The sequence below is a fragment of the Pocillopora damicornis genome, chromosome 2 (assembly GCF_964200805.1).
Source record: "Pocillopora damicornis chromosome 2, jaPocDami1.2, whole genome shotgun sequence".
NCBI classification, from domain to species: domain Eukaryota; kingdom Metazoa; phylum Cnidaria; class Anthozoa; order Scleractinia; family Pocilloporidae; genus Pocillopora; species Pocillopora damicornis.
Window position 1 is genome coordinate 27,489,512 of NC_142671.1, and position 135,445 is coordinate 27,624,956.

Consider the following 135,445-nt stretch of genomic DNA (forward strand, 5'->3'; position numbering starts at 1 on the left):
GCTATCTTTGGATTATTATCATCTTTTTCTTATCATAAAGGTTTAATTACGACTTCCCATTAAAAATCGTCCATTCATTCCTCAATAAATTCCTAAGGATGTTGACGCTTTAATAACGTCTGGTTGGATGCACATTAAATTTGCATTCTTCTAGAGAATAAGCAGACAAATTAAACTCCTGTAAAGTCTTCCTTGGCACGTTCCAAGTCCAGTTACTTCTCATTAATCAGGAAATAATTGACTAATATTTGCCCTGTGTCCGTTAGACAGTCAGCTCAGGGGCGTGAATTTCTCCGCCCCACCCCTCACCCCCTCGAAGTAAGATTCCTCGGTTAAGCGCTTGCATAATCAATTTCATCTCCATTCCATCACCGAGAGCGACAGTTTTGCTATCTAAATTTCTATTTCTCTTGAGCATTCCGTCATGATGCTCGACTAATGGCGTTCACGAAGTCATATTGTTTCCATCAGTGACGCCGCCCTTTCCTCAAATTTTAGTGCCTGGTATAAGTTCATTCGACATGATCAAGTTAAATTAAGGTAAAAAAGATGTCTGAAAAAACAATTTTGCTAAAGGTAACAATAGAATAAAGAGTATGATACCAACTGAGCTGACGTGAACTTTCAAGATCTAAACGAAATACTCTAAGCTGCTGTTACTTTAAATCAAAAGACCCTGTATCATGACAGACGGATCGAAATCAACCAAAAAAGACTCACGAAATGTTATAAATCTGGAAATCAAAGGATAGACTTCACGGAGCTGACCAATTATAAATAAAGGGCCGAACTTTATTCATTCAAATAACACGCGACTATGTACTTGATTCCGTTTGATGACTTACGCCAACGTTATTTCGTTCGAAACTTCCATTTACCTGGACGATCAGGACGATGATATCCTTCCCTTTACCGTATACACGATTAAAGAGACGATAGTCTTTTTTTCATGATAGAGAGAGGTGATGGATTCTAATTTTGCAGACTTCTATCTGCGTCGCTTGATGGTTTTCATCACATATGTCCGGCTACTTTGTTGTCATTCTTAAGCAACACCTCGTGGGTTGGGGAGGAGTCAGCTCAGCATCTGTGCACCCTTTCTCCCTCTTTCATATCGACACTTACCTGGGTAAGTTATAGACCCTGATCTACTTCTGGTCCATTTAAGCAAATATAAAAACAAAGTTCAACAGTCTTACTTACAGGTTCAGAGAATAATAAGAGGTAAGGTAAATTCCGCTTAAAGCTCCTGACGATAGATTTTTTAATTGGTTGTTGGACAAGTCCCTACAATCAACAATAACAACAACAAAGTGTAAGCTATTATAGATAGGATAATTTTCTGCATAATGAATAAAAATGTTTGACCACATCTTGATGTGATCTAAACGTTAGGGCTATTTTTATATCATGGAATATATCTTCATTGACTCTCAAAATTTATCTTGGCTTTAACCGCACTGAAGCTGTTTACTAATGTAAACTTATCCTGGGGCTGGATAATATTGTTTACTTGGTATTTTCTGAAGGATGTAACATCTGCTCATCTTACTAAAAGTGACAATTTCGAAATCATGACACGAACGATTTTCATTCAATCGGATGAGCTGAAAAGAAATCTTGAATTTAGGGAAGTATTGAAACGAATATAAAGAATATTAAATTAGCTGTGCATGCTCTCCTGTAACTTCCAAATGGTCCTTCATTTAAAAATTTTAAGCTGCACAAAGTAGAGTACAAATAAAACGCGAATAGAGCCCAGGTGAACTACAAATATCCTGCGATATTGTACAGTTGGTTATTTTGTACGGTAAAAAAACCTGTATGTTTAACCGGTCGGCGGCACGCGCTACGCTTCTCTTTCCGCTTTGCTTTTCCCGCCATATAAAAAATGAGCAGAGACACAGTAAAATGAAGCAATTGGATGATAAACAACTTATTAGACATTTTGGTGTGTGGTATTGCTTACTGGTCGTTTGTTTTGAAATTTAAGGCTGTACAACAATATAGCTCAATTGAAGATATAGCTTAATTCATACCTGTCACCTAAGTAATATTGGTTAACGGTAACGTAGTAAATGATTATGTAGTTTGACTTTTCTCTCATAGAAGATGTTTCAGCTTTTTTTTAACTGGTCTTGAGACAAATTCATATCGTGCAATAAGTCTGTGTAGACAGTCTTAAGAGTCCCTCGCTATCTAATTATCTGGTAAAAATGATATAATTTTTGTTTGCTGAGCTTCATTTCAAAACCTAGATGAAACTCGGTGTTTTGTCGACTGAAACATTTCACATGACTTTCAGTCTGAAAGCTTCTATACAATACCCTTCTGCCTCCCTTTTTTTCAGTTTAAGTTGCCATGGTTTTACTCAAAAGATTTCACTGGCTCCCTATGGATCAAGGCCTCGCGCATGTTTTATTCATTTTTAATAATGTGCTTGATACTGGTGCTGCATGAATAGATTTATGCATCTCCCATCTATTACCGAATGGGCAAATTAAACTCAATAGACAGTAAGGTAAAAGTTTAACCTTCTACCTCATTTATTTGACACTATATAACAATAGTTTTGAGAAGACAGTAAAAACACACATGATCGGTCCAAAAGTCAATCACAATGTCGCAACGCAATTATAACTATAGCCACAATTGTTAATTAAACGGGCATTTCTATCATACGGTTTTATTGTAGTGCGAATTCTTCTTTTAGTCGCAATGTAGTCTTTGTAGTAACTTTTTATTTATGTTCCCTTCTTTAGTTGCTTGTACTACTTTAACTCTTAAATTTGAAGATGTTACATAATTTGCGCATCACTCTAGAAGTAGGCAGAAACACTCGACTACGTCTCTTGTTTCCCCCCACACTTCTTTCGTGCTCTAGCCACTTCCTGCGTTCTTTAATTTACAATAGAACAGAGCACATTCATGACTTCTTTCTTTGTTTAATCTTTCTGGTCACACATCTCAACAGTTACTGTTATGAACTCTTAGATAAATGCGCATAATAATGTGGATTTCTTCTGATTTTGAAAAAAAAGATAATATGTACAATGCGATGGAAAACAATTTCGTTACCGTTATCCCTAACATAACTTTTGTGAAACAAGAAAAGTAATGGGATCTTAGAGGCAGTAAGGGTCACGTGTACAGAGATGACTCTTAGTGGATATTGGTTCCGGCTCGCATAACTTCTGTTGTGTTTATTGGTTTTTCATTTTTCCTTTTGATTTTAAGTAGTTTGATTTACAGAAGAGGACTCTTACAGCGTTATATATACATCGTCAGAAGCGTTAATGCCAGCAAATACTCTTGGTGGAAGATCCTGTAACTTGTTGTTGGACAGGTCCCTACAATCAAAAAGTCAACACAACAATTCGTATTCTTAGAGATGTAGTGGAAATTGGTTCTTTTTTAGATACACATAATGTTTCTATATCTTGAAAGTGCCTATTACCTTCTTAAATTCAAATCAGTGATTGCGTAATTACATAGCTGAGTTTACTTTGTATTTAATCAATAAGCAAACACTGAGAAGTTCTACAAAATTTTTGATCGATAGACTTTTACAACGACAGTGGATGGGCGACACTCACTCAAATCCTGAGACATGCTCAGAACTTTGAATCTTGATGATCACGTTCATGAACGTTTTAGGAGCTGACTCTTCACTTGAACTTTGTTTGTTTGTAAAGCGTCTTTTTGTAGTTCCACTTTATATGATCATATGACTCCTCGCATAACTTCTGTTATATTTATTGGTTTTTCATTTTTCCTTTTGATTTTAAGTAGTTTGATTTACAGAAGAAGACTGTTACTCACAGCGTTATTTTTGCATCATCAGAAGCGTGAATGCCAGCAAATATTTCTGGTGGAAGATCCTGTATCTTGTTGTTGGACAGGTCCCTATAATCAACATGTCAATACAACAAATCGTATTCTTAGAGATGTAGTGAAATTTGTGCTTTTAAGATACAAATAATGTTTCTATATCTTGAAAGTGCCTATTACCTTCTTAAATTCAAATCAGTGAATGCGTATAATTACATTGTTGAGTTTACTTTGCATTAAATTAATGAGCAAACACTGTGAAGTTTTGCTAAGTTTTGGACCGATAAACTTTTACAACGATAGTGGATGGGCGACACCCACTCATCCTGAGACACATGCTCAGAACATTGAATCTTGATGATCACGTTGATGAATGTTTTAGGAGCTGACTCCTCACTTGGACTCTGTTTGTTTGTAAAGCGTCTTTTTTGTAGTTATTATTATACAAGAAAAAACGGTTAAGAAAAAATAAAGCCTTCGACTTGGTTTATTTAACAAAACGTAGCAATAGTTTGAGAAGACAATAAAAACATGCGTGATCGGTTTAAAGGTCAATCACAATGTCGTAACGCAACAGTGTGCGGAAGTGTCACGCGAGAGTGTCATAAATCAGCTCTAAGCAAAACAACATCTTTGCTGATAGCAGCTGGTTTTTAGCAGATTTGCAACCATTGGCAAAAGGCCTCTCATTCTTCGGCTGTCTTCTCTGCATGCTTCACAAGTGGACGCGTGATTCTAAATACTCCTGCCGTAGAGCGAAAATAAAGATATTCGCGCCCCCCGTTCAAACACCCATAGCCTGATTCTCACTGGGTGCGAAGTTGTTTGCCCCGCTCTCTTCTCTCCCCGTCAACAGTACCCCGCACGAAATCGTGTTCAGGGCTCTTCTACTATATGTGATTGGATGACTCAATTGTGCGAAAATGTATTTATTACAACAACGTAAATTTTCGTTCATGCTCATTGCTTTTCCTTGGTTTTTTTTTTAATGAGAAGTTATTTGAAAACGCCACAATAGGACTATCGGATGTCTACCGCTGAATGGTAAGGCGGAATTTTCAAGCCACCCACTAATTCTCACCGTTCCTTGATCATCGATCGATCATTGATCCTTGATCATCGAATCCAACCTTATTACTTTTGATTTTAGTATTCCAATAATTCCTTACGGCTTAGACTTAATTCATGACTGTTGTCTGTTGTTACTCTTTTAAGATAAGCTTTTCAGCTTCTCGTAGTTCTGCTATTGAGGTGGTAACTATTTTCAACTTGTTCTTCATGAACGTTCCTTAAATATAAGTTATCGATCTGATTGCCTATCCCCAGTTGGGGAACCTTAACACACCGTCGATCGAGCTAAACCTCTTCTTGACTGTGGTCGTGCGCACGATAACCTTAATTTGAGGTTCTCATATCTGTTTATCGAAAATGTCTCCTCCTTAAAAATATAATTTTTTCCCTTGTGCGAATGCAGGCCTTCCGAGACAATTAGATTTGATTAGTTCCTCGTCATTTCCTCGGCATCTCCCTGAGGTATGATCGGCTGGATAATTCTTGATTCTTGTATAGAGAATGTGAAAGTTATTTCTAAAACTTTTGAGTTTGACTGAAGAGCGGTGTGAGGCTGGAAAGGAAAATGCCCGCCGAAGCACAGATTAAGACTCCAAAATCAATTTTTTTTTACTTTGGAGAAAGCTGTTCCAGAGGGTCGAGAGAAGGCTCGTAATCCCGGTGACAAAGAAGCATGTGTGAACTCTCACCGAAGACTGCAAAATCAATTTCTTTTTACTTTGGAGAAAGCTGTTTCAGAGGGTCGAGAAAAGGCTAGTAATCCCGGTGAGAAAGAAGCATGTGTGAACGTTCACCGAAGACTGCGAAATCAATTTTTTTTCTTTTTTTAATATATAACTTTGAAGACGGCTGCACCAGAGTATCGAGAAAAGGCTACTCATCACAGTCGCAAAGGAGCATGTGTGTATGCAACATATAGAGACAGATCAATTTGCGCAGTCGCGTGTTATAGTCGTTGTATCACCGGCTCAAGCTGCCTCCGTTTTCTGTTCGCACAGCGCTGTTCTTTAAATCACTTCCTTTTTTTATCCGAACGATTCCGCTTCCTGTATATGTCGTGTTCTAAACATTGATGAAGGCACGGAGATCTCGGATAGAGTAGATATGCATCATGCAAGCTATCAGTCAGCGTTTAGCTCGATCCACCATCTTGAAATTTCATCTTCCACAAGAAGGCATAGTGACTTTACTCGTTGGAGATCTCACACACCATACTTCACTTTAACCTCCTCGCCTTCGCTCGGCAAGTAGTGGCGACACTAGTTGCTGGTCCACTTGTCACGACTTTAACAACAAATAGTTGTACTTTGAAACATAGACGACGGAATCAACACAACCATTCCAATTTTGCGCCGATAAAGTGTGTATCCGATCTCTATCAGACAACAACGGCTATACTCATCGGACTGTGAGTGCGTTGAATGCTCGCTCTACTGCAAACAAATCGGCATTATTTGCTGATTACGTCTATCAATGTAATGCTGACTTATTTGTAAAAACTGAAACCTTGTTATCGGATAACGACCCTTTAATTTGCAATGCGATAGCTTCTCCTGGCCTCAAGCTATTTAGTCGTCCAAAGAGTGCTCGTGAAAGTGGGGGTACGCTTCTTCTGTTTATTTTTGTAACAGTTTTATTGGGTATGACTCATATAATACTAGTACAACAATACAATATACCATAAAAATCGAAAATACAAGATACAGCAAAAAAATTCATTGAGAGAAAAAAGCAGACCAAAAAAAGTCAGGGACACAATAGGACTGGTGCGAACGGGACACAAAGACCTGTGCGAGGCACCGCCCGTGAGATGAAAAAGGAAACAAAATCATGAACATTGAGATCGGTAACACCACTCAGACATTTGAACTAGAAGACGAGATCATTTGACATTAAAAAAGAAAACGAGATTTAAAATTATTAGGCTGCTTTTTTCGCAAACTCTAATTCGTTCAAGAACGTCTTTTGAATGTTCCGACTCTCTCGTCTCCAACAAATCTTCGAAATTCGCGCCTCAGATTTTTCATAATATATCGAGGACCGTACTCAAAGAACCAATCCTCTGATTATTGTCAGTTTTATTGAGGAGTTTTCAGACTTCTTGGAACCTATTATTTTTTCTCACGATCCTCTTTTCTTAACTGATGATTTCGATACCCGCGTTGATGATCACAATGACACAGCAGCCTGTCATTTTTTTGATTTATTGGAGTCGATATTAATAACGTGACGTGTGTCGGAATCAACACACGAACTGGGCAATGTACTGGATCTGATAATTACGCGGAACTTAGAAAACTTTATCAGCGGTTAACGTATGCCTGACATCCTGTTTTCGGTTAATCTGACACTGCTATTCAAGCTGAAAACAACTCGACCACCCTTAAAGTTGACCGTGTTTCATTAAACACGTTTAGAAAGCTGCGATCATTTGATATGAACGCATTTCTTACGATAAAAAGTATCACAAGTAACACTGCGTAAGGGACATCCATTCATGGGTTTTGGACGATTATCCTAAACTGAACAACAACAAGACCGAATACCTCATTATTAGGACACTGCAAAAGGGGAAAATTGGATACCTGCCAGTGCTCGTGTTGTTGACTCGAACATCAAACCTGTGCCCATCGCTAGCAGTAAAATCTCTGCGTCTGATGTGATTCCAGGCTGTCTATGCCAACACACGTCACAAATATATCTAGCTTTTCATTTCTCACAACAATCAACAGTCAACAGAGGTCCTCATTGGTGCGTTCATTACAACCCGAATGAGCTATTGCAACAGCTTTCAAGATATTATGTATCAGCATTTTTTTATACCTAAACTGCAGCGCATAAAGAACGGCTTGGGATAGACTGTTCTTTAGAGAACAAAAATGTGGTCATATAACGTCGCTTGGTTTTTAACTACATTGGCTACCGATAAGAAACAGAATGGGGTTTAAAATACTTCTAATTACTAATTTATGATTCATTAAATTAGAAATTTTTAGCTCCTTGTTACCAAATTATAATCTCAGAATTTTCAAGGACAGACCCGTTCTTAGTCATAGCTGTTTTCAGTCTGAAGCTAGCCTAAGTGAACCTGTTTTGATAAAATTCTTGAATGCAGTTCCTCTGAATTAAGGGAGTGCATATACAATCGAAATCGCATTTTTTATGGACATTTTTAATCAGGGCGTTTTATTGTAGTTTATTTCTCTTAATTATGATGTAGTCTTTGTGGTGACCTTTCATTCATATTCCATTCTCTTCATAGCTTTAGTTGATTGTAATATTTTAACTCTTAAACTGAGATGCGCATTTGAAAATTTGGGAACTGGGGAAATATTCAAACATGCTGATGAACGAACTAGAGTTGAGCTGTCGATGTAACAGTGGCTAACACTGTAAAAAGATGGTTTCGCGCTTCGTTTTAAAATTAATATATCACAACAGCTGATTCGGACAGTTTTTCGATTTTAAAATTGCGATAAAAAGTTCCACTAAGGACATGTTCTGTCGATTGGAAACGTTAGTACGCGGCATTTTGCAAAAAACTTTCTATTAATTTGAAAGAAACCTTGATACAACGTGCTGATTGATTCACGTATTTTGCAAAAAAAGCAAGTGTTCGAAGCGTCCGAAAATAAGTCACGATGGCTCTTCCTCAAAAGCAACTTCGTGTTAAAGAATAATGTTGAGTCAGTCCGTAGTAATGTATATGAATTATAATCCAGATTGAAAGGAATATCTGCATAGCGTATGACAAAGTATGTAATTAAAAAAACTCTGTGTACCATTTAAATAATGTGCAACTATTTTTAACGTTATCGGATATATCTCGCTAAAAAAATTAACCTGGACTTACTAAAATTCCATTCTTCGAGTAGCATTGTTTATTGAGCATTTTCTGAGGTTGATACTATCTGCACATCCAAGTAGAGGTAATGATTTCAAAACCATGAGACACATAATATTTAAATTACTTGGCTGGAATGAAAAACTAATCCAAAATTTGAAGACGTAATGAACAGATTGTTAAAATAAACTTTATGTGCCATCCTCTGACCCCTGTATGGTCCAACATTCAAACATCTGAAGCTGTTTACGGATGCTGATGAACGAACTAGAGTTGAGCTGTCGATGTAACAGTGGCTAACACTGTAAAAATATGGTTTCGCGCTTCGTTTTAAAATTAATATATCACAACAGCTGATTCGGACAGTTTTTCGATTTTAAAATTTCGATGAAAAGTTCCAGTAAGGACTCATAAGGATTAACGTCGCTCGTGATCATGATCGATTCATTGTTTATTCAGCTTCATTTATTAAATTGAATTGAACTCGCTTATTGATAAACTTAACGAAATATTTTAAATCATCTTAAAAGATGAATCCTTTCAACCCCTCTAGACACACATTATTTCAACAGTTACTTTAAGGAACCCTTGGGCTAAATTTTTTCTACTGAGTGAAGAATAACGATACGGCGGAAAAACTATTTCGTTACCGTTAGCTGTTATACAAACTTTGTGAAACATGAGGCTTTATGTGATCTTATTAAGTAGTTATAGACGGTTAGAAAACTGTGGCTCGTGCTATTGGGTGTTTGGCTCCATAGTTAACCAAATTCTTTCAGAACTATTAACTTCAGAAATATTAACTGAATTTTCATTTGAGTCACGAGCACTAATTTTCTATTGAGTGACATCCATTCAAGAATAACGGTTGTACTGAGCGTTTTCAGCGCTGGTTGTCTGTATGTGGTCCTCAGTAGTGTTGTAGAGACTAAATGACTGTAAGTATATGAAATTCACATATGTGCACAGCGGATAAAGAAATGAATATGGAAGCGATCCTCGTAGTAATGTACACTATTTAAGCAGTAGTTGAAAACAAGGCCCGAAAAAATTCAGCAGTAGTAAAAATAAGGTTCAAATCCCGTACAGGCCTGAATTTTATTCAGGCCCTATTGTCACCTCTGCCTAAGTAGCGTTTATTACTGCGAGGATCGCTTCCAAATTCATTTTTTTATCCGCAGTTCGCATATATAATTTTCATATATTTGCTGGCATTTATTTATCACTTCACGGTTTTATTTGGAACCAACATAATAACCAGCTCCAAGTTGACGTGTCAGCTCAGTTGGTAGAGCGCTGCACTGATATCGCAGAGGTCACGGGTTAAAATCCCGTGCAGGCCTGAATTTTTTTTTTCACGCCTTATTTTCACTAAACTGATTAAGAAGTGTTCATTACTTCGAGGATCGCTTCCATATTTATTGTAGAGACTGTTTTCACGGCATTATGAGCGGTTTGTAGCAACTAACGTCGAGCATTGCAGGCCTTCATCACCGCTGTTGAAGCGCTTTCATTAAACCGTTCCTGAGCGGTTTATCAGCTGTTACCTCCTGGTGGTCTCACAGCGAATGCGCTTCTTAACCGCTTTTTGTGGCTACTGCCTCCTACAGGAGGCCTCTCAGTCGCCTCTCCAGGAGACCCTGGAGAGGCGATTGAGCAGAATTGTGTGGTCCACAGTATCAAAAGCCGCGCTGAGGTCGAGAAGCACGAGTATAAAGTGACACGTTATTGAATTGGTTTATAAGTAAGATGTCATTTTTCACTCGTTGCAGAGCAGTTTCTGTACTGTACTGAAGTGATCCTTTGTTTGGGCAAACACAGCTCGCTTGGCAAGTTTTGAAGCAAATGATAGATTGCTTACGGGTCGCCGATTGGAAAACAGTGCTTCGGCGCCAGTCTTCTTTAATCTCGGTTTAACACCAGCAAGCTTCCAGTCATCAGGGAAGGTTCAGCATTGTAGAGAAAGGTTAATCATCCTAGTGATCACTGCTAGGAGGGCGTCAAGACACTCAACCACGTAACCAGCGTTTTTGCAGACCTGAAGAGCTTGCGCGAGTCGTTGCAGTCTGCCTGTATAAATTTGGTGTAGTAGTCAGATCGTGCTCTTTTAATAGCATAGGTAACCAGGTTTTTCTTGGCCTTAAAATCTAACAGATCACTATGTAGCCTTGTTCAGCACCATTTCCTCTCCGCGCGCCTCTTTTCCTTTTTTGCAGACTTTACTCCATCATTGAACCAGGGAACAGTTGGTCTTTTAATTACGGTCTTAGTGATGGCTGGTGTATGGTTGTCAAGCACTGATTTGAGTGTGTTGTTATAGGCATTAACCAGACTATCGAGGTTGTATGAAAGAAGGTTTTTCCAGAGATCGGTATTAGAAATCTCGTCCCGTAGGAGCTTCTTATTGATAGACCTAATTTTCCAGAGAGTTATATGCGATCTTTTAAGGGCAGGTTTGCACACTTGAAACATCAAGCTGGTCAGACAATCTTGTAATAATAAGATCAAGGGTGTGCCCGCTGATGTGAGTGGGAGCGGTAACATGCTGCTTTAGACCTGTACTCTCGAGTAATTCGCGCAGTCTCACCGCGTCAGCGTCAGCTTCCACGTCCATTTGTATGTTAAAGTCCCCAGTAATTAATAGATGGCTTGGGCAAAAAAACTGCAGATTCGAGAAATGCTGAGGACTTTTCGAAGAAGACACTTGTGGTGACGGGATGTGCGTCAGAGTATGGTGTTCTGTAGATGATAGTAAGGTGGATCTGGTCAGTTTCAGACTTAATATCCCAATCAGAGTACTCAAATGATCGCAGTTCAGCGGTAGCTCCTTTTTTCACTGTTAGGTTGTCCCTGAACAGTATTTCAGTCCCTCCCCCTGTTCGACTAGTTCGTGGATAGTCTAGAAGTTTGTAGCCAACAGGCGTTCAGAGTGTTCGCGAGGCTGACTCCATCGGATAAAACCATGTTTCTGTTAGAGCAACCACATCTGGTTTGTACTCACAAACAAGATCGGTAAACTCGCCAGCTTTGTTATTCAAGGATTGTGCATTGAGTAAGCAAAAGTTCAAGTCGATAGAGTGGTGATCTTGAGTCATGTTGCCGTTAGATCGAGTTAGTGGCCTCAGAATGTTGCTATAATGTGCCAGTTCGCATCAAAGGCACACGCAGAGTCGCTGAACTCGCATCCATGAGATTCCTAAGGGAACGGATCAGACTGACACAGAAGGCCAAGGGAGATGCAAAGAAGGATACAGAATCCACAGCACAGAGCATAACATCCGCTCTCTTGACAGACGGCGCCAACAGGCTACTAGAGCAGATTAAGACCAACATCCAACGAGTCTTCAACACCACCAAAGACAGACATAAGCAGAAGTTTGAAAAACTCACTCCAGAAAAACAGGCGATTGTGTCACCGGTTGACACACCGTATGTTGACAAAGCCAACTGGGTGGTTAATTTATCTTCTAGGTCCCTTAGCGATGCCGAGAAAGCCCTACTGAAGAAAGGACTGACTATTCGCTGTAACTCCTGCGAATATTCCTGCCACAGAGGTCATCGCCAAGGTCGAAGCAGCCGTAAAACAACTCGACGCTGAACAAGCAGATACTGTCAGAAGAGTTGTTAACGGTATCCTTCAACAGGCGGAACACCAGAGCCTAACATCACGAAGGAGATGCGAGATTAATTTAAAAGCCTGAAAGAAGACGAGTCCATCATAGTTCTCCCAGTGGACAAAGGGCGCGCTAGCGTAGTCATGGATACCGACACCTACCGAATTAAGATGTCTACGCTTATTGGGAACGGACCGTACCAGCTCCTCAACAAAGATCCGACAGACCGTCTGACCCGCAAGTTGTCCGAAAAGCTGCTTACCTTGAAGCAAAGCTAATATCTACCAGAGGCCGTTTACAACAAGATCAGACCCCGACACAAACAGCTGCCTAGAATCTACGGTTTACCGTCCGGCTGCAGGACGTTTAGTCACTTTAATTAAAGTTAGTTGTTTCTTGCAGCGATTCTTTCGACTGAGAAAAGAGTCGCTCTTTCTTCACGCTTGAAGCGTAATTATCTCGTAAAGAAATCTGTCAAAACCTTGAGACTCATAAAATAATCCAATTCTTTTCGCCGACCGTGGCACTGTTTACAAATGCAAGCAGAAACCGCGTGGACTATCGCAAGCACGATGCTAATCGAACATCGTCCTCTTCTTCCTCTGTACAAAGAAATCGCTCAGAATCTTTTCCTATATCCTGAAAGCAAAATATATATTTGAAATCGGTCGCTGAATTGCAAATTTACCCGAAAAATGGAAAATGAATTAACTTCAGTTTTGTAGTTTATCTCGATAGCCTTCTTGCTAGCACGTGCCACTTCGCAAACAAATGACATTATTTTGCATAAATTAGAGTGGCGTCACGGAACACGATTAGTGTCAGGTTTCCGTAGACGTTCCCTCGCTTCCGTTTCACCTTGGAGAGAGGGTACGGCTACGCGTAGGCTAGGTTGTCAAATGGTTTTTTTAACATAGAGCGAGCGCAATTTTTTCATAATAGATTTCCCATATCAAAGGTGATATGACTTTAAAATAACACTTAACACATTATTTCCAATTCTCCGCGATGTCTCCTTTTCATCTCTTGAATACCCCACGTAGGCATAATGTCGTTCAACATCTTGAACAGCGAAACCTCTGACAGCGGAACGCTTAAATTCTAACCGGAGCTTTCTACGCTATCAAACATTTGTACTCAGTTTTTTTGGACAAATCTTGAACTATTCGGTCAAGAGATATCACAAGGTAACATTACGTCAAAGAAGGTAAACCACAAAAGAAGTTCATTCATCAAGGTTTTAGTCCGATTGAGTTGATACTAAAAAAAAACGCGTGACAAAAAAAAAAAGCATCACACTGGTCACCTACAGAGGTTATAAAAGCTGAGGCTAGCAGCAAAGTCGAACGCATAACAAATTAAAGCTAACTCAGTTATTTTAAGGAAAACAAAGCAATAGAAAGCTGAGACATGTATCCGTTTGAACGTTTCACACAAAGCACTAGATGAAAACGGTGCCTTACGAAAGACTCTCAAGTTCTATTGAACCCTTAAAAAATTACTTTGAACGGTCTAATAATTATGAGTTTAAGTTTTTTTTTAAAATTAGAAAGTTTTCACTGTTACATCGACTATCTTTGGATCATTATTATTATTTTATTTATCATGAAGGCTTAATTACGACCCCCCACTAAATTTGTTCTCCATTCTATCACCGAGAGCGACAATCTTACTACCTAAATGGCTATTTATCTTGAGCATCCAGTCATGGTGTCCAACTAAAGGCGTTCAGGAAGTCGTATTGTTTCCGTCAGTGACGCCGCACTTTCCACAAATTATAGTGCGTGTGTATGTTGTGGCAATCATTGGGGAACAAACGTTGGGGTCACGTGATGAGCCGCATTCTTCATGATCAAGTTATATTAAGATCAAAAAAACATCTGAAAAAATTTTCAATTTTGCCAAAGGTAACAGTAGAATCAAGAGTATGATACCAAGCTGATGTGAACTTTCAAGATCTAAGCGAAGTAGTCTGAGTTGCTCTTTCTATAAATCAAGAGACCCTGAATTATGACATTCAACCAAAAGAGACTGATGAACTGTTATAAATATGGAAATCAAACGATAGATATCCCAGAGCTGACCAATTAATTATAAAGAGCCGAACTTTATTCATTCAAATAACACGCGACTATGTACTTGATTCCGTTTGATGACTTATGCCCACGGTTACAAAACGTTTGTCTCAGAAGATGACATTATTTCTTTCGAAACTTCCTTTTAACCGGACAATCGCGCCCAATGATTGGTAAATGTTCATGAGGTCCTCGCCATAATCGGATACACGATAAAAAAAAACAACAACAACGATAGTTTTTTTTATGATAGAAAGAATTGATGGATTCTAATGTTGCAGACTTATATCTACGTCGCTTGATGGTTTTCATCACATATGTCCGGCTATATTGCTGTCATTCCTGTAAGCAACACCTCATGGGTTGGGGAGGAGTCAGTTCAGCATCCATGCACCCTTTCTTTCTCTTATTTCATCCCGACACTTACCTGGGTAAGGTGTAGACCTTGATCTACTTTTGGTCCCTTAAAACAATTATAAAATCAAAGTTTAACAGTCTTACTTACAGGTCCAGAGAAGCATATCGGGAGACGCTGATGCCATTAAAAACTCCTGAAGATAGATTCTTTAATTGGTTGTTGGACAAGTCCCTATAATCAACAATTACAACAACAAAATGTAAGCTATTACACAGAGGATTATTTCCTGCTTAATGAATAAAAGTGTTTGACTTCATCTTGATGTGATAGGGGCTATTTCATATTTCTTCAGTGACTCTCCAAATTAAATTTAACTTGGCTTTAACCGCACTGAGCTGTTTACTTATGTAAACCTATCCTGTTACTGAGTAATATTATTTACTTAGTATTTTGTGGAGGTGGTAACACCTGCTAATCTTACTAAAAGAAACAATTTCTCAATTATGAGAAAGACGATTTTCGTCTAATTGAGTGGAGTTGAAATGATATTTTAAATTCAGGGAAGTGTTAAAAAGAATATTAAATCAACTACGCGTGCTCTCTTTAACCTCCGAGTTGTCTTTCATTCAAACATTTTAAGCTGTAGAACACAACCGTTTATTTCAAAATTATATTCAACTGCACAAAGTAGAGTACAAATATGGCGCGAATGGAGCACAAGTGAATCACAATTATCCTACGATATTGTACAGGTGGTTATTTTGTACAGTAAAAAAACCTGTTTAACCGGACGGCGGCACGCGCTACGCTTCTCTTTCCGCTTTGCTTTTCCCGTCTTATAAAAAATTAGCAGAGAAACTCGGCAGAAAAAGCAGTTGGATAATGAACAACTTATTAGACATTTTGGTGTGTAGTATTGCTTAATGGTCGTTTCTTTTAAAATCTAGGGCTGTACAACAATATATCTCAATTGAATATAGCTTAGTTCTGGTTCATCGATTTGAAGTGTCTCCTAAGAAATATTGGTTGTATCGGTAACGTAGTAAATGATCATGTAGTTTGACTTTTCTCTCATAGGAGATATCGATGTTCAAGTTTTTTTTACTTGTCTTGAGACAAACTCATATCATACAATCGGTCTGCGTAGATAGTCTTGATAGTCCATCGCGGTCTGACTATGTGGTCAGAAAGATATAGTTTTGTTTGCTGAGCTTCATTTCAAAACCTAGATAAAACTCGGGTAGTTATAGACTAAAAAAAATCTTTGTTGGCTTATCCTTAATGATAGTAAAGTTCAGATGTAACACGCGCTGGTTGAAAGAAGGATGTTACTGAAAGCAGAAATGGAGAATGGGGAATGGGGAATGGAAAAATGAAAAGGGAAATTGAAAATGGGAAATTCATTTTTAATTTTTTTGTTTGTTTGTTTTAGATTTGCTTTTTATAATGAGGAACAGATGGTTTTTCTCGATATCCACGTTTCCTTCCAAAAACGTTCAGTGGCAAAATTCAAGGAACCGAGTTAACTGATGATAAGGAAATAAAAATAAAGTGGTCCATCGCGGCTAGCTCATCATGGCGATCTTCAGTCATCGCATTAAACAGCGGCAAGCCTCTGAAATCCATCGTCTACCTTTCGAGCGAACAACTAAAAGCTTCTCTGAGATCCTTTTCGATGCATCGAGTGAAAGGCTTCGTCAGTTACAGCAGCTGAATTTTAAATCCTTAGTATTAAAGGTTTCCACCGATCAATTTAACAACGATAGAGGATGGGCGACAGTCGATCGACAGACGATCGAGACTTTTCTTGAGAGAATCTTGATGATCACGTTGATCATCCTAGATGCCAAATGCTTTAAGAGCTGACTCCTCACGTGGACTCTGTTTCTTCGTAAAGCGTCTTGATGTAGTTCCATCTCATATGATTTTCAGTCTGAAAGCTTCTGTACGATACCCTTCTGCCTCCCTTTTTTCAGTTTAAGTAGCCATGGTTTTACTCAAAAGATTTCACTGGCTCTCAATGGATTTAGGCCACGCGCATGTTTTATACATTTGCAATCATCGAATCCAACCTTATTGGGAACTTTTACTTTTGATTTTAGTATTCCATTCCTTACGGCTTAGACTTAATTCTTTAATGTTGTCTGTTGTTATTCTTTTAAGGTAAGCTTTTCAGTTTCTCGTAGTTCAGCTACTGTGGTGGTGACTGTTTTTACCTTGTTCTTCATGAAAGTTCCTCTCACATAATTTATCAATCTGACTGCTCTTTCCCAGCCGGGGAACCTTGACACGCCGTTAATGCGGCTAAACTTCTTCTTGACAGAAGTCGTGCGCACAATAGCCTTAACCTGAAGTTCTCATGTCTGATTATCGAAAATGTCTACTCCTAAAACTAGAATTTTCTCCCCTATAGGAAGCAGGCCCTCTGAGACAATTAGATTTGGTTAGTCCCTCGTCATTTCCTCGACATCTCCCTGGGGCGTGATCGGCTGGATTATTCTTGGTCTTAATGTATCGAGAATATGAAAGTTATTTCTAAAACTTTTGAGCTTGACTAAAGAGCAGTGTGAGGCTGGAAAGGAAAATGCTCGCCGAAGCACAGATTAAGACTACGAAATTTAATTGTTTTTTTTTCAATCTGGAGACAGCTGAACCAGAGAATCGAGAAAAGTCTAGTAATCCCAGTGGCAAAGAAGCATGTGTGAACGTTCACCGAAGGCTGCGAAATCAATCTTTTTTTTTTATAACTTTGGAGACGGCTGAACCAGAGAATCGAGAAACGGCTACTAATCACAGTGGCAAAGGAGCATGTGTTTATGCAACATATAGAGACAGATTAGTTTGCGCAGTGGCGTGTAGTCGTGATTGCATCACCGGCTCAATTTGTCTCCGTTTTCTATTTGCTCTGCGCTGTTGTTTAAATCACTCCCTTTTTTATCCGGATGATTTCGTTTCCTGTGTATGTCGTGTCCTAAGCATTGATGAAGGCACGGAGATCTCGGATAGAGTAGATATGCATCATACAAGCTATCAGTCAGCGTTGAGTTCGACCCAACATCTTGAAATTTCATCTTCCATAAGAAGGCATAGGGACTCTACTTGTCGGAGATCTTACACACCATACTCCGCTTTTAACCTCACTCGCCTTCGCTCCGCAGCTAGTGGCGACACTAGTTGCTGGTCCACTTATCATGACTTTAACAACGAATAGTTGTACTTTGAAACTTAGACGACGGAACCATCACAACCATTCCAATCTTGCTCAGATTAATTGTGTATCCGATCTTCATCAGACACAACGGCCGTACTAATCTGACTGTGTGCACGCTGAATGCTCGCTCTATTGCGAACAAATCTGCATTTCGTGGAAAAGGAAAACATCTGTCATCTGTACTGGTTTCTAATGGTTATCCTTTTTTCTTTCTTGCAGAAACTTACCAAGATCGGAAAACCAAACAACGGTGTCGAACCCGCCAACGAATTCAAAGCCACTTCGGTTTTACCTTATGTTAAAGGTCTATCCGAACAGCTTCGCCATTGCCTACAACAACAAGGCGTACGCGCTGTTTTCAAGTCGGAGACTACGCTAAGATCTCAGTAAGTACGACGAAAAGACGCTGTCGACTCGGCTAAACAAGATGGTGTAGTTTACAGGATTCCCTGTGAATGCGGCAAGGTGGTTTTTCGCAAACTCTAATTTCGTTCAAGAACGTCTTTTGAATGTTCCGAATGGTCTCCATCAAAACTTCGAAATTCACGCCTTACACTGGCTATAATATATCGTCGACCGTAATCTTAGAACCAATCTTGTGACTATTATCAGTTTTATTGAGGAATTTTCAGACTTCTTGGAACCCATTATTTTATCTCGTGATCCTCTTTTCTTAACTGGTGATTTCGACATGAGCTTTGATGATCACAATCACACGGCGGCTTGTCATTTCTTTGATTTATTGGAGTTGATATCATTAAATCGACGCGTGTCGGAATCAACACATGAACTTGGCCATGGATGTGATAATTAAGCGGAACTCAGATAACTTTATCAGTGGTCAACGTATGCCAGACATCCTGTTTTCGGATAATCTGACACTGCCATTCAAACTGAAAAAAGCTTGACCACCCGCCGTGAGAGAGAAATGCCATTCAAACTGAAAACAGCGTGACCACCCTTTAAGTTAGTCTTGTTTCATTTAGGAAGTTGCGATCATTTGATATGGACGCATTTCTTGCTATGAAAACTATCAAACACTGCGTAAGGGACACCCGTTCGTGGATGTTGAACGATAATAACGGAACAACATTTGCCATATAACATCGCTTATTTTTTAATTACGTTGGCTACCGATAAGAAACAGAATGGAGTTTGAAATAGTTCCAATTACTTTTATGATTCGTTAAATTAAAAGTTTTGGGCTCCCTCTTACCTAATTATGATATCAGAATTTCTAAAAACAGATTCCTCTTAATTCATACATGTTTTCACTCTGAAGCTAGCCTATAGGTGGACAATTTTTACTGCTCTTTTTAAATTCTTGAATGCACTTCCTCTGAACATAGGGGGTGCAAATACAATCGAAATCGCTCAATGGGCATTTTTAATCAAAGCGATTTACTGTACTTCAAATTTCTTTTTTAATTATAATGTAGTCTTTGTGGTAACCTTTCATTCATATTCCCTTTTCTTCATAACTTTAGTTGATTGTAATATTTTAACTCTTAAACTGTGATGCACATTTGAAAATGTGATGGAATTTGCGCATCTGGATTCATCATCATTATTATTATTGTCATTATCATTATTATTAATCTTAAATGGAGTGGTGAACGGACGTCCCACGGCCCCGCTATTTTTATATACCATTTTATTATTTTTATCTCTTTTAACCGTTTCACCCTCAATACGTATCGATTATAACATCTATTAGACAATTGCAACGCGTCGGTACAAATTTGGTTGGAAAGGTAAAGTGTATATGAAACGAAAATTTTTTACTGTTTTTAGGTACTTAGATTTATAAGATAAACGGTTTGAGAGTTAAAATTTGACAAAAAATGGTTTTAAGCATTTTTTTTTTCTGTTCGAACTTCGCGCGAACGCGGCCTGAAATTTGTCTCCTCGACCGCGCGGCCAAAAAGTTACATGAGCTGAGGCTGTGACGTCAGGTTGTTGTACTCTCACTTAACGACATGGCGGAAAAGAAGAAGCCAGTGAGGGAAGGTGGACGCTACTGTGTCGCCGGAGCGCCTAACAATCAAAGCTGTACGAACACCAACTACACGCCAGGCATCTCGATGCACCAATTTACCGTGGATCGCGCTGTGAGAGAGAAATGGTTGAAATTTGTGCAGCGTCACCGAGTAGATTTTCAAAGAGCCGATTTCAAAGCATGCCTCATTGTGTTCCGTCCATTTCGAGAGAGGTTGTTACGAAAACAGCTTGGCATTTACTCTGGAGGGTATGGCGAACACGAAGCGGAATAAAGTCCTCAACAAGGGCTCTATTCCCACAATACATGCAGTTGTGCCAGAAGTTTCGGAAGAATTAACGGATCGCAAGAAGCGTCAGGTAAGCAGTGATTTCCAGTCATCTTTCGATAAGGTCAAACGTAATCGATCAGAATCTATTATATTTTGGCTATAGTTGAGACGTGATGTATTGACAGAGTACGAGATGGAAGCAAAAAAGAGGAAAGTCGAAGAGGCGAGAGCATCAAGTTCTAACTCGTTAGATTTTCACGACGTTGTTGATGATAGAGTTGAGAAAAATCCGTGCTCCGATTCAAGTGACATTCATGAGAGCTCCATCAATACAATTTCCACTGCATCCAATGTTACAATTGCTGCTCCTCTTCTGGCATGTACCACCCATTTGACTTCACCAGTTGCCTCAACATCCGCAAACATTAGCTGTACAACGCTGATCAGTGAAACACCTCTCTTCGCTGTTACTCCATTCCGAATTTTAACTCCACTGCAAGGCAGCTCTTGTGTGGACTGCATGCACAAATAAAAAGTGAGAACCTTGCAGAAACAAGTTAGGCGCTTGAAGACCGCCGTGAAAGAACAGAAAAAGGAGATAAGGGAGCTAAAAAGTTTGAATACTGAAATAAACCATCCTATTATTTTGTTTATTCTCTTGTACCTTCGCATCATGTAGAAAATCATTGTCCACATTCAACACGCATTAGTACATTATTATGCTGTGAATTACTCAAACATACATGTTTAAGGATTTTTCATTCATGAAGACAACAACTTTTGAATCCCCTTTGATGGTTTGCACTAAACAGAAGGTGACTGAAACAGAAACTGAGGAGGAAAATGTCATAGAGGAGGAACGTGGGCCTTAGGATTTGTTTGTTTGGTCAAGTGCTTGGAGTGATACAGAAACAGAAACAGAAACAAAGGATGGAGACTGAAAGTTGCAGAGGGGCTCCACAGATTCTACTAATTCCACTGGAGAGGATGAGACTGAAGAAGATCCGGCAGATGAAGATTTAGAGAAGGATATCAGGTGGGTACTATTTGTAACAACCTTCTTTGCTTTATTATATTCATAACCTTGTTCTTAAATAATGAAATGCATTCATTTACTTCTAAAATATAGTTTTCTGCTCCATTTTCAAGACTTGTTTTTATGATTCCTCTGGAACATATGGGCATATCCTCTTGCAAGCCAGACTTGAAAAATAGCAGAGAATTGCTCAAATTGCACACAGTCACTTTCACTATCTTCAAAGCAAGTAGGAAATATAGTAGATAGGCATCAAAGTAAATAATAGGGTATCATATGATTTAAATGACCAAGACACACTTTAAATTTTGCAGAGTTGATTCTGACACTCCTGGGTATGATGAACCCAAGTTCATCATGTTCTACAGCGTGCTGTTGCAACTGTTTACAATGTTCTGTTTCAACTGCAAAGGAAATTCTCCAAAAGCTACAATGGGGCAGTGTGGAACCCTGGTCAAAGTGACTCAGACTTGTTCACAATGTCACCAAGAGTACTCTTGGAAATCACAACCAACTGTTCTGGGCAAATTCCCTGCTGGTAATATCCTATTGAGTTTTGGAGTCTTGGTGGCTGGTGCATCTATGAGCAAGGTCGTGCCAGTGTTCCACCATATGGAGCTCTGTGGATATTCTGGCTGCACCTTTTTTTGACATCAAAGATCTTTCCTGTTCCCTGCTATCCTTCTACACTGGGAAAGATATCAGGCTAATCTGATAGAGAGTATAAAGAAGATAAAAAATGTGGCTTGCAGTGGGGATGGCAGGTTTGACTCCTTGGGGCACTCTGCCAAATATGGAGTGTACACAATGTTTTGTACCACAATCTTGAAGGTTCTCCACTTTAAATAAGTTCAGGTAAGTTTTGAATGAATACTGGTTATTATTGTATACCACACAGGTGAATAGTGCTTTTCATGTGTGCTGATTGGCTAGTTGGAAGTGGCTAGCAGATACTATTCACCTCCTCAACTGAAGAGACAAACATGTGTCTCAACAATGTAATTTTTTTAACCTTTTCTTGGTTTATTGACAGAAAGAAATTAATTTCTTTGGTTTCTGGGTTTCTGTGTGGTATATACCTAAATTATTATGATATAAATTATGGGTTCACTGAAATGGAGTGGTCTGATGAATAATAGACAAAATGATAATGATATTAATAATAATAATAGTAATAATAATAAAATTTACAAGAACCCATGCTTTGTACGGTATTTCCTGGTGGTTTGATAACCTTTATTTTCTTGTTTGTCTCAGGCAAATGAAACTGGAGGCAGTCAACAGACTGAACTGGAAAGAGCGAAGAGGTGTTTTTCTTTCTTGCAGCATCTTGGTTTGCCAATTGGTATTTTTGTGTCTGATAGGCACAGAGGCATTGCAAAATGGATTAGGAAGAACTGTGTCAACACCAAGCACTATTTTGATATATGGCATGTGGCAAGATCACTAGGGAAAAAGTTGTTGGCTCTGAGTAGAGAGAAAGGATGTGAAATTATAAAAGAGTGGATGAAGGGAATAAGAAAGCATCTCTACTGGTGTGCAACTTCAACAAAGGCTGAGTTTGAGTCCCACATCCTTGCCACATGGAATTCATTATTGCATCATGTCAGTAACAAGCACAATAACCACCCAGATCCACTTTACAAACAATGCTGTCATGGACAGCTTGAACCCAGGAAGAGGATTAGAGTTGGTATGAACATCAATAATATACTGCATATCTTTTTCAATTTGCCATTGCCAGTTCTGTTTTTGTTTACAATGCACCTTAGGCAAATAACTTAATCCACTGTTGTCAACAAACTAGACCATTGTGTGATTTTTTGCATATTTACCTTTAACAGGAACTGAAGCATTTGACAAACTGAAACTGCTGTTGACCAAGAAAATGTTACTGAATGACATAAAGAAACTTTCACCAGATGCCCAGACAAGTTGCCTGAAAGGCTTCCATGCCACCTTGAACTATTGGCATCCTAAAATGACTTGTTTTTAACTTGGCTGGGGACTCTCAGCAGGTAATTTTTATTGTGTAGTAATACGTTTTCTTATTTCATAGATTTTTATTTTTCTAATTCACCAAGTCAGTGATGTAGATTGGCCACCATAAAGTGTTCTAAGGCTTTCTTAGCTTTAAAACCACTTTACTGTGAACAATCTACAAAATTAACTCAGTTGATAAAACCAAATTATTTTGTTATACTTCTCTACTGATACAGCACCAGTTTCCTTAGAAAATTACCCCATTTATTTCTGAGGGAGTCACTTGTACTAGTTTTATGTTCATGTCTCTTACTTAATCAGAATAGTATATCTATGTTTTAGTGTTTCTTTCCTCTAAATGATTTCCAGTCATTTTTTCATATGAACCTATAAAATGGACATGAATTTGCTCATTCCTGAAAATTTTTTTCTTAAGGCACATACTCGCAAGTTTGCATTTCAATGAGAACTTACAGAGGGAAACACAAAGGGCATTTGATGGAAAAGAGTACGTTCAGGTCACTTACCCAAAATTCAAAATGGGAGAGGAAGTTGTGTGAGAGGTGGCATGCCCACCTACCTATGGTAAGAATAAATATGACTACAGTGGATTAACTCTTATTTATAAGAAAACAACATGAATGATGTTTTAATACTTTGCTTTACTTGTCATATTCTCTGGTAAAACCCCAATACCCTTTAAAAGAGTATTATTTCTTGTTTAGAAATACCCTGAACCTGAACTGTTTACATACCTTTTTGTATATTATAATATAAATATTTTTTTTTGTTGTTGTTTTTTTTAGGTTACGTTGATGGTTTGAAGAAACTACTCTTCAATTTTCCAATAGAAAAGAGGGAGGAAATAATTAAGAAGTATGCATCAAGAACACCTGAGCCCCTCAATCAGCAGTTTTCAAAAAGATTGAGCGAGGAGGAAGCTATAAAGGCATATAACGCAAAAAAGGCAATGAAGAAAACAGCATTATTTCCACTTGGTTAGTTAATAGCTTTATCAATCCATTCATTTCAACTATCCAAATTTAACATGAAATGAATATAATATTACAATGAAGTTTTAGTAAGTGTGAATTATTTCATCTTTGCCACCTGTCTGTGGGGGGCTGCTTATTTATCCACCTGTGGATATGCAACTCTCTACTTGAAGTTGGGAATGCCTTAGATGGGCTTTGTTGTTAAATGTGAATTTTTTATTCCCAACTCAAGACAAGTGAGAATGAAGCACATTTGAATTCAGTCTGGATTAAACACCATTTGTCATTGGGCATACAAAGTAACACACCTACACTGTAACGATGCAGTTACATACTATATCACCATTGTTATCCTATAGAATCAGAACAAACTTCACAACAAGCTGATGGCAACAGTCAACCAAGCAGTAGTCAATCCACTTCTAGACGCACCCGCAAAAGCAAGAGGCCATCTCATTGTCACATGAAGAAAATTGGCAAATAAAGTGACTCACAGTTTTTTATCCATATCTGCTTTCTCATTGTCTTTATTACCGGTACTATTTCTTGAAGTATATACAAAATGACATGGCCCTTGCAAATGAAACTAAAACGGGAGCATTTTTTAATCACAAATTTTTTTTTCATGGACCAATGAGGTACATATAATAAGTTCCTCCATCTTGGCATCTAAGGAGAGGAGCGACTTGCAGAAGAACGGCGCGGCTCGCAAGGGCGTTAAAGTCTTCATGTTTGGTGATGCAATTGATTCGTTCGATCAAACCATCAAACATCAATTTCGCGGATGAATTAGTGACTTCTCTGCAACATCGAAAGTCGAGGGCACCGACTAACATTTCAGTATCACTCTGCTCGCATTCACACCTGAAAGAGGTAAAGGAAAAATTATCGGACAAACTTAGCAACGCAGGAGCGCATATCAGTCCTGCTTATGTTCAAAAGGAATCACGGTAAATCTTTCAACTTACCATGAATCCACACTCACATTTCCTTCAAATCTAGACTCCAAAGTCATTTGCGTTCAGGCTTACTTCTTCGCCACAATCTGCAAGCGGCTCATCTTCACATGGGATGATAACACCATCGATAACTCTGGTTTCGCTATTAGAACTGTCACTCTGCTCCCAATCGAGACTCCTAGAGGAGTCACACGATTCATTACTGACCTCGGAATCGCTGGATGTCGTGGAAACAGACATAGCGGAAAGCGACGGATTTGACAAGTACGCGTGGTTTCGCCGTAAATTACTTCGTTCACTGATTAATCGATCAAACAACGTGACGTCATTACCTTGTTTCTCGTCCCCAGTCTCCTGAGAGTTTTATTTAGAAATTGAGCAAGTTTTGCATGAAGAAAAGCGGTCAGAGAAAAAATTATCATTTTGTAACTGTCTCACAGCTTATCATACATATTGAACTGCCAAAATCCAGGGAAAAAATTTTCGTGTCATATACACTTTAACCTCCGAGTTGTCCTTCATTCAAACATTTTAAGCTGTAGAACACAGCCCTTTATTTCAAAATTATATCAAACTGCACGTAGTAGAGAACAAATATGGCACGAATGGAGCACAAGTGAATCTCAAATATCCTACGATATTGTACAGTTGGTTATTTTGTACAGTAATAAAACCTGTTTAACCGGACGGCGGCACGCGCTACACTTATCTTTCCGCGTTGCTTTTCCCGCCTTATAAAAAATTAGCAGAGACACTCGGCAGAAAAAAAAAGCAGTTGGATAATGAACAACTTATTAGACATTTTGGTGTGTGGTATTGCTTAATGGTCGTTTCTTTTAAAATCTAGGGCTGTACAACAATATAGCTTATAGTTCTGGTTCATCGATTTGAAGTGTCTCCGAAGAAATATTGGTTGTAACGGTAACGTAGTAAATTATTATGTAGTTTTGACTTTTCTCTCATAGGAGATGTTCCATTTTTTTTTGCTTGTCTTGAGACAAACTCATATCATAAAATCGGTCTGCGTAGATAGTCTTGATAGTCCATCGCGGTCTGGCTATCTGGTCAAAAAGATATAATTTTGTTTGCTGAGCTTCATTTCAAAACCTAGATAAAACTCGGGTAGTTATAGACAAAAAATCTTTGTTGGCTTATCCTTTATGATAGTAAAGTTCAGATGTAACACGCGCTGGTTGAAAGAAGGATGTTACTAAAAGCAGGGAAATTGAAGATGGGAAATTCATATTTCATTTTTTGTTTGTTTGTTTTAGATTTGCTGTTTATAATGAGGAACAAACGGTTTTCCTCGATATCCACGCTCTCTTCCAAAAACGTTCAGTAACAAAATTCAAGCAACCGAATTAATTGATGATAAGGAAACAAAATTAAAGTGGTCCATCGCGGCTAGCTCATCATGGCGATCTTCAGTCATCGCATTAAACAGCGGCAAGCCTGAAAAATCCGTCGTCTACCCTTCGAGTGAACAACTAAGAGCTTCTCTGATATCCTTTCCGATGCATCGAGTAAAAGGTTACATCCGTTACAGCAGCCGAGTTTTTAATCCTTAGTATTTAAGGTTTCCACCGATCAATTTAACAACGATAGAGGATGGCGACAGTCGATCGACAGACGATCGAGACTTTTCTTGAGAGAATCTTGATGATCACGTTGATCATCCTAGATGCCAAATGCTTTAAGAGCTGACTCCTCACGTGGACTCTGTTTCTTCGTAAAGCGTTTTAATGTAGTTCCATCTCATATGATTTTCAGTCTGAAGCTTCTGTACGATACCCTTCTGCCTCCCTTTTTTTCATTTTAAGTTGCCATGGTTTTACTCAAAGATTTCACTGGCTCCTGATGGATTTAGGCCACGCGCATGTTTTATACCGGCATTTGTAATAATGTGTTTGATACTGGTGTTGCATGAAAAGATTTATGCGTCTCCCATCTATTGCCGAACGGGCAAATTAAACACAATAAACAGTAAGGTGAAAGTTTAACCTTCTACCTCAAAAGTCAATCACAATGTCGCAACGCAACAGTAACTAGCCGCAGTTGTTAATTAGACGGGCATTTCTATCATACGGTTTTATTGTACAAATTTTTCTTTTGATCGCAATGTAGTCTTTGTAGTAACTTTTTATTTATGTTCCCTTCTCTTCATAGCTTTATTTGCTCGTAATATTTTAACTCTTAAATGATATGCATTTGAAGATGTTAGATAATTTGCGCATCACTCTAGAAGTAGGCAGAAACACTCGACTACGTCCGGCTTGTTTCCCCCCACTCACTCCTTTCGTGCTTCAGCCACTTTCTGCGTGCTTTAATTTACAACAGAACGGAGCAAATCTGTCAAATCGAGAATTTTGGACTTTTTTTTTCCTTTTGATAGAATATTGAAACATTATTTATATTTTTACTTTAATCCTGTCAACAATAAAGAGAAAAATGAAACTGAGCTGCAATGTTGCCTTTCCGACAATGTTGCAGTCTGTGACATGGCTTAGTTTTTCCGTTTTCGGCGAAAGTCTGAAAATTGAAAATTGAAAATTGGAATCAATTTTCAATTTTTTTTTTCGGCCAAAACATTCAAAATCGTTGACAGAACTACCCAAGAGGGAGGGAGAGGGGTCCATTCACACGATAATTTTTTGCTCCTAGCGCCCTCTCCCCAGATCCCCTTCCCTCCATGCGAATTTTTTTTTACCCCTGCCCCCCTCCCTTCCCACCCACGATACACTTCCCTGGAAAGGAGGAAGCGAGAAATTTATATTTACCGCGCAGTCACTTTTCAAACACGAACGACTTCGGAAAAACGCACTCCAAGGTGAGCTTATTGCCAAAAGAAAGATTTCCCGACAAGAGAGGCTTTAGTTCGAGGTCAGTTAGGAGGTTTGTTTTTAAGAATGGGATAAGTTTACACAACCGCCTGTCAAATGATAAGCTTGAGCAGTGCACGTGGGACGTCGTTGCTCGGGTAGGTATAAGTTTATTAGACTTAAGTGCTTGTTGTTCGCTATTTTCTTCTTTTTTTCCATCTTCATTTCCTTGTTTTTATAGCGGTCTATATGAGCACCCTTTAGGGTTCAAAATAATTTTTCAGCTTTTACCGTAAATTTGTAGGCTTTTGTCAAGGCTCATTTTTTTTCCCGGCTAAGCTGGCTGGGAATTAAGATAACTTTGTCAGTGGTCAACGTATGTTTGACATCCTGTTTTCGGATAATCTGACACTGCTATTCAAACTGAAAACAGCTTGACCACCCTAAAAGTTAACCTTGTTTCATTTAGGAAGCTGCGATCATTTGATATGGACGCATTTCTTGCGATGAAAACACTGTATAAGGAACATCCGTTCATGGATGTTGAACGATAATCTTAAACTGAACGACAACAAGACCGAATTCCTTATTATTGGGACCCCACAATAACTACTGGGAAAATTGAATCACTATCAGTGCACGTGTCGTTGACTGGAACATCGAACCAGTGCCCATCACTAGCAGCAAAACATCTGCGTCTGGTTTGATTCCAGGCTGTCTATGCCAACACACGTCACAAATATATGCAGCTTTTCATTTCACGTCTACAATATTTACCACATTAAAAATATCTCTCACAACAGTCAACTGAGGCCCTCATTGGTGCGTTCATTAAAACCCGAATAGATTACTGCATCAGCCTCCTGTATATATCACCAGTTTGTTTTAATACGTAAACTGTAACAGATGAAGAATGATTAGGCTAGACTGATTTTCAGAGAACAAAAATTTTTCCATTTAGCATCGCCTATTTTTTAATTACGTTGGCTACCGATAAGAAACAGAATGGAGTTTGAAATAGTTCCAACTACTTTTATGATTCGTTAAATTTTAAGCTCCCTCTTATCTAATTATGATCTCAGAATTTCCAATGACAGATTATCTTTAAGTCATACCTGTTTTCAGTCTGAAGCTAGCCTATATATAGGTGAACAATTTTTACTGTTCTGTCTGAATATTGGGGTGCAAATACAATCGAAATCACTCTTTTTCAGATGAGCATTTTTAATCAGGGCGTTTTATTGCAGTTCAAATTTCTCTTTTAATCATAATGTAGTCTTTTTGGTAACCATTCACTCGTATTCACTTCTCTTCATAGCTTTAATTGATTGTGATATTTTAACTCTTGTGATGCGCGGCTGAAAATGTTATGGAATTTGCGTATCTAGATTCATCATCATCATTATTATTATTGTTATTATCGTTATCATCGTTAGAAATGCTCCAGTCTTATCATTGTTAAGGTGTAGCTTTGTTAATTAGATCTTCCAGGAGTAAGTGTTGCCTCGCTCATGTATGAATGCTATCCAATAAAGGAGGAGCAATACCTCGAGACACAATCTTCGAATCGAGTAGTGGTACAAGGCAAAGACGATTATTGATTTTTTTCTCGATATGATGTCAAATCCGCTGCATTGAATAAGCTGTGTTGCCCATGTGTAAATTCCACTTGCTACCGAGCGCCCTAGAGTGTCTTTCCAATTCGGGAAGGAACGTCAGTTTTGGGTAAAAAAACTCACATATCATTTAATCCAGTGCGACAGTACCATAGCTCAAATAATCAACGCAACTAAAGAAGATTCTTGTGTTTACAATCAAGCCGTAGTTACGCAGTACAGGAAAGGGGATTAAAGGACTAGAGCAGGTGAAACTTCGACGCCGTAAACAATGCACAAAGAAGAAAACATTTTCGCTCTCTATTTCTGTTAAGACAACCAAGCCAAAAAAGAAAAAGATGGGGAAATACTCAAACATACCCTTTAAATATGCTTATGAACGAACTAGAGTCGAGCTATTGATGAAACAGTGGCTGACACTGTAAAAACATGGTTTCGTACTTCGTTTCCAAATCTATGTATTACAACAGCTGATGATTCGGACAGTTTTTCTTTTCGAAAATTTGGATGAAAAGCTCTACCACAGACATGTTCTGTCGACTGAAATGGTTCGTACGCGGCATTTTGCAAACACTTTCTATCGGTTTGAAAGAAACCTTGATACAATGTGCTGATTGATCCACGTATTTGGCAAAAAAAACTAGTGTTCGAAGCGACCGAAAATAAGTCACGATGGCTCTTTCTCAAAAACAACCTCGTGTTAAAGAAAAATGTTGAGTCAGTTCGTAGAAATTTATATGAGTTATAACCCAGATGAAAAGGAATATCTGCATGGTGCATGACAAAGTATATAATTAAAAAACTCGTGATACGATATAAATAATGTGCAACTATTTTTAACATTATCGAATATATCTTCATTGGCCTCACTGAAATGTAAGCAGTGGCTTAATTAATATTCCATTATCCTAAGGTCGAATAACTTTGTTTATTTAGCATTTTCTGAGATTGATAATATCTGCACACCCAAGTAGAGGTAATGATTTCAAAATCATGAGACAATTTTGCGATTACTTGGCTGAAATCTAAAATTTGAAGAAGTAATAATCAGATTGTTAAAATAAACTTTATGTGCCATCCTTTGACCCCGCATTGTCCATCATTCAAACATCTGAAGCTGTTTACCGATTTGAAATGTATCATAAGGATAATCGTCGCTCGTGATCACAATCGATTCATTGTTTATTCAGCTTCATTTATTGAACTAAATTGATAAACTTAATGGAATATTTAAAATCATCTTAAAAAGATGTATCCTCTAAACCCCTCGGGACACACATTTCAATACTAACTTTGAGGAACCCTTAGGGACAATCATTTTTACTGATTTAACAGTAACAACGCGGCGAAAAAACTATTTCGTTACCGTCAGCTATAATACAAACTTTGTGAAACAAGAGACTTTATGTAATCTTATTAAGCAGTTATAGACGGTCAGAAAGTGATGGCTCGAGCTATTGGATGTTTGGATCCAGAGTTAACCACATTTAATTTCAGTTTATTGATTTCTGATTTTTTGTTTTGCTTTTCATTGACGTTGATTTGTAGTATAGGAGTCTTACTTACAACGTCAACGTCCCCCGGTAGGAAACCCTAATGCCAGCGAACACTCCTGGTGGTAAATCCTGTAACTGGTTGTTGGACAAGTCCCTGGAATAAATAGGTCATTTTAACAAAATGTAAACTCTGCTATATGCGACAAGTGTGTTTTCCTACATCTTGAAAGCTCCCGACACTATTTCAAAATAATAACATTAACGTTTGTATTTACCTCACATTAGTGGATAATTAAATCAAGTTACTTTACCCTTACCCTTAGATCCTAATGCAAAATAACATTGTTCGATTAATCTGCCAACATTTCACACCATCTGGTTTTCTGAGCAGAGGTACAAATTTTAAAGATAGCGAATACGTTGATCAGATTAATTGCTTGTCGATAATTAAAACTCACGAATTGAAAGAAATGGAGGACACATTTTAAATCACCTGTTGTTATATTCCTTTTATCTCGCTGGTGATAAGACCGAATAGTTTATTGAAATGCAAAGTGACCAGAGAGAATCTTTCAGTCAAAACGATGTTGATATTAGCAAATGCCTGTGATGTGAAATTTCTTCGGAAATCTCAACAAAGATTCATTAATTTTCATTTAAGCCACGAGCACTAATTTTTTACTGAGTGCCATCCATACAAGAATAACGGTTGTACTGGGCGTTTTTAGTGCCGATTGTATTTATGTGGTCTTGAGCAGTATTGTAGAGAATAAATGACTGTAAATATATGAAAATCATATATGTGAACTGCGAATAAACAAATGAATATGGAAGCGATCCTCGCATTAATGAACACTACTCAAGCGGTAGTGAAATTAAGGTTCAAATTCCGTACAGACCTGAATTTTTTTCGGGCCCTTTTTATTCAATTACATAGATGAGTTTATTTTGTATTAAATTGATGAGCAAACGCTATGGAGTTCTGCTAAGTTTTCCATCGATAGACTTTTACAACGATAGTGGATGGGCAAAGCTCGGTCAAATACTGAAACACATGCTCAAAACTTTGAATCTTGATGATCACGTTGATCATCCTTGATGCCGATGAATGTTTTAGCAGCTGACTCCTCACTTGGACTCTGTTTATTTGTAAAGCGTCTTAATGTAGTTCCACTTCATATGATCATTATTCTGAACGCGTCTGTACAATATCCCTCTGCCTTCCTTATTTTGAGTTTATGTTGCAATAATTTTACTCTCAAGAAGTGTCACGCGAAAGTGTCGCAAATCAGCTCCGAGCCAGACAACATCTTTCCTGGTCGCAGCTAGTTTACAGCAGGTTTGCAGCCATTGGCAAAGTGCTTAATCTTTCTTCGAATGAAACCCCCTGGCTATATTGTCTGCATGCCTCGTAAGTGGACGCGTGAATTCTAAAAACTGCTGTCCTACAATTAACGCAAATGAAGATATTCGCGCGCCCCGTTCAAACACCTATTGCCTGATTCTCACTGAGTGCGTAGTTGTTCGCCCAGCTCTCTCCTCTCCCCGTCCATACTACCTCGCACGAAATCGTGTTCAGGGCACCACTACCGTATATGATTAGATAAGTCATTTGTGTCAAAACTTACTCATTACAACAACGTAGATTTTCGACACGAGATGAGAGCGAAACTCCTTGGTGCTCATTACTTTTCCTGGGTTTTTTATAAGATGTTAATTGAAAACGCTCCGTTATTAAGACTACCGAATGTCTAACGCTGAATGGTAAGGCGGAATTTTCAAGCTTCCTACCAACTCTCACCGTTCCTTGATAATCGATCGACCATTGATTTGGATCATCGGATCCAACCTAAATAGGGAACTTTTACTTTTGTTTTTCAGCCTTCCATTCCTTTCGGCTTATACTTAATTCTTGAATGTTGTCTGTTGTTATTCTTTATAAAAAGATAAGCTTTTCAGTTTCTCGTATTTCGGCTACTAAAGTGGTGGTGACTATTTTCAACTTGTTCTCAATGAAAGTTCCTGTCATATAATTTATCAGTCTGACTGCCCTTTCCCAGTCGGAGAACCTTGACACGCCGTCGATGTGGCTAAACTTCTTCTTGGCTGTAGTCGTACGCACAATACCCTGACTCAAGGATCTCATATCTGAATATCGAAAGTTTCTCCTCCTAAAAATGAAATACTCTCTCGTAAAAGAGTGTAGGCCATCTGAGACGATTAGATGTGATTAGTTCCTCGTCATTTCCCGGCACCTCCCTGGGGCGTGATCGGCTGGATTATTCTTAGTCTCAATGTATCGAGAATGTGAAAGTTATTTCTAAATATTGTGAGTTTGACTGAAGAGCAGCGAGCAGCTGGAAAGGAAAATAATCACCGAAGTACAGATTAAGACTGCGAATCGAGAAACGGCTGCTTATCACAGTGGCAAATGAGCATGTGTGTATGCAACATATAGAGACAGATCAGTTTGCGCAGTGGTGTAAAGTCGTCATTTGTATGACCGGCTCAAGCAGCCTCCGTTTTCTATTCGCTCGCACTGTTGTTTAAATCACGCATTATTTTATCCGGATAATTTCATTCCTGTGTATGTCGTTCTATAAAAACTTATCAAGGTACAGAGGCCTAGGATGGAGTAAATATGCATCATGTAAGCCATCGGTTAGCGTTGACTTCGACCCACCATCTTGGAATTTTATCCTCTACAAGAAGGCATAGTGACTTTACTCAGTCGTCGAAGATCTTACACACCATGCTCCACTTTCAACTTCACTCGTCTTCGCTCAGCAACCAGTTGCGACATTAGTCCGAGTCCTGGTCCACTTATCGCGAATTTAACAACAAATAGCTGTACTTTTAAATGTAGACGGAACAATTAAAACCATTCCGATCTTGCGCAGATAAAGTGTGTATCCGATCTTCATCAGACAACAACGGCTATACTCATCTGACTGTGTGTACGTTTAATGCTCGCTCTATTGCGAACAAATCTGCATTATTTGCTGATTACGTCTATCAATGTAAAACTGACTTATTTGTAAAATCTGAAACCTTGTTATCGGATAACGACCCAGTAATCTGCAATGCGATAGCTTCACCTGGCTTCGAGCTATTTAGTTGCCCCAAAAGGGCTCGCGAAAGTGAGAGTACGCCTCTTCTGTCCTTTTTTTTACTCAGCTTCATTGGGTATGACTCATACAATACTGATATGGTATAAGATGAAAATTGAGGCGAGGCACCGCCCGTGAGATAGAAAAAAGGAAACAATATCATGAACATTGAGATCGGTAACATCATTTAGACATTTGAACAAGAAAACGAGGAAATTTGACATTTAGAGAAAGAAAACAAGATTTATCTCGTCCGCACCAAATCTTCACGCCTCAGACTTGTCATAACATATAGTCGACCGTACTCTAAGAACCAATCCTGTGACTAGTTGATGATCACAAAGACACGGCGGCTTGCTATTTTCTTGAGGATTTATTGGAGTTGATATTATTAACTCACGTGTGACTGGGCCGTATACAGGATCTGATAAATACGCGGAACTCAGATAACTTTATCAGTCGTCAACGTTGCCTGACATCCTGGTTTAGGATAATCTGACACTGTTATTCAAACTGAAAACATCTCAACTACTCCTAAAGTTAACCATATTCAGTTCCTTTAGGAAGCTACGATCATTTGATATGGACGCATTTGTTGCAATGAAAAGTATCGAACACAGCCTTCTGCATGTATCACCAGTTTGTTTTATACCCTAACTGCAGCGGATAAAGAATACTCGGGCTAGACTGAATTTCAGAGAAAAAAGATTTTGCCACATATAGTCGCTTATTTTTAATTACGTTGGCTACCGATAAGGAATAGAATGAAGTTTAAAATAGTTCCAATCACCTTTACTTTACTTTAGATTCTTTAAATGAAATTTCTTGGCCTCCTTTTACCAAAATACGATCCAAGAATTTCTAGTAATAGACTCTTTCTTAGTAATTTATGTTTTCAGTCTTACGGTAGCCTAGGTCAACAATGTTTACTTTTCTGTCTCAAAATTCTAGAGTGCACTCCCACCAGACATAGGAAGTGCAAATACAATCAAAAGCGCGCCTTTTTAATCAGACGGGCGTTTTTATCATAGTGTTTTATTTTAGTACAAATTTTTGTTTTAATCACAATGTAGTCTTTGTAATAACTTTTAATTTCTGTTCCTGTCTCTCTTATAGCTGTAGTTGCTCGTAATATTTTAACTCTTAAATTGTTATGTTCATTTGAAGATGTTACAGAATTTGCGCATCACTTAATAAGAAGGCAGAAACACTCGACTATGTCTCTTGTTTCCTCCCACACTTCTTTCGCGCTCTAACCACTTCCTGCGTGCTTTAATTTACAACTGAAAACAGAGCACATACACGACTTCTTTCTTTGTTATATCTTTCTGGTCACACCTCTCAGCAATTATTGTTATGAACTCTTAGATAAATGCGCGTGATAATGTGGATTTCTTCTGATTTTGAAAAAAAAGATAATATGTAAAATATGACGAAAAACTATTTTGTCACCGTTATCCCTAACATAACCTTTGTGAAACAAGAAACGTAATGGGATCATATAGGCAGTAAGTGTCACGTATACAGAGATGGCCCCTTGTGGATGTTGGCTCCTCGCATAACTTCTGTTATATATTTTTATTGGTTTTTCATTTTTCTTTCTTTTTTTTTTTTAAGAAGTTTGATTTACAGAAGAAGAATCTTACTCACAGTGTTATTTTTCTAAAGTCAGAAGCGTGAATGCCAGCAAATATTTTTGGTGGAAGATCCTGTAACTTGTTGTTGGACAGGTCCCTATCACAAAAAAGCGTATTCTTAGAGATGTAGTAGAAATTGATGCTTTATTAGGTACACATATGTTTCTATATATCTTGAGAGTGCCAATTACCTTCATTTTTAAATTCAAATCAGTGAATGCCTAATTACATGGCTGAGTTTATTTTGTATTAAATTAATGAGCAAAGACTATGGAAATCTGCTCAATTTTCCACCGATAGACTTTTACAACGATAGACGATGGGCGACGCTTACTCAAATCCTGAGACACATGCTCAAACCTTGAATATTATTGATCACGTTGATCATCCTTGATGTCAAAGAATGTTTTAGGAGCTGACTCCTTACGGGGAATTTTCTGTTCGTAAAGCCTCTTTATGTAGTTCCACTTCATATGATCATTAGTCTGAATGTGTCTGCACAATATCCCTCTGCCTCCCTTTTTTTAAGTTTATGTTGCCATAACATTACTCTCAAGATTTCACCGGATCGCATGCAACGCGCATGTTCTTCTTGTTTATTTTTATAACAATTCTAAGACGTACTTGATGCTCGTGCTGCGTGAAAGGCTTTACACAAAGAAAAATGGTTGAGCAAAAATAACAAACGTAACAGTGGTTTGAGAAGACAGTACAAACATGCATGATCGGTCCAAAGGTCAATCGATGTCGTAACGCAGTAGTGACTAACACGGAATATCACGCGAAAGTGTCACAAATCAGCTCTAACCCACAGAACATATCTGCTGATCGCAGCTAGTTTTTAGCAGATCTGCAGCCATGGGCAAAAGGCTTCTCGTTCTTCGAATGAAACGCCCCGGCTGTATTCTTTGCACGCCTCACAAGTGAACGCGTGATTCTAAATAACGCAAATGAAGATATTCGCGCGCCCCGTTCAGACACCCATAGCCTGATTCTCACTGAGTGAGAAGTTGTCCGCCCAGCTCTCTCCTCTCCCCGTCCAAAGTACTTCGCATCGTACGAAATCATGTTCAGGGCGGTACTAACGGATGTGATTAGATGAGTCAGTTGTGCGGAAATGTATTTATTACAGCAACGTAAATTTTCGAAACGAGATGAGAATGCATCTTGTTCATGCTCATTGCTTTTCCTTGGTTTTTTAGCGAGAAGTTATTTGAAAACGTCACGTTAAGACTATCGGGTGTCTAACGCTGAATGGCAAGGCTTAATTTTCTAGCCTCTCACCAGCTCTCACCGTTTTTTTTATCATCGATCGATCATCAATCCTGGACATTCGGATCCAACCTTGATAGGGAACTATTATTTTTGATTTTAGCGTTCTATTCTTGACGTCTCATACTTAATTCTTGAATGTTGTCTGTTGTTTTTCTTTAAAGATAAGCTTTTCAGTTTCTCGCATTTCGACTACTGTTGTGGTGACTGTTTTGAACCTGTTCTTCATGAAAGTTCCTCTCATATATTTTATCAATCTAACTGCCCTTTCCCAGTCGGAGAACCTTGACAGGCTGTCGATGCGGCTTAACTTCTTCTTGACTGTAGTCGTGCGCATGATAGCCTTAATTTGAGGTTTTCATATCTGACTATCGAAAATTTCTCCTCCTAAAAATAGAAATTTTTCCTTTGTGGGAATGCAGGCCCTCTGAGACAATTAGATTTGATTAGTTCCTCGTCATTTCAAAGAGTGCATGATAAAAGACTCTCGAGTTCTATTTAGCCTTAAAAAATAACTTTGAACGGGCTAATACTTGTGAGTTTAAGTTTCTGTAAGTTAGAATGTTTTTCACTGATACGCTGCCCATCTTTGGTTATCTTTGATTTTTTTTTTCTTCTTATCATGATGGTTAAATTGCGACTTCCCATGGCCACTAAAAATCCCCAAGGATGTTAACACTTTAATGGCGTCTAGTAGGACTGCCATTAGATTTGCATTCTTCCAGGGAATAAGTAGACAAATTAAAGTCCTGTTTAGCCTCTGTTTGCTTTTTCCAAGTCTAGGTGCTACTCGTTATTAGTATCTAGAAATAATTGACTGATATCTGCCCTGTGTCTGTTAATCAGTCAACTCAGAGGTAGTTCTTTCGCCCCGCCTCGCCCCCCCTCCCACCCCCTCGAAGTAGACTCTTCGGTTAAGCGCTTACATGATCAATTTCGTCTCCATTCCATCACCAAGAGCGACAATCTTACTGTCTAAATGGCCGTTTATCTTGAACATCCCGTCATGACTCGACTAAAGGCGTTTACGAAGTCATATTGTTTCCGTCAGCAGTACTTTCGACAAATTATAGAGGATTCTAATTTTGCAGACTTATATCTCCGTCGCTTGATGGTTTTTACCACATATGTCCGGCTACTTAGCTGTCATTCCTGTAAGCAACACCTCATGGATTGGGGAGGAGTCAGTTCAGCATTCATGTACCTTTTCTTTCTCCCATTTCATCCCGACACTTACCTGGATAAGCTATGGACCTTGATCTACTTTTGGTCCTTTTAAACAAATATAAAATCAAAGTTTAACAGTCTCGCTTACAGGTTCAGAGAAGCATATCGGGAGAAGTGAAGGCCGGTAAAAACTTCTGAAGATAGATTCTTTAATTGATTGTTGGACAAGTCCCTATAATCAACAATTACAACAACAAAGTGTAAGCTATTATACATAGGATACTTTTCTGCTTAATTGATAAAACTGTTTAAATAAGTCTTGATATGATTTAAACGTTAGGGCTATTTTTATATCAAGGAATACATCTTGAATGGCTCTCCAAAACTCAACTTGGCTTTAACCTAACTGAGCTGTTTACTTATGTAAACTTATCCTGGGGCTGAATAATATTGTTTACTTGGCGTTTTTTTAAGATGGTAACATCTGCTAATCTTACTAAAAGTAAAAATTTCGAAATCATGAGACCGACGATTTTCATTTTATTGGGTGCAGTTGATATGAAAATTTTAATCTAGGGAAGTATTAAAAAGAATATTAAATTAACTGTGCTTGCTATCCTTTAACCTCCGAGTTGTCCTTCATTCAAACATTTCAAGCTGTGGAACACAGCCCTTTATTTCAAAATTATATCCAAATGCACAAAGTGGAGTACAAATATGGTGCGACAGGAGCGCAAGTGAATCACAAATATCCTACGATATTGTACAGTTGGTTACTTTGTACAGTAAAAAAACCTGTTTAACCGGACGGCTGCACGCGCTACGCTTCTCTTTCCGCTTTGCTTTTCCCGCCTTATAAAAAATTAGCAGAGAAACTCGGCAGAAAAAAAAAGCAGTTGGATAATGAACAACTTATTAGACATTTTGGTGTGTAGTATTGCTTAATGGTCATTTCTTTTAAAATCAAGGGCTGTACAACAATATAGCTCAATTGAATATAGCTTAGTTCTGATTCATCGATTTGAAGTGTCTCCTAAGAAATATTGGTTGTAACGGTAACGTATTAAATGATTAAGTAGTTTGACTTTGCTCTCATAGGAGATGCTCAAGTTTTTTTTACTTGTCTTGAGACAAACTCAAATCATAAAATTGGTCTGCGTAGATAGTCTTGATAGTCCATCACGATCTGACTATCTGATCAAAAAGATATAATTTTGTTTGCTGAGCTTCATTTCAAAACTTGATAAAACTCGGGCAGTTATAGACTAAAAAAAATCTTTGTTGGCTTATCCTTTATGATAGTAAAGTTCAGATGTAACACGCGCTGGTTGAAAGAAGGATGTTACTAAAAGCAGAAATGGAGAATGAGGAATGGGGAATGGACAAATGAAAAGGGAAATTGAAAATGGGAAATTCATTTTTCATTTTTTTTGTTTGTTTGTCTTAGATTTGCTGTTTATAATGAGGAACAGGTGGTTTTCCTCGATATCCACGTTCTCTTCCAGAAACGTTCAGTGGCAAAATTCAAGGAACCTAATTAACTGATGATAAGGAAAAAAAAATAAAGTGGTCCATCGCGGCTAGCTCATCATGGCGATCTTCAGTCATCGCATTAAACAGCGGCAAGCCTCTGAAATCCATCGTCTACCTTTCGAGTGAACAACTAAAAGCTTCTCTGATATCCTTTCTGATGCATCGAGTGAAAGGCTACATCAGTTACAGCAGCTGAATTTTAAATCCTTAGTATTAAAGGTTTCCACCGATCAATTTAACAACGATAGAGAATGGGCGACAGTCGATCGACAGACGATCGAGACTTTTCTTGAGAGAATCTTGATGATCACGTTGATCATCCTAGATGCCAAATCCTTTAAGAGCTGACTCCTCACGTGGACTCTGTTTCTTCGTAAAGCGTCATAATGTAGTATTGAAAACGTCACGTTGAGACTATCGGATGTCTACCGCTGAATGATAAGGCGGAATTTTCAAGCCTCTCACCAACTCTCACCGTTCTTTGATCATCGATCGATCATCGATCCTTGATCATCGAATCCAATCTGATTGCGAACTTTTATTTTTGATTTTAGTATTCCATTCTTTACGGCTTAGACTTAATTCTTTAATGTTGTCTGTTGTTATTCTTTTAAGGTAAGCTTTTCAGTTTCTCGTAGTTCAGCTACTGTGGTGGTGACTATCTTGTTCTTCATGAAAGTTCCTCTCATATAATTTATCGATCTGACTGCTCTTTCCCAGCCGGGGAACCTTGACACGCCGTTAATGCGGCTAAACTTCTTCTTGACAGAAGTCGTGCGCACAATAGCCTTAACTTGAAGTTCTCATGTCTGATTATCGAAAATGTCTACTCCTAAAAATAGAATTTTCTCCCCTATAGGATGCAGGCCCTCTGAGACAATTAGATTTGATTAGTCCCTCGTCATTTCCTCGACATCTCCCTGGGGCGTGATCGGCTGGATTATTCTTGGTCTTAATGTATCGAGAATATGAAAGCTATTTATAAAACTTTTGAGCTTTACTAAAGAGCAGTGTGAGGCTGGAAAGGAAAATGCTCGCCGAAGCACAGATTAAGACTACGAAATTTAATTTTTTTTTTCAATAGTCTAGTAATCCCAGTGGCAAAGAAGCATGTGTGAACGTTCACCGAAGGCTGCGAAATCAATCTTTTTTTTTATAACTTTGGAGACGGCTGAACCAGAGAATCGAGAAACGGCTACTAATCACAGTGGCAAAGGAGCATGTGTGTATGCACATATACAGACAGATTAGCTTGCGCAGTGGCGTGTAGTCGTGATTGTATCACCGGCTCAATTTGTCTCCGTTTTCTATTTGCTCTGCGCTGTTGTTTAAATCACTCCCTTTTTAATCCGCTTTTAACCTCACTCGCCTTCGCTCCGCAGCTAGTGGCGACACTAGTTGCTGGTCCACTTATCACGACTTTAACAACAAATAGTTGTACTTTTATACGTAGATGACGGAACCATCACAACCATTCCAATCTTGCTCAGATTAATTGTGTATCCGATCTTCATCAGACACAACGGCCGTACTAATCTGACTGTGTGCACGCTGAATGCTCGCTCTATTGCGAACAAATCTGCATTTCGTGGAAAAGGAAAACATCTGTCATCTGTACTGGTTTCTAATGGTTATCCTTTTTTCTTTCTTGCAGAAACTTACCAAGATCGGAAAACCAAACAACAGTGTCGAACCCGCCAACGAGTTCAAAGCCACTGCGGTTTTACCTTATGTAAAAGGTCTATCCGAACAGCTTCGCCGCTGCCTACAACAACAAGGCGTACGCGCTGTTTTCAAGTCGGAGACTACGCTAAGATCTCAGTAAGTACGACGAAAAGACGCTGTCGACCCGGCTAAACAAGATGGTGTAGTTTACAGGATTCCCTGTGAATGCGGCAAGGTGGTTTTTCGCAAACTCTAATTTCGTTCAAGAACGTCTTTTGAATGTTCCGAATGGTCTCCATCAAATCTTCGAAATTCACGCCTTACACTGGCTATAATATATCGTCGACCGTAATCTTAGAACCAATCTTGTGACTATTATCAGTTTTATTGAGGAATTTTCAGACTTCTTGGAACCCATTATTTTATCTCGTGATCCTCTTTTCTTAACTGGTGATTTCGACATGAGCTTTGATGATCACAATCACACGGCTTGTCATTTCTTTGATTTATTGGAGTTGATATCATTAAATCGACGCATGACGAGCCAGAGCAAACCGGATGTTCAAAAATTCGTGGGGTTTGGTTGCTATGGTGTGACGTCATGATCCGGCTCAGTAGCTATCATCGCTTTCGATTTGTGGTTTCAACAGGTGAGCGTTCGGTGATTACATTAACACCGTTGTGTGCAACCTCCAATGGCGTCAATCCTGTTTATTTTGAGGGGCTGGATTTTTCTTCTGACATTTTTTGAGGTTGAATTTCAGAGATTACTCACAAGAGCGGGGCAGTGTTCTCGTTTCGATCAGGTGCTGTGCGGCATGGATGCCTTCGATATTCGAAGAGCTGAATTGCTTCACTCCACGAGCGATTCGAGGGACTGGTATCTCCTGAATTCCAAAATATGCGGCATTCCTGTAGGAAAATTCATATCGAGTAGCCCTTTGGTGTCAAGCTTTCCAAAAGAATTTAACACAGTGCAACTCTCGAATCTTAAAAATGGCGGGCACTTGGATCGACGACTAGTTCACAAAGAAGAGGTATTCATAGCCTCTTCTTTCGGCGTTGTTTCCGCGATACTTCGGCAAAAACTAAAAGCGGGCGAAGAAAAAAAGTACAGTTGGTTGGTTGATGGCATCAACAGCCTAAATATTGGCCAAGATAATGAAGATTGCCAAACAGCGACTGACACACGTGACAATAACAAGGACAAAATTCATGACCCTGTACAAACAGTATTTGGAGTCGATTCAAGGTCAGCCATATCCATAGAGGATATCGAGAAGAGTCAAGATGAAAATCTTAAGCTTAAGGCTGAACTTGAAGTTATGCTTTACCAGTTAGAGGCCCTTCGAGATGAGGTGAAAAACGGCGGTCAATCGACGCTGAGCTCAGGCACACAGGACCCGGACAGTACAAGCGATATGTGGACCTTGATCGGCGATGTTTGCGATAAGTTCCAGGTGCCTCTTGCATCTTTATTCGCCGATCAGGTGGACCAGAATGTTGAAGTGGCTGAAGTGATGAGCGATATCGCAGAACAGCTTCTGAGAAGAAAAAAAAAGACCCGAAGCAAACCCTGGAAGCAATACTGGGGGACAGTGCCCCAAAATTCTTTCAATCCCTTCGTGTGCCCGATTGGACGTTGCTTTACTTCAAGCTGCAGTCCCGGATCCCAGACCAAGGATGGCAAACCTTGTTGAACTTTACAAAGTTAGGGCGAACTAAGGTAAATCATTTTGTCTTTTTAAATCATTTTGTATTGCCAGTTAGTGTGTTTGATTAAATTGGTGAGTGGGGAAAGTCTGCCACCCCTGTATTTAAATTCTGGTCAATTTTATCCGTTTCTTTTGGAGGTCAAAATTTATTTTATTATGATATAATAAAACAATATACCGATACAAAGTACAAAGATAAATAAAAAAATAACAAACAGAAATATTGTTTTTCCTCTTTCTTTTTTTATTGCTAAACTTTGTCAAGGGCATGGCTAGAGGGGTTCCTGAGGTGTCCCTGACCCCCCACCCCCCTTTAACCATACCTCATCTTACTAAAATCATTTTCACTGATGAGCAGTGTGACTAAAATAGAGTGGTGTATATTAGAACTCAAACTGTAACTTGATCTCAGTATTTTTATTTCACAAGACATGTCTTTCCTTACCTAAACATTTATTTGTGCTCTTATCATTATTGATGGATTCCACATTATATTATAATCATTCTATTACCATTTTACATTTTAATGGGTTCATTGATCTGTAATGCCAGGGATGGAAACTTAATTTTGACAGCACTGGCCATCGGGCGAGTGCCTTTAATAAATGCAACAAAAAGCCTAGGATTTTTACTTGCCCAAGTAGTTTTGACACTCGCCTGGGCAAGTGGGCAAGTGCTAATTTCCAACCCTGTAATGCTTTCTTTTATTGATTCATTAAGATATTGTTATGTCTGCATTTGTTTATCTAGACGAAATCTGACATTCCACTTCTTCTGAACAAGAATCACATAAAGGCTGTGCGCAAGATGATTTTTCATGTTGTAAAAAAGGCAATGGGCATCTGCCCCTTGCTAGATGGAGCTCCTTGGGGATATCAGGTTAACCTTTCTGCTGCAGTGGCTTGGGCAGCAAGGGAAACAAGACTGCATCAGCCTGACCAGCAAACCCTTGAGCTTAATCTTAAGCTAGATGGGAGACCATTTTTTGGTTAGTTTTTTCTTGTTGCATATCTAAAGGGCAAATTTAGCATTTTACTTTCTATAAGCTGTCTGATATAATTATCAAGATCACCCCAAGCTACCCTACAACATCAAGTTCCCGTTTTGAACCTCTGTTATTGACAAATAAACAATAAAATATCGTTCTCTATTTTATTGCAGGGATGTGCATGTCTGGGGGTTGAACGTGGTGAATCCTGTGCAGAATGCTTTATCAAGAGCAAGGCAAATGTTGGAGGGTCAGTAAGCCCATTTAATTTTTTAATGCAATCATTTTACAAGGGCAGCTGTATGTTATTTATGTGTTTTTGGTTATGTGATTAATTTTTTTGTACACACCTCAGACTTTAGACATGCATCTATGTATTAAATTTTGATTACAAAACTATTTTCAGGAAACAAGTATTTTATTAATCCCTGTTTAGCCTTCTCCATTATACCTTACATTAATTTTCTATGGTTGTAGATATAAGCATTATTGTCCTTAGAGAAACTGCAGACAACTTCCCAGGAATTGGCTTGATTGTAATCGTGCATAATTACAATCTGGCATAATTGTAATTACATTGTATGCTCAGGAGAAACTGATAAATACCTAAGCTTGATAATGTTTAGGTATAAAATAAAAGGTCAACTTTCAGTAATTTTTGATATTACTCCTCCTTTGCTAATATTTTAGATGGAAGGGTGTTAGGGATGACTTGCTGTTTCTCCTTGAAGAAGAGTTGTGTGATGTAAACCTATGCACTCTTCATTGTGAGCTGCGGAATACAGAGCAGTTGCTATGTTCACTGGGAATGTTTGCGTATGAGTGTGGGAGCCTTAAAAATTGCAATGCTGTTTTAGCCGAGTATGGACCAGACAGTATGAAGGGAAGGGACAGAATTGTAGTAAAGACAAAGCCTGGCCAGGAAAGTGGTATTGAGCGGCACAACATTCAAGTGTTGTCATTCTCAGGTATACAGTCATACATCAGATTGATGCAAACAGCTATTGTGACAGTCACTTTTTCTACAAAAGACTCCAACAGAGTAAATAAGCGCACTTCATTGACCATAAAATTTAAGAATGCTTTTTTTCCTCTCCCTCTTTTCCCTTGGCCAAGTGCTAATACCAAGCCAATGTAGCTAAACAAGTCATGCAACATAAATACAACAACCAACACACAACTGGGAAAGTAAATTATGTTGTATTTAATGCCATATCTTTAATACTATAATTAATGTATTGTTTTCTTCAAGCTTTTAGAACAAAAAGACTATGCCTTACTTAGTGTGGTTGTCAAAGCTAATAACAATAACTTTGTCTTCAATTAATAACAATCATACAGAAAAATGAAAAGCTATAGTAACCATAAACTATTGTTAACTGAACAACTTTTAATCCCCACCCCCAGCCTAAGGTGATTTAACAACTTTAGCAGTATTTAATAAAGTGTGATCTTTGAATCGTTTTTAGGTTCAACAGAACGCAGGTTTCTCGAGAACATTGAAGAAATTGTCACCCAGTCACTGCCATTAGAAAACCTGAGAAGGTTTTTTAAAGACAAAGATGTTGCTGAAACATACTTATTAAATCAGATTACATTCTGTGAGGAAATGATCCAGGTAAACTTCCAAGGAGTTAGGAAAAAGAGGAACACTTAGTGTGATAAGGAAAGTAAACAATATTGTTGCACATGAAAAGTAACTAAGGAATTTTACCAAAGAACAATGCATGAGTAAGAAAAGTCTGGTTCACTTTTCATTTTTTCAGCAGATCTACTTGTTCATTATCTAGATTGAAATCATTGCGTTACATAAACTTTTAAGCCTAAGCTTCAGTTACGAGATCTTCCTTTTTCAGCATAAATCTTTGATTTCTTCAGAATACCAGTAGAGACCCTCAAATGTTATATGTCCTCTCTGGTTCACCCAGGTTGAAGTCCTGGCATAGTTGTATGCCTGAGTGCTTCTGGGATATATAACATAATAAGTATTTTGGCTCGCACATGGTAAATCGAAGTTCTAGCAAGTGTTATATATCCTCTTTGGTTCACCCAGGTTGAAGTCCTGGCATAATTGTATGCCTGAGTGCTTCTGGGATATATAACATGAGCAGTACTTTTGGTTCGCACATGGTATCTAAGTTCTAGCAAGTGTTATATATCCTCTCTGGTTCACCCAGGTTGAAGTCCTGGCATAATTGTATGCCTGAGTGCTTCTGGGATATATAACATAATAAGTACTTTGGTTCACACATGGTTTTGAAGTTCTAGCAAGTTTTATATATCCTCTTTGGTTCACCCAAGTTGAAGTCCTGGCATAGTTGTATGCCTGAGTGCTTCTGGGATATATAACATAAAAAGTATTTTGGTTCACACATGGTTTCAAAGTTCTAGCAAGTGTTATATATCCTCTTTGGTTCACCCAGGTTGAAGTCCTGGCATAGTTGTATGCCTGAGTGCTTCTGGGATATATAACGTAATAAGTATTTTGGTTCGCACAAGATATTGAAGATCTAGCAAGTGTTATATATCCTCTTTGGTTCACCCAAGTTGAAGTCCTGGCATAGTTGTATGCTTGAGTGCTTCTGGGATATATAACATAAAAAGTATTTTGGTTCACACATGGTTTCAAAGTTCTAGCAAGTGTTATATATCCTCTTTGGTTCACCCAGGTTGAAGTCCTGGCATAGTTGTATGCCTGAGTGCTTCTGGGATATATAACATAATAAGTATTTTGGTTTGCACAAGATATTGAAGATCTAGCAAGTGTTATATATCCTCTTTGGTTCACCCAGGTTGAAGTCCTGGCATAATTGTATGCCTGAGTGCTTCTGGGATATATAATATAATAAGTATTTTGGTTCACACATGGTATCAAAGATCTAGCAAGTGTTATATATCCTCTCTGGTTCACCCAGGTTGAAGTCCTGGCATAATTGTATGCCTGAGTGCTTCTGGGATATCTAACATCAGCATCATGACATCATGTCAACGTGAATTTTGGTGACATGTATACCGAAAGATTTGGTAAGTGTTTATTATTATTGTATTTGGTTATGCCTACAAGTCCAAGGTGTGCTATGCTTATTATTTATTGTTAGAGTGCCATTTTTTTTTCTCAAGAGTACATATATCTGACTTTCAAAATCCCTCTGGTCTAACAAAACTTTTTATGATTATTTTGATTCTAGTTCTCAAATTTATTTTTAAATTTCATCCTGTCGTATGTGTAGCAACTGAACTAAATGAGAAATTGTTTCTAATCTACAGCAATGAGCAATTAATTTTGTTACTTAAATGTTTGACCACAGTTGCAGTTTTGTCAAACATGACCAAACTGGCTGGCATTTTCCTGATCTTATGTCTTACTTATCATGAGTGAGCTTCAGTTCAAGTTTCCAGACTGCGATGACTTTTCTCTGGATGACTGGCGTAATGTAAAAACATTCAAAAGGTTTGGAATGCCGAGACAACCGACAGATGGCCAACTAATTGGAAGCGGCAGTTGTGGCGTTGGGGTTATTCTAGCGGCCCTTGATTTTATGACCTCTTCACAACCTAAAGTTGTTTCACGGTCGTGGAACTTCAGTGAGATGACAGCACACAGGAAGGACATAATGAAACTGCTTGCTTGCAGGTAGTTTGTTCTCTTCGAAGCCATAAGCCAGCTACAAGTTTGGCCAAAACGTTTGGGACACTGCCGCGAAAAGAGAAATTTTCTTTACGCTCCCTTCTCCAATTCACTAATTATCAGTAATTCTTACCATTAAACTTTTGTATCTTTTAATAAGTTGAAAATGTTCCGCTACTTCCATGTTAAGCAGCAAGACTCTCAGCAAAAACCTTATTCCAAAATTTTCCCTTTCAGTGAATCGCAATGGAACATAGTAGCTTCAAATTTATGACGTCAGGTTTATGACGTAACCTTATAACATACTATTGACACTGGAAAAATCAAATGTACAGCTGTAAAGCTAAAGATGACATGAGAATGTCGTGCAAATTTAAAAATGTTACTTTTTTAACTTTTTGTTACTCTGTTGTTTTACCACTGTTTAATTTTAACGTCAGAGTACTTTTCGATCACCAAATGTTGTCAAGTAAGTTGTATAACTAAGTTTTGATTTGTTTAGCGGCCAGTGGATGGTTTTCTTTACAAAAATTGTCTTCCTTACGATAAAATAAATATTGCAAGATTCGCTGTTACCACGTGGTAGTTCTTATTAAAACAGTTTCTCCACTCGCGTGTGTTGGGTAAGACATGGTTATAGCCAACTTCAATCCTCTGGTTGGCTATCTACCAGCTCATATCCAATGCGTACTCGTGGAATAATTGTTAAGTATTTCTGTTAGATTATGGAATGGGAGAACCTGGAAAATGAAGAATCATTCCCTCACGAAAATGAAATCATTCCCTCACGATGCTACCTTTCATTATTATCAGAATACCCTTTCCATCATAGCGGCTATTCGGCTATTTTTTAACGTAAAAATACCCTCTTTGAATGAACAAACAAATAATTGTTCAATAAGTTCCAAATTTATTCATCGTCCTTTTTTTCTTTTTTTTTTTTTTTTCGGGGGGGGGGGATGATTTCAAATAATATGGAAATGTAATACGGAAACGTGGTGCCGAAAACAAAAAGCAAAAGGGGGCGAGAACCAATGATTAAAAAAAAAAAAACCGTAGCGTACTTATTCAACTTATGTAGTTCGGTCGATTAACACACTCGCAGGCATTCCTACTGATCGATAACGTTACCAAGTGTTTTCACTTCGCGTGTGAAAGCTTGCCTCAGTGGGAACTTTAGCATCATATAGTGGGTGGGGGAGACTACCGCGAGCGGGCTTTGGATGTGTCCTATTTCAGTCGTGTACCGGTTGAAATAAAAAAAAAATGCAGTATGATAGACGGCTGGCTTTTAAAATATAAAGTCGTGCGACTTCAGCCTGGGAAATTGTTGAATACACTGCGATAATTTCGTACCGTGTAAAACGGCCCGAAGTGTATACTGTAAAATTCTGGTTAGATTATCTACCTGCAGACAAAACAATCCGGTTATAGGCCCCCCGATAACCCCCCTTCCCCCCTCTGCTCTGGCATACATTCACTTACACGTTTTGAATTACCAAAATAAAAATTTTAATTATAAACGCACACTCTCGTTTCCGGATTATAACACGCTCGCGCGAAAGTTCGCACTTTCAGCGTAACATAAATGATTAGTAGCAGGGATATTGTTACAATGGAATGTTGCAAGCTGCTGGACGTCAAGCTGAGATCGTGGAGTAAAACTCCTCGATCTCAGCAGGATCCAAAGCTCTTTTTTCGGTTGCTAAGAACGTCTGGCTCGTCATGGTGTCGGACTCAACACATGAACTGGGCCATGGATGTGATAATTAAGCGGAACTCAGATAACTTTATCAGTGGTCAACGTATGCCAGACATCCTGTTTTCGGATAATCTGACACTGCCATTCAAACTGAAAACAGCTTGACCACCCGCTGTGAGAGAGAAATGCCATTCAAACTGAGAACAGCGTGACCACCCTCAAAGTTAACCTTGTTTCATTTAGGAAGTTGCGATCATTTGATATGGACGCATTTCTTGCTATGAAAAGTATCAAACACTGCGTAAGGGACACCCGTTCATGGATGTTGAACGATAATCTTAAATTGAACAAAGTTTGCCATATAACATCGCTTATTTTTTAATTACGTTGGCTACCGATAAGAAACAGAATGGAGTTTGAAATAGTTCCAACTACTTTTATGATTCGTTAAATTAAGAAGTTTTGGGCTCCCGCTTACCTAATTATGATCTCAGAATTTCTAAAAACAGATTTCTTTTAATTCATACCTGTTTTCAGTCTGAAGCTAGCCTATAGGTGGACAATTTTTACTGCTCTTTTTAAATTCTTGAATGCACTTCCTCTGAACATAGGGGGTGCAAATACAATCGAAATCGCTCAATGGGCATTTTTAATCAAAGCGATTTACTGTAGTTCAAATTTCTCTTTTAATTATAATGTAGTCTTTGTGGTAACCTTTCATTCATATTCCCTTATCTTCATAGCTTTAGTTGATTGTAATATTTTAACTCTTAAACTGTGATGCACATTTGAAAATGTGATGGAATTTGCGCATCTGGATTCATCATCATTATTATTATTGTCATTATCATTATTATTAATCTTAAATGGAGTGGTGAACGGACGTCCCACGGCCCCGCTATTTTTATATACCATTTTATTATTTTTATCTCTTTTAACCGTTTCACCCTCAATACGTATCCATTAAAACATCTATTAGACAATTGCAATGTGTCGGTACAAATTTGGTTGGAAAGTTAAAGTGTATATGACACGAAAATTTTTTTACTGTTTTTAGGTACTTAGATTTATACGATAAACGGTTTGAGAGTTAAAATTTGACAAAAAATGGTTTTAAGCATTTTTTTTTCCGTTCGAACTTCGCGCGAACGCGGCCTGAAATTTGTCTCCTCGACCGCGCGGCCAAAAAGTCACATGAGCTGAGGCTGTGACGTCAGGTTGTTGTACTCTCGCTTAACGACATGGTGGAAAAGAAGAAGCCAGTGAGGGAAGGTGGACGCTATTGTGTCGCCGGAGCGCCCAACAATCAAAGCTGTACGAACACCAGCTACACGCCAGGCATCTCGATGCACCAATTTCCCGTGGATCGCGCTGTGAGAGAGAAATGGTTGAAATTTGTGCAGCGCTACCGAGTAGATTTTCAAAAAGCCAATTTCAAAAGAATGCCTCATTGTGTTCCGTCCATTTCGAGAGAGGTTGTTACGAAAACAGCTTGGCATTTACTCTGGAGGGTATAGCGAACACGAAGCGGAATAAAGTCCTCATCAAGGGCTCTATTCCCACAATACATGCAGTTGTGTCAGAAGTTTCAGAAGAATTAACGGATCGTAAGAAGCGTCAGGTAAGCAGTGATTTCCAGTCATCTTTCGATAAGGTCAAACGTAATCGATCAGAATTTATTATATTTTGGCTATAGTTGAGACGTGATGCATTGACAGAGTACGAGATGGAAGCGGGAAAGAGGAAAGTCAAAGAGGCAAGAGCATCAAGTTCTAACTCATTAGATTTTCACGATGTTGTTGATGACAGAGTTGAAAAAAATCCGTGCTCCGATTCAAGTGACATTCATGAGAGCTCCATCAATACAATTTCCACTGCATCCAATGTTACAATTGCTGCTTCTCTTCTGGCATGTACCACCCATTTGACTTCACCAGTTGCCTCAACATCCGCAAATATTAGCTGTACAACGCTGATAAGTGAAACACTTCTCTCCGCTGTTACTCCATTCCGAATCTTAACTCCACTGCAAGGCAGCTCTTGTGTAGACTGCATGCACAAATAAAAAGTGAGAACCTTGAAGAAACAAGTTAGGCGCTTGAAGACCGCAGTGAAAGAACAGAAAAAGGAGATAAGGGAGCTAAAAAGTTTGAATACTGAAATAAACCATCCTATTATTTTGTTTATTCTCTTGTACCTTCGCATCATGTAGAAAATCATTGTCCACATTCAACACGCATTAATACATTATTATGCTGTGAATTACTCAAACATACATGTTTAAGGATTTTTCATTCATGAAGACAACAACTTTTGAATCCCCTTTGATGGTTTGCACTAAATAGAAGGTGACTGAAACAGAAACTGAGGAGGAAAATGTCATAGAGGAGGAACGTGGGCCTTAGGATTTGTTTGTTTGGTCAAGCGCTTGAAGTGATACAGAAACAGAAACAGAAACAAAAGATGGGGATTGAAAGTTGCAGAGGGGCTCCACTGATTCCGCTGGAGAGGATGAGACTGAAGAAGATCCAGCAGATGAAGATTTAGAGAAAGATATCAGGTGGGTACTATTCATAACAACCTTCTTTGCTTTAGTATATTCATTATCTTGTTCTTAAATAATGAAATGCATTCATTTACTTCTAAAATATAGTTTTCTGCTCCATTTTCAAGACTGTTTTTATGATTACTCTGGAACATATGGGCATATCCGCTTGCAAGCCAGACTTGAAAAATAATGGAGAATTGCTCAAATTGCATACAGTCACTTTCACTATCTTCAAAGCAACGAGGAAATATAGTAGATAGGCATCAAAGCAAATAATAGGGTATCATACGATTCAAATGACCAAGACACACTTTAAATTTTGCAGAGTTGATTCTGACACTCCTGGGTATGATGAACCCAACTTCATCATGTTCTACAGCATGCTGTTGCAACTGTTTATAATGTTCTGTTTCAACTGCAAAGGAAATTCTCCAACAGCTAGAATGAGGCAGTGTGGAACCCTTGTCAAAGTGACTCAGACTTGTTCACAATGTCACCAAGAGTACTCTTGGAAATCACAACCAACTGTTCTGGGAAAATACCCTCCTGGTAATATCCTATTGAGTTTTGGAGTCTTGGTGGTTGGTACATCTATAAGCAAGGTCTTGCTGGTGTTCTGCCATATGGGGCTCTGTGGATATTCTGGGCACACCTTTTTTGACATCAAAGATCTTTCCTGCTCCCTGTTGTCCTTCTATACTGGGAAAGATATCAGGCTAATCTGACAGAGAGTATAAAGAAGATAAAAAATGTGGCTTGGAGAGGGGATGGCAGGTTTGATTCCATGCGGCACTCTGCCAAATATGGAGTGTACACAATGTTTTGTACCACAACCTTGAAGGTTGTCCACTTTGAACAAGTTCAGGTAAGCTTTGTATGAATACTGGTTATTAGTGTATACCACACAGGTGAATAGTGCTTTTCATGTGTGCTGATTGGCTAGTTGGAAGTGGCTAGCAGATACTATTCACCTCCTCAACTGAAGAGACAAACACGTGTCTCAACAATGTAATTTTTCAAACCTTTTCTTGGTTTATTGGCAGAAAGAAATTAATTTCTTTGGTTTCTGGGTTTTTGTGTGGTATATACCTAAATAATTATGATATAAATTATGGGTTCAATGAAATGGAATGATCTGATGAATAATAGACAAAATGATAATGATATTAATAATAATAATAATAGTAATAATAATAAAAATTACAAGAACCAATGATTTGTATGGTATTTCCTGGTGGTTTGATAACCTTTATTTTCTTGTTTGTCTCAGGCAAATGAAACTGGAGGCAGTCAACAGACTGAACTGGAAGGAGCGAAGAGGTGCTTTTCTTTTTGCAGCATCTTGGTTTACCAATTGGTATTTTTGTGTCTGATAGGCACAGAGGCATTGCAAAATGGATTAGGGAGAACTGTGTCAACACCAAGCACTATTTTGATATGTGGCATGTGGCAAGATCACCAGGGAAAAAGTTGTTGGCTCTGAGTAGAGAGAAAGGATGTGAAATTATAAAAGAGTGGATGAAGGGAATAAGAAAGCATCTCTACTGGTGTGCAACCTCAACAAACGCTGGGTTTGAGTCCCTCATCCTTGCCACATGGAATTCATTTTTGCGTCATGTCAGCAACAAGCACAATAACCACCCAGATCCACTTTACATTTTACAGTGCTGTCATGGACAGCTTGAACCCAGGAAGTGGATTAGAGTTGGTATGAAAATCAATAATATACTGCATATCTTTTTCAACTTGCCATTGCCAGTTCTGTTTTTGTTTACAATACTCCTTGGGCACATAACTTAATCCACTGTTATCAACAAACTAGACCATCGTGTAATTTTCTTGCATGTTTACCTTTAACAGGAACTGAAGCATTTGACAAACTGAAACTGCTGTTGACCAAGAAAATGTTACTGAATGACATAAAGAAACTTTCACAAGATGCCCAGACAAGTTGCCTTGAAGGCTTCCATGCAACCTTGAACTATTGGCATCCTAAAACGAATTATTTTACTTGGCTGGAGACTCTCAGCAGGTAATTTTGATTGTGTAATAATACGTTTTCTTTTTTCATAGATTTTTATTTTTCTAAATCCACCAAGTCAATGATGTAGATTAGCCACCATAAAGTGTTCTAAGGCTTTCTTAGCTTTAAAACCACTTTACTGTGACCAATCTACAAAATTAACTCAGTTGATAAAACCAAATTATTTTGTTATACTTCTCTACTGATACAGCACCAGTTTCCTTAGAAAATTACCCTATTTATTTCTGAGGGAGTCACTTGTACTAATTTTATGTTCATGTCTCTTGCTTAATCAGAATATATCTATGTTTTGGTGTTTCTTTCCTCTAAATGATTTCCAGTCATTTTTTTGTATGAACTTATAAAATGGACATGAATTTGCTCATTCCTGAAAATTTTTTTTTAAGGCACATACTTGCAAGTTTGCATTTCAATGAGAATGAGAACTTACAGAGGGAAACACAAAGGACATTTGATGGAAAAGAGTACGTTTGGGTCACTTACCCAAAATTTAAAATGAGAGAGGAAGTTGTGTGAGAGGTGGCATGCCCACCTACCTATGGTAAGAATAAATATGACTACAGTGGATTAACTCTTATTTATAAGAAAACAATATAAATGATGTTTTAATACTTTTCTTTGCTTGCCATATTCTCTGGTAAAACCCCAATCCCTCTTTAAAGAGTACTATGTCTTGTTTAAAAATACCCTGAACCTGAACTGTTTACATACCTTTTTGTATATTATTATATATATATATTTTGTTGTTGTTGTTGTTTTCAGGTTATGTTGATGGTTTGAAGAAACTACTCTTCTATTTTCCAAAAGAAAAGAGGGAGGAAATAATTAAGAAGTATGCATCAAAAACACCTGAGTCCCTAAATCGGCAGTTTTCAGAAAGATTGAGCAAGGAGGAAGCTATAAAGGCATATAAGGCAAAAAAGGCAATGAAGAAAACAGCATTATTTCCACTTGGTTAGTTAATAGCTTTATCAATCCATTCATTTCAACTATCCAAATATAACATGAAATGAATATAATATTACAATGAAGTCTTAGTAAGTGTGAATTATTTCATTTTTGCCACCTGTCTGTGGGGGGCTGCTCATTTATCCACCTGTGAATATGCAACTGTCTACTCGAAGTTGGGAATGCCTGTAGATGGGCTTTGTTGTTAAATGTGAATTTTTTATTCCCAACTCAAGGCAAGTGAGAATGAAGCACATTTGTATTCAGTCTGGAATAAACACCATTTGTCATTGGGCATACAAAGTAACACACCTACACTGTAACGATGCACTCATATACTATATCACCATTGTTATCCTATAGAATCAGAACAAACTTCACAACAAGCTGATGGCAACAGTCAACCAAGCAGTAGTCAATCCACTTCTAGACGCACCCACAAAAGCAAGAAGCCATCTCATTGTCACAAGAAGAAAAGTGGCAAATAAAGTGACTCACAGTTTGTTATTCATGTCTGCTTTCTCATGGTCTTTATTACTATTTTTTGAAGTATTTACAAAATGACATGGCCCATGCAAATGAAACTAGACCGGGAGCATTTTTTTATCACAACTTTTTTTTTCATGGACCAATGAGGTACATTTACAAGAGTTCAATGCTCCTTTCCATCCTGGACATAAGCATATCCCCTGTATTGTTGTGTGTTGTTTTTTTCCTTACTCTGTGATAAACACAAGCTGGGAGGTCGTCTGTTTTCTCAGTCTATGTACCCACAAAGCCACCTCGTTGTCCATCAATAGGCAACGGCTCTGATGAACCTATATGTAAACATAAAAGTGAGAAATGAAGACATCTTCAGCTCAAATAATTACTGGACCTTCATTCCTAACTGAATGACAGGAGACTAGTTTCTTATGACTGGAGAATTCAAAAATTAATATGAAACCACAAGTATCCCAATTATTAGGTCAAGCGATTAAAACAATAATGACATAGAACTACGTATTTAAAAGGGAAAAAACCTTACTCGTTTTCTGACCCTCCACTGCGACGACGATAGGTTCCTCCATCTTGGTGTCTTAGGAGAGGAGCGACTTGCAGAAGAACGGCGCTGTAAAGTTATTGTGTGGGCCTCAGTTACAGTCAACTTACTTTTATTGTAAACAGTGGTACAACCAGAATTCCTCAAAACAAGAACGATAACCACACAACGTCGAGCCTGCCATGTGTCCCTGCATAACGCATGCGCGAGACCTATAACCGCAGACCTGATATGTTTACATCTCCACCCTGAAAAGTCTAATGGGTGTGGCAGCGGGACTAACTACAATACAAAATGTTCGGCTAGTTAGGTATAACGCAACGACAGCTTATAATAGCTTTAAACTGAAATGTTTTCTCAGTCTGTAACGAAGTTTATAAGTCCAATCTAGATGGTTTCCTTACAACACGGCCACTCCTGGTTGTCAAAGGCAGACCATCACTTTTCTCAGTGGGTTGAGCTGGCTTTTGGGGTGTCTGTGGTGGCTTCGATGACAAAACGTCGTGGGGTGTCGCCATAGGTGTGGTGGGCTGATAAGAGGAAGTGTCCCGATTGTTCTCCAACTGTTCTTCAGAGGTTGATACTCTTTCACCCGACAGTTTCAGTTGTACTCTGTTGCGCCTTAGCTCTGAACCACCAGCTGTCTTTACTACGTATGACCTTGGCTGGGTAGTTTCTCACTTTACTTCTACTGGAACCCAAGTCTCGGTTCGCGGTTGGAACACAGACACCTCTTGACCTGGTACTAGCTTTTGGAGTTCACGAGGGGACTTCCCATCATACTGCTGTTTCTGGACATCTTGTCGATGCTGTAGTTGCTCTTGGTTACATTCCATGGTTTGAGAGCGCTGTAGTCGTCCACTGCAAGGTAGTTGTGTGCGATAATCTCTTTGGTTTAGAACCTTAGCTGGTGAGGGTAGGTTGCTGTCAATAGGCGTGGTTCGATACGATAAAAGTGCGAGATAAGGATCTTGTCCGGCGGCATCTGATTTCTTCAACAGGTTTTTTACTGTCTGGACCATTCGTTCTATGAATCCATTGCTTTTTGGATATAGTGGGGAACTGGTAATGTGATTAGTGCCCCAATGATCACAGAATGCAGCAAATTCTCGACTGCTATATTGGGGTCCATTGTCTGTAACCAGGGATTCTGGTATTCCATGCTCGGCAAATATTGACTTGAGATGATTGATAATAGCAGCAGATGTCAATGAGTTCAGCTTCCTTAGGATGGGGTATTTGCTGTAGTAGTCTGCGACTAGAAGATATTGTGCACCTTGGTAGTCAAACAAATCGCAACCAAGTTTCTGCCACGGAAAACTGGGCACACTGTGGGGACATAGCGCTTCCTTTGGCTGCTGTTTAGAGAATTGTATGCATGTGGCACAGTTGGCTGTTAGTTCCTTAATGTCTCTTGATATGCCTGGCCAGAATAAGCTTTCTTTTGCTTTTAGGAGGCACTTTTCCGTTCCCATGTGTCCTTGGTGTATTATTTGCAACATCTGTGGGCGGAGCCTACTAGGAACTACGAGGCGGTGTCTCTTGAGAACGAGGCCATTTTCAACGCTGAGATCCTCTCTGAAATTCCAAAACTCCCTTAAGTCTTGGGGGCATTCGTTCGGATATTCTGGCCAGCCATGGTGTACAACATCTTTAAGGTGTGCGAGTACGACGTCTTGGTCGGTGCTCTGTCGTATTTCTTCCAGTTTGGCGGGACTTGCTGGTAGAGTGCTTGTGATGGTGTTGACTTCAAGCAAAGGCACTTCGTCTTCTTTGAGGGGAGGTTCCATGTAACTGACCTTTGAGAGAGCATCCGCTATCACATTGGTTTTTCCTTGTATGTATCTAATTTCTACGTCATATTTTGCCATTTTCAGCAAAAGCCTCTCCAGCCGCGGTGAGGCACTCATTATGGTCTTCTTCCATATGCTTTCCAGCGGCTTATGGTCTGTTTCAATGATGAAACTTTTGCCAAAGACATAGTGGTTGAACTTCTCTAATGACCAACAGGCGGCAAGTAGCTCTCTCTCTATGTTGCTGTAACGCGACTCAGTCTCGGTTAGTGACCGACATGCATAGCACACTGGTCTACTGTCTTGGATCAGCACACATCCAATACCTTGAAGGCTTGCATCCGACTGGATCAGGTTGTCTTTCTCTGGATCATAGTACGCCAAGACTGGTGCCTCAGTAATTACTTGTTTAAGACTCTCAAATGCTTTTTGGTGCTCTGCCTGCCACATGAATGGCGTTTCTTTTTCCATCAGCTGTCTTACAGGTTCTGAAGTCTGGGCTATGATGGGTGAGAATCTATTCAGGTAGTTGATCATGCCCATGAAAGATTGTAACTCTGCAAGGTTCTTTGGAGGTGGCATGTTACGGATTGCTTTGATTTTGTTTTCGTCAGGTCTAATTCCTTCAGGAGTCCATGTGAGACCGAAGAAGGATGCTTCGTTTACCTTGAACTGAAATTTGTCTGGGTTGAATCTCACATTGTTCTCCCTCGCTGTGTCGAGGACATTAAGTATTCGCTGGTCATGTTCTGCCTCACCTATACCATAGACGAATGTGTCATCCGCAATACCACTTAGTCCTTCCAACTTACCGAAGACCATGTCCATTTTCTCTTGAAAGACATCTCCGCTACATGTGAGACCAAATGGAAGCCTGGTCCATCTGTACTTTCCCCAGGGGGTGTTAAAAGTGCATAGTCTGCTGCTTTCCTCATCTAGGCTAACTTGCCAAAACGCACTGCGTGCATCTAAGATACTGAAGTGGGTTGAGCCACTCACCTTCGGTATCACATCATCTATCGTTCTCACATAGTAGGGATTGCGCTTAACAGCTTTGTTCAGGTTCCGAGGGTCTAGGCACAGGCGAATCGATCCATTTGGTTTTATTGTTACGACAGCCGAGTTAACCCATGGGGTGTACTCGTTGCGAACCTCAGAAAGGATGCCCCATTTCTTCAATTGATCTAGTTCTTCCATATAGGCTTGCTGTAATTGTACTGGAACCTGCCTTGGTGCATGTTGTACTGGGGGCACTTTGGGGTCGGTTTCTATGTGGTATGGTGCACCTGGGAAGCACCCAATTCCTGTAAATACATCTGCATATTCTTTTAACAAATAGTCCTTTGTTAATGGGAATGGGTGCTGCTTGCCTCCCATGTCAAATAGCCTAAATGTATGCAGATCATGCGTGGGCCTGGTGTGGTTTACTTGAGGGGTGGGTGTGCCTCTGTGGCTGATCAGATCATCGCTATACTGGTTGGCGGTTATTGGCCAGTTGAGCTTTAGGAGGTTCAGGTTTTGTGCTGACATGTTACCAATTATGGCTGGGCCATCAACATCAACAACTTCTGCTTGAATAGGTTTAGGGCTGGGGTTGTTAGGACCTTTTACATATATTTGGCAAGATCCAAGGTTAGGAATCTCTACTCCACCATATGCGGATAGTCTCATCGTGGGTTGTGCTAAACCCATCCTCCCATTATTCAACTGTTGGTAAAGGGACTTAGGTAAAATGTTGGTTTCTGCCCCTGAGTCTATTTTACAGAGTGTATTGACTTGTCTTCCTTCTGGCCCCAGCGACAAGGACACCTCTAGTAGAGCCCTTTCTCTACAGGATATGGAATGGACATTCGTGGATAGAGGTGTTGCTTCAATTGGGCCCAAAAACACATAATCACTTGTTGGCTGGGTGGACTCTGAGTTGGGTAAAGCATTGCTACTACTGGAAGCTTCAATTTCATGCACATTCTTTTTTCTAAGCTTTGACAGGCATACCTTGGCTAGGTGTCCTACCTTCTGACAGTAGTGACACGTTGCATTCTTTGCTGGGCACTGTTCACGTGCATGAGGACCCCAGCCGCAATTTCTGCAGGTTGGTGTTTTGCCCCATCGATTGCCATTTTGGGTTTGCTTCGTACCACCCGCTGCATTTGAGTGGTCTCTCTGATTTGGGCTTCTGTTCTCAGAAGTGACAGGGTGCACTTCTACGGCTGTGTTCATCAACTGAAGTTGTTTATCAGCTGATTCCTCTGCTTTTGCCATTTCTCTGGCTTCATTGAATGACAGGGTATTTCCTTTCTTAAAACAATCCTTTCTAACACGGTTGGAGTTCATGCCAAGCACCAGAAAGTCTCTTATAAATCGATCGTGATGCTCTGCTGGGTAGTTAGCTTCTTTAACAAGAATTCTTAGTTTAGCAATGAATTCTTCAAGTGATAAGGTACCTTGACGGAGGTTATGCAGCTCCCACGCTGCGATCAGCTCGTTCGAGTGAGGCTTTACGTAGTTTTCGAATCTCTCCCAGTAGTTTTTTAGCTTCTTTTGGTCATCTGCTGATAAGTCCCAACTGTTGAATAGCTCCATTCCGTGTTCGCCAGACCAGTACAGAAGGTGTTTGCACTGTACTTCTTCATCTATTTTCACCATCGGGCCAGTGAATAGCAGTTCACATCTCTGTTTCCACATTTTAAAGCGGCTGTATAGGTTGTCGTCTGTACTCCAATCCATGGAGGGACCTTTGTCGATAAACGAGGCGGTAGCCATTTTTGCTTTGTTCAATCAATCGTGTTGTTCACTCTTCCACTTCCACCAGTGTAGCGAGTTAAATTGTCATCAAATTTGCTTACTTACTTCGGCATCCCACTTCTGACACCATGTAAAGTTATTGTGTGGGCCTCAGTTACAGTCAACTTACTTTTATTGTAAACAGTGCTACAACCAGAATTCCTCAAAACAAGAACGATAACAACACAACGTCCAGCCTGCCATGTGTCCCTGCATAACGCATGCGCGAGACCTATAACCGCAGACCTGATATGTTTACAGGCGCGGTTCGTAATGGCGTGTAAGTCTTCGTGTTTGGTGATGCAATTGATTCGTTCGATCGAACCATCAAACATCAATTTCGCAGACGAATTAGAAACATCGAAACTCGAGGGCACCGACCAACATTTCAGTATCACACTGCTCGCATTCACACCTGGAAGAGGTAAAGGAAAAGTTGTCGGACAAACTTAGCAACGCAGGAGCGCATATCAGCCCTGCTTATGTTCAAAAGGAATCACGGTAAATCTTTCAACTTACCTTGAATCCACACTCACATTTCCTTCAAATCTAGACTCCTAAGTCGACGGGGTAAGTCCATCAGTATCTGTTTCTTCTTCATTTGCGTTCGGGCTTACTCCTTCGCCACAATCCGCAAGTGGCTCATCTTCATATGGGATGATAACACCATCGACAACTCTGGTTTCGCTATCTGAACTGTCACTCTGCTCCCAATCGAGACCCCTAGAGGAGTCACACGATTCATTACTGACCTCGGAATCACTGGATGTCGCGGAAACAGACTCGGCGGAAAGCGACGGATTTGAGAAGTACGCGTGGTTTTGTTGTAAAATAATTTGTTTACTGATCAAGCGATCAAACAACGTAACGTCACAGCCTTGTTTCTCGTCCCCAGTCTCCTGAGACAGTTTTTATTTAGAAATCGAGCAAGTTTTGCATGAAGAAAAGCGGTCAGAGAAAAAAAAATTATCATTTTGTAACTGTCTCACAGCTTATCATACATATTGAACTGCCAAAATCCGAGGAAAAAATTTTCGTGTCATATACACTTTAAACAAGCAAACGAAACCAAAAACCGCATAACCAAATCGATGATAGTGAGCTGGTTGTAAAGAGGAACATTGCAAGATATGTCGAGGAAACAGGACAAATTGAAATGAACAGAGCGTATGAATAGTGATCTTCTGGAATGCAAGAGAACAGCGAAGGGTCTGATATCGTCTGTAGACCCTCCACGAAACGCTACCGGGAGGAAGAAGGGTTAAATCGAAGTAATGGCAGATTTATGGGAAGAAAAGGGTTACGGATACTTGGGGCTAAAAAGCCAGAATTTACGGGATCAAGCTGCAATGAAACTCCTAGATAACGAGAGTTCGTCTGGTCTGCTCGACCTATCACCCAGAGGCGGCTGATATTGTAGAGGAGAGTTTGTTGCACGGTCCAGTTGATTATATTCCACCAAACGTGTATGATCTCATAGACGAAGAAATCATTTACAACTCAGCAAGCAAAACCAAGGGCTCAGCATGACCATCGGGAATGGACTCGGAGCTTTATAGGAGAATCCTTTGCTCTAAGGACTTTAAGACTGGGGGTAAAATCCTAAGAGAAGAGATAGCTGTGTTGACCACAGGCGGCCCAAGCTCAAGCTGTGATATGATAATCTTGCGCAATAACAGTCATGGCGGAATTATTAGAGTTTGTATGGGAATATTTACGACCGCTCTAAGGAATAAAAAAATACGTCAAATTCTCAAAAAATGTACCTCACCTTACTTCCACAGCGTATTGCTTGTTATCTGACCGCTTACTTTGATGAAAAGAACAGCGAGTTGTCCACTTCGAGGTTTTCAACGTACATAAGAAAAGCCCAAAGCTGAACACTCTATTTCCGAACGCCCGATCTGAGAAGCGAAAAATTCCAGTGCAAAATGACCGGGCAGCCACAAATCCAACGCAGAATCCAAGCACACATACTGTAGTTTCATTTCAATTCCCTACAAACTCAATATTCTCCGTGCAACCGACGCTAAGCCGCAGTTTGCTTCAAAAATTTCCAGTTCAGAGGTTTCTAACAGCCCGTGTCCACGTCAACCTTGACACACGACCGTTGAAAACCAGCTAGGTAACCTTGCCTCCCTTTTAAACTGAGTCTCGCCGGGGACCCCACGGTAACTTGGCATGAAGAAATTCGCCCACTCGAGAAGAACCCTGGAATTAGACCAATCGGCGTTGGAGACGTCGTGAGGCGAATAATGGGAAAAATGGTCAGCGGTTTTTTAAAGGAGGAAATAAAAGAAGCGGCAGGTCCCCTACAAGTTTGTGCTGGTCATAATGTAGGAGTGGAGGCTGCGATAGATACAATGAGCCAAGTGTTTGAAGAAGAAGGAACAGATGGGATTCTGTTGATTGATGCAAGTAACGCCTTTAAGCAAATGAACAGGTCAGCGGCTTCGCACAGTATCCAGATCACATGCAAAGAAATGGCGCACTATGTAATAAACACCTATAGAAGCCCATCTAGACCGTTTATCTGCGTTGGAGGTGAAACACTTTCACAAGAAGGCACTACGCAAGGGGATCGCCTAGCGATGCCATGGTACTGAGTCAATACATCTATAATGATTCAGAATCTGAGGGCGCACTGCCAGATGGTTAAACAGGTGTGGCTTGCAGACGACTCTGCTGGAGGAGGGAGAATCGCGCAGTTGTACGACTGATACAAGCAATTGATTAAAGAGGGAGAAAAGTTTGGATATCTGGTGAACGGGTCAAAGTGCTAGCTGATTGTTAAGTCTGAGGCACTTGCAGATGAAGCAAAGAGGGTGTTTGGAGATGAAGTCAATAAACAACTGAAGGTCAGCGCCATCAAGGAGCAGTCATTGCGTCGCAAGAATACAAAGATCAATATTGTGAGGAGAAAATTCGCATATGGAAAGTAGGAAATCGAACAGCTCTGAAAAGAGTTAGCCTCACACAGCGTACATTGTCTTCCTAAAAGGGTGCAAGTTAAAGTTCACCTACTTCATGCGCACTATAGATTCGTTTGAGGATTATGTCGATCCAATCCAGCAGGCGATTGACGACCTACTTCTTCCAACTTTGTTCGGTCAATCAGAGCCTCTCCCTAACGAGGTGCGTCTACTTGTCACCTTAACAACGGCTCAAGGGGGTCTGGGCATGCCAGATTTGAGAGCTGGGGCGCCACAACAGTTAGTTGCCTCGAAGTCAATAACTACTGCGCGCGTAGATTCTATCAAATCACAGAGTACATTTATGGCGCCAGGCGAAAGCTCTACGGAGGAGCTTAAGAGAAATCATCAGTCACTTAAGAGGGCGCGTGACAAAGAGAAAATGGAAGGCATTAACTCAACTCTTTCCCCAGATCTGCTGCGACTAGTTAATCAATAGAGAGACAAGGGCGCAAGTTCTTGGTTAAATGCGATGCCTCTCGCAGATCAGGGCTTAGCCCTTAATAAGCAGGAGATTAGAGTGTTACTAGAACAAGACAGCATCTGAAGTATTCAAGGAGCAAGAGGACGAGAAGAAACGCAAGTACCAGCAGCGGGTGCTAGATGTAGAGATGGGTTCATTCACACCTTTAGTGTTTGGAACCATGCAATAGCGGAATGGGAAATGAGTGTCAGCGTTTCCTGAAGCATCTTGCAGATAAGATAGCTCAGAAGGACACCTAGCCGTATAACACCGTTATCGCATGGCTCAGGACACAAATCTCTTTCGAACATCTAAGATCGGCATACGCATGTGTGAGAGGATCACGAACACCTTTTCACAGCAAGATAGAACACTCCTCAGACTGCAAAATAAACGTCGCCACTGCGGGAATCTAAAGTTTTTTTCTTTGTTTTGGAGTGGGACAATTTTCAAGCAAAATGCCTTTGTCTTATACATAATTTTGAATTTTTATGAAATTTCGTATGTTCATTTTATCAATTGTATCTTGAAAATAATCTCTAATTGTGAATAAAGTTATACTGTTATTATCACTATCATCATTATTTTTATTATCATTTTTATTATCTTTATTATTATTATTATCATTATTATTATCTTTATTATTATTATTATTATTATTATCATTAGATATTGCAGGAGTAAGTGTTGCCTCGCTCAAAGGAGGAGCAATACTTCGAGATACAATCGCTTTCTGCCATCTTCGAATCGAGTGGTGGTACGAGGCAAAGACGATTATTGACTTTTTTCTTGATATGATGTCAAATCCGCTGGACTGAATAAATTGTGTTACACATGCTACCGAGCGCCCTAGAGTGTCTTTCCAATTCGGGAAGGAACGTCAGTTTTGGGTAGAAAAATTCATATATCATTTAATCTAGTGCGACGGTACCATAGCTCAAATAATCCACGCAACTGAAGAAGTTTCTTACAATCAAGCCGTGGTTTTGCAGTACAGGAAAGGTGTTTAAAGGGCCAGAGCAGGAGAAACTTCGACGCCGTAAACAATGCACAAAGAAGAAAACATTTTCGCTCTCTATTTCTGTTTAGAGAACCAAGCCAAAATAAAAGATGGGGAAATATTCAAAAGATACCCTTCAAACATGCTGATGAACGAGATAGAGTTGAGCTATCGATGAAACAGTGGCTGACACTGTAAAAAGATGGTTTCGTTTTTCGTTTCAAAATCTATGTATTACAACAGCTGATTCGGACAGTTTTTCTTTTTGAAAATTTCGATGAAAAGCTCCACCACAGACATGTCCCGTAGACTGAAATCGTACGCGGCATTTCGCAAACACTCTCTATCGGTTTGAAAGAAATCTTGATACAACGTGCTGATAGATTCACGTATTTTGTATAAAAAGTAAGTGTTTGAAGCGATCGGAAATAAGTCACGATGGCTCTTTCTCCAAAACAACCTCGTGTTAAAGAAAAATGTTGAGTCAGTTCGTAGAAATTTATATGAGTTATAACCCAGATTAAAAGGAATATCTGCATGGTGCGTGACAAAGTATATAGTTAAAAAAAACTCCTGATACGATATAAATAATGTGCAACTATTTTTAACATTATCAGATATATCTTCATTGGCCTCACTGAAATTAACGTAGTGGCTTAATTAATATTTCATTATCCTAAGGCCGAATAGCATTGTTTATTTAGCATTTTCTGAGGTCGATACTATCTGCACACCCAATTGCAAGTAGAGGTAATGATTTCAAAACCATGAGACACAATTTTTCGCTTACTTGGCTGGAATGAAAATTAAATCTAAAATTTGAAGAAGTAATAATTAGATTGTTATGATAAACTTTATGTGCCATCCTTTGACCCTGCATGGTCCGTCATTCAAATATCTGAAGCTGTTTACCGATTGGAAATGTATCATAAGGATAATCGTCGCTCGTGACTGCAATCGATTCATTGTTTATTCAGCCTCATTTATTGAATTAAATTGATAAACTTAACGAAATATTTAAAATCATCTTAAAAAAGATGTATCCTCTAAACCCCTCGGGACACACATTTCAATACTTACTTTGAGGAACCCTTAGGGACAATCATTTCTACTGATTAAACAGTAACAACACGGCGAAAAAACTATTTCGTTACCGTCAGCTATAATGCAAACTTTGTGAAACAAGAGACTTTATGTGATCTTATTTAGCAGTTATAGACGGTCAGAAAGCGGTGGCTTGAGCTATTGGATGTTTGGCTTCATAGTTAACCACATTTAATTTCAATTTATTGATTTCTGATATTTTGTTTTGCTCTTTATTGACGTTTATTTGTAGTATATAGGAGTCTTACTTACAGCGTCAACCTCCCCCATTCGGAAACCTTGATGCCATCGAACACTCCTGCCGGTAAATCTTGTAACTGGTTGTTGGACAAGTCCCTGGAATAAATAAGTCATTTTAACAAAGTGTTAACTTTGCTGTATGCGACGTGTGTGTTTTCCCACATCTTGAAAGCTCCCGATACTTTTTCAAAATAATAACATTAACGTTTGTATTTACCTCACATTAGTGGATAATTAGATCAAGTTACTCTACCCTTAGATCCTAATGCAAAATAACGTTGTTCGATTAATCTGGTAACGTTTCACACCATCTGGTTTTCTGAGCAGTGGTACAAATTTTAAAGATGGCGAATACTTTGATCAGATTAATTGCTTGTCGATAGTTAAAACTCGATCGCGAATTGAAAGAAATGGAGGACACATTTTAAATCACCTGTTGTTATATTCCTTTTATCTCGCTGGTGATAAGACCGAATAGTTTATTGGAACGCTAAGTGACCAGAGAGAATCTTTCAGTCAAAACGATGAAGAGTAACATTGATATTAGCACATACCTTTCATGTGAAATTTCTTCGGAAATCTCAACAAAGATTTATCATCATACCTAATATTAACTGAATTTTTATTTGAGCCACGAGCACTAATTTTTTATTGAGTGCCATCCATACAAGAATAACGGTTGCACTGGGCGTTTTTAGTGCCGATTGTATTTATGTGGTCTTGAGCAGTATTGTAGAGAATAAATGACTGTAAACATATGAAAATCATATATGTGAACTGCGAATAAACAAATGAATATGGAAGCGATCCTCGCATAAATGAACATTACTCAAGTGGTAGTGAAATTAAGGTTTCAAATTCCGTACAGACCTGAATTTTTTTCGGGCCCTTTTTATTCAATTACATAGATGAGTTTATTTTGTATTAAATTGATGAGCAAACACTATGGAGTTCTGCTAAGTTTTCCATCGATAGACTTTTACAACGATAGTAGATGGGCAAAGCTCGGTCAAATACTGAAATACATGTTCAAAACTTCGAATCTTGATGATCACTTTGATCATCCTTGATGCCAATGAATGTTTTAGGAGCTGACTACTCACTTAAACTCTGTTTATTTGTAAAGCGTCTTAATGTAGTTCCACTTCATATGATCATTAGTCTGAACGCGTCTGTACAATATCCCTCTGCCTCCCTTATTTTGAGTTTATGTTGCTATAATTTTACTCTCAAGAAGTGTCACGCGAAAGTGTCGCAAATCAGCTCCGAGCCAGACAGCATCTTTGCTGGTTGCAGCTGGTTTTTAGCAGGTTTGCAGCCATTGGCAAAGTGCTTCATCTTTCTTCGAATGAAACTCCCTGGCTGTATCGTCTGCATGCCTCGTAAGTGGACGCGTAAATTCTAAAAACTGCTGTCCTACAATTAACGCAAATGAAGATATTCGCGCGCCACGTGCAAACACCTATTGCCTGATTCTCACTGAGTGCGAAGTTGTCCGCCCAGCTCTCTCCTCCCCCCGTCCATGGCACCTCGCACGAAATGGTGTTCAGGGCACCACTACCGTATGTGATTAGATAAGTCATTTGTGTCAAAACTTACTTTTTACAACAATGTAGATTTTCTACACGAGATGAGAGCGAAACTCGTTCGTGCTCATTGCTTTTCCTGGGTTTTTATAAGATGTTAATTGAAAACGCTGCGTTAAGACTACCGAATGTCTAACGCTGAATGGTAAGGCGGAATTTTCAAGCCTCCTCAGTACCAACTCTCACCGTTTCTTGATAATCGATCGACCATTGATTTGGATCATCGGATCCAACTTAAATAGGGAACTTTTACTTTTGTTTTTCAGCGTACCATTCTTTTCGGCTTATACTTAATTCTTGAATGTTGTCTGTTGTTATTCTTTATAAAAAGATTAGCTTTTCAGTTTCTCATATTTCGGCTGCTGTGGTGGTGACTATTTTCAACTTGTTCTCAATGAAAGTTCCTGTCATATAATTTATCAGTCTGACTGCCCTTTCCCAGTCGGAGAACCTTGACACGCCGTCGATGTGGCTAAACTTCTTCTTGGCTGTGGTCGTGCGCACAATAGCCCTGACTCAAGGATCTCATATCTGAATATCGAAAATTTCTCCTCCTAAAAATGAAATACTCTCTATGCAGGCCGTCTGAGACAATTAGATTTGATTAGTTCCTCGTCATTTTCCCGGCACCTCCTTGGGGCGTGATCGGCTGGATTACTGGCTTAGTCTCATTGTATCGAGAATGTGAAAGTTATTTCTAAATATTGTGAGTTTGACTGAAGAGCAGCGAGCGGCTGGAAAGGAAAATAATCACCGAAGCACAGATTAAGACTGCGAAATCAGATTTGTGGGGTTTTTTTATTTATAACTTTGGAGACGGCTGAACCAGAGAGTCGAGAAACGGCTGCTTATCACAGTGGCAAATGAGCGTGTGTGTATGCAACATATAGAGATAGATCAGTTTTCGCAGTGGAGTATAGTCGTCGTTTGTATGACCGGCTCAAGCTGCCTTCGTTATCTATTTGCTCGCGCTGTTGTTTAAATCACGCATTATTTTATCCGGATAATTTAATTTCCTGTGTATGTCGTTCTCTAAGCACCTATCAGGAAGCTACAGAAGCCTAGAATGGAGTAGATATGCATCATGCAAGCCATCCGTTAGCGTTGAGTTCGACCCAAAATCTTGGAACTTTCATCCTCTACAAGAAGACATAGCGACTTTACTCAGTCGTTGAAGATCTTACACACCATGCTCCACTTTCAACCTCACTCGCCTTCGCTCAGCAACCAGTTGCGACATTAGTCCGAGCCCTGGTCCACTTATCACGACTTCAACAACAAATAGCTGTATTTTGAAATGTAGACGGAACCATCGCAACCACTCCAATCTTGCGTAAATTAAGTATGTATCCGATTTTCATCAGACAACAAACGCTATACTCATCTGACTCTGTGCACGTTGAATACTCGCTCTATTGCAAACAAATCTGCATTATTTGTTGATTACGTCTATTAATGCAAAGCTGACTTATTTGTAAAAACTGAAACCTTGTTATCGGATAACGACCCTATAATTTGTAATGCGATAGCTTCACCTGGCTTCGAGCTATTTAGTTGACCCAAAAGGGCTCGCGAAAGTGAGAGTACGCCTCTTCTGTTATTTTTTTTTACACAGCTTCATTGGGTATGACTCATACAATACTGATATGGTATAAGATAAAAATCGAGGCGAGGCACCGCCCGTGAGATAGAAAAAAGGAAACAAAATCATGAACATTGAGATCGGTAACATCATTTAGACATTTGAACAAGAAAACGAGGAAATTTGACATTTAGAGAAAGAAAACAAGATTTAAAAAAAAAATAGGCTGCTTTTTGGTCGGTATTTCGCAAATTCTATAATTTCGTTCAAGAACGTTTTTTGAATTTTCCGACTATCCCGTCCACACTAAATCTTCACGCCTCAGACTTGTCATAACATATCGTCGACCGTACTCTAAGAACCAATCCTGTGACTAGTTGATGATCACAAAGACACGGCGGCTTGTTATTTCCTTGATTTATTGGAGTTGATATTATTAACTCAACGTATGAGTGGGCTGTATACAGGATCTGATAAATACGCGGAACTCAGATAACTTTAACGCCTGACATCCTGTTTTAGGATAATCTGACACTGCTATTCAAACTGAAAACATCTCGACTACCCCTAAAGTTAACCATGTTTCATTTAGGAAGCTGTGATCATTTGACATGGACGCATTTCTTGCAATGAAAAGTATCGAACACAGCCTTCTGTATGTATCACCAGTTTGTTTTATACCATAACTGAAGCTGATAAAAAATACTCGGGCTAGACTGATTTTCAGAGAAAAAAGATTTTGCCACATATAGTCGCTTATTTTTTAATTACGTTGGCTACCGATAAGAAATAGAATGAAGTTTAAAATAGTTCCAATCACCTTTACGATTCTTTAAATGAAATTTCTTACCCTCCTTTTACCAAAATATGATCCAAGAATTTCTAGTAATAGACTCTTTCTCAGTAATTTATGTTTTTAGTCTCACGGTAGCCTAGGTGAACAATGTTTACTTTTCTGTCTTAAAATTCTAGAGTGCACTCCCACCAGACATAGGAAGTGCAAATACAATCAAAAGCGCGCCTTTTTAATTAGATGGGCATTTCTATGATAGTGTTTTATTGTAGTACAAATTTTTGTTTTAATCACAATGTAGTCTTTGTAATAACTTTTAATTTCTGTTCCTGTCTCTTTATAGCTTTAGTTGCCCGTAATATTTTAACTCTTAAATTGTTATGTTCATTTGAAGATGTTACAGAATTTGCGCATCACTTAATAAGAAGGCAGAAACACTCGACTACGTCTCATGTTTCCCTCCACACTTCTTTCGCGCCCTAACCACTTCCTGCGTGCTATAACTTATAACAGAACAGAGCACATACACGACTTCTTTCTTTGTTAAATCTTTCTGGTCACACATCTCAACAGTTACTGTTATGAACTCTTAGATAAATGCGCATGATAATGTGGATTTCTTCTGATTTTGAAAAAAAAGATAATATGTAAAATACGACGAAAAACTATTTCTTTACCGTTATCCCTAATATAACCTTTGTGAAACAAGAAACGTAATGGGATCCTATAGGCAGTAAGTGTCACGTATACAGAGATGGCTCCTTGTGGATGTTGCCTCCTCGCATAACTTCCGTTATTTTTATTGGTTTTTCATTTTTCTTTCTTTTTTTTTTAAGAAGTTTGATTTACAGAAGAAGAATCTTACTCACAGTGTTATTTTTCTAAAGTCAGAAGCGTTAATGCCAGCAAATATATTTGGTGGAAGATCCTGTAACTTGTTGTTGGACAGGTCCCTATCACAAAAAAGCGTATTCTTAGAGATGTAGTAGAAATTGATGCTTTATTAGATACACATATGTTTCTATATATCTTGAGAGTGCCAATTACCTTCATTTTTAAATTCAAATCAGTGAATGCGTAATTACATGGCTGAGTTTATTTTGTGTTAAATTAATGAGCAAATACTATGGAATTCTGCAAAATTCTCCACCGATAGACTTTTACAACGATAGACGATGAGCGATGCTTACTCAAATCCTGAGACACATGCTCAAACCTTGAATCTTATTGATCACGTTGATCATCCTTGATGTCAATAAATGTTTTAGGAGCTGACTCCTTACGGGGAATTTTCTGTTCGTAAAGCGTCTTTATGTAGTTCCACTTCATATGATCATAAGTCTGAATGCGTCTGCACAATATCCCTCGGCCTCCCTTTTTTAAGTTTATGTTGCCATAACATTACTCTCAAGATTTCACCGGATCGCATGCAACGCGCATGTTCTTCGTTTTTTCTTTTGTAACAATTTTAAAACGTACTTGATACTCGTGCTGCGTGAGAGGTTTTACACAAAGAAAAATGGTTGAGTATAAATAACAAACGTAACAGTAGTTTGAGAAGACAGTAAAAACACGCATGATCGGTCCAAAGGTCAATCGATGTCGTATCGCAGTAGTGACTAACACGGAAGTATCACACGAAAGTGTCACAAATCAGCTCTAACCCAAAAACATATCTGCTGATCGCAGCTGGTTTTTAGCAGATTTGCAGCCATGGGCAAAAGGCTTCTCGTTCTTCGAATGAAACGCCGCGGCTGTATTTTTTGCACGCCTCACAAGTGAACGCGTGATTCTAAATAACGCAAATGAAAATATTCGCGCGCCCCGTTCAGACACCCATAGCCTGATTCTCACTGAGTGCGTATTTGTCCACCCAGCTCTCTCCTCTCCCCGTCCAAAGTACTTCGCATCGCACGAAATCATGTTCAGGGCGGTAGTAACGGATGCGATTAGATGAGTCAATTGTGCGGAGTGTATTTATTACAGCAACGTAAATTTTCGACAGGAGTTGAGAATGCATCTTGTTCATGCTCATTGCTTTTCCTTGGTTTTTTAGCGAGAAGTTATTTGAAAACGTCACTATAAGACTATCGGGTGTCTAACGCTAAATGGAAAGGCTTAAATTTTTAGCCTCTCACCAGCTTTCACCGTTTTTTTATCATCGATCGATCATCAATCCTTGACATTCGGATCCAACCTTGATAGGGAACTATTATTTTTGATTTTAGCGTTCTATTCTTGACGTCTTATACTTGATTCTTGAATGTTGTCTGTTGTTATTCTTTATAGATAAGCTTTTCAGTTTCTCGCATTTCGGCTACTGTTGTGGTGACTATTTTGAACCTGTTCTTCATGAAAGTTCCTCTCATATATTTTATCAATCTGACTGCCCTTTCCCAGTCGGAGAACCTTGACACGCCGTCGATGCGGCTTAACTTCTTCTTGACTGTAGTCGTGCGCATGATAGCCTTAATTTGAGGTTTTCATATCTGACTATCGAAAATGTCCCCTCCTAAAAACAGAAATTTTTCCTTTTGTGGGAATGCAGGCCCTCTGAGACAATTAGATTTGATTAGTTCCTCGTCATTTCAAAGAGTGCATGATAAAAGACTCTCAAGTTCTATTTAGCCTTAAAAATTAACTTTGAACGGGCTAATACTTGTGAGTTTAAGTTTCTATAAATTAGAAAGTTTTCACTGATACGCCGCCCATCTTTGGTTATCTTTGATTTTTTTTTCTTCTTATCATGATGGTTAAATCGCGACTACCCATGGCCACTAAAAATCGCCTATTTATTTCACAATAAATCCCCAAGGATGTTAACACTTTAATGGCGTCTAGTAGCACTGCCATTAGATTTGCATTCTTCCAGGGAATAAGTAGACAAATTAAAGTCCTGTTTAGCCTCTGTTTGCTTTTTCCAAGTCTAGGTGCTGCTCGTTATTAGTATCTAGAAATAATTGACTGATATCTGCTCTGTGTCCGTTAATCAGTCAGTTCAGAGGTAATTCCTCCGCCCCGCCCCCCTCCCACCCCCTCGAAGTAGACTCTTCGGTTAAGCGCTTACATGATCAATTTCGTCTCCATTCCATCACCGAGAGCGACAATCTTACTGTCTAAATGGCCATTCATCTTGAGCAACCCATCATGACTCGACTCAAGGCGTTTGCGAAGTCATATTGTTTCCGCCAGCAGTACTTTCGACAAATTATAGAGGATTCTAATTTTGCAGACTTATATCTGCGTCGCTTGGTGGTTTTTACCACATATGTCCGGCTACTTAGCTGTCATTCCTGTAAGCAACACCTCATGGATTGGGGAGGAGTCAGTTTAGCATTCGTGCACCTTTTCTTTCTCCCATTTCATTCCGACACTTACCTGGGTAAGTTATGGACCTTGATCTACTTTTAGTCCCTTTAAACAAATATAAAATCAAAGTTTAACAGTCTCGCTTACAGGTTCAGATAAGCATTTCGGGAGAAGTGAAGGCCGGTAAAAACTTCTGAAGATAGATTCTTTAATTGATTGTTGGAAAAGTTCCTATAATCAACAATTACAACAACAAAGTGTAAGCTATTATTCATAGGATAATTTTCTGCTTAATTAATAAAATTGTTTAAATAAATCTTGATATGATTTAAACGTCAGAGCTATTTTTATATCGTGGAATACATCTTCATTGACTCTCCAAAACTTAACTTAGCTTTAACCTCACTGAGCTGTTTACTTATGTAAACTTATCCTGGGGCTGAATAATATTGTTTACTTGGCGTTTTTTTAAGATGGTAACATCTGCTAATCTTACTAAAAGTAAAAATTTCGAAATCGTGAGACCGACGATTTTCGTTTAATTGGGTGCAGTTGAAACGAAATGTTTAATTTAGGGAAGTATTAAAAAGAATATTAAATTAACTGTACTTGCTATCCTTTAACCTCCGAGTTGTCCTTCACTCAAACATTTCAAGCTGTGGAACACAACCCTTTATTTCAAAATTATATCTAACTGCACAAAGTAGAGTACCAATATGGCGCGACAGGAGCACAAGTGAATCACAAATATCCTACGATATTGTGCAGTTGGTTACTTTGTACAGTAAAAAAGCCTGTTTAACCGGACGGCGGCACGCGCTACGCTTCTCTTTCCGCTTTACTTTTCCTGCCTTGTAAAAAAATTAACAGAGAAACTCGGCAGAAAAAAAAAGCAGTTGGATAATGAACAACTTATTAGACATTTTGGTGTGTAGTATTGATGGTCGTTTCTTTTAAAATCAAGGGCTGTAAAACAATATACCTCAAAGTGTATATGACACGAAGATTTTTTCACTGTTTTTAGGTACTTAGATATATAAGATAAACGGTTTGAGAGTTAAAATTTGACAAAAAATGGTTTTAAGCATTTTTTTTTTTCGTTCGAACTTCGCGCGAACGCGGCTGAAATTTGTCTCCTCGACCGCGCGGCCAAAAAAGTCACATGAGCTGAGGCTGTGACGTCAGGTTGTTGTACTCTCACTTAACGACATGGCGGAAAAGGAGAAGCCAGTGAGGGAAGGTGGACGCCATTGTGTCGCCGGAGCGCCCAACAATCAAAGCTGTACGAACACCAGCTACACGCTGGGCATCTCGATGCGCCAATTTCCCGTGGATCGCGCTGTGAGAGAGAAATGGTTGAAATTTGTGCAGCGCCACCGAGTAGATTTCAAAGAGCCGATTTCAAAGCATGCCCCATTGTGTTCCGTCCATTTCAAGCGAGGTTGTTACGAAAACGACTTGGCATTTACTCTGGAGGGTACGACGAACACGAAGCGGAATAAAGTCCTCATCAAGGGCTCTATTCCCACAATACATGCAGTTGTGTCAGAAGTTTCGGAAGAATTAACGGATCGCAAGAAGCGTCAGGTAAGCAGTGATTTCCAGTCATCTTTCGATAAGGTCAAACTCGATCAGAATTTACTATATTTTGGCTATAGTTGAGACGTGATGTATTGACAGAGTACGAGATGGAAGCGAAAAAGAGGAAAGTCGAAGAGGCGAGAGCATCAAGTTCTAACTCGTTAGATTTTCACGACGTTGTTGATGATAGAGTTGAGAATTTCCGTGCTCCGATTCAAGTGACATTCATGAGAGCTCCATCAATACAATTTCCCCTGCATCCAGTGTTACAATTGCTGCTCCTCTTCTGGCATGTACCACCCATTTGACTTCACCAGTTGCCTCAACATCCCCAAATGTTAGCTGTACAACGCTGATCAGTGAAACACCTCTCTCCGCTGTTACTCCATCCCGAATCTTAACTCCACTGCAAGGCAGCTCTTGTGTAGACTGCATGCGCAAATAAAAAGTGAGAACCTTGCAGAAACAAGTTAGGCGCTTGAAGACCGCAGTGAAAGAACAGAAAAAGGAGATAAGGGAGCTAAAAAGTTTTAGTACTGAAATAAACCATCCTATTATTTTGTTTATTCTCTTGTACCTTCGCATCATGTAGAAAATCATTGTCCATATTCAACACGCATTAATACATTATTATACTGTGAATTACTCAAACATACATGTTTAAGGATTTTTCATTCATGAAGACAACAACTTTTGAATCTCCTTTGATGGTTTGCACTAAACAGAAGGTGACTGAAACAGAAACTGAGGAGGAAAATGTCATAGAGGAGGAATGTGGGCCTGAGGATTTGTTTGTTTGGTCAAGCGCTTGGAGTGATACAGAAACAGAAACAGAAACAAAGGATGGAGATTGGAAGTTGCAGAGGGGCTCCACAGATTCCACTGATTCCACTGGAGAGGATGAGACTGAAGAAGATCCAGCAGATGAAGATTTAGAGAAGGATATCAGGTGGGTACTATTTGTAACAACCTTCTTTGCTTTATTATATTCATAATTTTGTTCTTAAATAATGAAATGCATTCTTTACTTCTAAAATATAGTTTTCCGCTCCATTTTAAAGACTGTTTTTATGATTACTCTGGAACATATGGCATATCCTCTTGTAAGCCAGACTTGAAAAATAGCAGAGAATTGCTGAAATTGCACACAGTCACTTTCAATATCTTCAAAGCAACTAGGAAATATAGTAGATAGGCATCAAAGTAAATAATAGGGTATCATATGATTCAAATGACCAAGACACACTTTAAATTTTGCAGAGTTGATTCTGACACTCCTGGGTATGATGAACCCAAGTTCATCATGTTCTACAGCATGCTGTTGCAACTGTTTATAATGTTCTGTTTCAATTGCAAAGGAAATTCTCCAAAAGCTAGAATGAGGCAGTGTGGAACCCTTGTCAAAGTGACTCAGACTTGTTCGCAATGTCACCAAGAGTACTCTTGGAAATCACAACCAACTGTTCTGGGAAAATACCCTGCTGGTAATATCCTATTGAGCTTTGGAGTCTTAGTGGCTGGTGCATCTATAAGCAAGGTCTTGCAGGTGTTCCGCCATATGGGGCTCTGTGGATATTCTGGCCGCACCCTTTTTAAGATCAAAGATCTTTCCTGTTCCCTGCTGTCTTTCTATACTGGGAAAGATAACAGGCTAATCTGATAGAGAGTATAAAGAAGATAAAAAATGTGGCTTGGAGTGGGGATGGCAGGTTTGACTCCATGTGGCACTCTGCCAAATATGGAGTGTACACAATGTTTTGTACCACAATCTTGAAGGTTCTCCACTTTGAATAAGTTCAGGTAAGTTTTGTATGAATACTGGTTATTACTGTATACCACACAGGTGAATAGTGCTTTTCATGTGTGCTGATTGGCTGGTTGGAAGTGGCTAGCAGATACTCTTCACCTCCTCAACTGAAGAGACAAACATGTGTCTCAACAATGTAATTTTTCAAACCTTTTCTTGGTTTATTGAAAGAAAGAAATTAATTTCTATGGTTTCTGGGTTTCTGTGTGGCATATACCTAAATAATTATGATATAAATTATGGGTTCAATTGAAATGGAATGGTCTGATGAATAATAGACAAAATGATAATGATATTAATAATAATAATAATAATGGTAATAATAAAAATTACAAGAACCAATGATTTGTATGGTATTTCCTGGTGGTTTGATAACCTCTATTTTCTTGTTTGTCTCAGGCAAATGAAACTGGAGGCAGTCAACAGACTGAACTGGAAGGAGCGAAGAGGTGTTTTTCTTTTTTGCAGCATCTTGGTTTGCCAATTGGTATTTTTGTCTGATAGGCACAGAGGCATTGCAAAATGGATTAGGGAGAACTGTATCAACACCAATCACTATTTTGATTTATGGCATGTGGCAAACACTAGGGAAAAAGTTGTTGGCTCTGAGTAGAGAGATAGGATTTGAAATTATAAAAGAGTGGATGAAGGGAATAAGAAAGCATCTTTACTAGTGTGCAACCTCAACAAAGGCTGGGTTTGAGTCCCTCATCCTTGCCACATGGAATTAATTTCTGCGTCATGTCAGCAACAAGCACAATAACCACCCAGATCCACTTTACAAACAGTGCTGTCATGGACAGCTTGAACCCAGGAAGTGGATTAGAGTTGGTATGAAAATCAATAATACATGTATACTGCATATCTTTTTCAACTTGCCATTGCCAGTTCTGTTTTTGTTTACAATGCACCTTAGGCAAATAACTTAATCCACTGTTGTCAACAAACTAGACCATTGTGTAATTTCTTGCATATTTACCTTTAACAGGAACTGAAGCATTTGACAAACTGATACTGCTGTTGACCAAGAAAATCTTACTGAATGACAGAAAGAAACTTTCACCAGATGCCCAGACAAGTTGCCGTAAAGGCTTCCATGCAACCTTGCACTATTGGCATCCTAAAATGACTTGTTTTACTTGGCTGGGGACTCTCAGCAGGTAATTTTGATTGTGTTGTAATACATTCTTTTTTCATAGATTTTTATTTTCAAAATCCACCAAGTCAATGATGTAGATTGGCCACCATAAAGTGTTCTAAGGCTTTCTTAGCTTTAAAACCACTTTACTGTGACCAATCTACAAAATTAACTCAGTTGATAAAACCAAATTATTTTGTTACACTTCTCTACTAATACAGCACCAGTTCCCTTAGAAAATTACCCCATTTATTTCTAAGGGAGTCACTTATACTAATTTTATGTTCATGTATCTTGCTTAATCAGAATATATCTATGTTTTGGTGTTTCTTTCTCCTAAATGATTTCCAGTCATTTTTTTTGGATGAACCTATAAAATGGACATGAATTTGCTCATTCCTGTTTTTTTTTTTTTAAAGGCACATACTTGCAAGTTTGCATTTCAATGAGAACTTTCAGAGGGAAACACAAATGGCATTTGATGGAAAAGAGTATGTTTGGGTCACTTACCCAAAATTTAAAATGGGAGAGGAAGTTGTGTGAGAGGTGGCATGCCCACCTACCTATGGTAAGAATAAATATGACTACGGTGGATTAACTCTTATTTATAAGAAAACAACATGAATAATGTTTTAATACTTTGCTTTACTTGCCATATTCTTTGGTAAAACTGTGATACCCTTTAAAAGAGTATTATTTCTTGTTTAGAAATACCCTGAACCTGAACATACCTTTTTGTATATTATAATATATATATATTTTTTGTTGTTGTTGTTGTTTTCAGGTTATGTTGATGGTTTGAAGAACCTACTCTTCTATTTTCCAAAAGAAAAGAGGGAGGAAATAATTAAGAAGTATGCATCAAGAACACCTGAGCCCCTCAATCAGCAGTTTTCAGAAAGATTGAGTAAGGAGGAAGCTATAAAGGCATATAACGCAAAAAAGGCAATGTAGAAAACAGCATTATTTCCACCTGGTTAGTTAACAGCTTTATCAATCCATTCATTTCAACCATCCAAATTTAGCATGAAATGAATACAATTTATTACAATGAAGTTTTAGTAAGTGTGAATTATTTCATTTTTGCCACTTGTCTGTGGGGGGCTGCTTATTTATCCACCTGTGGATATGCAACTCTCTACTGGAAGTTGGGAATGCCTGTAGATGGGCTTTGTTGTTAAATGTGAATTTTTTATTCCCAACTCAAGACAAGGGAGAATGAAGCATATTTGTATTCAGTCTGGATTAAACACCATTTGTCATTGGGCATACAAAGTAACACACCTACACTGTAACGATGCACTCGCATACTAAATCACCATTGTTATCCTACAGAATCAGAACAATCTTCACAACAAGCTGATGGCAACAGTCAACCAAGCAGTAGTCAATCCACTTCTAGACACACCCACAAAAGCAAGAGGCCATCTCATTGTCACAAGAAGAAAAGTGGCAAATAAAGTGACTCACACTTTGTTATCCATGTCTGTTTTCTCATGGTCTTTATTACTATTTTTTGAAGTATATACAAAATGACATGGCCCATGCAAATGAAACTAAACCGGGAGCGTTTTTTCATCACAAATTTTTTTTTCATGGACCAATGAAGTACATTTATAAGAGTTCAATGCACCTCCCCATCCTGGACATTAGCATATCCCCTGTGTTGTTGTGTGTTGTATTTTTTCCTTATACTGTGATAAACACAAGCTGGGAGAGGTCGTCTGTTTTCCCAGCCTATGTACCCACAAAGCCACCTTGTTGTCCATCTATATGCAACGGCTCTGATGAACCTATATGTAAACATAAAAGTGAGAAATGAAGACATCTACAGTTCAAGTAATTACCGGACCTTCATTCCTAACTGAATGACAGGAGACTAGTTTCCTATGACTGGAGAATCAAAAAATTAATATGAAACCAAAAGTATCTCAATTATTAGGTCAAGCGATTAAAACAAGAAGGACATAGAACTACCGATTTAAAAGGAAAAAACCTTACTCGTTTTCTGACCCTCCACTGCGGCGACGATAGGTTCCTCCATCTTGGCGTCTAAGAAGCGACTTGTAGAAGAACGGCGCGGTTCGTAATGGCGTTAAAGTCTTCATGTTTGGTGATGCAATTGATTCGTTTGATCGGACCATCAAACATCAATTTCGCGGACGAATTAGTGACTTCTCTGCATCATCGAAACTCGAGGGCACCGACTAACATTTCACTGCTCGCATTCACACCTGGAAGAGGTAAAGGAAAAATTATCGGACAAACTTAGCAACGCAGGAGCGCATATCAGTCCTGCTTATGTTCAAAAGGAATCACGGTAAATCTTTCGACTTACCATGAATCCACACTCACATTTCCTTCAAATCTAGACTCCAAAGTCGATGGGGTAAGTCCATCAATATCTGTTTCTTCTTCATTTGCGTTCGGGCTTACTTCTTCGCCACAATCCGCAGGCGGCTCATCGTCTTATGGGATGATAACACCATCGATTACTCTGGTTTCGCTATCTGAACTGTCACTCTGCTCCCAATCGAGACCCCAAGAGGAGTCACACGATTCATAACTGACCTCGGAATCACTGGATGTCGTGGAAACAGACATAGCGTTTACTGATCAAGCGATCAAACAACGTGACGTCATAACCTTGTTTCTCGTCCCCAGTCTCCTGAGACAGTTTTTATTTAGAAATCGAGCAAGTGTTGCATGCAGAAAAGCGGTCAGAGAAAAAAACAAATTATCATTTTGTGACTGCCTCACAGCTTATCATACATATTGAACTGCCAAAATCCGGGGGAAAAATTTTCGTGTCATTTACACTTTAAACAAGCAAACGAAACCAAAAACCGTATAACCAACATCGATGATAGTGAGCTGGTTGTAAAGAGGAAAATTGCAAGATATGTCGGGGAAACAGGACAAATTGAAATGGACAGAGCGTATGAATAGTGATCTTCTGGAATGCAAGAGAACAGCGAAGGGTGTGATATCCACTGTAGACCCTCCACGAAACGCTATAGGGAGGAAGAAGGGTTATATCGAAGTAATGGCAGATTTATGGGAAGAAAAGGGTTACGGATACTTGGGGCTAAAAAGCCAGAATTTACGGGATCAAGCCTCGAGATTGGAGAAAATGGAGCAAGAGCAGAACTATACACGAAATACTAGCACCTTATTCGAGAGTGGATGCAGGTTAGAAATTGATTGGGATGATATAGAAGAGAAGGCGCCCGAGGAAAATAATATTCAAGCTGACTTGCGAAACATTCAAAACAATAGCCCACAACAGCAGTTTAAAAATGCTAATTCCGTTATCTCGGATTTTCCTCAGCCAGTAACAACCGAGAGTGGCAGAGTACCTTCTCCCACGGGACTGGCTAGTACAATAGTCACAGATCAAACAAAATCAAACCAAATCTGCCCGATTATGAGTCGTTTCCTTCCGAAATAAAGAACAAAACATGGAGTAATATTAGCCACGCGAGCTTCTGTAATATTGTCAATTGTGTTTGCGACGAAATCGTCTACTACAGGAAAAATATATCCAATGTACCATCTAGCCGTGCAGGGAAGAGTTTCATTGAAGAATTAACTTTCTGGATTAAGCAGTTCAATGCAGATTCTGATTTGAACTCATTTGCCTTGAAAGCATTCATGGTGCTCCCAACTTTGATCCTGCAAAAAGCGTCTACTACTTCTAAAAGCAAGGAACACAGCGCAGCAATAGAGGGTCGATTAGCTCTCTGGAAACAAGGGGACCTTGATTTGTTGCTTAAAGAAGTGAGGTTTATACAGGGGAAATTTGTGAACTCTAAGAAAGCTAGGACGGTCGAGGACGTATCCAAAGTTTTTGGAAAACTGCTTCTGCAAGGAAAATTGTCAGCTGCAATGAAACTCCTAGATAACGAGAGTTCGTCTGGCCTGCTTGACCTATCACCCAGAGGCGGCTGATATTGCAGAGGAGAGTTTGTTGCACGGTCCAGTTGATTATATTCCACCAAACGTGTATGATCTCATAGACGAAGAAATGATTTACAACTCAGCAAGCAAAACCAAGGGCTCAGCATGGCCATCGGGAATGGACTCGGAGCTTTATAGGAGAATCCTGTGCTCTAAGAACTTTAAGACTGAGGGTAAAATCCTAAGAGAAGAGATAGCTGTGTTCACAACAGGCGGCCCAAGCTCCAGCTGTGATATGATAATCTTGCGCAATAACAGTCATGGCGGAATTATTAGAGTTTGTATGGGAATATTTACGACCGCTCTAAGGAATAAAAAAATACGTCAAATTCTCAAAAAATGTACCTCACCTTACTTCCACAGCGTATTGCTTGTTATCTGACCGCTTACTTTGATGAAAAGAACACATTTCAGTGAGTTGTTCATTTCGAGGTTTTCAACGTACATAAGAAAAGCCCATTGCTGAACACTCAATTTCCGAACGCCCGATCTGAGAAGCGAAAAATTCCAGCGCAAAATGACCGGGCAGCCACAAATCCGACGCAGAATCCAAGCACACATACTGTAGTTTCATTTCAATTCCCTACAAACTCAATATTCTCCGTTCAACCGACGCTAAGCCGCAGTTTGCTTCAAAAATTTCCAGTTTAGAGGTTTCTAACAGCCCGCGTCCACATCAACCTTGAAACACGACCGTTGAAAACCAGCTAGGTAACCTTGCCTCCCTTTTAAACTGAGTCTCGCCGGGGACCCCACGGTAACTTGACACAAATGAAGAAATTCGCCCACTCGACAAGAACCCTGGAATTAGACCAATCGGCGTTGGAGAGGTCGTGAGGCGAATAATGGGAAAAATGGTCAGCGGTTTTTTAAAGGAGGAAATCAAAGAAGCGGCAGGTCCCCTACAAGTTTGTGTTGGTCATAATGTAGGAGTGGAGGCTGCGATACATACAATGAGCCAAGTGTTTGAAGAAGAAGGAACAGATGGGATTCTGTTGATCGATGCAAGTAACGCCTTTAAGCAAATGAACAGGTCAGCGGCTTCGCACAGTAACCAGATCACATGCAAAGAAATGGCGCACTATGTAATAAACACCTATAGAAGCCCATCTAGACCATTTATCTGCGGTGAAACACTTTCACAAGAAGGCACTACCCAAGGGGATCGCCTAGCGATGCCATGGTACTGAGTCAATACATCTATAATGATTCAGAATCTGAGGGCGCACTGCCAGATGGTTAAACAGGTGTGGCTTGCAGACGACTCTGCTGGAGGAGGGAGAATCGCGCAGTTGTACGACTGATACAAGCAATTGATTAAAGAGGGAGAAAAGTTTGGATATCTGGTGAACGGGTCAAAGTGCTAGCTGATTGTTAAGTCTGAGGCACTTGCAGATGAAGCAAAGAGGGTGTTTGGAGATGAAGTCAATAAACAACTGAAGGTCAGCGCCATCAAGGAGCAGTCATTGCGTCGCAAGAATACAAAGATCAATATTGTGAGGAGAAAATACGCATATGGAAAGTAGGAAATCGAACGGCTCTGAAAAGAGTTAGCCTCACACAGCGTACATTGTCTTCATAAAAGGGTGCAAGTTAAAGTTCACCTACTTCATGCGCACTATAGATTCGTTTGAGGATTATGTCGATCCAATCCAGGAGGCGATTGACGACCTACTTCTTCCAACTTTGTTCGGTCAATCAGAGCCTCTCCCTAACGAGGTGCGTCTACTTGTCACCTTAACAACGGCTCAAGGGGGTCTGTGCATGCCAGATTTGAGAGCTGGGGCGCCACAACAGTTAGTTGCCTCGAAGTCAATAACTACTGCGCGCGTAGATTCTATCAAATCGCAGAGTACATTTATGGCGCCAGGCGAAAGCTCTACGGAGGAGCTTAAGAGAAATCATCAGTCACTTAAGAGGGCGCGTGACAAACAGAAAATGGAAGGCATTAACTCAACTCTTTCCCCAGATCTGCTGCGACTAGTTAATCAATAGAGAGACAAGGGCGCAAGTTCTTGGTTAAATGCGATGCCTCTCGCAGATCAGGGCTTAGCCCTTAATAAGCAGGAGATTAGAGTGTTACTAGAACAAGACAGCATCTGAAGTATTCAAGGAGCAAGAGGACGAGAAGAAACGCAAGTACCAGCAGCGGGTGCTAGATTTAGAGATGGGTTCATTCACACCTTTAGTGTTTGGAACCAATGGCGGAATGGGAAATGAGTGTCAGCGTTTCCTGAAGCATCTTGCAGATAAGACAGCTCAGAAGGACACCTAGCCGTATAACACCGTTATCGCATGGCTCAGGACACAAATCTCTTTCGAACATCTAAGATCGGCACACGCATGCGTGAGAGGATCACGAACACCTTTTGACAGCAAGATAGAACACTCCTTAGACTGCAAAATAAACGTCGCCACTGCGGGAATCTAAAGTTTTTTTTTCTTTGTTTTGGAGTGGGACAATTTTCAAACTAAATGCTTTTGTCTTATACATAATTTTGAATTTTTATGAAATTTCGTATGTTCATTTTATCAATTGTATCTTGAAAATAATCTCTAATTGTGAATAAAGTTATACTGTTATTATCATTATCATCATTATTATTAGTTTGTGTAGTGTGATCGTCCGGGTGAGTGTAGTTCTTAGAAGAACTGTTGTTGGTGACTGACGTTTCGACTATCTGTGCGATAGTCATCTTCAGAGTCAAGTAAGGAATAGTTGTCAGTCGATGATGTTATAAAGTCTGGTCTGTTGAACGTGATTGGTCTGTTTAGCCGTGATGTGATTGGCTGGAAGACTCATGTAGAGTTTGTTAACAGTCATTGGTCGGTTTCGATCCGTTTGTTGTTTGTCGGTCTGTTTGTCGGTTTGTTCACGTCGTTAATGAGTCGTTTGTAAGGTGCTGGTAATTGTTGACATCTGTTGAGAGGCGTCTGTTCTAAGTTAGTGAACCAGCTTTCCAGAGTCAGTCGTTGAAAGTAGTTTGTGCTGTAGGTTAAGCATTTAGCAGAGTCCCAGTCGATTCTGTGATTAGTTTGTCGGTGATGTTCAGAAATGTGATTGTTTACATCGCCATTTCTAGTAGATCGTTTGTGTTCAGTTAGTCGCGTGTTAAGGTTTCTACCAGTCTCGCCAATGTAGGAGGCCTGGCAGTCGGAGCATTCGATCTTATAAATCGCTCCCTGTCTGTTGTTGGGTTCGTCTTTGTCTTTAACGTTGGTCAGCAAATGTCGTAAAGTAGTTATAGGCCTGTGAGCTACGCGAATGTTGTAAGGTTGTAGGATCCGTGCGATAGCCTCAGAAGTGCCTTTGATGTAGGGTATAGTAGCTGTAGTCGTGATAGATGTGGAGTCCCTGTTAGTTTCTGTAGTGTCGGTCACCCTGTGAGTGTTTCGTCTAATGAAGTCAGTGTTGTAGTTGTTTTTGTCAAAAACACGGTCAAGGTACTTGTTTTCGTCAGATAAACTGTCCGGTGTGTTGCAAACAAGTTGCGCTCGTCTTGTCAATGTCTTGATAGTCGTAGCTTTGTGGGAAGTCGGATTGTAGGATGATTCGTCAAGAAGTCTGTCGGTATGCGTCGGTTTTCTGTATATTGTTGTTCGTAGTTCGTTGTTGTTTCGGCCTACCAAACAGTCGAGAAAAGGAAGCTTGCCGTCTTCTTCGATCTCCCTGGTAAACTGAATGTCGGTGTTTTGTTCGTTAAGGTGATTGTGGAAAGCGTCAATTTCGTCTTTGTGTACGGCGGTAAATGTGTCGTCTACGTAGCGTAACCAAAGCGGTATGGTTTGTCGGCAAGTTGCAAGGGCGCGTTCCTCGATGTTTTGCATCACAATTTCTGCGACAACAACGGAGACCGGCGACCCCATAGCTGTTCCGTGCAACTGCTTGTAGTGTTTCCCGTTGTACTGAAAGTAAGTCGATGTAAGGCAGAGGTTAAGTAGGTCCATAATGTCTTCTGTCGGTAATTGTAGTACATCAGTAGACTGATGGATGGCGGTTTCAGTACACTGTAGAGCCAATTGAAGTGGAATACTGGTGAACAGTGATTTCACATCAAAAGACACGAGTTTGTAGTCGTCAGGTATCTGTACGTCTTTGATAGCGTCAATAAAGTTCTCAGTGGATTGTAGTTTACGTCTCGATTTGTCAGTCAGTGGTTGCAGTATCGTCGTAAGGTATTTGGACAGTTGGTACGTCGGGGACCCACAGAATGAGACTATAGGTCGCATAGGTATCCCAGGTTTGTGTAGTTTCGGTAGTCCGTAAAGTTTAGGTGGTTGTGGTACAGAGCACCTCAGCCGGTAGTAGCGTTGAGTGTCAAAGGCTGCAGTCTTTTTGAGCGTAAGTAATTTGCTGTTGAGTTTACGTTGTAGTGCTGGCGTCGGGTCACGTTTAAGTAATTCGTAAGTTTGTTTGTCGTTAACAAGTGCGTCCATTTTGTCATAGTAGTCAGTCTTGTCCATAACAACAGTAACACGTCCTTTGTCGGCTGGTAGTATAACAATTTCCTTGTCGTTTTTCAGTCGTTTCAGTGCTTGTTGTTCGTCTTTGGTTAAGTTGCTGTCAGTTATAGAGGCTGATTGTATCGTGGAAGTGCAACTGGGACTCTGCTAAATGCTTAACCTACAGCACAAACTACTTTCAACGACTGACTCTGGAAAGCTGGTTCACTAACTTAGAACAGACGCCTCTCAACAGATGTCAACAATTACCAGCACCTTACAAACGACTCATTAACGACGTGAACAAACCGACAAACAGACCGACAAACAACAAACGGATCGAAACCGACCAATGACTGTTAACAAACTCTACATGAGTCTTCCAGCCAATCACATCACGGCTAAACAGACCAATCACGTTCAACAGACCAGACTTTATAACATCATCGACTGACAACTATTCCTTACTTGACTCTGAAGATGACTATCGCACAGATAGTCGAAACGTCAGTCACCAACAACAGTTCTTCTAAGAACTACACTCACCCGGACGATCACACTACACAAACTACTGATACTCCTGGGTTCAAACCATTTACTTTATCATTATTATTATTATCATTTTTAACTCGTGAATTGCGCGCATGCGCAAGAGCGAGTTATAGATACGATGTGGGGAATAGCATTCGCTCGCTCGCTCGCTCCCTCGCTCGCTCGATTGGTCGATTCCTGTAAACTTTTTTTGGATTTTAGGCTTTTGAGTACATTTGATAGTTTTTGGCGAGCAATAAACAGACGAAATGGCGACCTTTGTTGTTAAGAATAGTGGTGGGGTGAAAAAGAAGCCAATGATAATCTTAAAAGAGTTTTTTTTTTCGTTTTAGTTTCAACAAGCGGCGCCAGCGACTGGCAAGCATTCAAGGATTCACACTGAAATAACAACAACCTTCGTTTTTCATAAAATTTTAATTTACAATCCTTGAACTTGAAAACAATCCGAAGATTCATTGAAAATATCACTTACTGCGAAGCGCTCGGAGTTTACAGATGTTCAAAAGCTTTTTCTGTTATAGCGTGAGATTGAGGACAAAATTGATCATTACGTTTCGTCGCGTGTGTTTTTCCTGTGTGAAGCAACAGAAGATGCCGGCGACTGACTAAATAACAAGTTAACACGAAAATCAAATAACACTTAGACAAACAATTTTAGCTACCGATTTTCAGTGAATTTTTAAAGAACAATTTTCTCGTAAGTTTCAAGACAATTTGAAGATTCAACATATATACAACGTACTAAAATGCGAAAGTTACACACCACAAAATTGATAAATAGGCCTGAAATGAAATTCTATCTTGTTATTGATTATACGTTGCCTAGCACGTGACTGAAATCTACCCAGGCGGAGATCTAAAATGACGGTGGCAGGCTTGGCTTAGTTATATCACTCAAAACTCGTTCCCGTTTGTCTCATTTGATAAAGAGGGAATCGTTAATGTTTTCATTAAGACAGTATTGCCTTGATTTTCTAATATTTACAACGAAAGACAGTAAATTTCAGTTTTCACCCACATTTACTTCCAACCTTTTCTTTTGAACCAGAAACAAAAATGATAGACGTTTAAAACACATGACATCATCCACCTTGTTAAATGTAATAGCATGATCATTTCAATTGTAATGCCTTCTTGTCCCAACGTTACTTTGTTTCTTTGCTACATTAGCGAACACTGAACTACTGTTCGTACTCTAGATGACAATCAACCACAAAATTCCCTAAACCAGATAACATTAAACATAATCTCAAAAATCATGTGTCAATTCACGAGTTTGCTCACAGAGCACTTTGATTATTATCTTTATCATTATTATTATTTTTATCATTAGATATTCCAAGAGTAAGTGTTGCCTTGCTCAAAGGAGGAGCAATACTTCGAGATACAATCGCTTTCTGCCATCTTCGAATCGAGTGGTGGTACAAGGCAAAGACGATTATTGACTTTTTTCTTGATATGATGTCAAATCCGCTGGACTGAATAAATTGTGTTACACATGCTACCGAGTGCCCTAGAGTGTCTTTCCAATTCAGGAAGGAACGTCAGTTTTGGGTAGAAAAATTCACATATCATTTAGTGTAGTGCGACGGTACCATAGCTCAAATAATCCACGCAACTGAAGAAGTTTCTTGTCCTTATAATCAAGCCGTGGTTTCACAGAACAGGAAAGGGGTTTAAAGGGCCAGAGCAGGAGAAACTTCGACGCCGTAAACAATGCACAAAGAAGAAAACATTTTCGCTCTCTATTTCTGTTAAGAGAACCAAGCCAAAATAAAAGATGGGGAAATATTCAAAAGATACCCTTCAAACATGCTGATGAACGAGCTAGAGTTGAGCTATCGATGAAACAGTGGCTGACACTGTAAAAAGATGGTTTTGTACTTCGTTTCAAAATCTATGTATTACAACAGCTGATTCGGACAGTTTTTCTTTTTGAAAATTTCGATGAAAAGCTCCACCACAGACATGTTCCGTCGACTGTAATCGTTCGTACGCGGCATTTCGCAAACACTTTCTATCGGTTTGAAAGAAATCTTGACACAACGTGCTAATTGATTCACGTATTTTGCAAAAAAAGCAAGTGTTTGAAGCGATCGAATATAAGTCACGATGGCACTTTCTCCAAAACAACCTCGTGTTAAAGAAAAATGTTGAGTCAGTTCGTAGAAATTTATATGAGTTATAACCCAGATTAAAAGGAATATCTGCATGGTGCGTGACAAAGTATATAATTAAAAAAACTCCTGATACGATATAAATAATGTGCAACTATTTTTAACATTATCGGATATATCTTCATTGGCCTCACTGAAATTAACGTAGTGGCTTAATTAATATTTCATTATCCTAAGGCCGAATAGCACTGTTTATTTAGCATTTTCTGAGATGTATACTATCTGCACACCCAATTGCAAGTAGAGGTAATGATTTCAAAACCATGAGACACAATTTTTCGATTACTTGGCTGGAATGAAAATGAAATCTAAAATTTGAAGAAGTAATAAACAGATTGTTAAAATAAACTTTATGTGCTATCATTTGACCCCTGCATGGTCCGTCATTCAAACATCTGAAGCTGTTTACCGATTTGAAATGTCTCATAAGGATAATCGTCGCTCGTGATTACAATCGATTCATTGTTTATTCAGCTTCATTTATTGAATTGAATTGATAATCTTAACGAAATATTTAAAATCATCATAAAAAGATATATCCTTTCAACTCCTCTAGACACACATTTTAACACTTACTTTGAGGAACCCTCAGGGGCAATCATTTTTACTTATCAAACAGTAACAACACGGCGAAAAAACTATTTCGTTACCGTCAGCTATAATACAAACTTTGTGAAACAAGAGACTTTATGTGATCTTATTAAGCAGTTATAGACGGTCAGAAAACGGTGGCTCGAGCTATTGGATGTTCGGCTCCATAGTTAACCACATTTAATTTCAATTTATTGATTTCTGATATTTTGTTTTGCTCTTTATTGACGTTTATTTGTAGTATATAGGAGTCTTACTTACAGCGTCAACCTCCCCCATTTGGAAACCCTAATGCCAGCGAACACTCCTGGTGGTAAATCCTGTAACTGGTTGTTGGACAAGTCTCTGGAATAAATAAGTCATTTTAACAAAGTGTGAACTCTGCTGTATGCGACATGTGTGTTTTCCTAGCTACATCTTGAAAGCTCCCGACACTTTTTCAAAATAATAACATTAACGTTTGTATTTACCTCACATTAGTGGATAATTAGATCAAGTTACTCTACCCTTAGATCCTAATGCAAAATAACATTGTTCGATTAATCTGCCAACGTTTCACACCATCTGGTTTTCTGGGCAGTGGTGCAAATTTTAAAGATAGCTGATACTTTGGTTCAGATTAATTGCTTGTCGATAATTAAAACTCACGAATTGAAAGAAATGGAGGACACATTTTAAATCACCTGTTGTTATATTCCTTTTATCTCGCTGGTGATAAGAGCGAATAGTTTATTGAAACGCCAAGTGACCAGAGAGAATCTTTCGGTCAAAACGATGAAAAGTAACGTTGATATTAGCACATACCTTTCATGTGAAATTTCTTCGGAAATTTCAACAAAGATTTATTATCATACTTAATATTAACTGAATTTTCATTTGAGCCACGAGCACTAATTTTTTATTGAGTGCCATCCGTACAAGAATAACGGTTGCACTGGGCGTTTTTAGTTTTTAGGTGAACAATTTTTACTTTTCTGTCTCAATATTCTAGAGTGCACTCCCACCAGACATAGGAAGTGCAAATGCAATCAAAAGCGCGCCTTTTTAATCAGACGGGCATTTCTATGATAGTGTTTTATTGTAGTACAAATTTTTTGTTTGTTTTAATCACAATGTAGTCTTTGTAGTAACTTTTTATTTATGTTCCCTTCTCTTTATAGCTTTAGTTGCTGGTAATATTCTAACTCTTAAATTGTTATCTTCATTTGAAGATGTTACAGAATTTGCGCATCACTCAAGAAGTTGGCAGAAACACTCGACTACGTCTCTTGTTTCCGCCCTACACTTCTTCCGTGCTCTAACCACTTCCTGCGTGCTATAATTTTTACAGAACAGAGCACATACACGACTTCTTTCTTTGTTTAATCTTTCTGGTCACACATCTCAACATTTACTGTTATGAACTCTTAGATAAATGCGCATGATAATGTGGATTTCTTCTGATTTTGAAAAAAGGGGTAAAATGTGTACAATGTGACGGAAAACTATTTTGTTACCGTTATCCCACTGGTTCTCACTGGTTCTCAAAGGATCGCATGCAACGTGAGTGTTTTCTCTTTAAATTTTTCTTTTTTTTTTTTTATAACGTACTTGACACTCGTGTCGTGTGAAGGGCCTTATGAATCTCCCATATATTATGGGCGATTTTACGACCAAATTATACAAGAAAAACGGTCAAGCAAAAATAAAACCTCCGACTTGGTTTATTTAACAAAACGTAGCAATAATTTGAGAAGACCATGAAAACATGCGTAATCGGTCCAAAGGTCAATCACGATGTCGTAGCACAATAGTGACTAGCGCGGAAGTGTCACGCGAGAGTGTCATAAATCAGCTCTCAGCAAAACAACATCTTTGCTGATAGCATCTGGTTTTTTTTAGCAGATATGCTGCCATTAACAAAAGGCCTCTCATTCTTCGAGTGAAACGCCTCGGCTGTATTCTCCGCATGCCTCACAAGTGGACGCGTGATTCTAAAAACTCTTGCCGCAGAACGAAAATAAAGATATTCGCGCCCCCCGTAGCCTGATTCTCACTGAGTGCGAAGTTGTTCTCCCCGCTCTCTTCTCTCCCCGTCAACAGTACCCCGCAAGAAATCGTGTTCAGGGCGCTTCTACCCTATGTGATTGGATAACTCGATTGTGCGAAAATATATTTATTACAACAACGTAAATTTTCGACACGAGATGTGAACGAATCTCGTTTATGCTCATTGCTTTTCCTTGGTTTTTTAAATGAGAAGTTATTTGAAAACACCACGTTAAGACTATCGGATGTCTACCGCTGAATGGTAAGGCGGAATTTTCAAGCCTCTCACCAACTCTCACCGTGATTTGATTATCGATCGATCATCGATCCTTGATCATCGAATCCAATCTTATTGGGAACTTTTACTTTTGATTTTAGTGTTCCATTCCTTACGGCTTAGACTTAATTGTTTAATGTTGTCTGTTGTTATTCTTTTAGGATAAGCTTTTCAGTTTCTCGTAGTTCAGCTACTGTGGTGGTGACTATCTTGTTCTTCATGAAAGTTCCTCTCATATAATTTATCAATCTGACTGCTCTTTCCCAGTTGGGGAACCTTGACACGCCGTTAATGCGGCTAAACTTCTTCTTCACAGAAGTGGTGCCCAAAATAGCCTTAACTTGAAGTTCTGATGTCTGATTATCGAAAATGTCTCCTCCAAAAAATAGAAATTGTTCCCTCGTAGGAACACAGGCCCTCTGAGATAATAAGATTTGATTAGTCCCTCGTCATTTCCTCGGCATCTCCCTAGGGCGTGATCGGCTGGATTATTCTTGGTCTTAATGTATCGAGAATATGAAAGTTATTTCTAAAAATTTTGAGCTTGACTGAAGAGCAGTGTGAGGCCGGAAAGGAAAATGCTCGCCGAAGAACAGATTAAGACTTCGAAATTAAATTGTTTTTCTTTACTCTAAAGACAGCTGAACCAGAGAATCGAGAAAAGTTCAGTAATTCCAGTGGCATGCAAGAAGCATGTGTGAACGTTCACCGAAGGCCGTGAAATCAATTTTTTTTTTTATATATTTTTTGAGACGGCTGAACCAGAGAATCGAGAAACGGCTACTAATCACAGTGGCAAAGGAGCATGTGTGTATGCAACATATAGAGACAGATCAGTTTGCGAAATGGAGTGCAGTCGTGATTGTATCACCGGCTCAATTTGCCTCCGTTTTCTATTTGCTCTGCGCTGTTGTTTAAATCACTCCCTATTTTATCCGGATAATCTCGTTTCCTGTGTATGTCGTGTCCTAAACATTGATGAAGGCACGGAGATCTCGGATAGAGTAGATATGCATCATGCAAGCTATCAGTCAGTGTTGAGCTTGACCCATCATCTGGAAATTTCATCTTCTACAAGAAGGCATGGTGACTTTATTCGTCAGAGATCTTACACACCATACTCCGCTATTAACCTCACTCGCCTTCGCTCAGCAGCTAGTGGTGACACTAGGCAACGCGTCGATACAAATTTGGTTGGAAAGTTAGTGTATATGACACGAAAATTTTTTTACATTTTTTAGGTACTTAGATATATAAGAGAAACGGTTTGAGAGTTAAAATTTGACAAAAAATGGTTTTAAGCATTTTTTTTTCCGTTCGAAGTTCGCGCGAACGCGGCCTGAAATTTGTCTCCTCGACCGCGCGGCCAAAAGGTCACATGAGCTGAGGCTGTGACGTCAGGTTGTTGTACTCTCACTTAACGACATGGCGGAAAAGAAGAAGCCAGTGATGGAAGGTAGACGCCATTGTGACGCCGGAGCGTCCAACAATCAAAGCTGTACGAACACCAGCTACACGCCAGGCATCTCGATGCACCATTTTACCGTGGATCGCGCTGTGAGAGAGAAATGGTTGAAATTTGTGCAGCGTCACCGAGTAGATTTTCAAAGAGCTGATTTCAAAGCATGCCTCATTGTGTTCCGTCCATTTCGAGAGAGGTTCTTACGAAAACAGCTTGGCATTTTCTCTGGAGGGTATGGCGAACACGAAGAGAAATAAAGTCCTCATCAAGGGCTCTATTCTCACAATACATGCAGTTGTGTCAGAAGTTTCGGGAGAATTAACGGATCGCAAGAAGCGTCAGGTAAGCAGTGATTTCCAGTCATATTTCGAGTCACTTTCACTATCTTCAAAGCAACTAGGAAATATAGTAGATAGGCATCAAAGTAAATAATAGGGTATCATATGATTCAAATGACCAAGACACACTTTAAATTTTGCAGAGTTAATTCTGACACTCCTGGGTATGATGAACCCAAGTTCATCATGTTCCACAGCATGCTGTTGCAACAGTTTACAATGTTCTGTTTCAACTGCGAAGGAAATTCTCCAAAAGCTACAATGAGGCAGTGTGGAACCCATGTCAAAGTGACTCAGACTTGTTCACAATGTCACAAGGAGTACTCTTGGAAATCACAACCAACTGTTCTGGGAAAATACCCTGCTGGTAATATCCTATTGAGTATCGGAGTCTTGGTGGTTGGTACATCTATAAGCAAGGTCTTGCTGGTGTTCTGCCATATGGGGCTCTGTGGATATTCTGGGCACACCTTTTTTGACATCAAAGATCTTTCCTGTTCCCTGCTGTCTTTCTATACTGGGAAAGATAACAGGCTAATCTGATAGAGAGTATAAAGGAGATAAAGAATGTGGCTTGGAGTGGGGATGGCAGGTTTGACTCCATGCGGCACTCTGCCAAATATGGAGTGTACACAATGTCTTGTACCACAATCTTGAAGGTTGTCCACTTTGAATTAGTTCAGGTAAGTTTTGTATGAATACTGGTTATTAGTGTATACCACTCAGGTGAATAGTGCTTTTCATGTGTGCTGATTGGCTAGTTGGAAGTGGCTAGCAGATACTATTCACCTCCTCAACTGAAGAGACAAGCATGTGTCTCAACAATGTAATTTTTTTAACCTTTTCTTGGTTTATTGACAGAAAGAAATTAATTTCTTTGGTTTCTGGGTTTCTGTGTGGCATATACCTAAATAATTATGATATAAATTATGTGTTTACTGAAATGGAATGGTCTGATGAATAATATACAAAATGATAATGATAATAATAATAATAATAATAATAGTAATAATAATAAAAATTACAAGAACCCATGATTTGTATGGTATTTCCTGGTGGTTTGATAACCTTTATTTTCTTGTTTGTCTCACGCAAATGAAACTGGAGGCAGTCAACAGACTGAACTGGAAGGAGTGAAGAGGTGTTTTTCTTTTTTGCAGCATCTTCGTTTGCCAATTGGTATTTTTGTGTCTGATAGGCACAGAGGCATTGCAAAATGGATTAGGGAGAACTGTGTCAACACCAAGCACTATTTTGATATATGGCATGTGGCAAGATCACTAGGGAAAAAGTTGTTGGCTCTGAGTGGAGAGAAAGGATGTGGAATCATAAAAGAGTGGATGAAGGGAATAAGAAAGCATCTCTACTGGTGTGCAAGCTCAACAAAGGCTGGCTTTGAGTCCCACATCCTTGCCACATGGAGTTCATTATTGCATCATGTCAGCAACAAGCACAATAACCACCCAGATCCACTTTACAAACAGTGCTGTCATGGACAGCTTGAACCCAGGAGGTGGATTAGAGTTGGTATGAACATCAATAATATACTGCATATCTTTTTCAACTTGCCATTGCCAGTTCTGTTTTTGTTTACAATACCCCTTAGGTAAATAACTTAATCCACTGTTATCAACAAACTAGACCATTGTGTAATTTCTTGCGTATTTACCTTTAACAGGAACTGAAGCATTTGACAAACTGAAACTGCCGTTGACCAAGAAGATGTTACTGAATGACATAAAGAAACTTTCACCAGATGCCCAGACAAGTTGCCTTAAAGGCTTACATGCGACCTTGAACTATTGGCATCCTAAAATGACTTGTTTTACTTGGCTGGGGACTCTCAGCAGGTAATTTTGATTGTGTTGTAATACATTTTTTTTTCATAGATTTTTATTTTCAAAATCCACCAAGTCAATGATGTAGATTGGCCACCATAAAGTGTTCTAAGGCTTTCTTAGCTTTAAAACCACTTTACTGTGACCAATCTACAAAATTAACTCAGTTGATAAAACCAAATTATTTTGTTACACTTCTCTACTAATACAGCACCAGTTCCCTTAGAAAATTACCCCATTTATTTCTAAGGGAGTCACTTATACTAATTTTATGTTCATGTATCTTGCTTAATCAGAATATATCTATGTTGTGGTGTTTCTTTCCCCTAAATGATTTCCAGTCATTTTTTTTGGATGAATCTATAAAATGGACATGAATTTGCTCATTCCTGAATTTTTTTTTTTTTTTTTAAAGGCACATACTTGAACTTACAGAGGGAAATACAAAGGGCATTTAATGGAAAAGAGTACATTCGGGTCACTTACCCAAAATTCAAAATGGGAGAGGAAGTTGTGTGAGAGGTGGCATGCCCACCTACCTATGGTAAGAATAAATATGACTACAGTGGATTAACTCTTATATATAAGAAAACAACATGAATAATGTTTTAATACTTTGCTTTACTTGCCATATTCTTTGGTAAAACTGTGATACCCTTTAAAAGAGTATTATTTTTGGTTAAAAAATACCCTGAACCTGAACATACCTTTTTGTATATTATAATATATATATATATATATTTTTTTTTTTTGTTGTTGTTGTTGTTGTTTTCAGGTTATGTTGATGGTTTGAAGAAACTACTCTTCTATTTTCCAAAAGAAAAGAGGAAGGAAATAATTAAGAAGTATGCATCAAGAACACCTGAGCCCCTCAATCGGCAGTTTTCAGAAAGATTGAGCAAGGAGGAAGCTATAAAGGCATATAACACAAAAAAGGCAATGAAGAAAACAGCATTATTTCCACCTGGTTAGTTAATAGCTTTATCAATCCATTCATTTCAACTATCCAAATTTAACATGAAATGAATATAATTTATTACAATGAAGTTTTAGTAAGTGTGAATTATCTCATTTTTGCCACCCGTCTGTGGGGGGCTCCTTATTTATCCACCTGTGGATATGCAACTCTTTACTTGAAGTTGGGAATACCTGTAGATGGGCTTTGATGTTAAATGTGAATTTTTTATTCCCAACTCAAGACAAGTGAGAATGAAGCACATTTGTATTCAGTCTGGATTAAACACCATTTGTCATTGGGCATACAAAGTAACACACCTACACTGTAACGATGCACTCATATACTATATCACCATTGCTATCCTATAGAATCAGAACAAACTTCACAACAAGCTGATGGCAACAGTCAACCAAGCAGTAGTCAATCCACTTCTACACGCACCCGCAAAAGCAACAGGCCATCTCATTGTCACAAGAAGAAAAGTGGCAAATAAAGTGACTCACAGTTTGTTATCCATGTCTGCTTTCTCATTGTCTTTATTACTATTTTTTGAAGTATATACAAAATGACATGGCCCATGCAAATGAAACTAAGCCGGGAGCATTTTTTTATCACAAATTTTTTTTTTCATGGACCAATGAAGTACATTTACAAGAGTTCAATGCTCCTTTCCATCCTGGACATTAGCATATCCCCTGTGTTGTTGTGTGTTGTTTTTTTTCCTTACACTATGATAAACACAAGCTGGGAAAAGTTGTCTGTTTTCCCAGCCTATGTACCCACAAAGCCACCTCGTTGTCCATCTATATGCAACGGCTCTGATGAACCTATATGTAAACATAAAAGTGAGAAATGAAGACATCTACAGTTCAAGTAATTACCGGACCTTCATTCCTAACTGAATGACAGGAGACTAGTTTCTTATGACTGGAGAATAAAAAAATTAATATGAAACCACAAGTATCTCAATTATTAGGTCAAGCGATTAAAACAAGAATGACATAGAACTACATATTTAAAAGGAAAAAAACCTTACTCGTTTTCTGACCCTCCACTGCGGCGACGATAGGTTCCTCCATCTTGGCGTCTTAGGAGAGGAGCGACTTGCAGAAGAACGGCGCGGTTCGTAATGGCGTTTAAGTCTTCATGTTTGGTGATGCTATTGATTCGTTCGATCGAACCATCAAACATCAATTTTGCGGACGAATTAGGAACATCGAAACTCGAGGGCACCGACCAACATTTCAGTATCACACTGCTCGCATTCACACCTGGAAGAGGTAAAGGAAAAATTATCGGACAAACTTAGCAACGCAGGAGCGCATATCAGCCCTGCTTATGTTCAAAAGGGATCAAGGTAAATCTTTCAACCTACCTTAAATCCACACTCACATTTCCTTCAAATCTAGACTCCTAAGTCGACGGGGTAAGTCCATCAGTATCTGTTTCTTCTTCATTTGCGTTCGGGCCTAATTCTTCGCCACAATCCGCAAGCGGCTCATCTTCATATGGGATGATAACACCATCGATTACTCTGGTTTCGCTATCTGAACTGTCACTCTGCTCCCAATCGAGACCCGTAGAGGAGTCACACGATTCATTACTGACCTCGGAATCACTGGATGTCGCGGAAACAGACTCGGCGGAAAGCGACGGATTTGAGAAGTATGCGTGGTTTTGTTGTAAATTAATTTGTTCACTGATCAAGCGATCAAACAACGTGGCGTCATAACCTTGTTTCTCGTCCCCAGTCTCCTGAGACAGTTTTTATTTAGAAATCGAGCAAGTCTTGCATGAAAAAAAGCGGTCAGAGAAAAAAAATTATCATTTTGTAACTGTCTCACAGCTTATCATACATATTGAACTGCCAAAATCCGGGGGAAAAATTTGCGTGTCATATACACTTTAAACAAGCAAACGAAACCAAAAACCGCATAACCAACATCGATGATAGTGAGCTGGTTGTAAAGAGGAACATTGCAAGATATGTCGAGGAAACAGGGCAAGTTGAAATGGACAGAGCTTATGAATAGTGATCTTCTGGAATGCAAGAGAACAGCGAAGGATCTGATATCGTCTGTAGACCCTCCATGAAACGCTGCCGGGAGGAAGAAGGGTTATATCGGAGTAATGGTGGATTTATGGGAAGAAAAGGGTTACAGATACTTGGGGCTGAAAAGCCAGAATTTACGGGATCAAGCCTCGAGATTGGAGAAAATGGAGCAAGAGCAGAACTATACACGAAATAATAGCACTTTATTCGAGAGTGGGAACAGGTTAGAAATTGAGTCGGATGATATAGAAGAGAAGGCAGCCGAGGAAAATAATAATCAAGCTGACTTGCGAAACATTCAAAACAATAGCCCACAGCAGCAGTTTGAAAACGCTAATTCCGTTATCTCGGATTTTCATCAGCCAGTAACAACCGAGAGTGGCCGAGTACCTTCTCCCACGGAACTGGCTAGTACAATAGTCACAGATCCAAATAAAATCAAACCAAATCTGCCCGATTATGTTTTGTTTCCTTCCGAAATAAAGAACAAAACATGGGGTAATATTAGCCACGCGAGCTTCTGTAATATTGTCAATGGTGTTTACGACGAAATCGTCTACTACAGGAGAAATATATCCAATTTACCATCTAGCCGTGCAGGGAAGAGTTTCAATGAAGAATTAACTTTCTGGATTAAGAATTTCAATGCAGATTCTGATTTGAACTCAGTTGCCTTGAAAGCATTCATGGTGCTCCCAACTCTGATCCTGCAGAAACCGTCCGCTACTACTAAAAGCGAGGAACACAGCGCAGCAATAGAGCGTCGATTAGCTCTCTGGAAACAAGGGGACCTTCATTTGTTGCTTAAAGAAGTGAGGTTTATACAGGGAAAATTTGTGAACTCTAAGAAAGTTAGGACGGTCGAGGACGTATCCGAAGTTTTTTCAAAACTGGTTCTGCAAAGAAATTGTTAGCCGCAATGAAACTCCTAGATAACGAGAGCTCGTCTGGCCTGCTCGACCTATCACCAGACGTCCTGCGAGGATTACATGACAAGCACCCAGAGGCGGCTGATATTGCAGAGGAGAGTTTGTTGCACGATCCAGTTGATTATATTCCACCAAACGTGTATGATCTCATAGACGAAGAAATGATTTACAACTCAGCAAGCAAAACCAAGGGCTCGGCAGGGCCATCGGGAATCGACTCGGAGCTTTATGGGAGAATCCTGTGCTCTAAGAACTGAGGGTAAAATCTTAAGAGAAGAGATAGCTGTGTTCACGAGAAATCTGCTTAAGAAATCGTACCATCCATTTTTCCTGGAAGCCTTTACATCTTGCATGCCCATCCCGCTCGACAAGAACCCTGGAATCAGACAAATGGGCGTTGGAGAGGTCCTAAGGCGAATAGTGGGAAAAACGGTCAGCGGTTTCTTAAAGGAGGAAATAAGAGAAGCGGCAAGTCGCCTACATGTTTGTGCTGGTCATAATGCAGGGGCGGAGGCTGCGATACATGCAATGAGCCAAGTGTTTGAAGAAGAAGGAATAGATGGGATTCTGTTGATCGATGCAAGTAACGCCTTTAAGTAAATGAACAGGTCAGTGGCTTCGCACAGTATCCAGATCACGTGCAAAGAAATGGTGCTCTATTTAATAAACACCTATAGAAGCCCATCTAGACTGTTTATCTGCGGTGGAGGTGAAATACTTTCACAAGAAGGCACTACGCAAGGAGATTCCCTAGCCATGCCATGGTACTCAGTCAATACATCTATAATGATTAAGAATCAGGAGGAGGGAGAATCGCGCAGTTGTACGACTGATACAAGCAATTGAGTAAAGAGAGAGAAAAGTTTGGATATCTCGTGAACGGGTCAAAGTGCTAGCTGATTGTTAAGTCTGAGGCACTTGCAGATGAAGCAAAAAGGGTGTTTGGAGATGAAGTCAATAAACAGCTGAAGGTCAGCGCCATCTAGGAGCTGTCATTTCGTCGCAAGAATACAAAGATTAATATTGTGAGGAGTAAATTCGCATATGGAAAGAGGAAATCGAACGGCTCTACGAAATTGAAAAGAGTCAGCCTCACACAGCGTACATTGCCTTCACAAAAGGGTACAAGTTAAAGTTTACCTACTTCATGTGCACTATAGATTCGTATGAGGATTATGTCGATCCAATCCAGCAGGCGATTGACGACCTACTTCTTCCAATCAGAGCCTCTCCCTAACGAGGTGCGTCTACTTGTCACCTTAACAACAGCTCAAGGGGGTCTGAGCATGCCAGATTTGAGGGCTAAGGCGCCACAACACTTTGCTGCCTCGAAGTCAATAACTACTGCGCGCGTAGATTCTATCACATCGCAGAGTACATTTATGGTGCCAGGCGAAAGCTCTATGGAAGAGCTTAAGAGACATCACCAGTCACTTAAGAGGGCGCGTGACAAAGAGAAAATGGAAAGCATTAACTCAACTCTTTCCCAGATCTGCTGCGGCTGGTTAATCAATCGAGAGACAAGGGTACAAGTTCTTGGTTAAATGCGATGCCTCTCGTAGATCAGGGCTTAGCCCTTAATAAGCAGGAGTTCAGAGACTCGCTACGCTTACGGTATATTTTGCCTCTAGTCGATCTACCAAGTGTGTGTGTGTGTGTGTGTGTGGGGATAAATTTACTGTAGGCCATACCCTCTCATGTAAAAAAAGGGGGGCTTTGTAGCGCAGAGACATGATGGTGACCGTGATTTATTTACGGCATTCATCGATAAGGTCTGCAAGAATGTGAAAATTGAACCACGCCTTCAATCTCTCGACAACGAACAGCTACATTTGAGAAGTGCCGTCACAAGCTCTGAGGCATAATTAGACACCAAGGCGGGAGGTTTCTGGTCAAGAGGAGTTACGGCATTTTTTGATGTAAAAGTTACGCTCGTTAACTCGTACCACCACCTACTTACCAGTAGTGGTACAAGGCAAAGACGATTATTGACTTTTTTCTTGATATGATGTCAAATCCGCTGGACTGAATTAATTGTGTTACACACGCTACCGAGCACCCTAGAGTGTCTTTCCAATTCGGAAAGGAACGTCAGTTTTGGGTAGGAAAACTTACATATCATGTAATCCAGTGCGACGGTACCACAGCTCAATCAACGCAACTAAAGAAGTTTCTTGTGTTTACAATCAAGCCGTACTTTCGCAGTACAAGAAAGGGGTTTAAAGGGCCAGAGCAGGAGAAATTTCATCACCGTAAACAATGCACAAAGAAGAAAACATTTTCGCTATCTATTTCTGTTAAAAGAACCAAGCCAAAATAAAAGATGGGGAAATACTTAAAAGATACCCTTCAAACATGCTGATGAACGACCTAGAGTTGAGCTGTCGATGTAACAGTGGCTGACACTGTAAAAAGATGGTTTCTTGCTTTGTTTCAAAATCTATGTATTACAACAGCTGATTCGGACAGTTTTTCTTTTTTAAAATTTCGATAATAAGCTCCATAGAAATATTTTGTCAATTTGAATCGTACGTACGCGGCATTTCGCAATAACTTTCTATCAGTTTAAAAGAAACCTTGATACAATGTGCTGATTGATTCACGTATTTCGTGAGAAAAAAAAAAGTGTTCGAAGCGGCCGAAAATAAGTCACGATGGCTCTTTCTCCAAAACAACCTCGTGTAAAAGAATAATGTTGAGTCGGTCCATAGTAATCTATATGAATGATAATCCAGATTAAAAGGAATGTCTGCATGGTGCATGACAAGGTATATAATTAAAAAACTCTTGATACCATTAAAAAATATGCAACTATTTTTTAACATTATCGGATATATCTTCATTAGCCTCTCTGAAATATAACCTGGTTTTATTATTATTTCATTATCCTAAGGCCGAATAGCATTGTTTATTTGTATTCAGGAACCCTTGGGCTCCGTGATTTTTTTTTATAAAACGGTAACAGTATGGCGGAAAAACTATTTCGTTGCCGTTAGCTGTAGTACAATCTTTGTGAAACTTGAGGTTTTATGTCGTCTTATTAAGCAGTTACTGGGTGTTTGGCTCCATGGTTAACCAAATTCAATTTCAATTTATTAATTTCTAACTTTTTTGCTTCGCTTTTCATTAACGTTGATTTACAGTATAGGAGTCTTACTTACAGTGTCAATATCCCCCAGTAAGAAACCTTAATGCTAGCGAACACTCCTGACGGTAAATGCTGTAACTGGTTGTTGGACAAGTTCCTGGAATAAATAAGTCATTTCAACGAAGTGTGAACTCTGGTGTCTGCAACGTGTGTGTTTTCCGACATCTTGAAAGCACCCGATACTTTTTCAAAATAATAACATGAATTTATGTATTTACCTCACATTAGTGGATAATTAGATCAAGCTACTCTACCCTTAGATCCTAATGCAAAATAACATTGTTCGATTAATCCGCCAACATTTCACACCATCTGGTTTTCTGAGCAGTGGTACAAATTCTAAAAGATGGCGAACACTTTGGTCAGATTAATTGCTTGTCGATAACTTAAACTCGAAAATTGAAAGAAATGGAGGACTCATTTTAAATCCCCTGTTGTTGTATTCTTTTAACCCGTTGGTGATACGTCCTAATAGTTTATTGAAACGCCAAGTGACCAGAGAGAATCTTTCAGTCGAAACGATGAGGAGTAACGTTGATATTAGCACAGAGATGTAATGTGAAATTCTTTTAGAACTCTCTGCAAAGATTTATTAACACACTAAATATTAACTGAATTTTTATTTGAGCCACGAGCACTAATTTTCTATTGAGTGACATCCATTCACGAATAACAGTTGTACAGGGCGTTTTTAGCGCCGGTTGTCGTTATATGGTCCTGATCAGTATTGTAGAGACTAAATGACTGTAAATAGATGAAAATCGTATATGTGAACTACGGATGTATAAATGAATATGGAAGGAATCCTCGCATCAATGAACACTGCTTAAGCATTAGTGAAAATAAGGTACAAATTCCGTACGAGACTAAATTTTTTTCCAGGCCTTATTTTCCCTAGCTACTGCTTAAGTGGTGTTCATTACTGCGAGGAAATCCATATTTATTTCTATATCCGCAGTTCACTTTTATAACTTTCATATATTTACAGTCATTTATTCATCAATTCACGGGTTTGTTTGCAAGCAACATAATGATCGGCTCCCAATTGGCTTGTTAGCTCAGTTGGTAGAGCGCTGCACCGGTATCATAGAGGTCATGGGTTCCAATCCCATACAGGCCTCAATTTTTTCATGACTCATTTTCACTACTGCTTAAGATTGAGATGTTCATTACTGCGAGGATCGCCTCCATGCTCATTGTATAGACTGTTTTCATGGCATTATGAGCGGTTTTGTGACAACTAACGTCAAGCATTCATCAGAGGTGTCAAAGAAAAAAATTTCAGGCCCGTACGGGATTTGAACCCATGACCTCTGCGATACCGGTGCAGCGCTCTACCAATTGAGCTAACAAGCCAACTGGGAGCTGGTCAATGAATTGGGTACAAATAAACATCCGAGTGAATGAAGATTTAGATATATGAAAATTCACATATTTGCACTGCGGTGGAAAGATGAAATTAGAAGATCCTCGCATCTTCATTCACTCGGATGTTTATATGTATCCAATTCATTGACCAGCTCCCAGTTGGCTTGTTAGCTCAATTGGTAGAGCGCTGCACCGGTATCGCAGAGGTCATGGGTTCAAATCCCGTACGGGCCTGAAAAAAATTTTTTTCAGGTCTTACTTACAACTACTAGTTTCAGTAGTGTTCTTAGCTGCGAGGATCTTCTAATTTCATCTTTCCACCGCAGTGCAAATATGTGAATTTGGATAATAACTAGTTTGACATTTCTCTACCCTGGAGATCCTATTGCAAAACTGGATGTCGTTCAAAGCAATCTGCCCACCACTTTCACACCATTTTTGTTTTCTGAGTGGGGGCACATTTTAAAGAAGGCAAGTAATTTAATCAGGTTCATTGCCTAAAATTAAAACGTTCAAATTTAAAGAAATGAAGGAGACATTATTTGATCACCATCTGTTAGATTCCTTTTAAACTCGCTGGTCGTATATTCGAAACTTAAACTGACCAACCAACGAACGGCTTCCTCGGAGTTTCCGTCCTGACTGCTTAAGTACTACCGCTTATTGTTCGTTTTGTTCGAGGACCATTCAATCGCATGGTCGAAAAGGCACCTGTAGGTGACCACTTCAGGCGTTATCGTCTCTGTGCAACAAATTTTGCCTAAGTTTAGGATCCTTGGGTATTTACGCGACCCAAGAGATTGGAAGACATAAGCAACGTGGTATGGGGAGAGAAGAAAAGCGTCGCGCTGTTTTCAAAGTTTATGATGTTAATATCACTTTCTTTGGACGGTTAAGAATATATGAAAGTCATATATTTGACATCACTTTCTTTATCGTCCACTCTAACTTTAACTCTGAATATTTCTGAAAAAAGAGAAATAAACATATGAACACAGCTCTTAGGCAGCAGAGGTAGTTTCATGGCTGGTACGGGAGCAAAAAAAGTTGTAATCTCTTGTACGGGAGACAAAAGCGCAAAAAGTGTGGTTTTCAAAAAGACAAGGAACGAGTCGTAAAAGTTTTTGGCTTGCCCAGTTTTTGAACCTCGAATGTTGATAATGTCAAAGAGGGTTTCTTACATAGCTTGCGCAACGTTAGTGCATGAAAGCGTCATTTTAAAAAGGACGCGAAATAGATTGAAACATCATTTTGGGTCAATCGAAAGTTTTTGTCTATGAAATGCCGTTTATGAAGTTGCAAACAAAACCATGGAACTAAAGCGCGAATGTTTGTGAGTTTGACTGTTTACGAAGCCGTTTTGGGCTCAAAGAAGTCTCAGAAGGAATTTCATGGGCAGTACGAGAGATAATTGTACAAATAAGGTGTGATCGTAAAGATGCACAATAGGTAAAAAATGTCGATGAAGTCGCAGACAGAGTTTATCGGTGGCGCATGCGCAAACAGTTTAAAAGAGTGCGATTATAAAAAGACGAGGAATGGGTGGAAAAACGTTTGGCTCATTAAAAAAAATGTTTGAACTTTGGACGATGATGGAGCTGCTGTAAGAGGTTATTTTGAAGCTAAGTTCGAGCGTCAGCTGTGCGAAAGAGAATGTTTTTCAAGCGCATAGTGGATCGAAAAACTGATTTTGCCCGATGGACGCTGGCGCGAAGATTGAACTTTCTTAACTTCCTCACATGTGTCATCCATTTGATAAGCAACATCAAGATATGAAAAATAGAGATTAATCTAGAAAAAATCGAACAACTAAAATCTTCCTCAAGCTAATCCCAAGAAACATGATTGGGTTGCTGACGTGCTTGAGAGAGCGGAAATTTGACTTTGGTGCGTTTTTTTTATGAGGAGGAGCATAGACAACATTTAAGAGGGGTGAGGATGTAAATCAATTATCTTGATTACTTGTTCATGCGTGTACCTTCATGGAAACGAAATTAGAGATCAAGGGACAAGAGTACTTTAATGAAGAACTATTTTCCTCCAATTCAATTCAGCCGGGGTTGTCCTAAAGACGGTAACGTTTCAAATAAATCCCAGCCTGAGACTACCACCTGGATCATCTCTAGAACTCATGTTTAAGTTTAAGCTTTGAAACTAAAGGATATTCGTAAAGTTAATATCTTTTGCGGGGAAAGTTCTATGATAGAGCTCAATGCTTGAATAAGCTGTCTGAAGATAAAACTATAAGAATTTTCCAAAACCAAAACAAAAACTTGTACCCGGAATCGAAACTGGTATGTCACAGGCACACCATGATCCTAATGGATAACGCATGTTTTAAAGCAAAACATTCCTTGGTAAAATCACACCACCTCAGGAATATGAAACCTTATTATCAACTCAATGGGCTAAAGGGGGTTAAAGGGCATGTAAACCCAAAAATACATGTTTTTCCTATACTATGTAAAAAGTGGCGTAGAAAACGAATTTGGAATTAGTTTTGTCCAATTCGACTTATTTTAGGAGAAAATCGGCATTTTCAACTGAAATTCCATTTCCGGTAAAAACAATAGCGAGAAGTCGTGACGTAAGCGGTGGAACCAAAATATTGCGCAACACATATTCCCCAGTAGAACTGGTGTGGGAGTTCGTGTAAGTAGCGGTAGTTCGGAAGATGTTTTTTCAGAAGATAGCGACCCGAATGCCTTAAGCTTAGTACATGACAGCGCTGGGGATAATCCAGAATCTTCAGGAGAGTCTGGGCCACGTCCTTAACAATATGAGCCGCGTAGGGTTCACCGAAGCGATCCGCACGAAGACAGTACAGAACATGTCGACAGCGATGCGACCGTCTCGGAAAGTCAGACTGGTATTTAATTTACTTTGTGATTTATTTGTATTTAACATGAAAATGCAATAAAGCGAGGGTACAATCTAAAGGAATGCAACAGAATTTTTTAAACTTGAGCTTCTGAGAGTGTTTTATATAAAATTATCAAAGGTGCGAGTGTGGAACTTGTCAACCAATGCCGACAACTCATGAAAGTGTTTGTTGTACGGAAATCGGGCAATTGTGGCAAAATGGCCTGAAACCTAGATAAGTTGTATCACTGAGCATCCAGGTTTTCAGTCAATTTGCCTCGATTTCTGGGTGCTGGAGACGGCCAAGTACGCTTACAGGCAGCAGCAAAGCACAGATAATCACACCGGAAACGACTGAGCTAAATATTTTCTGTTTCATCTGTTTTGTTACATTTTGAGATCGATTTACTTGAGTTGTTTCTGCCATTGATTTAATAATACAGTACTAGAGCTAGTTGTTTTTCGCTTCTTTCCTGGCAGGAAATTTCGCTTAATTTGCTACAGATAGCTTGTTCGTTGGTGTTGGGGATATCACGGCAAACACTTTAGGGTCGCTGTGCTATCTTGTGCGGTAAACAATATCCTTCATCTCAGAAGCATTTCCATCGATAAACAAGTTGTATCATGTACATTTCCTTGTGTGGCCTTCATAATTATCCAACCCTGTTTGTGTTTGCTTCGATTTGAAATATTGAAAAGATAGTTTTGCAAGCTGAAATCAGGATCTTTTAAGTTGTACTCAAAATGATGAATATTGTCCTATTGACCTTTGAATGTATTTTCACTGCTGTGAAAACCGCGACACAAATTCTTCTGCTGTTTCTCTGCAGGGTTTCTCAAAGGAAGCACTAAGTGGGGCTGGCATGGATTTTCTTATAGAACATAAGGGTTGATTATGGGATCCTGTATAGAATTCTTTGTATAGAACCGACAAAATTCCAGATCACGTTATTACACACTGATATCAACGAATTGAATTCTCTTTCTTTGATACGTGTTTCGAATTCAGGCAAAGGTTCAGACATGTCAGTGTCTTTTACGGGCTCAGCGCTGGCTCCCAAACAACTGGCTTCCCCATAATCTTTCATTAGATGAGAAAAAAGATGTTTTTAGAGAACCAATAAAGCTATTGTTGTTTAATTAACGAAACGTTCTCATGTAAATCGATTTTGTACTTTCTCTGTTGACCTCTAACTTTTAAAGAGCTCAACTTCTTTCTCAGTTTGGTCAGCCACTTCCGAATCCTCGTCGTCTGCCGACTGTATGGGTTGTTTTTCGTCTTCCGAATAATTTGCTTCTGGTGAGGCCTGAATCGTCGGTACAGCACCAGGAAGAAAAATGACTGCTACAAACAACAGAACGTTCGAACGGCTCGACGAAATCGGCTATTTTCACTTGAACAAATTTCACAAATTGTGGCTTCATTTTGCGTCATTTCCAAATTTGCGTCATTTGGAAATATTTGCATTGTATGCCCAGTTTTGTTTGAATCAGTACAAAACTGGACGGCACAACGCTTCACCATTACGAAAAATTGATTATATTGAAGCAAACTGTAAGTAAAAAAATCATGACGAGACCAGCAAACAACGCCTGTAGAAAAGACTCCTTCGTGCCTCACGCGATTATAAAAAGAGACTTTTAAGGGTCCACCCGTGACGTCACAGGAAATATGGCGAATGTTTCGAATTTGGAAGAGCTTTTACAAAGTGAAAATGGACTTTTGAGAATAAACGAATGATACCTTTGGTGTACTTGATATATTTACTAAACATCTATGTGAAAAGAAAATGAACGTTTTTTGGGTTTACATGCCCTTTAAACAGCCAAGATTGTTTACCAGTTATGTCATCATGTTGAACGAGTTGGTGACACATGGTGAGCATCATCGAATTGTATTGTTTGAATTAATTTCATAACTGGATCTAACCGTGATAAACGGCATTTTGTTATCCAGTTGCCATGGTACACTTAAGTCCCCTGGGGATGTAGATAAGACTCTTACCGGACTCCAAATAAATATGTAATGTACTAAGTAAGTGGCCTAAGTTGTACATGAGAAGTTGCCAGTCTAAGAAATAATGTATTATTTTATATTTTTTGACAGGATGTTCAGTTTCCAACTCATTCTGATGTGAAAGCCCAAATCATGTCTCTATACATCGGCAGGTGATTAAAAAATCATTAATGAATGTTCGTAAGCTAAAGAAACGTCATTCTTACAGATATTTCAGCCTTGTGTTGTTACTAAAGGCCCCTGATGGCAAGTTCTGCAACTTGTTTTTGGACAAGTCCCTAGGAACAAATTGAAAAATCAATTACCTATTTATGGAGGGAGTAAGTTTCTAAAGAAACCGTGGTGCTAAGTCGGTGGAAGTATAACTTATTCGATAACGTAATTTAGCGATTTGCTCTGACGAAGGGCTAACGCTTGAAACGTTAGCTTTCAAACTATATACGGTAACCAATTTACGTTATCAAATCAGTTGATTATACCAAATTACCTAATTATTTTATTTACTCCACTGGTAACCTGAATTGCCTAGCTTTCAGAATATATATGAGACTCGCACGGTCCGTATGGTGCTTGTTAATTTGAGCTTCACGTACAAATGAATCAGCTATGAGTTTTTCCTTTAACTTCAAACCATTTGCCGATCTAATGGCTGAAAAGATCTGATGAAATGTACATTCATCAGGATTATCCTTCTGCCATTCACCTTTTCGATCAAGCAGTGACCATTTAAACAAGATAAATTTTATCAACTAATAGATCAGTAAACCTCCTCCAACAATTCGGTTTGAACGTTTTAACCAATTCCACATCCACGAGGAATATCCGTGGCGAACAATTGCTTAGCAATTTTTGATCAGTTTTTTTTGGCTCAAACGATTACCATATCAACACTTCAGTCTACTACAGTGTCGTCCAGTTTTAGCTTTCCGTGTATATCACCCAAAAACGAGTTCGGTGAACCCAAGATTTGATCATGACTTAGCTCTTGGAAACTTTTAAAAATATCAGTGGAATAAATTTGGACCCACCATAAATTATCGAAAAGCTATGATAGTGCTGAAACTACCTTACAAGCTCTTTTTGTTTTCAAAGACTTAAATAAAACTACCTCTTTATGTGCTAATTGCAGTTTAGCATGAAGAAAAGGTGAGATAAATAAACTCGCTTTTGAGTGACAAGCTCATACAGTTAAAATTAAGGTTGTTTTTAAAATACCGCATAGTTAAAATTGTGAATTTCTGCGGCACGGAAATAAAATGTCCCACCTCATTAAATCTTGGGTTTATAAAAAGTAGGAAATTTTCTTAAAGCCTCCGTAACGGCCATGGATTTTCGTAATGAGCGGACCAAAAAACCATTTTCTTTCACTTGGCCTCGATCAAAGGGAGTGTGTACACTTGAAATGATTAATTATATACTAAAGATAATTTTCGAAAATACCAGAGCTTAATTTGACCAACGCTTTTGCTGTTTACCAAAACCAGCAAATAAAAAATAAATAAATATGCAATGGTAAAAAAAAATGATGCTCACTGAAACACCCCAAATGTTTTTTTTGCTATCTTAGAGGATAATAAATACATGTAACATCAATTTTTCCTCCACAACAAGGATCAGAAGCAAGTTTTTATATTCTTATAGTAATTTCAATGCTGCGATCAGAAGTAATTCTGTCTCACTTTGTGTAACAGCTCTAAGTGACTTCTTTCCCATGAATATAGAGGTTAGCTCCGAAGGCTTAAACTGGGTCCGATCTACTACTTTGGCTCTTAGCAATAAACTGATATGCTTCTCATGCAGAGCACTTTGTATAAAGCTGATCTAAGATATATCGACGATTCTCTGTTTAGTTCGAGTATTTTTACACTGCAATGGTAAGTGTTCTTTGAGTACGATATGAAATAATGAACTTAACAAATTTACTGAAGTCCAAATTTTCAGCTGATCTCAATATCGTTTTCTTTTACTTATCTCGCCGTGTAACTTTCCAAGCTGCTTTACTTTAGACATTAAGTTTTTTTTACCTATAAGTTTTACAGAGCCGAAAGAAAGCTTTAAAAATATAGTAAAGATGGACGAATTTTTTCCAAGTTTATCATGGATGATCTATTTCCCATGTGAGGGTCATTTCGCCCGTCAGTGTTTATGTTCTACGTTCAAATCGAGCAAAAGAATAAATACTCTGATATTGATGGTCCGACATAGATACCTTATCAAAGTTTACTCATCACTCAGAAATTACATATCACATGGAGGTTATCCCTGGAAATACGTCGGTTATGTCCAAGAGAAATGATAGATTGACATTGATTTCGTTACTAGATTCAACGGGTTTTCTTTGTCAGGTTGTAGTTGCCGGTGTTGTTGTTTTTGTTGTCCTTCTACCAACTTAACATTTGCAGGTGGGCTCTAAGGTCTAACTTAATATTTTCACGATCAAGCTCAATGTGTGGATCTTTACGTGGAATAGCGGACATAATAATTTTTAAAGTAAATTTTGTATCAATGATGCATGAATTTAGCTAATTTGCGAAATTTATGCAATTTGGTTTGCGAAACGCACCCGAAGAACCTCACTGAATGAAACATTATTTTCCATCCGTTAATCTTCAATACATCAAAATAAAAAAGAAGTTGACAAAGCCAATATGACTTACAGTTTAATCAGATTAGAATTTCTGCTGAAAACTTCCTTCGGCAAGTGCTTCAATTTGTTGTTTGAGAGCGTGCTGCAACAAAAAAGAAAGTCAGTTTTAACTCAAATTGTGAAAGGACAATCACCAGCTAGTAGAAAAACCGTCATCTGTTTTTGCCGAATGAGTGTTCAAAAAAAGAAACCAGTAGAGAAAATCTTGATCGAAAGTAAAACGAAGTCAATATCTTAAACTCCTGCGTAAATCTGACTGAAATTAACCTGTACAACATTTTCAAATACATTGAATATGCTTTCACTGGTTTTTTTTTACATTCTAAGGTAAATCAATTGGCTCTTCTTTCATTTCAACACTCTGAATGCAGATAGAAAGGGAAAATCACCCGACGCATCTGGTTGAACAGTTATGGAATGTAATTCTTCTTATTTCTTATGAAATTTCTTATAAAATTACAAACGACCATAAAATTATTTTGTCTTTAGTATAACCTTCTCGTACTTTAGGCAATCATTGTGCCACTTCCAAATTCGAGCAAAGGCCAAATGTCAGGCTTAATCGTTTACATGAAAAAATTACGCATGTCTGATTGGCTGAAAACGATTGCATTTTTCATATAAATTCTTATTGGCGCTGCCAAAATTTCGTCCTTCTTGACATACTTCTGTGATGAGTTTTTCATATGTAAGCATTAACAAGACTAACAAGTAACGACATGATTTCGAATGCAATTTGGTGCAAATAAGCGCAATTGTAAATCTGTCAAAGACGGACTCGTGCAATTTTGTTGTCTTTTAAAATTTTTAGTATTTATTAACATCAAATTGTACTCGAAATCATGTCGTTACCTAAACTTATATGATGTATTAAGAACTTACAGTTTTCCTGTAGCTCGGGGAATTTTCTCTGGAATTGACTTAAGCTGTTTCGTTCCACAGTCGGCCGATACTAAGTTCTTCATGTTACCTTTAAGGACTTTGCATTGGCACTGTTGAGGGCACTCTGACAAAAAAAAAGGCTTCCATGAAAAATCGATATTTGAATCATATCTGTTTGTTCGAATCAAATTAATGATGGTGCGTTACAAAGTATACCATCCGTTTAGCTAAGCATTGTTCAAAATCATCCAAAACTAAAATGCTCTCTCGTCGAAATGGGAGACATATTTCACATCTCATTTTTAATTTCTATTCAGCCGTTGGTGAAAAACAGCTCTTTATAGTCACGAACATGATTTTTATCCGCCATGTATGAAAATGATCTAAAATACTTAATTATTGGGATTTGTTGTTCTTTGGTATTTTCCGTTTGATCTGTTCGAAGATAAGGAGAGTAGCAAAGTCATTCCAGTGTAAATTTTGTTAAATTTTTTCATGTTTACGACTTAGATTCAAATAGACCGAACCTACTACGGCCACGGTCGCATTAGAGCTTTTTGTTTGTTCAAGCGAGAAATCTGTCAACAAGTAGTGTAAAATAAGTCCTACCCCCCATTTGAAAACCTTGCCAACTTTTTGCGGATCGCCAAAATTTCGCCAATCTTCAAAGAAGCCGATGTCCTGCCTTGCAGGCTTCCAATTTTTAGCACACCGAACAATCTTGTTTTTTAACCATTAAGCTGTCATCGTACGCAAGACATGTCTAGACAAAATTTAAGCGAGAAAGATCACTGTGGTCCGCTGGTGTAGTCTGGCGCGCGCGATGGCAGGAAATCTGACCATCTGTTTTCATTTGAAGGAAACGAGGAAATTGAGCGACGTTTTTATTTGAATGTCTGACTCGTACCCTGGGCCCGGTCACTGGCGGCAATCTGGAGAACAGTCGGCTTTAACGAGTAATTCCCCTTTCAATGGAATCATCGAAGCCAGCACAAGTGGTGCAAGCTGCAACCAAAAAGATCGACAGGAAAAAAGAAAGCGAAATACGATACATGGTCCCAAGCTCGACCATGACTCCACCGCACGCGGAGACCTCGACTAAGGACGGTTTTGGAAGCGAGCTCTATTTAATAGAAGTCTTCTACGTCTAAGAACTGATACTAGCCGCATAGAAGCCCGCTGATAATGTACCAACTAGATAAAAAACGCAACGTTGTTTTGCAGAGAAAGAAAGCTGCGAAGATAATCATTCGATGACGATCCATTCCTGCCCAGTAATTCGAGCGAGAATTTTTTCTTTATCCTTTCGTTCAGGGAGATGGGTTCGTGATTAACGAATGTGTCAATCAATGAAGTTTTGATCAAAGGATACTAGTTTGATGCGACCGCCTCCTAAAATTGAAAATTGCAAAAATTTTTGCCAATGTTTGGTTCGCAAAAAATTCGCAAATATTTGAATTCGCTGTAGTGCGACCCGGCCCTTTAATTCTCAATTTCAAATAGATTCAAATAAACCGACCTACTTATCCTCTATTTCCTTATGTGACGTATACGGCAAACGACTTAAAGATGGCTATCCTAACCGAAAAACGGCTCTCACTTTCCTATACACTGATTTTATTGCGTGCATTGCCTCTTGCGTGGTCGAAGTAATGGAAAATGCCATTAGGTTAGCAATGGGTACCGTCAACTAATCATTTTTCAAATGAAAATTGACAGCAGGTGTTTGCATCACTTTCTGGTCGCTACATTTGAGCTCAGGGAAAAACCGCACTGACGTCACTCGACTTTTGCAAGTTGTTTATTTGAACGATTTTGCGATTATTCAATAGTTTGAACAACACAGTTTTTGATGGCATCACAGCAAAAGTTGTTAAATGCAGATCGATTGCTGACAGTATTATTTTCAACACACTTTGAGAAAGGGAAAGTCAGTTCGCCATTTTTGATGTTATTTGGATTAGTTTCTCAGCGTGATCAACCGATAAAAAACAATATACAACAAACCAATTTTTTTCCTTTTTTCAAGTTATATAAATATTAATTAATAATGGTCAGAAAATATGAAAACTAAAGAATAAGAAAGTTATGAGCAATACATTATTTGAGACCTGGTTTGATTCTTTCCAACGCGAAGAAAGATCAAGGTATTATACATTTCTTTGACAGATATTAAACGTAACAAAGCCGCACTAGGAAGTTCTTCCTAAGTAGTCTATCAATCCCCCTCATAATAGAAACAGATTGCATATCTGACTTCCACTACAATTTTAAACACGAGTCCCCTTCTATTCCTTCTATGGCTGCTAAGTTAGATACAACGGCTGCTACAAATTCGTTTTCTTAAGACTTCTTTCACAAATGTTTATGAGAAAAAACACTGCACTAGAATGAATTAAAAAAATGTTCTGCTCAGAGCAAGGCGAGCGTAATCTATATGTGACAAGATGGCACCTTAGACAAGAGAATCCACGTTGTTTGTTGAAAGACAAAACAGTGGCTATTAAACAGACGCAATTCTTGTAAACAAGTCGTTTCTTTGTTATGATACACTGAATGAACGCCACTCTCTTAGATACAGCGATTTTCAATATCCTTGCTTTTATATGTGGGGCTTTTTCTTGGGCAGCGGTCAATCGAGTCAATTAATAATTTTTTGAAAAGCAAAAGCATGAAAACTAACCTTTTAATAATTAAAAAAAAGAAACTTAGTTATTTTGTGTTTTACTTCATAAATGTGACTTTTCAGGTTACCCTTGAATAAAATTGTAGAAGGTTTTATTCTAAAACCAAAAAATCCTAAAATTGACTCAAGACAAAGAGTAAGGTTTACCAAAAGCGTACACAACAACTGAGATCCCCTTGAAGTAAAGAAGTAACTTGAGACTTACTCTCAACAACAAGACTGATGTTTTTCCTCTCCAACTGGCCATGGTCGTCCACTTCGCAACTGTAACTTGTATTTCTTTCTTCTTCAGTGACGTTGATTTGAAGTCGCGCACTAGTGCTGTTTTGCGCAACAGCGCCATTCTTTCTCCAAACAATGCGAGGGGCTGGTCCACCTTCCGCTGGGCACCACAAAGATGACGAATGGTTGAGCAGGACAAACTGAGTCTCTGCGACCATTTTTAGGTTGGTGGAAACTAAGCACAGAAATGATAAGACATGTCATTCAGAGTTAATTATACCAATAAGAAAATCAAAACATTGAAACCTAAGAATACTTACCTGTTGCATTTAGTGCTTTTCTATAAAGATAACTATTCCATAGCCGGTATTTATGGTGAGATGAAAAACTTAACCACATGTTCTGTCCACTGGAACGTAGTTTAAAGTGAGGAACGTCTCTTCCACAAAATACACCCAAAAGATTCCCTGACTGATTATACCCATCACGGATCTCAAGATATTCCTCATCAGCACATGGTGTTCCAGGTAAGTCAAGGGGAATATAAAGGTACAATTCTATTTCCACATATTGCCCTTTTTCTACTTGAAGATGCTGGGTTGTATCAAAGTCTGGGATACGTTGTCGGGAGTATACTTTCGCGATTATTGCAACTGTGACAAAGAACAAAATTTCACAGAGGAATAAATATACATACTTTGCACAATTAGTTAATTAATGACTGTCTATCTCGTTTTTTTGAGCCTCCGTTATCGTGTGCGTTAACGATAATGTAAACTCAAAACTCCTACGTCAATAATTAACAACTGATCAGCCATGCTGTGCTACAAGAGTCAAATGTCCCTGGTCATCTATGCGGTAAGCATGGATTTCACAAATAAACTTTACGCAAATAACGATGTTCTTGTCAAGAACTGTTACGAATGGCCCTTGGTTAGGCTTGGATAGCTTCCGTTCGCATAATAGTTTAAACTGCCAGACTGCAGTGCTCATCGTTAAAATTGTATAGTTTACTCAAAATTTTACCAAAACTCTTAAATTACGCTCTTAATTAGCCTCAGTAGCCAAAAAACATCGTTCCTTCAGATTGCACGTATTTTCATAAATATGGATGGTAGCCTTAGCCTAACATGTACCGCTAATTATAACTAATTTATGGAGCATATACATTCCTCAAACTTAGCACAATAACATTTCTTTGCTGAGTCGTAATAATCAGAATGGAGGACTGCTAAAAGGCATTAATAGAGTAAAACAAAACGAGAAATTATCAACGTATACAATAAAAAATTTTTATTTAGAGCCAATGAATTTCACTGAAACTTCCTACAACTGTTCTGCGCATAAATAATGTTGCTGATTTCCCTTAGTTTTGCCAATATTTTTACGTGAACTTGCTGACAGAATACTCGCCTCGAACATTGCTTACTTTTTACCATTCTGCCCATAGAATTGATCCAAACTTACCCTCAGCAAATCAGAATAATCTTTGCGTTAAAATTTTCTCACAACCAAAACTACCATAGTGTGTCTTATGCTCGCTCGTGAAAACTACACGTCTTAAACAAGCCCAACCGACTTACCCAAAACAAAAGTGAAAGTCCACATTTTAGAAAGAATGCTAGAAAGAAAAGCAAATGAGAATAACAATAAATTTAAAGCTATCTTGTATGTAAGCCTCTACTCGGCACCTCAGCATATCTATACGTTGTATACGTTACGATTCAGTATCATCATCGGCTTCCACCCTATTTCCTTTGTCGCGTGATTGGACCAGAATATTTATGCCTTAACGACTAAGCGTTCTCCCGGCCACTGTGGCTATATCATACGGTGAATGTTTGCACTATTTTGCTATTTTATTTAACTTAAATTTGAACGTGCAGGTTAGTTAATATTCCTGCAATAAAAATTGTTCAGTTCAAATTTTTAACGCTGTTTCCAAACATTTCTTGTTATTAAGAGACTTAAAGCAACATCCAGCATATTTCCATTGACTGCTATTTTATCATTGTGTCACACCTACCCCAATTCTAGTAGTATTCCATACAGTGTGCTTTACGAAAAAGTTGCGTTGGCATATGAAATAAAAATTCGTCGTCGTCACAACTTTATTAAGAAGTCAGTTACTCATATAACGACACAAAGCGTTATGTTCTGTTTTCCTCGTTTTTTTTCCTTTTATTTTTCTCCAGCCCTGTAGCATAAGACTCTAATTAAAACAATTTTACAACAGTTATAACACAAAAAAGCCACAAGAGTACCTGAATAGTGTTTGTTTCCTTTCTCCGTTAGAGTGTTTTATGCTGCAGTCGTATTTACCAACACAACAAATATTTTATTCACGTATACATCAATAAAACCCTAACAGATGTTTCAAGCTGGTGGGGTTATACGTAAGTTGCTAAAATGGAGGCTCGACATATATTTATCTCAGGTAGCCTCTGAAGAAGAGTTTCTAAATGTGCTTAACAAATCTGAACTGGAAAAAAAAGATAAAAGCAAAAACAGTGTTCGCACTAATTGTGGCAAAATAATAACGTAAGTCATTTTTTCAGAGGAGAAAATCTTTCACAAAATGAAGTCAGCCTCTGGCCCCTCTTGTCATTTCCTCTTTGTTTAATAATTAGCATTTCAAATGTCTCATTCTTATTTTGAAAAGGAAGTTTTAAAACCCGCCAATACTTCATCCTAATCTGTGAATCAAAACATTTATACCTTCAACTTTGCAAACTGAAAATCGATTGCAAGACTCGGTGTCTTTAAGTTAAGCATTGTTCAAACGCAAGACTAACCTGTGATATAATTGTAAGTTATATTAAAGAAACAGTAATATTATATTAAAAACAGGCTCGGTAAACAAACTTGTTGTCCTCTTTCTCAGAACTTACAACATGAAAAATAGTTTTAGTTATAGCGGTGCAACCCTTTGGAATAGTTTACCCTGTAACATTATACAGAGTCTGGTTCATTAAACTAATTTAAACCCCTTCCCTATCATAGTTTTTAAACACGGCATTCATGGAAATCAGGTTTTTAAGTGGCTCATTGTTGTAAGTTAATATGATGTTAGGATTAGGACTTTTAGGTTCTTAGGAAAGTAGTCATTGTATTGAAACTTTTTACCGTGTATAAATAATGATAAAATAAATAAATAAAGTTGACGAGAAAAAAAAAAGGGAACGAACTAAGTGACCTTAATGACATCAAACGTTTTAACCTTATCGAGAGCGAATTCAAAGATAACACAATGAAAAGGCATGTTTACAATGTTATATATTATTCTTTAGTGCCTCTGTGTATTTACGCGCTCGTCTGTATTTTAACCCCTGTTTATTAGTCCTGTTGTCCCCAGTGAATTTGCTGAAAATTGTTATTAGGCTACCTTATCTAAATCTATATTGAAGAAAATAAGCACCCGAGCACCATTTGTTGTAATTGAAGATCTGCACTTAAAAATCCGCGCGGAATCTAAACGCTCGCAATTTAATTATTTTCCTATAGAAAATTTAAATCACAGAAAAAAGTGATCAACATTTAATAGCAACAAAATCTATAGGATGTGTTGATAAATACACAAATCATTAACTGGTCTTACGTACCGGTAACTCCTATTTTTTTTCTTCTTTTCTGAAATGACGTTCATTTGCAAGGATTTCGCATATGGTGCAGAGAATCCAGCTCTCATCTTCATTTTTATCGCTCTCTTAATTCGCACAAATTCCTAAGGATATATCTTGTGCGGCAATCAAAATTTGGCAAATTGAAAATTGAAATGAAATTGAGAGGCTTGAGTCGTGAAATTTAATGCCCCTTATTCATATTTGCCTTTTGAAATCGCGAAAATAAAACCCTGTAAAATATCGTCTCCCCAAAATTAAGTACCCGCGAACTTTTAATACATTTAAAATCACTTAGTTGAAAGTAACTGTTAAATAAATAAAGAAAAAGCTGATTGAGAATCGTCAATTTTCATTTTTTATTTGCGTGAAGACTTTGGGAGGCCGTGGAAGATGTCACTGAAATATTCTGAAATTTTGTTGCACTTCCTCTCCTACCGAAGAACTTGACGCATAATTTAGTTATTATTGTTTGCCCAACTTTCTCATTTTTTATTAGCTTAACAGGACATTTCATATAGAAATCAGGCTTGTTGAAAATTGACTCATCTATAAAAATTCATTTAAGTGTACGCATGCGCCTATGTTTGTGTTCAGCGGAACGCAACGAAAGTGAACGAGAAACTTTAGAGGGAACTGTTTGTCTCAGCTGGTTATTTTGCTCCTAGTTTGACTGGTGTCAAGGCTCTCCGAGTTGTTCTTTACTCCTTACTCATTAGGAATATTAATAAATTGTGAATCTTTCCCAAAATTCCACAGTGTTACCTGCAAAACAGGACCATCTCAGTCATGAGAGGACGCGCGGACATACTACAAAGACACAAAGAAAGTGGGAGAAGCTCTGCCATAAGCAGCCGAGACTTGAGAATTCTAATCAGAACTTTCCGAGGGAAAATTGGACTCTAAAAACCCGTGAATTTTTTGGCTGAATAGCAATCATTTTATTTAATAGAGGGCGGGGGGGGGGCGAAAGAATACTTGGAAATAACAGTTGACGAGAGTAAGGGTCTAAAGGTATAGTCAAAAGGTTCTCTTAAAGGATCTTTCCCTGTTAACAACCAATTTCAGGTCAAGTGACCGGTTTATTTCTAAAAATGCTGAAGTCAACCTAAGTCAAAACCATATAAATATACAATTACGAAACGAAAATTCCTTGGTTATTTAGACAAAAGAAAAAGAACCTGATTAGTCCACCGTATATCATAAAAGTGGACTTCTGTTTGCTGCTAAAAATATCATGCGATTGTCTCCCGACCTACTATTGAGGGATGCAAGCTTATATAACGTCGCCAAATTTGCCAACGCAAAAATCATTCTATTCTCAAATCAGTTGATAAAAAAAGCCCACACAGATGTTTAAAGCTGCGCAAGTAATAAACGTAGAGGTTGTCTCATTTTAAATTCCCTTTAGGTAATTTATACATCCCTAACGCTTTTTTAAATTTACTTATTTGGGCCAAATAATTAAGTCTATAAGACCAGAATTAAAATAGTCAGATACCTACATGGTGCCATAGAAAATAATTTTAAGAAAGTTGAACATGTAAACATTTCAAAAGACACAAAATAAAATTCAACCCAGTCATCAGTTTGTAGCCGCTGTAAATAATTACTGTGGCTGATATATATTGCACATCTCCATTCAGCATAATCTTCCTTAAAACTCAGATGTATAACTATTTTTCATTTTTCACGATTTAACAGTTCAGTTTGTTGTTAACTAATCCTTCAAGTTCGTTAATACTATCAAGCGGCCGTTATCCTTGGAATTAAATATTCAAAACTGTAGTAAACAAAATTAAAAAATCATCTTTTACTTCCATATGTTTAGTTAGAATTTGAATAACAAAGGTACTTTTCCATTATAATCTTATCTTTGGGAGAAACCATTGAAGGATGTCAACGAAGCCGATGTTATTTTACTTTTCTGTTGATTTACTTATTGCAAAAAAAGTTCAATGGTTTATTCTATTAAATTTCCAAGACTAAAGAAACAAAAACTGAAGCTGGTATTCCTGCACAGTAAACAAGCAATACTTATAAAGTAGATTATTAAAAATTGGACAGTTGCTGTATCATTGTTATTCTAATTTTTATGTGTAAGGAAGATAAAATTCAGCTACTTCAATATATGTAAACAAAGTGTCTTCAAGATAATTTATTGTGTGGGAGTTTGGTTGTTTTGTGAAAAAATTAATTGCAACTTCACTTCAAAAAAAAGGAAGTAAAGTAAAAGTGAGAGGATGTGCTCATACCATCAGACATATCCCTCTCCCCTGAAAATTACACTCAGTTAAATTTAGTATGAGCCAGAAGAAACATGCAACCAGAATTCCACTGGTCTCCGCGGCCTGATGCAACTTAAAGCGCAGTGGAACCTCGATTTAACGAACTTCGATACACCAAAGTCCTCGATGTAAAGAACGATAGTCTTCAGCCCGACCAAAGTTACAGTAAAATGTATAGGAAAGAACCTCGATATAGGGAAATCCTTGTAGAACGAAAACAATCCAGAAGCCCAAACGTATAATACCCCGATATAATGATCAAATGTCAACACGTGACAAAAGACAAATGCAAAACAGACCAACAAGAATCAAAATCCTTTAATTCTATAACAATAGGACGTCACAGTTAACAGCTCATTAGGGAGCTTAAGCAAACCACGACGACAACGGCAACGAGAACGTCATCCAACAAAAGGTTTAATGAGCAGAACAATGGCTATGCACGTGCGTTATAAATCTTTGTACATTTCTTTGCCATCTTCTGCAAAACAACAACGTGAAATGACCAAATTCTGCGTCCTGTACGGAACGTGGACGACGACGGCTAATATTTCGTATTTCCGTTTGGAATTACACGCCGCCATTGCACATTTAGCTCGAGCACGATTTTAGAGCCATTAACGAACCGAACAGATCTAGACAACTGTGAATTTCGCTCATAAAATATAAATTCATTTTTTACTTGGCGTCGTACCCAGCGTCGTCGTCGTGGTTGCTTAAGCTCCCTATTATAAATGCCGACGGCGGTAAGGTAACGGCGCAGTTCGTAATTTCGTTCGTATACAGATACGAGAATTTCTTGAAGCCATTAAGTATGTCGGATGGTATATACTATTACTTAATGGCCGTTACGTACATTTGCGTCAGTATAATAGAAATTCTAAGATAGCCAGTAACGCAATGACAAAACAACGAGATTTGTGATTATCATAAATCCCACGAATGCCGACACTGACACTATTGACACATCTACAGATCCGCTTCATCCTCTCTGTCTCTTATTAGTTACAATAAGGCTTCTTGTAGTTAAACTTGTAAGAGGCAGGAATTACCTCTTTAATACCCTTGTTTCTCTGTTTGCTAGTGACTTCCACTGAAATTTGTCCTCCGTGCTTTTAAAACAAGGTGCTGTAGCTATGTACAGACCTGTACAGCGTACTGTAGCTTCATGTAGATATTAACGCACAAATGTTAATTACAGTAATCGTTCCGATCCCGAAATGCTCGACGTCACACCACCGAAAAAAAAATTTAACGAACATTTTGGTTGTTTTTCCGCAAATTCGTCAAATCGAGGTTTTCGATATAACAAACCCTAATCTGCGTGTAGCCGTACCCCCCCCCCCAAAAAAAACAAACAAACAAACAAACAAAAACAAAAAACAAAAAGAAAGTGAAAAGGAAGTTAGGGAACCGTCGCACTAGGCATCTTGTTTTCGGTGGGAAATTGGAACCGGTGAGGACTTCCTGGTAATATTACTAGAAACCACTGTTCAACCGACCGCAGCATTTGCAACGGCCGCCAAGGTATACATAGCTATTCTCGATCGACTGCATTTCTATAACAGGACGTAAATACTAAATTCAGAACAAGGGATGATTTGAAGGTGTGATTTGAATCCAAATGGCTGAGATGGATTTCTTAGTTGAGATCCTGTTAAGAAACGGTGTAAGAAACTGGATAACGGTTGGGAGGCAGCGCACACCGCGCACCTATAACGAAATGTTAGAACAATTGGAGGCGAAATAAGTCAGAGGATATTGGAAGATAACATGTTATTTAAAAACACTTTGACTTGGTTGACGAACACTGATTGATTGATTCCGAAAGACACACTTAGAAAGACTAAAACTCAGACTCACTCAACCTACTTACACGTGTCTATTCCATAACAAAAACCACCACAAACTAGCTTCCTGTGCCATAGTTCGCTAATTTATTGTTCAAATCGCATGCCACACATAAACAATAGCGAGTTTAAGAAACGACGACGGCGATGCCGTGGACAACGTCGGTTAAAAAGTGAACCTTTATTTTACCTACGAATCTCGCGTTACTCTAAAGTCGTTTAGTTTGTTTTTCACTGTCAAATCGATCTGCAACTAAATAAGGAACAGGGCGTTAAATTAGAAATAGAAAATTAAAAAATTAGCCGTCGTCAGTCACGTTCTCCAAAAAACGCAGAGTTTGGTGATTTCACGTTGTAGTTTTGCAGAGGACGCAGAGAAATTTAGAAAAATTTATAACGCACCTACAAAGCCATTGTTCTATTCATTAAACCTTATGTTTAGTAATGTTCCCGTTGCCGTTGCAGTTGTGGTTTTTGCAGGCCCAGCCGATCACGTAGAGCAGTCAGAGCCTCAAAAGCGCACTGCCTTCTAGGCTTCTTCTTTTACTGAAAGGCGAGGTCAGCACTCTGTAGTCCTCCGTGTTATAAAACGAAACTGGAACGTTCAAAGGGCCATTTTGAATCAGTTTTCCAGGCGACTCTCTTCAATGGACACGTGAAGAAAGATGGCATGTTAACTTTACACAAGCCGCCTCGGACACAACAGCTTGAATCCGTCTTCTACGTTTTTACGAGTACTGAGTCCGCTTTTATGGGATAAAAATGACGTACATGTAAGATATGAGATCAAGGTCTGATTATTTATTTCTACAGCTGACTATACTCTTTCTTCCCCATTTTAGTGAGAGTTATTCAAGGTCTGATGCTCATGACCATTTCAGGAATTTCCACAATTTTAAAAGGAATAATCAAAGATATAATCTTTTTCTCTGAGTTGTTAAACCTACTTCAAACCTCTACAGCTGGTTCCAAATACATGTCAGTAATCTATTTCTCACCAACTGACATTGCGTCAGTTGCTATAAAGAAAGCAGCAATTACATGAGAAAAATGATCTCAGTTTATATCCCTATTAGCAAATGGAGACATTAACTAGTTGTTCAGTTATTTCAGAAGTCATAATTTTGAAAGGAATAAATTTCAGATGAAAATTCAAGCAAAGAAATGATCCTCACAGGTAGACTGTAATTTATTGTTAATAAGAAACTGCAGAAAAAAAACCTGAAAAAATTCAGGCTTTGAAATGATTTGAACCCGCAGAGCCTTCAAGATACTAGTTGGCTACTCCTAGCAACTGAGGTACAGAGACACTCATTGAGAGGCAAGTTTTAAGTCGTTCTCCTTTCCCATTAACAATTCTAATCATAATTTTTTTAAAAATTAATTTAATTTGAGCTGCAGATGAAAATCAGGCAAAGAAATGGTCGTTGCAGGTGGACTGTAATTTAAGCAATTGCAGAAAAGAAGCCAGCAACACCTCCTACATACTAGTTGAGTGCAGTAGCACTAATTGAGCTATGAGGCTAAAATTCAAAACAAAAACTATGGAAATCTCATTTGTCTTCAAATGCTAAAAAGAAAAGATTTGGACAGGGGTTATAAATAGTGGTGCCCAGCATCACTACTGAAAGCTTGATCTGGTAATGATCAAATTACATAAAACAACTGTGTACTCTATGATATGTGGTTTCCATTACACCAACACAAGAGAAATGTACTTGTAACAGTAAGAAACAACAGTAATAAGAGTTTCCTTCAATAAGACAACCACCAACACTCACATGTCGGTGGTATGGGTAACATCCACCATTAGTTTTATCAACTGAGTTAACAAAACCAAAGCATAGTTGTTTTTTTGGAAACTAAACTCCCTTATCCTGTAGATCAACAGCATAGTGTGCCAACCTGTGAGACTTTGTATCTGTGACAATTCAGTGATGATACACAGGAAACAATAGCTTATGGATGATCAATCAAAAGTTTGACCTACCTTGCTCTGGTAAGTAATATTTTCTACAGTAAGTTTGCAGAATGCACTTGTGGCGCCACAGGCAGCATTTGTCACCTAAAAAAATTATAATTTACATTAAAACTTAACAACAGTGACCTTTCACACTTTGTGTGGTCTTGCAGTGTATTTTGAGAAGCAGAGATTTTGCATTCTTATTTTCTTTTCTATCAAATAAAGAAGAGACCACATCACACACTTACTCTAGGGAAGATTCTTGGCTGAGTTCAGTTTAACAAAAAGAGCTGCTGTCGCTAACATTTCCTCACCAATAATGGCTTGGTCAGGCTGTACACAAAAAACAAAACTAATAAACAAGCAAATAATACACAGTCAAGATCTTTGCCTCTTGGTCTGCCTAAACAAATGGCCAGTCCTGCTTACATATGTAAAGGACCAAGGTGCAGTTCTGACTACTGTACTTCCAAAGTGTGCCAAAGTTGTTAGACATGCTAAATATTACAGACAGAAAATGGTAAAAAGTTGTTTCTGAGCCTTGAAAACACACAGAAGGAACCAACTCACACACCCATTCTCAAAAGTACAGGTCCACAACTTCTGCTTTCCATTTACTATTCTTTGACTGCACTGCACTGATTTGGTTTTTCTATTCAACTTGTCCTCATAAATGAAAACAACCCTTTTGTTAGGCTGACTGTGAACTTACTGGTGAGAGATCCTCTGGTTTGGCAGTCAGTGTGAACCATGTGCATCTCAAGTTGATCTGGCCACTCTTCACATTCTCTAGTGGAAACCACTGTATTCAAAAATTACATAATTACAGGTTAGAATAAACTGAGTGAATTTAACCCTTTAACTCTCAAGATCTGATCATCAATTCTCCCCTCTGGCTACTACACATTTCCTTGTAAATTGATTATGAGAATTAGGTTTCAATCAAGGTAATACTGTAAATTGTACCTGATGAGTTTGAGTGTTCTCATTACCTGTTTGCTGTATAATGTATGGATACTATAGAGAGAAGTTACATGGCAATCACTTCTAGGAGTTTTAATCTGAGTGTTTAAACCAATAATTCATCACAATGGCCAATCAGGACAGGGAGAATTATTAAAATGAACCTGTGAATGTAAACTCAGTTGAAAGAAAAAACGGGTAAAGTATCCAAAGTAGAGGAAAGTGTCACTGATCAAATCACTATAAGTTTTATCTCTTTGCATGTGTTTGGCTCAGAAGGTAGCACATGTTTTCAAGACCAATCACAGACCATAAGAAGTAAACCTGGTGCAATCCTGCTTTAATTCAACAATCAATTAAAAATTGCTCTAGATGCTATATCAAATCACATGGTGTTAAAAAAGGTTCCTAACACCGGTTATTGAATATGACATACAACTCTTTAATAAGCAAAAGATTTGTAACTTACCAATTCAACATTGCATTTTTGGACAATTGTACCCATGTCAGCCTCAACACTAAGGAGATAAAACATCATTTGTCAACATCAAAACAGTCACATACATGTAAAAACTGGAGATATGAGTTGCTTTCTACTAATTAATACTTGGATGATTACTTACTGTATGTTCCAAGAGATTCATCATCAGATACTTAGTCTTCATCAAAGACACCAATTTATATTTTCTGACCATGTGAGTTTTCTGCAAAGGCCTTCACATAAACAATCAGAAACAAAACAATCAGATATGAAATATTCCATATATTCATTCCATATCCAATTCACTGTGTTGTCCTTTGTCTTTGTGTGGAATGTCTTGGCTCCCACTGGCAACAGAAAGAAATATCATCATGAGCTATGGTGCACATACAGTAAGATACTCATTGGTGTTCTAAAACAATGATCTTGTCTCAATGAATTCATCTCCTCATGGGGGCAAAGAAAATAAGAAATCCAAAAAATGACATAATAATTAATAAATTTATGCCTCACTGATTGCTGATTCTATTTAATTCAGAATAAACAATCAAAAAAGTTTACACAAAAGTAGAATTTTCAGAGGAGTTCAGACTTTAAGTATGATTCACCTTCCATGAAACTGAGGTAAAAAAATTTCAGTGACACAAGCACCAAAAGACACTTGGATACATATTACTGCTGGTCAGTAAGGGCTCTTTCATGTCTTTAGCTCATACAGTAATCTCCATAGCTTTGACACATACCTCTAAGAATAGCATTTGAATCTCAGTAGAACCTTAAGATATGATAACAATTTCTTTCTTGATTAAGTCTATTTAGCTTCCAGGACTTCAATGCAAAGGACACCCTGGAGTGACAAGAGAAAGCAAAATCAATTGTCAAAAACCTTTAAAAACTTCACTTATGTGTACACTTGGTGTACTCAGTACTACTGAGTTATTCAAATTTAAATAATTGTTTTAAACATGTCTTGAGGCACAATGAAAGACAATTTGCAGAAAGAAAATTCTAATGATAAGTACAAGTCACTCACATCAGGCAAGGGGTAGTTCAGTTCATACAGATCAATGTCAGTCGAAAGAACTGTGATCCTGTTTGGGAGAACCACAAATCCCACCACAACATCATATAATACTCGATGGATCATGTCACTGAAAAAAAGGGATAGGGAAGTTACGGAACCTCACATCACTCTAATCCAGATTAGTTTAATTTATAAATCATGTCTACTTTACTACAACTAATGATTCATCATAATTATATTAAGTACATCTACTGTTGCCCATGCAAGTTTTCTGAAGGGTGAAGCATACCTCAGACTAGGAATATCAAGAATATTTTCCATCTTTGTTAAGTCAAAGTCTACGTCCTGTAAAGAATAAAACAAAAACAAAATTTACAATAAGCTGAATCATACACCCAATTTGATTGGATCTTACTTTCAATCTATCTGAGGACAGAGGCATAGATTACATCACTATGAAAAACATTTTACTTCCTTATAATATAAAACAATTGGATTCCTTGTTACAGTCTTGAAACACTCAGACACGCTTGGCTGCAACTTAAGAGCCACAGTTTGACATCTGTGGTCTGTAACTGAACAGACCTACTGCAAAATGGAATGTATTTGTTAAATATCCAACCTGATTCAGTTTGTAATAAATTATGGCAACCTAAATAACAACTTTTCTAGTCAAAAATTTGTTTCAATTAATTTTCGACTTACCAGTCTGTTAAGAAAGAAGACTCAAACACACGGCCCACCCACAAGAAGAACAGCTGGAATGAGAGGGCACAGAATCACACACAGACTTCCACGAAACTGAATGGGATGAAAAAAAAACCATAAGAAAACAGCAGGATAATAAATGAGAATTCCAGTTTCAAACAACTCATGCAGGTAAAAAATGTTCTGTTTGTAATAAATATAATATACCTGAAGATCTTCAATGCCAACACTGATACCCCTGACAGATAACGCAAAGTCTCAGTCCCCAGCATAACTAAAAGCAATGACAATGAATAAAACAAAAATTAGAAAATTTTGAAAAAAAAAATTCTATCTTTTCTAAATTCTGAGATCTAAATATAAATTTTTGCTCTTTGTGCTATATATTTCATATCATTTTTGCACTGAGAATTTGGTAAAACCAGAAAATACAATGTTAAAAATAAGGCAATCTAAAATCATGGACAAAAATTTAATGCAACAGGGCTAAATATAAACTAAGCATCTGTCTAAGCATATTCATGCATAGTATACTGGTTTTTGAGTCCTTATTCATTTTTCAATGCTGTTTAGTGACTGTTTTTTTTTTCAGATAACATTAGCATTAACGCAATGTACAATTTACAGTGAAAAATTAAACACAACAAAATTGATAAGGGAGGGGAGGGAGAAGAAGGTGGTTTCAAACCTCAGGCAATCATGTTTTAAAAAGTGAAGCCAGCATAATATTAAGCCTGTGAATGCACTTTCTCAAAACATTTTGCCCACAATAATTATTTCTGGGCATTGACACCTGGTTTTCTAGTTTTGTGCAACTGAGAACCATGCATTGCCCAGTAACTTTGAGAGTTCACAGTTACTGTAGTTATAGTAATTCACATTTTAGTGACCCACCACAACACAATGTAACATGTACAGCTGTAGACACATATTACGCAGAAAAAAATACTATACAATAAATTGACACATTTGATGCCTGTGCTTGTGCAACTTTGTGAGAGGTTTTAGGAGGGCTTATAAATGGAGGGCTTATATGTAAATGAAGGGCTTATAAATGGAGGGCTTATAAATGGAGGGCTTATAAAGGGAGGGCTTATAAAGGGAGGGCTTATAAATGGAGGGATTATAAGTGGAAGGCTTATAAATGGAGGGCTTATAAACAGAGGGCTTATAAATGCAGGGCTTATAAATGGAGGGCTTATAAATGCAGGGCTTATAAATGCAGGGCTTACAAATGGAAGGCTTACAAATGGAGGGAAATACAAACACAATGTATATCTAACAGGGTTTAAATTAACCAGAACAGAAAAAGCACAAGCTATAGCAGCACTGATCAAAATATGCATTGCATTAATAAATCAAACTAATTTCAATACATTTAGAACAAAAAAAAACTAACAACACAAACAAAACTAGAACATAACAAAAAGGAAGTTCAGACTTTGATTTCCTTGAAGTTTGTCTTTGCTTCTTTAATTAAAATAATAATGTCTAATTTACAACAGTGGCTTCCTGCTTATCACTAAAACAAGAAAAGCTAGAGAGGTGCTTATATCCAAGAGGGGGAGGGAGGCTTACAATCAAATGGACAGGTAGACAGACCTATAACCAAGGGCCTAGCTAATAAGGGGCAGTTTACAGCTAAAGAATTTTTGTTTTAACCTGCATGAAGCAGCTTCCTCAAAAAAGTTCAAAAATATCTTGCATGTTGTCCATTGCATCCAAAATTTTGCTGCTTATTTTTAGTCATCTCAGCAGTATTATGAATTCAGTCTGCCATTTAAAGTATCTAATGTAAATTGATTAACTTGGCCACTACTTATCCTGTCATATAATTATTAACCTGGTTTTTAAAGCCAATTGGGCCAAGGAAAAACATAAACAAACTTAAGAAAAAATATAAAATGAAAACAGTTAAAGGAGAAAAAAAATAACAGGACTTAAATGTTGATTTAACATAAAAATCCTGATTTGATTCTGGTTGGATGATGAATGCAGATTCTATCTGTAATGCTTGTGGCAACCAAAAATCTAATTCATAAGATTTCAAGTGGTGTTGCTCCAAGATGCAGTTAGTGAGGTCTTTGGGGCTATTTTACAAATTGAGAGAATGTAACAAATTAAAGTTGACTATTTACACAAATCTTTAATCTTGCAAGCAATCCACTAACCACAAATCACAATCAATCTCACAATCAGTCAATCAATCAATTGAACAATCGTAAACTGAAACAATAATGCAACAAAGTTCTATCAATCTAACAAAATGTTGCAAAATATATAAACAAATAAATTGAGTATAAAAAGCTGGGCCTTATCGCAGATAACGAGATTAAAATGATAATAAACAATACAAATAAACCAATACAAACTACATTAAAGTACAAAGAGTTACAAGAATTTGGTAGCTGCTAACAGCCTATCGTCCTTATCTAAATGGTGGCTGGTGCATTGGAAACAATTCTGGCCTTTAAAATCTCAAATCAATTGAATATGTGTCATTACAACAAAATATATGTTTGAATTCTTTCGCCCAATGCTGGAAAACTAAATTAGAAAAAAACAAAGTTACAAAGGTACTCACACATCAGTCCTGCTTGTGCCAAAGGTTTAAAACAAAACTAAGATCAAAGTTCACTAAGTTCACACTGAGCCCTAAAAAACCTTAATTCAGCTCAACCAATTTTTAATGTCCTGAGTTCAAATGCATGAAAATATGTTAAGTAAATTAATGACTTTAAAAGAAAGATACTGAATGCTCTTCTTTTTTCCAGTTTAATCTCTTTCACATGAAATAAATCATGCCAATTCATAAGTTCTCTGGGAATGAAAATGCAAAGGTGACTATAATCTTCAAGCAAAGTGTTTCTGTTTGAAAGGCTGTTATTTGCTCTAAATAATTGCAAATTCTTCATTTTGAAAGAAGTTTTACAAATTAAGGTTCATTTAGTTTTATCTCAAATTCATTTTCTACACCACACAGTTTATGAATAACAAACATTCTTACATATAAGTCTCTTTGTCCAAAAGAAAATGTTCCAGAACAGAAACATGCTGTGGGATTTTCAACTGATTATGATGAAACTTGTTGAAAAAGATACTGAGGTGAGATATTCCAAAAGTCAGAGAAATTAACATTTCAGCCTTTTAATTCAAAATTTGAGGGGAGAATGTTTAATGCCTGCAGAACATGACTAAAAATAACTTTAAGGAACACAATCAGAAATTCGAATTTTGTAAAAGGGATCAACCTTCTATTAATTTTGAGTTCTTATTTCAATGCTTAACAACCTGTGATAAGCAATCATCGTTGCAATAAATCACCATGATAAAATATTAAACTCATTAAGAAAAAGAAAATCACTAAAAAATAGAAAAAAGGGTTTGCCCTTCTTGACCATAAGTATGTATACAATGCAGCTTAAAATGGCTGTGCAAGTCCTATAAATACATTTTGTATCAGCGTCAATCTATATTAATACTAGAGGACATTTCATATTACCGATTTCTCGCCTTACTTCGTGACCGATATTGAAGAATGTAACATCACTTGGACCACGCTATATTTCGAAGGAGAGATTTTGAATTTCTAAAATAATCGCCTAAATTTCGTGGTGTTCGTTGTGACTGACGAAAACGAAACGAAAAAATATCGAAGGGTTGGTGAAATTGCTAGGGTAGTCCATTTGAGTTGTCCAACGGGGTTTAGTCCATGGACTGAAGGACATTGTTCTGTCCATCACCCCCATTCCTCGGTGATCGGTGCTTTCAAAATATGTTAAAAAATTGGTGCGTAATGCTCCTTTATAGTAAGATACATTTCATAGATATTGAATCGGTTGAAAGTTCTTTGAAGATTTCTCACCTGTCGAGGGGTTCCTTGTAAACATTAGAATTTCATCTTGGTAGAAAGACGTTACTTCACACATCCGATGTATAAAGTGAAGGTGAAACAAGTTTTTTAGAACAGGTCACCATCATACGTTATCAAACATAACACACCTGTCGAAATAAACCGACTATTCAGTGCGACATCGATTCTTTCAGTTCTAAATTCACGACAACTCATGCGCCATTTTGAATGTGGCTTTTAAGAAACTGGGTCGAGAGCTAAATGTAGTATAGACCAATCAGAGAGAAGACTCCGTGTTTAAAGAAATCTGTGTGCTTAACTTCGACGAATCCGGATTTTGATTTTGAAATCGGGAATTCGGATTTTGCGGTAACACACGTCTTTCAACGCAGGGAATTTCATCCTCAAAGTGGATCTTAATTAAGAAACCCAGCTCCGGTCTCATGGATTTCTATGTTTTGCCTTTTTCCGGGAAATCCAAAAAGGATCTCTTCTAGGAGGGGTCTCAATGAGGTTAACCGATAGCCGTAAAAAGAAAAGAAAAATAGCTTTGGATTTTTTAATCAAAATCCATCTTGAGGACAGATTTTTCATCATCGAAATCCGTTTTTGCTTTTCATTTTTAAATACAAAATCTGTATTTCAAAATTCTAATTCGGATTTACCAATCGAAAGCACCCACATCTTAAGAGCCATTTTCCCAATATTCCACAAGTATTCGCAGTTTTTTTGGAAAATCGAAAATCAACATGGTGATCTGGCCGCAAGCTATCGACTCGCGAAAACCACATCGTGCGTTTCACAAGCAGCTGCGACTCTGACTCATTATTCGCATCAAAAATATAAATTTTTTTGTTGCATCTAATTGTTAAGGCAGATCATCATTGGGAGACAAAGCGTGGTCAATGTGATCATTTCATAATGATACACTTCTCCGCATTAGCTTAGATGAAAATTATATGGTTTTTGGAACTGGTGATTGAATTTCCATTTAGCTGATATCTTTAAACTGGTGATTGAATTTCCATTTAGCTGATATCCTTAAACTGGTAAGAGAAATCTGAAAATCATAAGGCGCAGTCAATGTCATTATCTTATTGTAATGTACTTCTTACTACCTTAAACGAAAATTACATGGTTTTTAAAACTGGAGATGGAATTTCCATTCAGTTGATATCTTGAAGCTGGTTAAAGAAAATCTGAAAAGAAAATTCCCACACAACAGGGCTCCTCTTCACATATCTTCAAACACCAACAAACAATTTAGAAAGTAAATTACTATGAAAGTAGTGAAAGTAGTGACTCTTTGGAAAGTGCTGTCATGTAGTCTTAGATTGAGCAACGAACCGAACGAGCCAGAAAGATTTAATTGAGGAAGTTGTGAATGAGGGTGCTACACATGAAACCAAAGTCGACCAAGAGATCCTGAAGTAATAATGTTGATTTATTTATAAAGCAAAATCTTTTTTTTTTAACTCTGACACTAGGTCAAGGGCCTCAGTTGAGAACAAAAGCTGTAGAAGTCTATGAAGAAGTTTCTCACATATGGCTCTTATGAATTTGTGAATTAGCATTTTTCAAACTTCTTCTTTGCCATTGCTAAATTGACCACGACGTTTTCCCAGAAACCATCTTTATGTCCTGGAAAAAAATTAAATCTATTAGAAAGTTAGTAGCCCACTGGCATGTATATCTACATGCAACTCGTCTTTTACTGTATTAATTCCCCTCCCCCTTTTTGCTGTTTTTCTTCCCGTTATACTCTTTCCCTCATCCTCGAGTTAGGAGCCTGAAGAGTCAGAAGCCATTGTTGCTTTGGCAAACTTTATAGCTTTTCCTCGTCAAGGAAAAAAATCAAGTATGAAAAAAGCTCAGCGATATTGAGTTTTCTTGTAATTGCGCCCGGAGCACTTATTAACTATTAATGCCTAGAGGGAGGGCGCTTATTCGAAACGGGGCGCTTTAAAGGGAGACGGCACTATTTAATACTCGAGATACAGCAAATTATGCCAAAAAAAGCTTTGACGTTTGTTTGAAAAGGATCAAGAAGACTGGTGAATGGACATGCTGTCCCTGGACCGGAGATCATTCGTTTGAAGGAACTGTGCACACACATGGACATTATAGTTGAGAGACTGAGACGAAGACCACTGTTTTTGTATTATAAGGTTTGAAGTAAGTGATTAAGCAATTAAAGGAAGATGAACCACCTTCGATCTGAATGTGCAGGTACACAAACATTATTATCACTGAAACAGAATAGTGCCGCTAATTGGTATAGGGGCACTTATCGCAATGAGGGTGTTTCGCACTCGATAGGGGTGATTATAAGAACAGCGGCGCTCATTAACAAAAACGAGTTCGAGGGAGGCGCTTATTATAAGTGAACGAGATATAAATTTCTTCTTAAATACATTAATGATTAGATAAATTTAGATGTGATCATTATAAATAATAAATAAATATCTAAAAATATAGGAAATCATCATTTTTCATTGAAATGCAGAAGGAAACTCTGGCAAAATTTATGCTATTTAGTAGATGTTTCTTCGCATTCAGCTTAATCTTAAAAGATCTTAAAATTGCACAGTCTTTGACATGATGCAGAAGAAGGTTCCATGCCAACGCAGCCCTGTGTTTAAAAGAGGACCTGCCAATTTCAGATCTTGGTCTTGGCACTTCTATATTTAAAGAATTCCTTAAACTGTAATTGGGTTTTGCCTTAGAGAGGAGAATATTCAGTTCCTCTGTATTTGAACCATGATAGGATTGGTAGGTCACAACCAGCAGCCTCTTTACATAATATGGAGGGAGGTGCTTATTAGAGAGGGTGCTTATTAGGAAGGGTGCTTACTAGAGGGGGAGAGGGGGTACTTATTAGAGGGGGTGCTTACTAGAGGGGGTGATTATTAGAGGGGGTGCTTATTA

The 135,445-nt window shown here is 38.5% G+C and overlaps 7 protein-coding genes, 4 long non-coding RNA genes and 10 pseudogenes across 27 annotated transcripts in view; 12 read left to right on the top strand and 9 right to left on the bottom strand.

The window, feature by feature from the left end:
• Positions 1 to 1,202: 1,202 nt before the first annotated feature.
• On the bottom strand, positions 1,203 to 3,906 carry LOC149050588 (uncharacterized). Its single transcript, XR_016184242.1, has 3 exons — positions 3,823 to 3,906; positions 3,267 to 3,350; positions 1,203 to 1,287 (listed from the first exon to the last, which is right to left on the bottom strand). It is a non-coding gene; the product is annotated as an uncharacterized LOC149050588 (long non-coding RNA).
• A 7,557-nt stretch (positions 3,907 to 11,463) lies between these two features.
• On the top strand, positions 11,464 to 12,743 carry LOC149050589 (uncharacterized; annotated as a pseudogene).
• An 8,343-nt stretch (positions 12,744 to 21,086) lies between these two features.
• Positions 21,087 to 24,795, top strand: LOC113674182 (uncharacterized; annotated as a pseudogene). The gene is made up of 7 exons (XR_016184207.1): positions 21,087 to 21,310; positions 21,625 to 22,165; positions 22,568 to 23,003; positions 23,155 to 23,328; positions 23,730 to 23,878; positions 24,100 to 24,291; positions 24,648 to 24,795. The product of XR_016184207.1 is annotated as an uncharacterized LOC113674182 (transcript).
• LOC149050590 (uncharacterized) lies at positions 24,785 to 25,580 on the bottom strand. 2 transcript variants are annotated; one of them, XM_089198165.1, is made up of 2 exons: positions 25,257 to 25,580; positions 24,785 to 25,152 (listed from the first exon to the last, which is right to left on the bottom strand). In XM_089198165.1, exons 1-2 carry the CDS (start codon positions 25,301 to 25,303, stop codon positions 24,912 to 24,914), a joined length of 288 nt encoding a protein of 95 aa, XP_089054291.1. In that variant the 5' UTR covers positions 25,304 to 25,580; the 3' UTR covers positions 24,785 to 24,911. The 2 variants fall into 2 exon arrangements, with proteins under 2 accessions (XP_089054291.1, XP_089054289.1); XM_089198163.1 differs by having other exon boundaries at positions 25,320 to 25,579.
• A 16,677-nt stretch (positions 25,581 to 42,257) lies between these two features.
• On the top strand, positions 42,258 to 43,262 carry LOC113679768 (uncharacterized). The gene is given in 3 exon segments (XM_089198137.1): positions 42,258 to 43,112; positions 43,115 to 43,168; positions 43,170 to 43,262. Coding segments are annotated over 3 exon segments (1,002 nt in total).
• Positions 43,148 to 48,468, top strand: LOC149050591 (uncharacterized). Of its 7 annotated transcripts, XR_016184206.1 has the most exons (7): positions 43,148 to 43,288; positions 44,028 to 44,265; positions 44,439 to 44,515; positions 44,956 to 45,233; positions 45,735 to 45,883; positions 47,181 to 47,289; positions 47,574 to 48,468. XR_016184206.1 is itself a non-coding variant. In XM_089198142.1 (6 exons), exons 2-6 carry the CDS (start codon positions 44,248 to 44,250, stop codon positions 47,196 to 47,198), a joined length of 540 nt encoding a protein of 179 aa, XP_089054268.1. In that variant the 5' UTR covers positions 43,148 to 43,288; positions 44,028 to 44,247; the 3' UTR covers positions 47,199 to 48,468. The 7 variants fall into 7 exon arrangements, 6 of the variants coding, with proteins under 6 accessions (XP_089054268.1, XP_089054271.1, XP_089054269.1 ...); XM_089198142.1 differs by having other exon boundaries at positions 47,181 to 48,468; XM_089198145.1 differs by having other exon boundaries at positions 45,744 to 45,883; positions 47,181 to 48,468.
• Positions 48,469 to 50,835: 2,367 nt separating this feature from the next.
• On the top strand, positions 50,836 to 52,077 carry LOC149050592 (uncharacterized). The gene is made up of 3 exons (XM_089198166.1): positions 50,836 to 51,216; positions 51,292 to 51,351; positions 51,941 to 52,077. The coding sequence occupies exons 1-3, from the start codon at positions 50,980 to 50,982 to the stop codon at positions 51,998 to 52,000; spliced, it is 357 nt and encodes a 118-aa protein (XP_089054292.1). The 5' UTR covers positions 50,836 to 50,979; the 3' UTR covers positions 52,001 to 52,077.
• Positions 52,017 to 55,643, top strand: LOC149050593 (uncharacterized; annotated as a pseudogene). The gene is made up of 7 exons (XR_016184203.1): positions 52,017 to 52,155; positions 52,469 to 53,008; positions 53,414 to 53,851; positions 54,004 to 54,175; positions 54,574 to 54,728; positions 54,950 to 55,141; positions 55,499 to 55,643. The product of XR_016184203.1 is annotated as an uncharacterized LOC149050593 (transcript).
• Positions 55,644 to 55,650: 7 nt separating this feature from the next.
• On the bottom strand, positions 55,651 to 56,250 carry LOC149050594 (uncharacterized). Its single transcript, XR_016184238.1, has 2 exons — positions 56,163 to 56,250; positions 55,651 to 55,953 (listed from the first exon to the last, which is right to left on the bottom strand). It is a non-coding gene; the product is annotated as an uncharacterized LOC149050594 (long non-coding RNA).
• Positions 56,251 to 62,861: 6,611 nt separating this feature from the next.
• LOC149050595 (uncharacterized) lies at positions 62,862 to 64,408 on the top strand (annotated as a pseudogene).
• A 10,585-nt stretch (positions 64,409 to 74,993) lies between these two features.
• Positions 74,994 to 79,812, top strand: LOC149050596 (uncharacterized; annotated as a pseudogene). The gene is made up of 8 exons (XR_016184202.1): positions 74,994 to 75,390; positions 76,110 to 76,333; positions 76,645 to 77,184; positions 77,591 to 78,022; positions 78,180 to 78,351; positions 78,749 to 78,897; positions 79,114 to 79,305; positions 79,665 to 79,812. The product of XR_016184202.1 is annotated as an uncharacterized LOC149050596 (transcript).
• A 12-nt stretch (positions 79,813 to 79,824) lies between these two features.
• Positions 79,825 to 80,933, bottom strand: LOC149050597 (uncharacterized; annotated as a pseudogene). Its single transcript, XR_016182693.1, has 4 exons — positions 80,852 to 80,933; positions 80,668 to 80,797; positions 80,331 to 80,563; positions 79,825 to 80,122 (listed from the first exon to the last, which is right to left on the bottom strand). The product of XR_016182693.1 is annotated as an uncharacterized LOC149050597 (transcript).
• A 298-nt stretch (positions 80,934 to 81,231) lies between these two features.
• Positions 81,232 to 84,534, top strand: LOC149050598 (uncharacterized; annotated as a pseudogene).
• Positions 84,535 to 84,560: 26 nt separating this feature from the next.
• LOC149050599 (uncharacterized) lies at positions 84,561 to 86,877 on the bottom strand. The gene is made up of 2 exons (XM_089192971.1): positions 85,415 to 86,877; positions 84,561 to 84,655 (listed from the first exon to the last, which is right to left on the bottom strand). The coding sequence occupies exons 1-2, from the start codon at positions 86,751 to 86,753 to the stop codon at positions 84,561 to 84,563; spliced, it is 1,434 nt and encodes a 477-aa protein (XP_089049097.1). The 5' UTR covers positions 86,754 to 86,877.
• Positions 86,878 to 94,340: 7,463 nt separating this feature from the next.
• Positions 94,341 to 97,470, top strand: LOC149050600 (uncharacterized; annotated as a pseudogene). The gene is made up of 5 exons (XR_016184225.1): positions 94,341 to 94,840; positions 95,249 to 95,684; positions 95,836 to 96,007; positions 96,771 to 96,962; positions 97,322 to 97,470. The product of XR_016184225.1 is annotated as an uncharacterized LOC149050600 (transcript).
• Positions 97,459 to 98,851, bottom strand: LOC149050601 (uncharacterized; annotated as a pseudogene). Its single transcript, XR_016182700.1, has 4 exons — positions 98,810 to 98,851; positions 98,329 to 98,708; positions 97,990 to 98,224; positions 97,459 to 97,780 (listed from the first exon to the last, which is right to left on the bottom strand). The product of XR_016182700.1 is annotated as an uncharacterized LOC149050601 (transcript).
• LOC149050602 (uncharacterized) lies at positions 98,796 to 102,081 on the top strand (annotated as a pseudogene).
• A 5,102-nt stretch (positions 102,082 to 107,183) lies between these two features.
• Positions 107,184 to 108,281, top strand: LOC149050603 (uncharacterized). The gene is made up of 3 exons (XR_016184239.1): positions 107,184 to 107,320; positions 107,794 to 107,884; positions 108,144 to 108,281. It is a non-coding gene; the product is annotated as an uncharacterized LOC149050603 (long non-coding RNA).
• A 1,183-nt stretch (positions 108,282 to 109,464) lies between these two features.
• LOC149050604 (uncharacterized) lies at positions 109,465 to 117,507 on the bottom strand. The gene is made up of 6 exons (XM_089198138.1): positions 117,351 to 117,507; positions 116,088 to 116,420; positions 115,751 to 116,002; positions 112,860 to 112,983; positions 111,988 to 112,059; positions 109,465 to 109,608 (listed from the first exon to the last, which is right to left on the bottom strand). Exons 1-6 carry the CDS (start codon positions 117,373 to 117,375, stop codon positions 109,533 to 109,535), a joined length of 882 nt encoding a protein of 293 aa, XP_089054264.1. The 5' UTR covers positions 117,376 to 117,507; the 3' UTR covers positions 109,465 to 109,532.
• A 5,929-nt stretch (positions 117,508 to 123,436) lies between these two features.
• LOC149050605 (extended synaptotagmin-3-like) lies at positions 123,437 to 132,761 on the bottom strand. 3 transcript variants are annotated; one of them, XM_089198169.1, is made up of 12 exons: positions 132,530 to 132,761; positions 128,872 to 128,938; positions 128,662 to 128,757; positions 128,246 to 128,301; positions 127,966 to 128,083; positions 127,676 to 127,779; positions 127,075 to 127,279; positions 126,921 to 126,969; positions 126,201 to 126,290; positions 125,737 to 125,821; positions 125,516 to 125,590; positions 123,437 to 124,271 (listed from the first exon to the last, which is right to left on the bottom strand). In XM_089198169.1, exons 8-10 carry the CDS (start codon positions 126,954 to 126,956, stop codon positions 125,738 to 125,740), a joined length of 210 nt encoding a protein of 69 aa, XP_089054295.1. In that variant the 5' UTR covers positions 126,957 to 126,969; positions 127,075 to 127,279; positions 127,676 to 127,779; positions 127,966 to 128,083; positions 128,246 to 128,301; positions 128,662 to 128,757; positions 128,872 to 128,938; positions 132,530 to 132,761; the 3' UTR covers positions 123,437 to 124,271; positions 125,516 to 125,590; position 125,737. The 3 variants fall into 3 exon arrangements, with proteins under 3 accessions (XP_089054295.1, XP_089054293.1, XP_089054294.1); XM_089198167.1 differs by having other exon boundaries at positions 126,921 to 127,279; XM_089198168.1 differs by lacking the exons at positions 128,662 to 128,757; positions 128,872 to 128,938; positions 132,530 to 132,761 and having other exon boundaries at positions 126,921 to 127,279; positions 128,246 to 128,381.
• Positions 132,762 to 133,940: 1,179 nt separating this feature from the next.
• Positions 133,941 to 135,445, bottom strand: part of LOC149050606 (uncharacterized) — a 7,368-nt gene continuing 5,863 nt past the window's right edge. For both annotated transcript variants that reach the window (XR_016184227.1, XR_016184226.1), the window contains exon 4: positions 133,941 to 134,158. This is a non-coding gene — a long non-coding RNA (uncharacterized LOC149050606). The remainder of the gene's footprint in view (positions 134,159 to 135,445) is intronic.

Bases quoted from the DNA above. Each gene is read 5' to 3' on its own strand.
- LOC149050590 (XM_089198163.1), bottom strand. From the start codon at position 25,447: ATGAATCGTGTGACTCCTCTAGGAGTCTCGATTGGGAGCAGAGTGACA. The intron at 25,153-25,319 runs GTAAGCCTGAAC...TACCTCTTTCAG, and splicing joins TTGCAGATTGTGGCGAAGAA to GTGTGAATGCGAGCAGAGTG.
- LOC149050592 (XM_089198166.1), top strand. From the start codon at position 50,980: ATGGTTGAAATTTGTGCAGCGCTACCGAGTAGATTTTCAAAAAGCCAA. The intron at 51,217-51,291 runs GTAAGCAGTGAT...TTTTGGCTATAG, and splicing joins CGGATCGTAAGAAGCGTCAG to TTGAGACGTGATGCATTGAC. The intron at 51,352-51,940 runs GCAAGAGCATCA...TGCACTAAATAG, and splicing joins GAAAGAGGAAAGTCAAAGAG to AAGGTGACTGAAACAGAAAC.
- LOC149050591 (XM_089198140.1), top strand. The intron at 44,516-44,955 runs GTCAGTAAGCCC...CTAATATTTTAG, and splicing joins AGCAAGGCAAATGTTGGAGG to ATGGAAGGGTGTTAGGGATG. The intron at 45,234-45,734 runs GTATACAGTCAT...AATCGTTTTTAG, and splicing joins TCAAGTGTTGTCATTCTCAG to GTTCAACAGAACGCAGGTTT.
- LOC149050605 (XM_089198167.1), bottom strand. From the start codon at position 126,989: ATGATGTTTTATCTCCTTAGTGTTGAGGCTGACATGGGTACAATTGTC. The intron at 126,291-126,920 runs GTAAGTTACAAA...TTTTGAATACAG, and splicing joins AAAAATGCAATGTTGAATTG to TGGTTTCCACTAGAGAATGT. The intron at 125,822-126,200 runs GTAAGTTCACAG...TTTTGTGTACAG, and splicing joins AACCAGAGGATCTCTCACCA to CCTGACCAAGCCATTATTGG.
- LOC149050599 (XM_089192971.1), bottom strand. From the start codon at position 86,753: ATGGACAAGACTGACTACTATGACAAAATGGACGCACTTGTTAACGAC. The intron at 84,656-85,414 runs GTAGAAACCTTA...TGCTGTCAAAAG, and splicing joins CTCCTACATTGGCGAGACTG to GTGTTCGTGATCCTCTCACG.
- LOC149050604 (XM_089198138.1), bottom strand. From the start codon at position 117,375: ATGTGGACTTTCACTTTTGTTTTGG. The intron at 116,003-116,087 runs GTAAGTATTCTT...TTCTGTGCTTAG, and splicing joins AAAAGCACTAAATGCAACAG to TTTCCACCAACCTAAAAATG. The intron at 109,609-111,987 runs GTAAGTCATATT...ATTTGTTCCTAG, and splicing joins AATTCTAATCTGATTAAACT to GGACTTGTCCAAAAACAAGT.